This window comes from Cibotium barometz, chromosome 38, assembly GCF_041138505.1.
Source record: "Cibotium barometz isolate CiBa-2024 chromosome 38, ASM4113850v1, whole genome shotgun sequence".
Taxonomy (NCBI): domain Eukaryota; kingdom Viridiplantae; phylum Streptophyta; class Polypodiopsida; order Cyatheales; family Cibotiaceae; genus Cibotium; species Cibotium barometz.
The window spans coordinates 5,648,333-5,792,511 of NC_141083.1; the positions used below are offsets into that span (position 1 = coordinate 5,648,333).

Consider the following 144,179-nt stretch of genomic DNA (forward strand, 5'->3'; position numbering starts at 1 on the left):
ATTGATTTCAATTCTTTCTCTTTTAAGAATTTAAATGTTTTGGAAGAGTGCAAATTCCTTTTCATTTGCTAAGTTATTAATTTCATTCCATTTTGCATTTCTTCTTGAAGCTTCAAGCAAGCTACACGGAAATGGCAAAAAACCAATAGAAAATGAAAAGAATGCAGATTTTGAACCATCTGTACACAAAATCCCTTTATTTCCAGCAGATAAAAAAACCAAGGCTCTTTGAAGTATCAGTTACAATTGTAATCGGTAATAGAGATATTCACTTATCATGCTGGGAACCCTTGGAGGAATTTGTGAGGATGGAGTGTTAATGTTTATTTTCTGGAATTTTGTTGCTTAAGATAAGATTGAAATTTCAAAGATTTATATAACGATAAGGTTATACCTTAATGTTAAATTTATAAACCTTAATGTTTCCTATATTTTCAAATATGCACCCACGAAAAAAAATTAATTAATAGCGAAGAGTGAATATGCACGCACGAAAATTTATTATTGGGATTTATTATTATTCTTCGAGTAAAAGATGTAAAACCTCTTTAACAAGACAAATGACGATACCGAAATTGACTTATGATCTATTTAAATAAATCAGTCTGGACGCTGCACTCGCAGACCAAGACCGAAGGCAAAACGCTCTTGAGAGGCGATGGCCGTCATAAGCTTCCAGGTATTACTTGCAAAGTGTGTGTATAAGTATTCTTCCGCGATCAGGAAACGTTGTGTGATACTCGTGCATGCTCATGTTTGTACGAAAGACCCTTACCTCTGAAATACAGGAGAGGACCTGGGTTCTCATTTTGGCCAGGATGCCCTTAAAGAAAGTGTCATGCATCTAACTTTTAGGATGCTCTGTTGATGGTGGTGGCTATCTTGGGATCAAAAAGGACTTATTCCTATGCTATATCATGGAAAGAAATGATGCACGTGACATCTTCTTCCCAATTTTCTGCAGGCATGTTTTATTTGGATGTGGATCTACGGTTGTTGGTGTGCCGGATGTGGCTAAAAGGGCTGCATTTTCAAAAACTATGTTGCAAAATTTGCTACTTTTCTTTCATGTGAGCCAATTGTGTCCACACTAGAGTTGAAACGTGGTGTGGCTGACATGGTCTCATGACTTGCATACTTACTACTACTTTCTTAAATAATATGCGAGCCTTCAATAAATGGCAGGTAGAAGGGGGAGAAAAAAGAGACGTTGGTTGTGTGATCCTCGGGGAGCTATATGCTGATGGTGACCATAGGTTGAGTGATTTATGGCTAACATTTTAGAAGGTCTGTTTCATATAAAACATAAAAACCTTTGTTGAGAGGGGGCATGCCTTGCTTTTTAACTGTCCAAGTTAGTTAGTTTGATACAAACATAGATGGTGTAGTTTATTTTGTGGGATTGTAAATTGTTCAAAAACTTTAAAATTAGGGGTGGTTTCTATGATACTAACATAGAGTCTTAAAGAGGGAAGTGGGGTGTTAAGTACCCAAGGTTCTAGTACGAGTGATTGTCAAGCGTTGCTATGGGAAAACATGAAAAAGCATGAAAGCTAAAAGCAGCAAGGACAACTATTGGAAGTGGTATAGATGGCATTTGAAGTGATATAGCTTTCTTGGATGACATAGATGATAGTCTCCTTGATGGCATCATTGGCAGTAGCCATGCATGATATCTTCTTACTATTTGCATGTCACCTTGAGGCTTGGACTCTGGACTTGGATTGTTTCTTTTATCTAGGCCGTGGGCCACATTTTGTGCTTTTTGTCACTTATGTCATGTATGATGTGGGCTAATTTATTTTGACTTGTGAGATCTATTCAGTGTTAGTATCTAGCCATGCAAATTGTGGTGCACTAGACTTTAGTGTGTCTTTGATTTGGTTATATAAATGAGCATTGTATGTTAAGATTTATTGTCATTTCTAGGAATTATCTAGGTCGTTCCCTGTTCCCGTTCACCCTCGTTTTCCCGTTCCCGTTCCCCTAGTGGTGCTTTCGTCCCGTTCCCGTTCCGTTGCTACTATGGTACAAGGCGTTCGAGGCGTAAGGCTGCCTGATCAAGGCGTCCATTTTTTTTTTTGGGGGTTGTGTGAGTCCTTAGACGGGGGCTTTAAGGGCCCAAGGCAGCCCCTCTCACACACACTCTCTCTCCCTCATTCTCTCCCTCGCTCCCTTAAGCCTTTCTCAAGACCCAAAGTTCAAAGTTCAAAGTTCAAACACACTAGGATGATGATGTTTTTTATACCCACTTTTGGAGCTCTCTCTATACTCTACCGGTTCATTTCATTTTACTTTGTACCATTGAATCTTGATGATGTATCCAGATGATGAGGATGGACTATTTTGGTCTCATAGGTCATTTTGGCCTTTTGCAGACGTTTAATACAGCTTTCTTTCTTTTACACACACACTCTCTCTTCCTCTCTCATACACACCCTCTCTCTCCCTCCCTCAAGGCTCATACATACACACTAGTCTCTCTCTCTCTCTCTCTCAACTTTCACTATACATATTATATCTATCACTCACTATATATATATATATATATATAACAGACGCCTCTAACATGCCTCTAACGTCTCTAAAAAATACGAGTCTTTTGAGGTGCATACCATACCCACCTCTGACGCCTCTAACAACCTTGGTCCTAACACTTGTCACTTGAGCTCCAAGTGTTCTAGAAGAATGGACAAGTGTCCCAACACTTGTCACTTGAGTTTCCAAGTGTCTCTCCACTTGTTCCACCTTCTAGCATGTGGCTGGACACTAGTCTTTTTCAGCCTTACCTTCCCTCTTAAGCCTTGAAGCTCTCTTTCCCTATAAATACAACCCTTTTCCTCTCATTCTACACATAACTCCCTTGTTGTAAATCAGTCCCTACTCACTCTAAAGCAACCCACACCACTTGGGTACAACTCCTATCTCTCCATCAATGCTTCCACATGATGTAACTACTCCATCTTCCACCTTTTCCCATGCTGTGCATTATTGCAGCAAGTTTGTAAATGAGGTTGCAGCTCTCTTATTACTCCAATTTCAGCTTTATAAAGTCTGTTTTCCCTTCATCTTTGGATCAAGTACAAAGTTGCAGCCATTGTACAGCTCTACATCAACAAGAAGGCTGATTACTCTCTCTCCCATTCGGGCTTCTCACTATCGATGTATTGTAAGAAAATGCATTTGCACACTTGCTTGTTTTTGTATGTTCATTAGCCTAGACTTTTGCATGGTCTGTGAGAGTGAAGATTACTTCTTCTTCACTCAATCCTAAAGTACTTGGATTGAGTAGAAATAAATTCCCATCTTGGGGGGGAGGTTGCCCATCTTCAACCCTCAATTTGGCTCCATCATATGTCTCAACTTTACTTCCAATATGTATTGCTATCTTATGCACGTGTTGTAACTAATTTCAGCATTGAGTTATTTGGAGTTAGTTTTTTTATTCATCTATTTTAAGTGTGGAATAACCATAAAAAATAAACGAGAATATTAATTGTTAAGCATACCACGTTGTACGAGGTGCTTACAATAACAACTCGACTCTATTAAAGCAGGGCTCGGGGGCTGATTTGAGGGGGGCGCATCACTCTGGAGCTCTCTCTCTCTCTCTTCTGCTAGCCGACTGCAGTTTGCTCTCCCATCTCTCTCTTGTGCTGGGTGTGCAACGGTTTTTAGGCTGTTTTTAGCAAGTCGACTCCTCCCAGGCAGCCATAGAGCTGGTCGACTTGTTTGTGGGCTGACTTATGGACTGTTTTTGGGGCTGATTTGAGGCTCCTCTGGGGATGATTTATGGCTCAGTTTTGGGGCTGGTTTGGCATGGAATTGGGGGTTGTTTTGGGCTCCGCACTGGGCTGTTTTATGGACAATTTATGGGCTGTTTTATGGACAGTCTATGGGCTGATGATGAGCTGATTATGGGACTGTTTTGAGACAATTTATCGGATGCCTTTTTGGAGCTATGTTTATATCTTGGCTCTAGACTGAGATCTGGGCAAGAGATTTGTGCTGATGCTTTGTGGAAAATCCGGTACTGGATGCACCCGCACCTTGGTTTATTGTAAAAGCTTCTATCTGAATAAAGAAGTTCCTCTGGGGGGCCGCCCGTTCCGGCTCAGTGCTGTGTTTTGACAATGTTTATGGTTTTTTCCGTTGTGGTTTCATATCTTTGCTTGGCATGTGAAGTATCTGTATATCGTTCTAGGTTCCCGTTCGGTTTCATTGGTATCAGAGCTTAGGCTTTCTCGGAAGCAGAGGCTTCCTTCCAACAATGAGAAAGAGAAAAGATCAAAAGTGGGGACTATAGTGATCAACAGTTTGGCTATTGGGCTTATGGAAGCAGTCATATGTCCAGAGCATGAGCAGTAGACAGCTTGGCATAAGAATTTATCCTCGAAGTACGGAATGGGCCCGTGTTCAGCACTCGTTCCATATGGACTATTCTAGATTTTGAATCAAATTTTGTTCAAGCGAGTTATATGGAGCTATATCTCAAGGTATCTTATGTGTATGCTGAGGAGATATGTATTTTGGCTTCACGACGTAATTGGCAAAGAAAAGCCAAGTATACTTTGATTTTTACCAAGTTGATGCTGTTTGCCAATATTTGGAATTTTGTACATGTTGAACTCCCTTGCTGATGCAAGTGGAGAATGTTTCTCATGTCTATCTTGAGATGTGTTTCAAGAAAGTTAATTTTTCTGAAAGGTGTGTGGAAAACATTCTGATTATGGAAAAGACTTCTCTATGGTTTTGATGAATAGTTAATGGTTTTGGTCTTGTGTATTGGAGGTTCCTATAGCAGTATGGGATGCTAGAACTGTCGCCTACACAAGGATCTCATATGGGGAGTATTCTAGTTGTATGGAATGCTAGAATCTGTCGCATATGCGGTTATGAAACTATGAATTATTTATCAATATCATGGATTGACTGATTCTAGTCTATGAGCTGTTTTGGAGACAACATGGCAGTTTTGTGGAGAAGAATTTCTCACATTGAGCATGCCATGGCACATCCTTTTTGCATGTATGTGGATGGATCTCCGGAAGGACTTCGGTGTGAGCCCACTAACATGTCAAGATGAGTTTTTCTTTTGCATGTATGTGGATGGATTCCCAGGAAGGATCCTGGTGTGAGCCCACTAACATGGCAAGAGAGCATGTATGGCTTATGAAGCGTGACATGATATAACATGTGTGGCTTGTGAAACTTGACATGACAGAACATATATGGTTTTTGAGGCTTGACATGACGGAACATGTGTGGCTTGTGAAACTTGACATGACATAACATGTATGGTTTTTTAGGCTTGACATGACAGAACATGTGTGGTTTCTGAGGTTTGACATGACAAATCATGTATGGCTTATGAACCCTGACATGACAGTACATGTATGGCTTGTGAGGCTTGACATGACGAAACATGTATGGCTTGTGAGGCTTGACTTGAGAGAACATGTATGGCTTGTGAGGCTTGACATGATAGAACGTGTATGGCTTGTGAGGCTTGACATGACAGGACATGTGTGACTTTTGAGGCTTGACATGACGAAAACATGTATGGCTTATGAAGCCTGACATGATAGTGCATGTATGGCAGATATAGCCTGACATGATGTGCTCTTCTTACAGCACATGTGTGGCAGATACAACCTGACATGATGTGCTTTTCTTACAATACATGTATGGCAGATGCAGCCTCACATGGTGTGATCTTTCTCAGGACTAGCAACCCTGGTGCTCACTTCGTACTTATGTTTTGGGAAGGAATCAACATCCCTGAACATTCAAAAAAGCGGATTATGGATTTATGGATATTTTAGACACAGTGTTGGCTTTTGTGCCTGTGTCTAGTTATTAACAGAGTTATTGACTCAGGATATGGATACACTTTCTTGATACGGTTGGCACTTGTGCCCCCCTCTAACTTCGGATCGTGGATGTGGATATATGGCTTTAATGCTGGACTTATGTAATACTACTGATGGGCAGTAGATCTGCTATTCTTGAAGGATATCTCAGTGGTATGAGGTTTGTACAGTTGCAAACAACTGCTTTATAAGACGGAGTGGATGTCACCATTTGGTCCCCTCACCAATCTTAAACAATGTTTCACACACTGTCTGGAACCAAGGCGTGAACGGGGATTTTCCATAGAAGAAAGCTACAGCATTTTGTTGGCATGGTTTGGCCTGAAAAGGTGGCTTATAGCATGTGCAGCATGGGATTTTATCCAATAATGAGTCGGTGTGTTCACATATCATTAATGATGGGTTGGACATATTATTGTTTTTGGGCTTGGACAGGTGGACAAAAGGAGGCACGTAGATGAAACCTGGGCATCAAGCCAAGAAAAGTATAAAAGCTGATATATTTTGGAAGTTTTAGTTATTTTTTGGCTAAAACTTGGAGTACAAGCCAAGGAAAGCATAAAGTTGATATTTTTGGGCTAAAACTTGGAGTACAAGCCAAGGAAAGCTAAAAAGTTGATATTTTTGTAGCTATTTTGGGTGAAAAGGGAAAAGTGCTGCAAATATAACAACTCGACTCTATAAAAGCAGGGATTGGAGGCTGATTTGAGGGGGGCGCATCACTCTCTCTCTCTCTCTCTCTCTCTCTCTTCTGCTGGTCGACTGTAGTTTTCTCTCCCTTCTCTCTCTTGCGCTGGGCGTACAGCAATTTCTAGGCTGTTTTCAGCAAGTCGACTCCTCCCAGGCCGCCATAGAGCTGGTCGACTTGTTTATGGGCTGACTTATGGACTGTTTTTCGGGCTGATTTGAGGCTCCTCTGGGCTCAGTTTTGGGGCTGATTTGGCATAGAATTTGGGGCTGTTTTGGGCTCCGTACCGGGCTGTTTTATGGACAATTTATGGGCTGTTTTATGGACAGTTTATGGGCTGTTTTATGGACAGTCTATGGGCTGATTATGGGACTTTTTTGAGACAGTTTATTGGATGGATTTTTGGAGCTATGTTTATATCTTGGCTCTAGACTGAGATTTGGGCAAGAGATTTGTGCTGATGCTTTGTGGAAAATCCGGTGCTGTATGCACCCGCACCTTGGTTTATTGTAAAAGCTTCTATCTGAATAAAGAAGTTTCTACGGGGGGTTGGCCGTTCCGGCTCAGTGCTGTGTTTTGACAGTGTTTATGGTTATTTCCGTTGTGTTTTTGTATCTTTGCTTGGCATGTGAAGTATCTGTATATCGTTCCGGATTCCCGTTCGGTTTCAGACATCACATTGAGAAGAAAGCTAGCAAGAAGGGATGGAGGCACAAAGCTTCCAAACAGAAAAAACGCTTCCGCCAAGCACAGAAGAGCTCTTGAGAATAATGATGGAGCAAATAAATTCTCTGAAGATGCAGCTTGCCCAAAGAAGGCATCTTAGATTTGGCATAGGTCCTTCTACATATGGAGGAACAAAGAAGAAATGATGAAGACCGATGTGAAGAACAAAGAAGAAAAGATGAAGAAGCAAAAAGAAAAGCAGATGAAGAAAAAGAACTAAGATGTGCGGAGGAATAGAGGGATAGGGAAGCCACATGCAAATATGAGGAAGATCAATGTTGTAGAGAGAATTCGGATCGAGAGTTCCAGCAAAGACTCGACTCGGAGGCTATGCAAATTTAGAATCAGCAAACGATGGCACAAATTCTGGCGGCTCTCCCTCAGCAGGCTCCAAATTCCTCGCCCTCCATCGCCTCTACCACCACCGTCATACGAACCTCTCCAAATTGTAGTAAGTATGATGGTAAGTGTGATCATGCTTCAGTTACTCAATTTATTTATCAATTTGAAGCACATTTTCCTTTAGCTAAAATCACAGATCCACAAGACAAAGTCCATGTGGCAGCACCCCAACTCACTGGGGAAGCCGTTACTTGGTGGCAGCATTGGTCACAACTTACAAACAGACCCCATCACAGGCCAATTTCGTTTTCATTGGAACACCTTCGTGGCTGACCTCAAAGCCTGTTTTCTTCCACCACAATACATGACCAATCTTGAGGATGAGTTTTACAAACTCACTCAGGGTGGTTTCTCTATTTTGACCTATTCAAACAAGGTCATTACAATGGCCCAACAGTTGGGTATATTGGAAGAAGATAAGCTCAAGCAGTTTATTTGAGGTTTAGACACTACCATTAGGTATCCAGTGAGGAATTTTGAGCCTCAGGCTTATGCACGGGCACTGACCCTCGCTCAGAATCAGGAGTTGATGTTGAACGGGGGTAAGCCCAAGCAGGTACAGTCTACCCCAAAGCTCCAACAACAGTCATCCACCTAGACCCAGGGTAAGGGGACTCAGAACAACAAAGACCAAAAGGACCAAAAGAAAAAATATTTGGGTCAATCGGGCAATAAGAAAGATTCTACGCCCAAGAAGACTCTTGAGGAAAAAGCTAAGGAGGGCATCCCTGGAGGTTATCTCCATCCAGATGAACAGACACGGTACAGGATAGAGAACCGTTGTTTCTTCTGTCACACTGTGGGACATGGGAAGGAAGATTGCACTAAGTTCCAGGCTGAAAAGTTTGCTAAGGCATCCACTTCCACAATAGCAACCATAGCATCATCATCCACATCTCCACCATTAGCCTCAAATGCCGTGCAGCTTTTACCCTCTTTGAATTCAGTGCCACTAATCGTATTTGATGATAAGCAAGAGGGTGAGGATGAGGGCAAGACAAAGGCTCTCATCTGTGCCTATGGCATTGCAAAAAGGACAACAGTTCATTGTCCTCTTTGACATGGGTAGTTCTGAGGATGCCATCTCTCCGCAGTTGGCTACCAAGATGAGTTGTACCTTGGTTCCTTATCACTTAGATGTGGACGGGTTTACCCTTGGTCTACGTACACACATCACTCATAAAGCTCAGCAATTTGAGTTTCAGGTTCAGCCGGCGGGATTTCATTGTCTCCCCTCTTTTAGGGTGTGACATGATCCTCGAGATCCATAGTTTCGACAGTATGCACCCATTCCTGATGGGAAACATGACATCTTCACCATAGTTGAAACTTGAAGGCTTTCCTGAGCCTCTCATGATTCGGGGGGATTGGAGCATTCCTGGCATTCCACTCATTTCCCAGATTCAAGTCCAAAGAGCCATTAGAAAAGGAGCAGAGTGTGCGTCATTATATGTCTGGATGGTTGGTCTTTTGTCTCAATATAGCAACATCATGCTGCGAGATGACCTCCCATCTACTCTCCCACCCTATAGACCTGAGGACCATCGCATAGAGTTGGTTCCTGGTTCAAAACCTCCAAGCAAGTTCCCCTACCGCCTTTCTAATTCTTTCGAGAGCGAGTTGGAGCAGCAGTTAGCCCAACTACTTTGGTTTGGATTTATCCGACCATCTTCCTTGCCTCTTGCCATTCCCATTCTGTTTGTCCAGAAGAAGGATAAGTCCACATGCTTATGTGTGGATTACAGGGCGCTCAATAAGCTAATAGTGAAGAATAGATTCCCCATGCCCAGAATAGAGTACATCCTTGAACTACTCAACGGTGCAAATATTTTCTCTAAGATTGATCTTAAGAGTGGCTATCATCAGGTTTGGACCTTCAAGGCTGACATTCCAAAAACGGCCTTTAGGACCGAGCGTGGCCACTACGAATTTATGTCAATGCCCTTTGGTCTCACCAATGCACCAGTGACGTTCAACAAAATGATCTCCCGGGTTGTTCGGGATCTCATTGGCAAATGCGTCTTCATCTTCTTAAATGACATTCTTATCTTCTCAGGGACTGCAGAGCAGCATGAGCTTGATATGGCACAGGTTTTGCAACTCTTGTAAGTTGTAGGACAATGAGTTTATCAATGCCAAGAAGAGTGAGTTTGGAGTAAAGGAAATCCATTACCTGGGATACATCATTAGTTCTTTAGGTATTAGCCTCAACTGTGAAAAGGCATTCTCAGTTGGGATGTTCCCACTACAGCCCAAGAAATCCGCTCATTTCTGGGTCTTTGTCAAGTCTACAACACCCACATGGAGTATGACAAAGAGCTCTTGGGGGTTATGACCGCTCTTAATTGTGAAGGAAGCACTTCCTTCACAATTAAGATAGATCACCAAGCACTTAAATGGTTGCAAACCATGCCCAGTGCCCAATGGAGTGATAGGTAGTCTAGGTGGAGTCAATCATTCTAACAATTTGGGGGAATGTTTGAATACGCCCTGGGCAAAAATAACCTCGTTGCCGATGCTTTTAGCCGGAAGGGCACTATTTAGACATTGCAGGAGTCCACTATGCTAGAAATTCAAGGCAGAGACTTAGAGAGTATGAAGGCATAGTATTTGGATTCGGAAGAGTTTGGGACTCGATATCAGTTGGCCCTCAGTTCAGAACCAGGCCGCTACAGTATACGGGATGGTTGGTTGTTTTTTAAGAACCGTCTTTGTGTACTCAAAGAAAAGCGCCAAGTCTTTCTCCACCATGATGCCCATGATTCTCTTGTTGGGGGTCATCAACAGTACCTTGGAGAAGTTAGAGAGGTCATTCTATTGGCTTAAGATGCGATGGGATGTCTACCAACATGTCCAATCATGCCAGATATGTCAAAAAGATAAAGTTCCTCATACCAAACATGCAGGGTTGCTTCAGCCTTTGCCTATTCCTAAGGGACCCTTTCACAACATTAGTATGGACTTCGTAGGCCTTCTTCCCGCCTCAGCTGGATCTATAAACACACAATGTATGATAATCGTTGATAGATTCAGTAAGTTTTGCATGCTCATTCCATGCAAGCAGATAGCCACAACCGAGGACATAGCTTGCTTGCTCATTCGGTTTTGGTACCCCATTGGTGGTTGGCCATAGACTTTCACATCAGATAGAGATTCAAAATTTACGTCCCATTTTGGAGAGCATTGTTTGATAATTTTGGGACTAAGTTGCAGTTGTCCAGTGCAGTCCATCCCCAAACAGATGGCCAAACAGAAATTTACAATCAATTGGTCTTTGACGTTCTCAAATCATACTGCCATGACCAACAGTGAAAATGGGAACAATATCTTCCTTTGGTTCAGGCAATCCTAGACGATACTCACTCATCGAGTATTGGCCGGACGCCGTATGAGGCAGCATTTGGTCGCCGGTTCTCATCTCTTTTGACGAGGTAGGTGTCACCATCTCGAGGCCAATAAAACCACCGAGACATACTCGAAAATCAAGGAGTCAATTAAGGAGCGCCTTTCCAAGGCTTAGGAAGCATATACTCGGCAAGCCAACAAATCCAGGCGAGATGTCAACTTTATGGAAGGGGATTGGGTATATCTATGCATCATGAAACAACGCCTAAAGCAAGCGAGCTAGTGTTGTCCCAAACTATCGTTCCGAAGTTTCGGCCCATTTCTAGTCATTCAAAAGTTAAGTGATGTCTCTTTAAAGTTAAAGTTGCCGGAAAGTTGGACTATGCACAATGTCTTTCATGTTTCTTGGTTGAAGCCATATGTAGGTCCAACATTGCAGGATATATCCGAAGAGCAACAACGAGATATGATAGACGAAGGTGAAGTCATAGAGCTAGAGTAGATTCTCCTCCACAGATGGAAGCATGGTTTCGGTCGAAGAATCCGATAGTTCTATACGAAGTTTAAAGACTGTGGAACCCATGCAGCAGTTTGGTTGGATGAAGAGTTCTTTCAAGAGTACCCCCAGTTGTTGGCGGACTACTTGGAAGCCCTGAACCTGCCGTCGCCAAGTTAAGCAGGAGGGAATGTCATGTGCACCTTGCATTGGGGTACACAGTGACACAGTGGCATGATCATCAACGCAGCATTTATATAGAAGTAGAACCTTTTTTAGGATTATTTGTCGTACGTCGTGACCCCATTGTGAGCCCTTAGTCCAGGGACAGTCAGGCACGAGCTACGTAGGTTAGTCTTTGAGCTTTAGAGGTCAATCAGATGTCAGTCCTCTTAACCCACTTGGAGAAAGCATCTTTCAAAAGCATGTAGTTGTCAAGCCATAGCCTTAGTTGCATGTAGGCATGTTAGGCTCATTGCACAAAGAAGGGGGCCAGCCCTAAGGTCAGCCCCAAGGCAGCCCAACATGGGCTAGCCTTGCAAAGGGCATCCAAGCCCTTGCCTTTCAGTTGGCCAGCCCATGTGGCTTGGGGTCTAGTTGGCCAGCACCCGACGAGCCCCACAGCAGCTGACTAGGCAATTGCTGCCAGTCGTGGGCTTTACACAGCAGCCTATAGGCATTTACTGCACCCGACCAGGCATTATAAGCAGATGATTGTCATTAATGCAGTCGTGGGAAATTGCAACAGGCCGACAGCCTTTTCTGGCAGCCGACCAGCAATAGGAGGCCACATATAAGTGTTTGCCTCAGTCCCATACAAAGCATTCAGGTATTCAGCAAAGTACACATGGTTTGTAGCATCTAGTCAACTCCAGGCTAAGGAAGGAAGTTCCTCTTCACATTCAGCCAACATATGTGCAGTCCTATAGCTATCTAGACTTGCATCAATGGCCAAGGAGAGTCTTCAACCAATGTACGGTCTTCCTCGTCCTTGCGTTGGGCATTCATATCACTTGTACAACATTTCTCCTAAGAATAATATAAGCAAATACTCTTGCTTGGAGGGGGCGTCCTTTAGTGGGTATTGGGACCCAATACTGTGTCGTCTTCTACATTCTCTTCTCTCTTTGTACTCTCTAAAGTTGATGCTAAAGATTCTCACTACATAAAGGTATAAAGAAGGCCCTGTTGTGCGTTATCACGATCAAGCTCAGTGCATGTAACATCATCAATCCTCGGAATAGGAAATAGATTCTTGATGGTTATCTTATTAAGTGTCACGTAATCCACGCACACATGCGGAATGAACCATCCTTCTTCTGCACAAGAAGAACCGATGAACAAAATGGCAAGAGCTTGGTTGCACTAATCCCTTCTCTAATAGTTCACCAACCTACTTCATAATCTCCTCTTGTTGACAAGCACTCACAATATGCTGGCCTATTAGGAGGTGAACTACCCTGGACCAAATCAATGTGGTGATCCTCTTGCTATGGGGGAGGCATTTCACTTGGCAATGCATATGCAGAGCAATCTCTATACTCACTTAGAAAATTCAGCCTATCACTAGTCAGAGAATCTACATGCACATTGCTATGTTCCACATCATCACGTACAAAAACCAAGTACGAAGAAACACTCTTCTTCATTGCTTTATTGATTTGTACATGAGATACAATTGGGATAGTTTCTCCTAAAGTGTCAACATCTATAAGATGCTCTTGGTCTTTATACATAAAAGAGATGTTAATTGTTTTGTAGCTCTTGCGGGGATCAAGGCGTGGAGGCCATAGTTTGCCACGTAATACATCCACATCCAAAAAGAGGTGCAATAAGAGAATTCTCGTGGTCATCTAAGCATGCATGGCATCAACCTCTTTAGTGTCTTGCACCTCCTCTTTACCATGGAACGGAGGTGGCTATCCCTCATTTACATGGTCACTTGGTCTTTCCCTTTACCGTGGGATGGCTATCCCTCAATCACCATGGAATACACGAGATACATTTTCAACACACTATTCATCACCTGCATGGATTCCATGGTCTACATCTTCAACAACTCCAAGGGCTTGTGTAACTAATAGGGGACCCGGAACAATAGACCAACACTTCAAATACCAGACAGAGCATGAAAACACACTGGAAGAACCATAAACAATATAATCACACCTTACTAAGTCAGAACGGCCGACCCCCATCGGAACTTCTTTATTGAGAGAGAAGCTTTTACAATAAACCAAGGTGCGAGTGCATACTGTTAGAATTTGTGCATCTTAGTGTTATAAGGTTACCCTATTTATTGGGTATTTTGTCGATTTTTCTTGTGTAGTAGGTTGTGAGCAACTCGGCTTGTTTCTAGAGGCAGTCGGCGAGATCACATCTCCACTATATAAGGCAGCTCCTCATATTCACTTGTATCATCCAATCCCTGTGCTTTGTTCAACGCTACTTGCTGATTATTGCCATTGTAAAGCTTCTTGCTATTATAAAAGGTGATCTTGTCCACAAGCTCTCTCTCCTTTGCTCCCTCTTCTCTCTTTTGTTTTATCTATGCTTCCGCCTGTGCATACTCCAACATGGTATCAGTCGCTTAGGATCAGGCTGCTCTAAAAATCTGCATTCTGCTCACCGTCTCGTTCTTCTTTGCTATGCGTTTTTTGCTTCCATAGCTTCTCCAGGCTGTAGATTAGTGTCTACCTTGCTGCGTTTTTTGGTCCAACCACCCTCTTGCTGTCGGCCAGCCCTTTTTAGGCTGCGTTTTTTCTTACAGAGGCAAGTTTTGGCGTTGTGGCTGCAATTTCTGCTCCGGCATCAGTAGTTGGTGAGTTTCTTGTGGGTGGTGTTGCCAGATAAGTGGCACTACATCCCCTTCTTCCTCCAAGAGTCCTTGCCGTTCCGGTAGGAGGTTCTCGATGGTTCGAGGGCTGTTTTGTTGCTGTCCAGCCTGTTTTTGTCTCAGATTTGAGAGGGGGCTGATTGGTCCTGGTGCCTCGCTTCATTGGAAAGCGCTCGAGAGGAGTCTTGGAGTGCTGAGATTTGTGTAGTTTGTTGTTGTCGATATGGCTCCCCCTTGTACGAACAAGGATGACAAGTTGGACGGAACCAACTATGCCCATTGGAAGCTGAATATGCGGATCTGGTTCATCCACAAGGGTTTATAGGAGATTGTTCAAGGCATTGAGAAGAAGCCCAAGCGTCCTCAGAACTCTAGGAGGTGGACCTAAGATCAAGAGGATGAATTCCTTGCAAAATTACAAGACTGGGAGAATTGTGATTCGCAGGCACATTCGGTGCTTGTGCGGACCATCACAAAGGAGGTCTCACCAGTCGTGCAAACTCTTACCAGTGCTCATCAGGTATGGTCCAAATTGGAGGATCTCTTTGCTCGAGATTCATCAATGACAGCAGTTACTTTGCAAGGGCAACTCTATGGTTTGCTATTTTCTGCTAGGAGTTCTATGCAGTTCTTTCTCATGAAGGTCAAAGTTATCCATGACCAGTTATTGGTGATGGGTGCTGTTTTGTCCTTCGCTGCACTTATCCTCACCAAGCTTCCCCCGGAGATGATGTGGTTTCTCAAGTTTTGAGGTGCCATGTCATACCCACTTAGTTGGATTTTGATGACCTTAGCTCCCTACTCGTCCGTCCTCGTTTCTCAGGGTAAGATGAAGGTGCCTCTTAACAGTTTAGATTAGTCACTTACTTCAGTACAAAAGAAACGTCGGAGTCGTTGCTTCTCATGTGGGAAGAGAGGACATCTGTCCAAGGATTGTTTGTCCAAGAAGAAGGACAAGACCAAGAGCAAGTCTTCGTCTCAGGAGAAGGGCAAAGACACAACACACGACGGTGATATAGATACTTCTAGTAACTCATCTAGGATTCCGAGGGCACTTTCGGCTTGGGAGGACCAAGATGGTATACTTCTCTAGCATACATGCAGTTTCCCCCATGTGCTTCCGGTCAGAGGAGGCTTGTGGGCGGGAGAGGGGGTTGATTGCAGCTCTATTTTCTGGTGCATGGAAACCGTGAGTCGGAGTTCCAAGCATTAGATATCTGGCAGGACATGGCATCTTTGGTGTAGCAGAGATTTTCAAGTGGATCCGTCCACTATTGGGGATTATGGGCGTGGTGTGTCTAGCAGCTCATCATCTTATTCTTGGAGTTTATTACACACTTGTGGGGGAATTTGGAGCCAAGCAAAGTTCCTTGTTGTTCGTGGTGGCATTTTGGTTTCGAGGAAACAGGTTGGCGGGTGCTCTCTTCGAGGTGATTTTAGTATTTGCAGTACTGGAGGGTCCATGGTTGCATCTTCATCAGCTTATCTTCTTCAGACTCTTGCACACTATCAACTGTAGAGGGGGTGTTCGAATTTGTGCATCTCACTGTTATAAGGTTACCCTATTTATTGGGTATTTTGTCCATATTTCTCCTGTAGTAAGTTGTGAGCAAGTCGGCCTGTTTCTAGAGGGTTGGCCAGGTCACATCTCCACTATATAAGGCAACTCCTCATATTCACTTGTATCATCCAATCCCTGCACTTTGTTCAACACTACTTACTGGCTATTGCCATTGTAAAGCTTCTTGCTATTATAAAAGGTGATCTTGTCCACAAGCTCTCTCCTTTGCTCCGTCTTCTCTCTTTTGTTTTGTTTATGCTTCCGCCTGTGCATACTCCAACACATACAGCACTAGATTTTTCACAAAGCATCAGAAAACTGTCTCAAAATAGTCCCGTAAATCAGCTCATAAACAGTCCATGGAACAGCCAGCTCTGGAAGAAGAGAGAGAAAGCTGCTGTACAGCCAGCACTTAGAGGAGCAGGTTGCAGCTAGACTGTATAGCCAGCACTGTAGGAGAGGGAACACGCTAGGCGGCTGGAGCTGAACTGTACGGCCAACGCTCAACAGAGTAAGAGAGAAAACTGTTGCTGTTCGGCCAGTCTCTCAGGAGAGAGAGAACGTTTTTCCACTGCTGCCCGCTATCCCTCCTCTCCTCATGCGCATCCTTCCTCCTCCTCATAAAGAAGTCAACCAGGCCATAAATAATTGTGCTTTTGCCCTTTTTGCCCAATGTGGCTGAACTTGCCCAAAATATCAACTTTTGTGCTTTTCCCAAGCTTGTAGCCCAAGTTTGCTCTAGGCACCTCCTTTTGTCCACCTGTCCATGCCCAAAATAATAATATGTCTAGCCCGTCTTTAATGATGTGTAAACACACCAACTTATAAATGTTATAAGTCACTTTATTGATAAAAATCCCATGGTGCTCATGTTGCGTAGCCATCTTTCAAGCCAAACTTTGCTAGTAAATGCTTCAGCTTCCTTTTGTGGAAAATCCTGGCTTTGCTTAGTGTGTGAAACATTGGTCAAGACTGGTGAAGGGACCAGACGGTGACATCCCCTCCATCTTATAAAGCAGTTGTCCGCAATTGTATAAGCCCGATACCACTAAAATATCCTTCAAATAAAGTAGATGCACTGCCGATTTATAATATTTCATAATCCATGTATTAAAGCCATAAATCCATATCCACGATCTGAAGCCATATACAGGCACAAGAGCCAACCTTATCAAGAAAGAAACTTTATCCATATCCCGAATCAACAACTCTGATAATAAGTAGACACAAGCAGAACAACCAACTGCATCCCAAATATTTATAAATCCATAAGCCGAGTCAACAACTTTGATATTAACTAGACACAGGCACAAGGGCCAACTGTGTCCCAAATATCCATAAGTAGCTTTAAGTACTTGCAAAAATAAAATAAGTAGAATACATAGCAATAAAACATCTTGCCATGCCATTGGAATGCATAAGAGCACTACCTCTATGATCCATACGCGTGCCTAAGCCAAACATGCTTCACATGTCCATATGGTTCACTAGGGCAATGACCCTTCCATGAAACCATAGATGCTTGCCAGAGTTTCCTCTTTCCTCGAGACTTTACGCACTAGGGTCACCAACCCTTCCATGAGTTCTGATACTCACTCACTAGAGTCACCAACTCTTGCATGAGTTCACAGGGTCACCAACCCGAAGTCACTCTCTAGGGGCACCAACCCTTCCATGAGTTCATGAAATACTCATTGGACAGAGTCACCAACTCTTCCATGATCCCATGAGTGAGAAATCAGAGTGACCAACACGTCTCACCAAATGGAGTCACCAACTCCTTTCACTGGACAGAGTCACCAACTCTTCCTTGAGTTCAGATTCTCACTCAGCAGAGTCACCAACTCTTTCATGAGTGCAGATACTCACTCACTAGAGTCACCAACTCTTCCTTGAGTTCAGTATAACATAAGATAAGAATAAATCACAGGCATAGATAGCCTGGTTCTCCATAAACATGTCTGCGAGACAGATAGTTTTATAGGCATTTTAGTCGATAATATAAATCCATAGAAAAATCCTCGATCCATAAGATATCCATAAATTCCAGAAATCCACTACATCCCATAGAACAGGGAGCCAAAAACATACTCCATCCCAATAAAGGGAGCCATAGAACTGTATATAAAGCCCAAGAATCATTGAGCCAAAATAACCATATAGATGCGCCAAACCATCATATATGTATAAATCCTCGAGCAAAGATATGCCAAAAATTTAATCCATAGTTGTTGAACGTATCCATATGAAAAACCATATAAACTAGGCTTTTCAACCGTAATGTTTACTTGAAACAATTCAAGGCAAACAACACAAAATTCTCCTTATACGGGCATACAAGGGTTAAATGTCCAAAAACACTTGCAATAAATTTCAAAAAGCAGCAACTTTACAAAACTCAAAGTATACTTAGCTTTTTCTTTGCCAGGTTTGTCATGAAGCCAAAAGAAATATCTCGTCAGCATACACATAAGATATCGTGAGATATAGCTCCATATAGCTTGTCTGTAAACTTGATTATAGAATCCATAATAATCCATATGGAAAGAGTGCTGAATTTGGGCACATAAAACCAACTCCATACTTCGAGGTTAAAATCTGTGAATCTATAAATCCTTAGACCAAGCTGTCCACTGCTCATGCTCATGACTGCTTCCATAAGCTCAATAGCAAAAATCTTGGTTAGTGTAGTCCCCACTTTTGATCTTTTCTCTTTCTCATTGTTGGAAGAAAGCCTCTTGCTTCCGAGAAAGCCTTTGCTCCGATACCACTGTAACCAATAGGGGACCTGGAACAATAGACCAACACTTTAAATACTAGATAGAGCATGAAAACACATTGGAAGAACCATAAACAATATAATCACACCGCACTGAGCCGGAATGGCCGGTCCCCTGTAGGAACAACTTTATTGAGAGAGAAAATTTTACAATAAACCAAGGTGCGGGTGCATACAACACCGGATTTTCCACAAAGCATCAGCAAATCTCTTGCCGAGATATGTATCCAGTGCCAAGATAAAACATCATACCAAAAGCCATCCGAAAGTGTCTCAAAACAGTCCCATGAATCAGCTCATAAACAGTCCATGAAACAACCCGGTACGGAGCCCAAAAGCAGCCTCAAATCTGCCCATAACAAGGCCAAGACTGAGAGAGAGTCCACCACTATATGGCCTGCCTCAATCGCAGCCAGTAGAGAGAGAAAGCAGTGTACAGCCTTCTCTGGAAGAAGAGAGAGAAAGTTGTACGGCTAGCGCTCAGAGAAACAGGTTACAGCTGAACTGTACAGCCAGCACTGTAGGAGAGGGAACACGCTAGGCGACTGTAGCTGAATTGTACGGCCCAGGAGAGTAAGAGAGGAAGCTGCTGCTGTTCGGTTAGTCGCGCTCAGGAGAGAAAACATTTTTCCACTGCTGCTCGCCATCTTCCTCTCCTCATGCGCATCCTTTCTCCTTATAAAGAAGTCGATTAGGCCATAAATAACTGTGCTTTTCCCCTTTTTGCCAAAAGTGGTTGAACTTGCCCAAAATATCAACTTTTGTGCTTTTCCCAAGCTTGTAACCCAAGTTTGCTCCAGGTGCCTCCTTTTGTCCACCTTTGCATGCCCAAAATAATAATATGTCCAGCTCGTCTTTAATAATGTGTGAACACACCAACTTATAAATGTTATAAGTCACTTTATCGATAAAAATCCCATGGTGCTGATGTGCATAGCCATCTTTTAGGCCAAACTTTGCTAGTAAATGCTTCAGCTTCCTTCTGTGGAAAATCGGAAAGGGCCAACCTCCCTTTTAACATGATTGTATTACCAAGGATTCCTTAAGACAAGCTTCGTGGACATCACACGACAAATTTCCAATGACATTCATGCAATGAAAACACTTTGCAAACATGCTTTGTTGAAGTCGGAGTCGATTCTGGAACTTTTGTCGCAAAGAACCTGTCTCCCAATTCCCAGTATCTTGCCACAAGCAGCTATGCTCCACAGGCATCCATACACAAGCATGTGTGCCAGGCTGAGACATATGAGACCTTAATTGTCAAGTGCGTGGATGTTAGAGTAGGTTAAAAAGAACTTGGAGACGCTCTTATAAGTAATTTGCTGAAATTTGTATCTAGAAATCAGTTTTAGGTCGAATTGTTGGCAGCAAAAATGTTCAAAGGCATTTTCAACAGGTACATACCCAAGAGATGACAGCTAAAAAGGACATCCAGGGGCTGGACAGCAGTGAAGTACTCATTTTCCGGCTGAACCAAACGTTGTAAAAGCAAGAAAGCATGCCACAAAGCATGTAAATGACTGGGTTTGCTGGAAATTCCTCCTAAAACCTCCTCTTAAAAAATGCGCCAATTTCGAGAGAGAGAGAGAGAGAGAGCCTTTCCATACATAGAGAGGGTGGCCATTGGGCAACCTTAGCAAAGGCCACATGTCTCCCGTTAGTGGAGAGGGTGCCCACTATGTTGTCCACACCCTCTTAATGAAAAGGATGCTTGTTGTGTGAGAGCCTAGCCAATTGCCATCCAATAAGTGCCCAAACTTACATATAACTTGTCCGCCCACACTTTGATGAAGTGTGGATGCCCAAACTCACTAATAAGTTGTTCGGCCGTACTTAAATGAAGTGTGGACATGCAAAACAAAAAAGTCAGCTATAACTCTAACAAGTATAAACAAAGAGTTTAGAGTCACACCTACCACCTGTCTACAGCCCACAAGCAAGGTTAGAATACAGATTCACGCGTAAGGTTCACCATAGGGTGTCCCCTTCTCGTAAACTAGACACACACATCATGTAGACCGTAAAACATTTCATGCGAAAACAATAAGAATGTGTTGTACAATCTCCCTTTCATTTAGCTTGTCGCAAGCAGTCATTCCGAGTGTAGACATTACATCCCCATGCCACCGTAATCTAATTATGGGCACGGACCAAAGTTCCCAACCTCTCATATCTGGCCTATTGGCCCTTGGCGTAGACATAAGTCTCTATGATGAGGTGCCAGTCCAAATGACGCTTGGCGTAGACATAAGAAGTCCCTTGCCATGAGGTGTCATGTCCACATTATGGAGTCCGTCCATAGATCCAAAGGTCGGAAGCGCAAAGAATGCCCAAATAGTGACACAATTCCAGATTTTGGAGAGTACTTCTCAAAGTTACTCCATTAAAAGAAATCCCTAATACACAACAAATGCAAAAACTTGAGTCAGGGCTTCACCCCACAATTTACAAGAGTTGGAAGTTTATACCTATCACTTGCACATCTTCTAGCGGTGTGATGTGGACATGTCACTACATTTAGCTAATTAGAGGGCATGTTCGTAGCCGAGTTTTGGGTCTTTTCAGCCATTTCATTGTATTTGGTCCAGGCGCCCAATGAGCAACCAAGTGTGGACACTTTTATTATATTTGGACATTATTATTAATAAGTTAGGGTTGAGTGGCAGCCAACCAAACCCTAAAGGGAAGTCAACTAGCCCATAATACACTATAAATAGAGGGCTAGGGTTGATGGTCATACATGAGTTTAGGCATGTGCTCGGAGACTATGGTGGGCAAGCGAGATAAGGTCACACCTGACATACGCTGAGCATCATCAAGTTCTCATCACGAGTAATCATTTGTAAATATTCATTCATGCTAGTAATCGACAAACAATTAGATTTACATCTATCTTGTATGTGGCATGCTTTCATTCACGCTTCTGTATAGGGAGATTTTCGTTAATTTGCAGCTTAATGTGTAATTGCGTTAATCATTCAGTTAAGCACTCATATTACATTGATATCACATGTAGCAAAAGGTCTTGCAAAGCTAGGGTGTTGCATTGGGATTTGCTTTTTTTTTTTTTTTTTCAAGCGGTTTTTTCAAGTCATATTAGAGCTTCTAGGTTCACCCTAGGTAGAATGCTAGGTTTTGCATGCAAATCAACAAATTAGGGTTTTGTTTTTAGGGTTTGCATGCTAAATTATGGTTTGCGTTTTTATGTTAGTTTTTTGCATCAACTTTTTGCTCATTTTCAGCATAGTACAGTACTAGAAAGTCTAGATTTCAGCCTAGCATGGTCCTAGAGAGTCTAGGAAGCATGTAGAAGTCTAGGGTTAGGGTTTTGTGAGCTCATTATTGCAAAAAAACAAAAAGGAACTCTTCATGGCAAACATGGAGCTTGTTCTTTGGTGTGACAAACCTATTCCGAGTTAAAGATTTGGCAGTAAGCCATCAAGAATATGTTCTCCATAAAGGAAAGAGAGGAGTTGACCAAGTGGAGTGTTGATTGTCAGAAGTCTTGGGAGAACCAATTGATAGCATGCGGATAAGAGATTCAAGCAAGAAAGGCAACAAGCACAGTGGTGAGTCCACCCACCGAGGAAGCTCAACAAGAAGGAGTGTTGAGTGTGCCCTACAGCTTTCAAGAGAGAAAGTGGCATCGGAGATAGAGTTCCCAAGTACGGAGCAGATTTCGGAAGATGATCCTGAGCTACAGACACTGCCAAACTTGAAGGTGATACCGACAAAAAAAATAGCCCATCTTAGATTCTGTACCAACTTCCAAGGTTCAGGCATGTCTCTCCAATCCGTTGAGGAGGATGATGAGTTGAGTGCTTCAGAAGTTCCTGAGGTTTCTGTGGAGTCTATTATGTCAATAGAGCATCCGGAGGCAAAAGGGGCCAATTCCAAAGCCCCACAAGCTCTGAGGAGGCAATGGCACATGCATCATATTGGAGGTTGAGCCCGTAGTTGTATCGACACCATGTTGGAGCAAAGGAGCATCACATGCACACCTTGCTCCAAGTTAAGCACGAGGGGATGTCACGTGCACACCTTCCAATGGTGTGACTTGGATATGCCGCTACCATTTAGCTAGTTTAGAGGGCGTGTTCATGGCTGAGCCTTGGTCAATTCTAGGGTTTTTCATCCATTTCATTATATTTAGTCCAAGCGCCCAATGAGCAGCCAAGTGTGGCCACTTTTATTACATTTTGACATTATATTGATAAGTTAGGGTTGGCAACCTACCAACCCTAACGGCCAGCCAACTAACTCATAATACACTATAAATATTGGGCTAGGGCTGAGGGTCATTCATGAGTTTAGGCATGTGCTTGGAGACGATGGTGGGCAAGCAAGATAAGGCCACACCCAATATATTGTGAGCATCATGAAGTTCTCATTATCAGCAATTATTTGTAAATATGCACTCATGTTAGTAATAGACGGTAGAATAGGTCTACATCTATCTTGTCTATGGCATGCTTTCATTCATGCTTCCGCATAGGGAGATTTGTGTTAATTTATGGCTTAATCTATGTTTTTTTGTTAATCTCCATTAAGTTAAGCACTCATGTTGCAATACCAACCAAACATTATCCGAACTTATCAACTCAATCACCATCTTAGAGAATCTACACGTGAAAGACAGACAAAGGAAAGTCAACTCCATAAGTAAAAACCAAGAACCAGTCCAAATCAATTTAGATCTAGACAACCACCAAGAAGAGAATCCAAGGATAAAGCCCAACAGAAAGGAAGCCATGGGACAAACCATTTGTTCCTAGGATTGATCCCAAACAAAGAGAAGAGAGCATGGATGGTGGTTCAAGTGTGGAAATAAGGATCAAATAATTGCAAATTGTTCTAATTCTAAAACTCGAAAGAACAGAAAGAACAAGCAAATTTGATTCTTGACGTAAAAGGGAAATAATCAAGAATTGGAAGCTATGCAAAGCTTGAGGCAACTCAAGAATCAAGGGCTCTTTTATTGTTTGATGATTGGTGATCAAATAACTTTATTTCTACAGAATTGGCAGTCACTATTGGATTGATGTATCGGAAATGGAAGCACCAATGAAGGAAAATCCATCTTTTTAAGGATAGGATAAGAACGTGAAACCAATAGTTGCATGGTGTATGTGTATTGAGAATTGAGTACATAGTTTGTTGTCGTGTGGTTCTAATAGACTCCACTTGAAAATGTGCAGAAAGAGTACTCATTAATTTATCATTGGAAAGCTACGGATCATATTCAAGAATGTCTAGATCGCCTATGTGTGGTCTCAAACATGAGGTAAAAAGTTTTGGACAAATGTCATGCTCCTCCCTATTTAGGACATAGAGGAATATTGCCTATTACTCAAATGATTGGGAGCTATTTCTTTTGGCCAAGCATAAGAAGGAGCATAGAGGCTTATGTATGCGCATGTCTCACCTATCAAAAGATGAAATTTGATAGGCAAAAGGCTTTTGGTTTGCTTTAGTCTTTACCCATGGGAAAGCATTGCCATGGATTTTATCATGGATCTGCTTCGTACACTGTTACATACTTTGACGCTAACCACATGGTTAGTGGGGACTAATTTGGGGTTAGGAGATCCTAGGTTTCTTTAGAATCTTTGGGGTTAGGTTTCTTTAGGCACATTTTAGAACCTTTGGCCTCGTTTTAGTGTTTCTAGATGAGAGATGCTATAGTTTTGGTATGTGAGAAGAGGTTCTTTGACATAATTTGTTCATTAGAGGATTTTGGATCTCTTGGATAGGGCATATATAGGTGGGCAAGCATAAAGGGTGGAAAGGAGGTGCGATTTCTCAATACGATTGGGAACTGTTGTGTTGGGACTTATTGCCTCTTATGAGAAGCAGTATGATACTATTCTTGGTAATATTTGGGATTTCCTAGGATTCCTCTCTTGTGATTTGGACAACTGTCGATATGGCTGTTGATGCTCTTCACAAGATTATTGTATAGAAATTAGGTGTAGTAGCGGTACCATTTATGATTGTGAAATTTCGCCACCACGATTACCTTGACATAGTTTTTGAGAGGAACTTGAAGTTTTTTGAACACTTAAGTCAATTAGTGATTGACTTGAGTTTGTGCGCATCATGATTGTCCTCGGTATGTTAGGCAGCAGAGAGAATATATCAGATTTTGGCGGAAGTAGTATGCATTCGGCTCCAAGATTTTGGTGAAATGTTGCATGCTTTCGGCACTAATTGATCATTTGATTGGTCATATTTGCTTATGATAATGCTGAGCATATGACTTCTAGCAATAGCTAGGTTATGTTTAGTATGGGATCTGGTAGCCCGCATTACCCTAAGACTTTAGAACTTAAAGGTATAAATCTAGGAGTAGCCAACTATGGGAACGGGCCGATGATTTGTTATATAGTCATTGCATGGATGTGCAATGACATATATTAGCTTGCACTAGAGGTTTTAATCAGTGGTGTTTTGGTTTGAACTCATGCTTGATATGTTTTATCTAATCTACAGATTAGGAACCTAATCCAATGGGGTTAGGGGACCCCAAGATTAGGGATTAGTAGGCAGATACTTGGCTAGGGTTCTTGGATTGATAAAACAGGCTTGGACCACGAGAGCCGACATGCTCATGTTGTGTACATGGCAAGTACGCATGTTGGTGTGTTGAAGGCCTTCAGTGGTATGGGACGCCAAAGTTAGACATGGGCCTATGGGATTGTGCAGGAGCCCTGGCCTTGGCTCGGGCTTAGTGGATGCCGGTCTAGCCCGTTGTCATGATGCTCCTCTTATGTTTCATGTTCCTTGTATTCTTGCTTTTTTCTCCTAGCCACCAAGCTCACTTGCACAATTTTCTCTCTTTTTTTGCCTTGCACAATTTTCTGAAAATATGCTTTTTGTGCTTTCTCACCCATGCAAAGATGTGCATTGTACAGTCTCTAGAGCCCAGCTCATGTATGGAAACCTTCACCAGCAGCACAACCCCCTCTACATCCCTATGGCAAACTGTACGGTCTGTCCTGTGTGCGCCTGTAGTGTGAATACAGCCTATGCCACCTGTTCAGCCTAAAACCTAGGTGCCAGCTGTAATACCCAAGGATCCAACCCGCTTGTACGGCCCAAGATAGAGCTGTTGTACGACTCAGATACACGCAACACTACTACCACCTGGCTCAGCCTCTCACATCCGTACACATGTGGAAACCGTAATGCACTATACATCATTAGTACCCTTTTTTAGGAATATTTGCCGTATGCCGTGGCCCCATTGCATAGTTGTTCACGTACAATCATACGATACGGTACGGTACAATATCATACGGAAATTTTCCGTACAGTATGAAATTTTGGAGTACGATATGGTAAAGTACGGTTTTTTTAAAAAACACTTATAATTTACGGATTATCAATTTGAAAGGATAGAGAGTTCAGAGGTTGTTACAAAGCTTGAGAGGCTAGAGCTATGAGAGCTTGAAACTTGTGATGGAAAGAAGGTTGGAGGAGAGCTTTTTAAAGGGAGGCCAAAGAGTCCAAGGCACCCACCCAAGGCCAAGGGCCACGGCCCAATTGTTGGAAGACGGTCTGCGAAGACACACAGAGAGGGAGGTAGTTGAGGAGAAGCCATTGCTTCTTGTTGCCCTAACTAACAAAGGTGCCTCACCTCAACCCTCCATATACGGAGCAGTCATCACAAGGATAAAGAGAACAGATCCTTTGCATCCACACCAAAAGTCAACATCCACAGATCCTTGGTTGCTAAGCCTAAAAGGACACCAAAAGCAAGCCAACCCCATAGCAGTCAAAAACAGCCATAAACAACCATTTTTTTCAAAAAAAAAAAGGATCAAAACAGCAACAGTCAAAAACAAAAACAGGGAAGAGGGGGGGGGGGAGCCGTACAGAACCATATGATATCATGCCATACCGTACGACACTGTCAGACGATGTACCACAACAGCTATGCCACATTGTGAGCCCCAATCCGAGACATGTCAAGCACCAGCTACGTAGGTCAGTCTCTCAACCTTAGGTGTAAGGGTTAGTCCCTTAACCCACTTGGAGAACAAAGCATATAAGTCCTCTAAGGCTAGGCACGGTTAAGTCAATCCATTAGAATGCATTAAGCCAAGCATATAAAGGCATATAGAGGTATAGCAGCATGGGCTAGCCCATTGGCCAGCCCATCGGACAGCCAAGGCGAGTCTTATGACTTGGGTAGGGTGCCAAGCATAATGGGCAGCCTTATATCTCAGGTGGCATCATTTCCAGCCATTAGACACAGTCGGCCAGCATTAAATGTCAATCGGCCAGCATCTAGTGTTAGTCAACCAACAGGCATAGCATTTAATGCTTATTTTCACTAGTCGTGGACAATAAATACTGGCCGACATCAGCATAAGATAACCGACCAATACCATGTGGTACTATATAAGCATCCCACAGATCCCTTGTGTAAATCATCTCATTTCACAAAAGTTCATCAAGAAGAAAGTCAATATGTGTGCCTAAAAGCCTCCAAGTTTTCTACAACATACAATCAGCCTTCAAGCACCCCGTGCTTCATCCCCTAGGCAGCATAGAAGATCCTCTCATCTTCAGCCAGCATTTGTGCATATTCTCAACAGTTCTGGACTTGCATAAGTGGCTTCATAGAGTCTTCTATAGTGCTATTGGGTCAGCATATGGTTCAACCTCCATTCGGTCTTCCTCGTCCTTGCGTTTGGCAGTCCACAATCGTCATTCACATCATTGTACAAAGTTCTCCAAAGTAATACAAGCAAATGTTCCTGCTTGTAAGAGAAGAGGGGGGAAAGGGGGCACCTTCAATGGGTAATTGGGACCCAATCTGGTGTCAACTCTCATCTTCTCTCTTAAGTAAAGTGGATTGCATAAACTCATAGGTTTAAATAAGTCTTTGTTGCGTGTTAACTGTAACTTGGTCCCAAAGTTGTCGAATAATGCTCCCCAAAAATGTGAAGTAAACTTGTGATCCCTGTTAGAGTAATTGTCCTTGGCAAACCACACATGTGGTACCAAAGGCGAAGAAACAAGCGTGCGATATCCTCTGTTGTGGACATTTGCTTGCATGGAATGAGCATGCAAAACTTACTAAACCGGTCAATAATCATTATGCATTGTATGTTCCTGGATCCAAATGCTGCTCAAAGGGATCCTACAAAATCTACTTGGTCTGCATGTCGTTGGTCTTCATCAGCACTGCGTTTGGCATCCTTGGCCCTTCATTCATAATCACGTTGGGCTTCTTTGGCCCTTCATTCTTCAGCCCGTTTGGCTTCTTCTTTTTTTCTTTGTTGCTCCATGATGAGGAACGATCTTTCAAGCTCGGAGAGTTCTTTATGCTTTTCATCTTTCATTGATTACTTCCTTAGCTTTTTCAGTTCCTCTTTGGCTTTTTCTACTTCTTCTTCTTTAGCCTCAATTTGGACCTTGAGCAATCTATTTTGCTCCAAAATTGCTTGGATGAAGTCGTCACTAAAATGTGGAAGTGTTTCTTTGGTGGTATCTTCTTTGTTGATCTCTCTTTTCGTGTCTTCTTTGTAGCTTTCTGAAGAAGTCTCTCCTGACATTGTGGAGGCTTGGGTGGTTTTTCCTGATCGAAGTTTTATATCCATGGGATGCTCTCACTTTTGGGTAGCTAAGTTGGTCACAACCTGTGGCTCTGATACCAATATAGCACACAATAGGTTGACCGTTGTAACACGCAACAAAGCCTTCTTCAAACCTGTGAGTTTATGCAATCCACGAAGAGTTGAGAGAGAAGATGAGAGTGATACAAAAATGCCCATTAATGTTTTTTTAACACATGAAAAACATAGGTGACTATGAAAAAACACAGGTGACTATTGTTATTTTTTAACACTTGTTTTGAGAAAAGCACACATAAAAAATTATTCATTTTGAACTCTCTTTTGAAATTCTAAGGGAAAAGCGTTCAAAAAAATTCTCTTTTCCAGCCCTTCTCCCTATTTATAGAGCCCTTGGCCTTCTCTTTCTTCATAGAAGCTTGGAACCTTGTGGAGGATGTGATTGGAGAGTAAAGCTATTGGATTTTGAACATTGACCTGGGATTTCCTCTTTCGGTGTGGGAGCACCGTATTTTGTTCTCTTTCCCCTTCTTTCCTCCTCGATGGCCTCTTTCTTGTTTCCTCAGAGTGACAACGTTGATGACTAGCAGGAGAATGTCTAAGAGTATGAAGGGGCAGTGGAGTATGTGGAAAAGACTTAATTGGATACCCAATTGGGCAAGATTCACAAGGAGATTCAGCTTTTGAAGGATCAACTTACACTCTTGCAAACATGGATCTATCCATCCAAGATGTAAATAGCTTGCCAAGGGCATTGGCTAGGCAAACCTTGGTGGTATGGGACATGGACCTCTATGGTTGAGGGGTGAGCGTGAGCTTGCAAACCTGGATTTGGACTACTAACTTTTATGTCTCGTAGCGTGTCCCTGAGCTCCCCCCTGCCTGTTGCCTACCTGCACACCTTCGCCCCCTTGAGCCCCCTGCTCCTGCCTCCCCCTTTCACTTCGCTCCCTCTCCTTCACCCCCCTCCCCCCCCTTCCCCCGTCCCCGTCCCCTTGCTGCCTGTTCGCCTGCCCCTCTCCCCTCCCCTCCTCTCTCCGCCTGCACGCACCCCCCTTTCTCCGCCAACTCCCCGCATCCCCTCCCTGCCTTTCCTCTCTCTCTCTCTCTCTCTCTCTCTCTCTCAGCCTTCGCCTCCCCCTTGCCTCCCTTTACTTTCTGCCTGTGCCCTCCCTCTCGCCCTCTCCTCAGCCCACTCCCCCCCCCCCCCCCTTTTTTTTTGTTTGTTTTTTCTTCCTTTTCTCTTTCCCTCCCCCCTCCTGTTGTCTCTCCTCCGTCGTCTCACCCCGAAGCCTTTTCTCTGTTTCCTTTACCCTTATGACGTTGCATCATTAGAGGCCTCTACTCTGGTATGCAAGATTGTTGGTAGTCGCCCAGCGCGAGGACAACTCAGAGATCTGTTGCAGGCGAGTCTCATTGGTGGGCCTACAAAGATCATAGACATTCATCCTCTGGGACGCGGTTACTGTCATGTTGAGTTCGACTCGCCAGCGGCGTCAGATTGAGTCATGCAACTGAGCCCGGCTGCGGTGTGTAGCTCAGGCCTTCTTTGCATGATGGCAGCATGGCTTCGACCCCGCGTCTGAACCCTTGGTTGGCATGTTGGGCTTTCCAGTGACAGTCTGCTTCCCAGGCCTTAAGAAGGAATACCTTCCTCTTCTCTCGGTGATTGGTGGTGCCATCGGGAGAGTGATGGAATCCCCCCGACTGTTGCCTTGGCCCTCGCACGGGCAGCCCCATCCCTTCGCATCTGTGTTACCTCGCCGGATTCAGTGCCTCATGTTATATCTATTCCATGCCTTCGGGGTGACCCCATCATTCAACAAGTGGAGTATTTAGGCCTTCCAAGCCAATGTTTCATTTGCAGGCAGATGGGACATCTAGCTAGAGCTTGCCCTCGGCGCTAGTCCAGGAGATTGCCTCGTGTGGTCCCCCCCCTTGTTTCCCATTCAAATCCTCACCAGGGGGTAGAGAGAGAGGCAGGTTCTCACGCAGCGGAGCACCAGGTCCCGATCGTGGACGACCCAGCTGCTGCTGGAGAGTAGCGGACGGTTGGCCCGCGCCCAGGCTATTAGCCGGCCACCAGAGATGAGCGTTGCCATTGCTGCGCGCTCCAGGTTGGCAGATTACAGGAGGTTTCGGTTTTGTTAGAGAACTGTTTTGAGCATTTATCATAGCACCCATCCGTTGGCGACGGGCCCACTGCAGTCGCGGAGCGGTTCCCTTTGGCCCCTCTGGTTTGGGGGCTGATTCCTTGTCGTGATTCCTCCCCCAGCTCTGTGTCTGGGGAGACCGGTAGGCCGCACTGAGGCCCCGGGTGAGCCTCTTCCAGTAGCCTTCCTCAGCCGCGCCCCTCTCTGGCCTCTACACTCCTTCGGCCCTTAAGGGACAAGGAGGAGTTTATATTTCTGTCAGTGAGCAGCTTTTGTCGGCAGTTACAGGCTCAAGAGTCATAGTTCGTGGGCGAGCACAGTGGGTTACCATTTTGATTGGAGAGGATTGCGTTGGCTTCTTCAATGTTTATGTTGCGAACGCCGTTGTAGGTAGAGCCCTCTTTTGGAGGACAGTCCGGTAGGCCCTTCCCCAGGCTAACTTTTGGTGCATGGGTGGAGACTTTAACACGATAGAGGCAGCAAAGGACAGACTTAAGAGGAGGCATGGCCACAGTCTCAAGAGTAGAGTACTCTGCCTGGGAGGAGATGATACTGGCACTTAGGGGACAAGATCCTTGGCATATTCGAGAGTTTGGGCGCAGCCCTGGGAGCCTTAGCTTCTCGCGATCGGATAGGAGTAGTACCGGCTCCAACCTCTATAGACTTGACAGGTTTTATGTTGATGAGTGGCCCGTGGGCTTGCGGCCATGGGGGCATGATAAGTATCTTGGCAGGCACTTCTTTTCAGATCATGGTCCGGTTATTCTGTCCTTAGAGTACCGGCTCCAACCTCTATAGACTTGACAGGTTTTATGTTGACGAGTGGCCCGTGGGCTTGCGGCCATGGGGGCATGATCAGTATCTTGGCAGGCACTACTTTTCAGATCATGCTCTGGTTATTCTATCCTTAGAGGACCACTGGAGGCAGGACATGCATGCGAGCTCTAGGATTGTGGACAGCCTCATTTAGGACCCCGAGATCTGCAACAGGATAGAGAAGATATGGGTGGGATTGGACTTTATCTTGGGCTCTATTGCGTGCACATTGTATGTGGGCTTGGGGGAGATCAACTGTTTCCTACGAGAGACAGTCCAACGCAGATTGGAAGGATTTTGGGAGCAGGCAAGGAGTTTGAGGAGGGGTTTGGCTTCTTTATAGTAGCTTTAGGAGAGTTTCCCAGATAGCTCATGGATTGAGAGTTAGCTTGCTGCCGCTCGCACGGAGGTTAGATCCATAGAGGAGAGGAGAGTGGAGTACAGGTACCATGCCAAAGCTTGCTTCTGGACCTAGGCCGACGACAGAGTCACAGTGGATTTCTTTGAGATAGCCATCCCCCACAGGAGGAGAGACGGCATTCGCAGGTTGCATGGCTAGGATGGAGCTATTGTTTTTGATCCCCCACATGTGCGAGCCATCGCCACAGATTTTTTCCGATCTCTTCTCACTAGTGCCCCATTATCCCCACAAGTGATGGACGTGCGCGAGGGGGTCTGGTGGCACATGAGAGAGGTGGTTCCCCCTCTCTTTGGTCCTTTTTATTGACTCCATTTATTGCTGAGGAGCTAGCGGAGGCACTAATGGCACTTCCCAAGGGAAAATGCTCGGGGGCGGACGGGCTTCTAGTCTCTTTCTTTCTTCGTCACTGGGACCTCATGGAGGGCGGCCTTCGAGTTGCCTTCAATGAGATTATGCTCACAGGTGCCATGCCAGAGAGGCTCTCAGAGGGTTTGATACACTTGATTCCCAAGGAGGGTGGTGACACATTGGAGATCCGAGAGTGAAGATCCATCACTCTTCTAGGGACTACCTATAAGATTTTAGCCAAGGCCATCAGCAGGAGACTTCAGCCTTTCCTCCCTGACTTGATTCATGACACTCAGACAAGCTTTGTTCAGGATCATAGCATTCTGGACAACATCTTCAACTTCTGGGAGGCTACAGCTTCGGCCAGGATGTGGCAACAGGACCACATAGTGCTACTCCTAGACTTTGAGAAAGCTTATGATAGGGTGGATTGGAGCTTTATAGAGAGCATGATGAGCTGGATGGGATTCCTCGTGAAGTGGATTCATGGGGTTTTAGGACTTTACTCAACCTTGCACAGCTAGGTTCTCATTCAGGGAGCCTGTGACGACATATTCCCCTTTTCTTGCTCAGTCCACCAGGGCTGTCCTTTGGCACCTTACCTCTTTCTTGCTCAGTCCACCAGGGCTGTCCTTTGGCACCTTTGGCACCTTACCTCTTTCTATTCGTCGTCGAGGCCATGAGTAGTTTTCTCTTAGCCCAAGAGACCGGGCTTCAAGGATTGCATCTCCCCCTCCACATTCAAGAGGAGCTGGTTGACTCAGAGTTTGCAGATGACACACTAGCTTACCTTTCAGGAGATGTGGGGAATCTCCAGAGATTCGCGAAGGCGATCGAGATCTTTTATTGTGCATTAGGAGCATATAGATCAACTGGCACAAGTTGTGTGGTTTTTGGGTAGGCTCAGTACCTGCCCCAACTTGTCACCTAGTTGAGGCTTTTTGGTGGATCCCAAGGGGCACTCCAGTTTGCTATCTTTGATGCCAAGTGGACATTGATATCTCTCTTGAGCAATAGCTCGCCCCTCTTCTTTTGAGTATTCGGAAGAAGCTTTTATAGTGGAGTTCTGCGAGGCTCTCCCTAGTAGGTAGAGTGGTGGTGGTGAACCAGGTCACCATGTGGTACATCACTTCATGCTGGGCCTTCTCTCGAGCAGGTACAATAGTTGATCCAGAACTTCTTATGGGCCGGTAGTGACCGGAGGCCTTCCAAGGCCAAGGTGGCATGGAGAGTGATCATTTAGCCACGATGTAGAGGGGGGCTAGGCATCATCGATCCTGCTATTTAGAGCCGTGCCCTGCTGGGCAAGCTGATTGTTAGAGGACTCCTTCCCGTTGGTGAGCCTTGGAAGGACTTCCTCTTGGCCCGGATTTCAGCCTGCACCCTGAGTCTAGGGGGCCCTTGGCCGCAGAGTACCAGATGGATCTTCAAAGTTCACAGAGATATGGGCCCACGGTTTTAGTCGAGCTGTTGAGGACAGATTTGCAACGAATTTACTTCGAGCTTGGGATCACCTCAGGCTAGCTCTTAGGCAGATAGCTCTGGTAGCCTCAGGGGAGCGGCTTCGGCAGCCATTGGTCTGGAACCCCCTAATCCGTTTACCTAGTGGCCATATGTTGGAATCCCGACCTCATGTATCATGGGGCGTGTTGAGCATAGGACTTGCCAGGTCCCTTGGCGATTGGATCGCACACAGGCAATTACCCCTGGAGGTGTAGGAGAGAGGCTTGATAGGGATCCGGGGTAGAGATAGGCTCAGCATCGACATTGATTCAGCTTTTTCTCAGGAGTGGTTGACTCCTATCCCAAACCCGACTCCCCTAGTGTGGCTAGGCGTGTTTACCAGACATGATATTCTTGTGGCAATCCATGGAGTGGATGAGGGCAGTGGTCTGCTCACTTTTTCTATTGGATCCCATGGCAGATTAGAGAGATCCGAGCTCCCCTTAGAGGATTTCAGTGGCTGCAACTAAGAGAGGTTGAGGGTGATAGGAATTCAGGCACGGGAGTGGCACATAGACCCACCACCCGCCAAGGTGGCAACAAAGAGATTCTGGCAGCTATGGATATGGGAGTGCCGATCTCTCTTTGCACCTACAGTGGGACCCGGGCAAGTGCACTTGGCACGACCTCGCTGATTGGGAGGCGACTTTGGATGCCCCCTTCTTTGCATATACAGTGCGGCTAGGCCGCAAGATCCAGATGCTAGAGATTGATGGCACCTCGGCAGCACAACAGCACATTGGTAGTCATAGGGCCTTTGACAGCGTTTCCGCTCAGATTTTTGGAAGAGGCTTTTGGACAGTTTTCGGCCTAGAAAGATCACCCTTTTTCTTTGGCTGATGGCACACAGTAGCTTGGCAGTCGACACTTGGCTGGCAGTTGGTGGTTGGCCATGAGCCTGCCTGTGGTGCAGCCAGCCTCAGGAGTCTAAGCGACATTGTTTTTTGGATTGCCCAAGGCCGAGTAGGTTTGGTGGCGGATTCTTCGCATCTTCACTATGGACAGGGCCTTGACCCGGATCATTACATGGGGCACTGCCGCTTGGGCCACAGAGGCTGAGGTGGTAGGGCTTACAAGGAGGATGGTGGAGGGCTAGCCCTTCAGGTCTCTCACCACCGCATTCCGGCAGTACCAGTCACAGCCCCACCTACAGACCACTGGCGACCAGGCTCATGCTAGAGATGGGAGATTTGTAGTGCACATATGGCGAGCTCGATGCAGCGAAGCCATTGAGGGTACCCACACTCCACTAGCAGAGTCTATCAGGAGCATTTGGCTCAACATCATACGTACCCTCCGCGGTCAATAAGGTGGATATGATCGCATTCGGAAGCGCCGGGAAGCTTTCTTGAGGCTCTGGCGGCCTGGCCCTTTTCTCACTGATAGAGGTGGTAACCCCAGTTGGCATTACAGTCCACCTGTGTGGTTGTTCCCCCCCTCCCCCTCCCCTTGTATGAGATAGCCTTCTCCTCATAGAGCGGCTAGCCGGAGGAGAAGCGTCTCTTTCCCTCCCCTCTCTTGATTATTTGATCCCTGCCCTGTACATGAGGCGAGTTTGTATCTAGCCCTTCGTGGCTGTTTTTTTTAGTAACTAATAGAAGGATCTTTTTCCCGGGAAAAAAAAACTTTTATGTCTCATGTTTAGGAGATCTTGGGAGGATTATATTGCGAGAAACTCGGTTTCCGTCTCATGAGGATCCCTTACACATGAACCTCTTTCGGTTGCAAGGGTAGGCGACTTCTCCCTGGTGGCTTGCTCGAGATTGAGTGGAATGGGGACTCTTGTGCCGGCTCCCACGGTGACTCGATTGGTGGCTGACTAAGATCCAGAGCGATGCTTAGAGGGACCCTGCTGCTCCACCTCCTCTTTGTACTCGTCCTCGGCATTCTACAAGTTGCAAGCGTATGCCGAGTTGAAGTCCAGATTGAGGAGTTCCTTAAGCGTGAAGTAAGGCCGCCATTTGATTTATTGGTCGAAGCCGCCATATGCTCATCCATGGCCATGAGTGCAGAGTGATTAAAACTGGAAATAGGAAAAGGGTACCAAAAGAGGACTTTTTACAAACCAGAGTGTGCTCTCTTGACTCTGTGGGCTGACCTTTTCCAAACCCGAGTGTGCTCTCTTGACTGTATGGGCTGACGCTAATTAGGTAACTAATGCAAATAAAATGTTGGGAAAGAAATTTTTTGTAGAAACCTTAGGCTGTGCTATTAAATGTAATGCTAGTGACTAGATGCAAGAGGTTAACAGAGAGATAATGACAGCACGATCACAAGCATTCCAATAACTGACTGCTAATCTCTATATTTATATGTGAGTAAAAGCTCCGAAATTCAAAAGATTGTTTTCAACTATCATTGGAAATATAATCAGATGAAAACACTGACTTTCCCCAAATGCTGGCTGGCCTCAAAATGCATGCTTATGAGTTCATGCGAACTTCTTGACTGCTGATGTAGAAGAATTAGAAGACTGATGAATGAAGGGAGGGGCTGTTTACAGATTCATTCGCCCCCTACATGGTCGGCTGGTTGGCCTGCTGCCTAACCTGACCTGTTTAACCTATCCACCCAGTTGGCTGAGCTGTCCGCCTTGTCCAGACCTGTCTGGGGAGAAACGCTGCTGTCCGGTGGCTCAAATCTGGTCCTGTCCTGTCCTGCCCTGCCTTTTTTCTAAACCTATGGGCAGCCTGTCTGTGATGGAGGCCGCCTATGCATGGCTTGGACTTTGCTAATCATGATTGTACTCTGTAGGTACATCACATTATACATATGCATCACCTGTTTTAACAATAATATAGATGCATCTGGACATTCTGGGGTGATGGGTTAAATCAAAATGACCTAATGAACACCGAGTTTGTGAGGTAAGAAAAAGGTTATGCGAGTGAGTTGGAAAGCATTGCCCATGAGAATATAGAAAGTGGGAATTCAGCATATTTTGGGCTGAGCAAGACAACAAATGAGTGCTCAGGGAAATTACTAGAGAGGGCCCAAACCCGTCTTATTTTCGGAATTTTTTCCTCTTGGGGGGCTGTGGGTCACGAAAGTGTGTTGGGGGGGGGGAGGGGGGACCATCTCTTTTGACATTTAATGGCATGTGTAGATATACTTTTCAAGCAGGGAACGCTTTCAGTTCTGGTCCTATTAAGGCTTCCATAGATTTTACTAAGGTTACAGGTAGAAGTCACTTGGTTTGAATCTTTACTGGACAAGGTGTAACATGGTCATGACATTAGCTCTTGCTAGGCACAAGAGAATTTGATAGTTGAAGATAGCTTTTATGGTCTGCTTGTATTCCGTTTGTTTTGTGGTCCGTGGTATCTTCTAGTCTTATAGAAGCTGTATTTTTGTAGGTGATTATTGCTAGTAACTTCTTATGGGGAGTTTGTTTGTTCGGTTAAGAATGGAGAACAATGACGATATCGAGGTAAACATGGCCATAGTAGACAATGATTTTTGCACTTGATGATCAGCTGTTGTCTCTGGATTTTGTGAGTCAGTAAGATAGGTTGCTGTCATAAGCCTTGATTTCTTACTCAGTTATCAATCGAATGCCATCATAAGCATTGATTTCTTACTCAGTTATCCTAAAATCACTAATTATCAAGGCCTGCTTCCTAGTCTATACCTTTGCTCTCTAATTTTAACTAGAGTAGTGAATGCATATGACTAGAAAAAAAGTTCTTACCTGCCGATGAATGAGGTCCACAACGAGGCTGCATGCTGCCACCCATATTAGCAAAGGAGGGTGCAACAAAGATGAGGTGCAGCGAGTGTACCACTTTTGCAACATTTGTGCCTACTTGACCCTGGCTCGAAAAACAAAACAACAAAAAAACTTTTGCATCATGTTGAAGGAGGATGTGAAGGAGTGCTCAGCGACTTTTGAAGGACCTATCTCGAGGGCTAGCAGTTTTGAATCACCCTGTAATGCCTTTTTGGTGTAGGTGCTCAGGTGATAAGCAATGAAAAGTTAAAACCTCGGTAGGCTTTTATGAGGCAAGTTGGGAGGGTTATTTGTTACATCTCTTGAATTAGCAAGAAGCAATTGATGGTAGCATCAAGAAGGCATGCTTTGCATCATTGTAATTGTAGTCCAAGTAGTAGGCTTGTGTAAGCAAGTGAAGAACAGAGAGATAGAATTAAGTGAAGACTTGACCAGCACACACAGATATGTAAACTACTAGAAACTAAATCACTTCTGAGAGCACAAGCTCTACGTATAAGCCTGCCAAACTGTGGCTGAAGTGAAAATAAAGCCAAAGCTATGGTGCCCCAAGTAACTGAATCATCATTGTCCAAGGTGAGCATGCATAGAATTTGCCACCAGACTTGTTATGCCTTTGGTCAATCCCAAAAGCAATGATGCTAGACTCTTGGGGGGCTGCATCTATTGCGGGTGGCAAGAGCTAGCTATTCTGCCCATTGTCAGACTCCTGTGGGCCACCGGCAAGAGGAGGAGGGAATCTTTTTTGGGTGGAAACCAATCCACAGCCACTTCAACAATTTGGAGAGGACGTGGGAAGAATGTTTGGGTGTCTCAGAAGGCCAAGTCTTGTGTCAATTTATTGTCCAAGTCCCGGGCAATTAGGTATGGCTGATATGGTCACTAGGGCGGTGGTTGTGACGGCCCATGGACATCCTAGTGGGCATGGACCAATAGGAGACATGGAAAAAGGGGTTGGCGGACTTCTAGGGCACACCTTTTCGTGCATTCAATGTCAACCCTAGCCCTTGATAGAAGCCTATATATAAGGGCTGATCTGAGGCAAGAGAGGTATCTTGCCATTGTCCAGCATATCACTCTTAGCCGAGGCCAGCAAAGGGGAGTTGTACTCTCATGCACCATAGGCAAGGAGAGGAGGATAACACACCATTCAAGGGCGACCAGGTCGAGTAGCTCGAGGCTACCATCATCAACATAACACTCATCACAAGGGCGGCTAGCAGGAAGCCAGCCTTTGGCTGGTAGAGCTGCAAAACACACTCATACAGGGAAGCCAGGTATGTCCAGAGCAGGGGGATGATCCCAAGGTGCAGGCACTGCGAGACTTGAAGGTGATACCGGAAGAGGAAGCACAGCTCATCTCAGATCCTATACAAGTTTCCAAGGTTCAAGCATGTCTCTCTGAGTAGGAGGATGAGTTTATTGCTTTAGTAGTTCTTGAGGTTTCTGTGGAGTCTATCGTGCTAGTAGAGCATCCAAACGCAAGGAGGCTGGAAGGTGTGCATCCCCTCCTGCTTAACTTGGAACAAGGGTGCACATGATACTCGTTTGCTACAACCTGGTGTCGATCTGACTCCAAGCTCAACCTCCAACATGTTGTCTTGGCCACTACCTCCTCGGGAACTATGGGCACTAGAACTGACATGTTCTTACCATTTAGCCACTTTAGAGGGTGTGTTTGTGGTTGAGTCTTGGTCAATTTTGGGGATGTTCAACCATTTCATTGTATTTGATCTAGGCGCCCAATGAGCAGCCAAGTGTGTTATATCTGGACATTATTATCAACAAGCTAGGCTTGGTAGCCAACCAGCCCTAAAGGCTAGCCAAGTAGCCCATAATACACTATAAATCGAGGGCTAGGGCTGAAGGTCATTCATGAGTTTAGGCATGTGCTCGAGCCTCGGAGACAGTGGTAGGGAAGGAAGATAAGGCCACTCATCATCAACAATCATTGTAAATATTCTTTCATGTTAGTAATAGACAATAGATTAGGTCTACATCTATCTTGTCTATTGCATGCTTTCATTCACGCTTCCACATAGGGAGATTTGCGTTGATCTGCAGCTTAATATGTGCTTTTTGTGTTAATCTCTGTTAAGTTAAGCACTCGTGTTATACTTCACATATACCTTCTCAATAGCTAAGGCTGAAGCAAAGAGCTCCTGGAAAGCAGCATAAGGATAAAGCTCCAAGCCATCACTCCTTTGTTTTCTTTCCGTACACTTCTGTTGTTGCTACCACACAACATTTGTAGCTATCCGTACAGTCGTACAGAGATGGTGCAATTGCTTGTATTGTCCGAGGGTTACTGTTGCTGGTCATACAACCTGCACATGTGGGGACTGTTGGTGCTGCTTCTGCATACCACCAGACAGCTGCTGACTGTACAGCCTCCACCTTAGAACCATCGCATGATGGAGAGAGGTTTGAGTTCAACCAAGACCGATGAAGCCGTCTTCTTCACCTTTCTGCTCATATAAATGCCCTCTTTGCTTTTCCATGTGAAGCCTCCTTTTTTTAACACAGGAAAATGATAGGACTAATGATGTTATCCTTACTTCTCTTGAGAAAATTGAGGTTCTGAATGCCCTAAAGAAGATACCCCTCATGAACAAGTGGCTTAACTGTGTCTTTTGCTGGGTTCTAAGGAATAAGTGGTGGTTGAGTTCTGAGGAAGCCAATCGTCAGCCCATTACTTGGGAGGAGTCTGAGCAGGCAATTTGTATTTGTACAAGGCACAAACAGCTTTTAAAAGCTCGCTGAAAGAAAGGGCAGCTTTAAAGAAATTGAGGGTGCTTCTTAGAGGAAACCCAAGAATTCTGTACTGAAGTATCTGGCCCGTTCATCCGAGAACTCTCAGAAGTCTCTAGTCTGGACCACACCACTTTCACTGCAGTATCCGGCTCTTTCATCCGAAAACTCCCAGAAGACCAAACTCCGGACTCCACCACTCTCAAGTGTCCTAAGAAAAAAGACGAGGGTGCTAAAGGTAAAGCTTAACAAAGCAAGTGCATTGTGTGCAAAAAGTACTCTTTTTGGGGTACTTAGAGGATTAAAGAGGCAGAGGTTTACCACGAAGATAGCAAACACATGCTGCTTATCATCTCCTATGTGGGTGTGACGCACTTGCAAATCAACAAAGCTCGAGATTCGGCAACCTTTGTCTAGGGCAGGCTTCCTTGGGTGCTGGACAAGTGGACTGCAAGGATTATCGTCCATGTGTGGACTAGCCAGTTGGCAGGTGGACATGTCAGCTTGGTCAAGTTGATTGGGCATTGAAAAGTGGTGCAAATGAGCTAGAAAGGTGGTAGAAAAGTGCCTTTATTATGCTACATGGTTGGGCCAAGAGATTGAAACCGAAAAAATAAGCCAAAGGGAGTGTTTTTTAGGTGAAAACATGGGAATAAGGACAAAATCGATTGCAATTAAGTTTGTCCTCCAAAAAATATCAAGCATGATAGCATCTATAAGTAATCCATGTAAACAACTTTGTCCACGAAAAAATTTCAGCATCTATAACTAGCCCACTTGTTCTTTTATTTCTCATTCTTGCAATTGGAGCTTTCCTTCACCCAAGGTAACATCCCTAATTTGGAAACAACATCTAGTTTGCTCTTTCATTCTTAGCTAGCATTTCCGTGGAGACAAAGGTTCTCATGCAACTGGGGTTGTCAAGGAGATTTGTTCTCAAATAGAGGTTAGGTTTTCTCTTGATTTTTCAACCTTTGCATGCTTGTACATGTGTTGATTTTGTTTTGTAATAAATTTATACAATTATAGTAGTGGTGTGTTCATCAAGTCTTCCGTTGCATTATCATCTTTATTAACACATGTATCCAACGAGTAGCAAATTAAAGCCTAGGATTTTTGCAAATCACTTCTTTTCCAGCATTGAGCTTGTGTTGGTTGCTTGATTAGGGGTCAACGTGGAGAGTTAGGGAATCATAGCTGGTTTCGGGAAAAGTTCTTTTTTGGGTTCCTTTTGTTTATGGCATAGTAGTTGGCAGCCTTGGTTGACATGATGTCAGCTAGGTCCAAGAACTAGATTGTAACCTTGCAAAAAATGTTTCAGGCTGGGTCATAGAAATAATGGGTGACTAGGGATAGTCACAAGCAAGGGACACAACACTAGCAGTAGAAAGGCAAGGACAAGTCCAACAAAGGAGATATCAAGAGCACAGTGGCCAAGGATAATTCAAAGGGAGGGGGGGCGGGGTCATAGAAATAATGGGTGACTCGGGATAGTCACAAGCAAGGGACACAACACTAGCAGTAGAAAGGCAAGGACAAGTCCAACAAAGGAGATATCAAGAGCACAGTGGCCAAGGATAATTCAAAGGGAGGGGGGGCGGGGGGGATGTCGAAGCCATGACTCTTTCAAGAAGAGTTCCAAGCCAAGTAGCTGGTAGGGCATTGTTCCATAGGGGATACACCTAGACCATGGTTACTAAAGGACGAAGTTTCAAACCATGTATGGGCAGAGGAATCTGCAAAGCCATTAGAGGGGTTTGGTGGAGAGTCTTTGATATCATTGGCGGTTTCAGGAGTCGTGGTGTATAGCCCCTGCCAGGCCAACCATAGAGCTGATTAGGCTCCCCCTCGAGCACAGGGGGGAAGTAGCATCTGAGACATGGCTCCATGTGCAAAGTCGATGGCATTCCACACCAGCAGTACACACCCATCGGATGTAAGCTACTAACCCGCACTTAAGATGCCTAACCTGAGGCTATGGTTAACCGAATGTGAAGGTCTTAGTACTCATCTTGAGGATTAGTGGGCTAATCGAGTGGGGTTAGGGGAGCCCTGGGATTAGAGGAAGTAGGCTAATACATGCGGCGAAGGCTCCATGATATGAATAATGCCAAGTATACTGGCTAAGAGGAATGCAGGCTAGCTCACCACAACCATAGGTTCGCATCCGCAAACCTTCCCCGAGCCAGAGGCTAAAGCTCCAATCCCACGAACCATGCTAGTAAGTACTAGTAGACCACCAATGCTTGCTTGCTAAGGCCTTCGGCATGACCGTCCATGATCCGTCGAATCCAATGATGTTTCCGACGGTAATCCTGGTCCATCACAGACCACAAAGTAGTTAACTCTTTGTGAACAATAATAACCCAAGTCTCACTTATATAGTGGCTACTATTGTTATAAATAAATGTCCAGTCATAAATAGTCAGTATACTTGGTATTATTAACCATGAACGTTAGCCACATGTATTAGCCTGCTTCCTCTAAGCCCAGGGCTCCTCTAACCCTATTGGATTAGATCACTAATCCTAAAGATTAGTACGAGGTATGTAATAGTCTTAACTTGGATTAGCCTTGGGACATAACATACTTCCCCTCTTAAGAATCATTGATGTCCTTAGCAGTGAATCCGGGGAAGTGACTCTTCAAACTATGCACTGACTCCCATGTAACTTCGAACTTAGACCGTGCCTTCCATTTGATCAAGTACTCATAATAGATGGTATGCGGAGACCGTAAGTACGTTGATTTAGAACTAACTCAGGGTTCCATAGGAATATACCTAGTCATGTCCTTGATGTTAGGGATCTCGTTTACTTTCACTATTTCATCACCTTCACCCAAACGTTCTTTCACACGGCTGACATGAAACACAGGATGAATCTTGATTCCAGGAGGTGTTACTAATTGGTAAGCCACATCACTAATCTTCTTTGGGATCTGGTAAGGACCACAACATTAAGAAGATAATTTATAATGCTTGCCAATTCTCATTGTTGTAGTCTGTAGAGTCCTTTGGGACTTGAAGATACACTCACATGCCCTCTCGTAAAATTCTCGGGGTCCGCCGTCGGTTAGCATAATACTGAGTGCAATCTTAGCACTCTTTACGCTTTCCCTTGCAATTTTTAGCATATTTTGCAAGAAATCCACTATTGATTGCAACTTGACTCCCCGTAGTCCTATGACAATGGATGACTTCGACTGATAACCATACATAAGCATAAATGGGCTAAACTTACTATTGTTATAAGATACCTTTCCCACTCAGGTTGTCTCTTGGAGACATACGCCCTTAGCATATCCTCCGTGGTCTGATTCGTCCTCTCCGTTTGACCATCCGACTCGGGATGATCCGAAGATGACATGGTCAAGTGTGTTTCCAACTCGGAGGACACATATTGCCAAAATTGTGTAGTGATTTTGGGATCGTGGTCACTGACAATCTCCTGCATGGTCTAGTTCGTCCTCTCTGTTTGACCTTTGGCTAGGGATGATCTGAAGATGACATGGTCAAGCATGTTTCCAACTTGGAGAACATAGATTGCCAAAATTGTGTAGTGATTTTGGGATCTTGGTCACTGACAATCCCTCAGGTACTCCATAGAGCTTATACAACTACTCCACAAACAGCTAAGCCAAATTGTGACTTTACAATTGACTTGGTGGGGATAAATCTAGTCATCTTAGTCAATTGTTGTATTAAGACCCAGATTGAGTCATGGTCCCTACTAGTCGGTGGTAATCCAACTACAAATGCCATTTGTTCTTAGGAATTCGCAAAGGATGCAACAACGCTCCAACTCTAAGCCTTTAAGCATCAAGGTGACACTAGGTACACTTTCACACATAATCCTCAACAAAGGATTTCATGCACGGCCAATAGAAATGCCAGCCATCCGAGGCCAAGGTTCTATGTATGCGTGAGTGCCCCGCGATAGGTGCATCATGGCATTCATGCAATATCAAAGCTTGGACGTCTAGGTCACTAGGCACACCAACCTTACCATCCTTGAAGAGTAATCCACCTCTAAAGAAATACTTTACCAATATTTTCTCTCAATAGCAATCATCGGAATATGTATGGAACACTCAGATCTTGTGGGTTGCAACCGGCCTGGACCAATTGCTAGATTCGACCAAATGGGAATCATGTTGGCAACGTCGTTTGAGAGATAGATAGAAGTCAGTCGTTATCTTCAGGGATTCTACCAAGGGCATCAACAATCCGATTGGTTGCTCCCTTGTGGTAATGGATCTTAAAGTGGAACTCCTGCATGAGGTCAACCCCTTTGGCCTTCTGACCCCTTAGGTCGGGCTGATCACAAATATACTTCAATGAATGGTGATATGTCATGATATGTCAAGACCCATACAAATAGTGTTTCCAAATTTTCCTGGCGTGGATATCTCATCTGTGTGTGCGAAAGCTTCTTGCTTTCAAAGACTATGGGCCTCCCATTCTGGAATAGGGTAGCACCTATTGCATAATTATTGGCATTTGTTTCAACCACAAAAGGTTTTCTAGTATCCATGATGTGCAATCCAGGCGTTGAGGCGACTAGCTTGTTTAGTGCTCTAAAACATTGATCCAACTTGTCAGTCTGAACCACCAGAGAACTTAACTTGCCTTTCTTGCTTCTCATCTCATTTAAAAGTTGAGTCAGGGGGACAACAATCTTGGCATAAGCCAGTGAAACCAAGAAATGACTTCAGTAGTCATGACGAATCGAAGGTGACACTTTGTTCCTTGATTCATGCCGATATGTAATGTGTTGCATAGCATCTTTATGTACTTGCTTGCAAATTGAATTTGCATGCTGTTTTCATGCTTGCTTAACCAATGTGTAGTTCAGGGTAAGGGGACGCCCGCCCGTGAACGGTGTGTTTGAAACTGTCTACTGACATGGTTATGTGGCATATGACAAGTAGTAAGTATTGGTCAAAACCTAGCCTTAGGAACTAGCATTAATTTATAAGTGAGTGTATACACACTTTATTAAATTTTGGGCGACCAAAACTCACTTATAAATTATGACCAGCCCTGTGTTTGCACACACTGATGTCTCGATGTGTACAAAGCGCAATGCCCACCGCCCAGACCATGTGTCCATCCTAGCTTGCACCACAAGTCACTTTTCCTCTCTATGTGATACCCAGGGTGGACATCATCTTTCTCTTCATTTTCTCTCTAGAAGTTGGCGCATTCACTCTCCTAGACACTCCCAATGACTGGCGTTTAGCAGAACAACCCTTATATTTGCTGTAATTTCTGGCCTTTTGGCTGAGAACCCTAATTTTAGCCTTCCTTTCTCAAGTTGAACCATAGGGGAAGCTTTTCTAGGGTTCTCTTCACCCATTTGAAGACTTTTGTCAGATTGCGACATATTGAAGATTTCAACACTCCAGACGTTTCCATCGCGAAGACTTCTGTTGTCATGGACTCTACTTGCAATTGGTAAGCTTTAATGCTCAATTATGGAAGCAAGTAGGAAGGAGCAGGACTCCATGTTCACATACCTTGTGTACGACAGATTGAAGATTTCAACACTCCAGACGTTTCCATCACGAAGACTTATGCTGTCATGGACTCTACTTGCAATTGGTAAGCTTTAATTCTCAATTATAGAAGCAAGTAGGGAGGAGCAAGACTCCATGTTCACATACCCTGTGTAGTGTTCTTTTGTCCTACGTGTTCTCTTGCAGATTGTTTCTACCATGTGTTGGTGAAAGAATAGAGAAAAGATGGTCGGGAACATGGGTCCTTGAGAGGGTAGGGTGAGTTTTAGATCTTCACTGACAACCATATTGTTTGCAATATTGTATTTATATGCATTGGTATGGAAATCTGGTCAGAAATGCCCAAGACACTATGTACTTCATTCTCTCAAGATCAATAAACATTATTTGAGGGAGGGGCTAGCTGTTCCGGCTCATTGCGCGTCTCTTGTGATTTTAGCAAATTACATCTTGTATTGTATTTGTTGTCCATTAAATCTTGGTGTATTTAAGTGTATTGTTTAGCATTGTGTTCAACCAAGCATTTCACACCGACCGGTGGAGTTACATTGGTTTGCATATGGTTCTCTTTCATTTCTATTGTGACAGACGGTCACTGTGAACACTAGCTATCTCTACGCTTAGAACACTATGGACAGTCATACAATGAATGTTGAAGATACCAACACAAGAGGCGGGGACAATGAAATGCATGCTTCCAATGCTTTATAGAAAGAACGAACTCATGTGGTGTATATTAGGGAACATGAACATATGAGATAGCCGTCCCGTGGTAAAGAGAAACGCAAGAAGAAGAGTCCATAGCCTTAAGTACTGAACTTACTCGTACGCAGGCTCTTCTTTATGCCAAGAAGAAGAATTGAAACTCTACCGCCAAGATTCATTAGTACATGATCTTTTGAAGGCCAAGAAAGCTGAATCTTTTATGGATCATGCCATGGCAGTGATTGCTTAAGAGTTGCACATGCAAGTGAGGGATGCAGCACGTGCATACTTGGCTCGTACCGTGGGTGCCTATGCAGATAAGGCAACCATTCCACATGTCTTGGTATCTTCACAGGTGTTTGAACAATAATATATGTCGAAGAGGATGAATCCTCATGCTATTAGAGATGAACCAGCGGCGACTTCACGCCATGTTGGGCCAACTATGCCTCATGCTTACAGGGCACATGTTTCTATGCCTAATGCATCCCTTTTTGTTCTTAAAATGATGCCGGCTGTCCCAATGGATATGCATGTAAGAAAACATGTTGAGATGCAGACTAGTACATCAAAGGCTCGTGACTTCAAAGCCGGAGACAAACTTGTGAAGTTTGATACATATCATGGAGAGTATGATGCATCAAAGAAACTTGCTTTTATGCCTAGTTTGATATTGCTTTTGGTGATGAGGATTTCAATCAAAAATCCATGTAATCATGTTCATGAAAGGTACTCTTGTAGCGTCTTTGAGTGGTTGTGATGTATTGCTTAGAAAGCCTTGACCCACGTGCGTTGATCCGTGCAAGGCTTACAAGACAAACAGGATTATCTTCATGCATAAAGGCCGAGAGTATGTGAGGGTGATACTATCCACATTGTATCCCATGTACAAATTAAGAAAGAGTGTTTTTGCGTACTTGATTTTCGTACAAGATCATGTTCAAGAAGCTAATGTGCATGTAGACACTCTTAGTAATGATAGGCTAAAATTTTTGCAAGAGTACAATGATTGTTTTGCTGATGAGTTACCAAATGAGCTGCCACCCGTACGATTGGAAGATCATCGCATTGATCTTGTACTTGGTAGCTCACCACCTAATAGGCTAGCTTGTCGTGTGAGTGTATCCCAAAGAGAGGAGATCATGAAGCAGGTAAATGAGGTTCTTGAGAAGGGTTGGTTCAGCCAAGCTCTTCTCTATATTGTTCACCCGTCCTCTTGGTTCAAAAGAAGGATGTATCTTTTCGTATGTGTGGATTATAGAGCTTTGAATAAGCTCACTATCAAGAACCGGTTTCTGATTCCACACATAGACGACATCCTTGACAAGTGGGATGGATTGACATGCTTTAGCGGAATTGATCTCAAGAGTGGGTACCATCGAGTGCGTGTGGTGTCTGGGGATTTATATAAAATTGCTTTCAGGACAACATTTGGGCTTTATGAGTATCTTGTTATGCCTTGTGGTCTTATGAATGTCCCGGCTACATTCAATAGAATGATGGATTGCATGTTTCGTGGGTATAGGAAATGTACAGGTGTCTTCTCTGATAACATCCTAATCTTCTCGAAGACCGAAGAAGAGCATAGAGATTATTTTGAAGAACTCCTTAAGTATAAACTCTTCATGAATGCAATGAAGAGTGAGTTCTTCTTGTCACAGAAACACTATCTTAGGCATATTGTATAGAGAGAGATGCATTTCTCGTGCAACTACACATGGTCCAGTGTTGATCATTCCAGATTTGCAAAAGCCATTCAGTGTGGAATGTGATGTATCTGGAAATTGCATAGAAGTTGTCCTTAATCAAGAGGGACATGTTGTGGCTTATGAGAGCCGTAGATTGCATGATGCAAAGCTCTCTCTTGGCATTTATGAGAAAGAGCTCTTGGTTGTAATTCATACATTAACCATATGGAAAAATTACCTTCTTGGGGTTGATTTTACTGTGAAGATAGATCTCACCAGAGTTTGAGATATTTTCTTACCCGAACTAAATGGTTGGAGAAGCATATGAGCATGGCCAATTTCCTCTCTATGTTTCATTTTCAGATTTTGCACACCCCAAGAAAGAAGAATGTAGTGCCAGATGCATTGTCACGTAAGCCGTATGCAGCAGCTATCTTGGTTGCCTCTCATGGAGACTTGTTTGCCATGCGTGATTTGTATCATACGGATGTTGAATTGCCACTATTTGGACTGATTTGATGGTGTTCATGCATATGTCTCATATGTGATCAAAGAGGGTTATCTTATGAAAGATAATTGCCTATGTGTGGTGTCTGACATGAGGCAAAAGGTTTTGGATGAGCTCCATGCTTGTCCATATGCTAGTCATAGAGGCATAATGCCTACTATGCACATGATTGAGCAGTATTACTTTTGGCCAGGTATGCGGAAGGACATAGAGGCACATGCCCGTGCATGTATCTGTAGCTGATTCGAATGCCCTGGCTAAACTATTGACAACACAAATGAATAGACAAGATGAACTGAGAGCTAGTGTGCAAAATGTAAGGCACAAAAGCACAAGCAGTATTGCAATCGAATCATTTTCGAACTCAAGTACAAGTCTTTTTTATACAACTTCAAGGCACCTTCACACCCATATGTATATGAGATATCTCACACACGCACATCTTCTCTCCTTTCTCATTACAACCATGAGTACAACTCATACATAACACACACATCCGGGCAAACAGCCGTGCTAGAGATATCCCAGGTTATGAGAGTTCATTGTCCCGGTGAATAAGCATTAAAAAAAAAGGTACATATGTGATGCCAATGCCGATTTCAATGTAGAGGAGTACATCCATGGAAGGAGTGTCCATGTAGCAAGAGGTTGTTCTCATGCCATCAAATTTGTAGGATCACTTATGAGGCAGAGGATAGAAGATAAACCATAATGCTAAATCACATTGAGAGAGAAGAAAAAAGATTATCCACCTCAAGTTACAAAGAGAGGGGGGAAAAGAGAGAGAGAGGAGGGAAGAGAGAGAGAGAGAGAGAGAGAGAGAGAGAGAGAGAGAGAGAGAGAGAGAGAGAGAAAGAAAGAAAGATTTTATTAACGTCTTCCAAAAGACCGAACTCGGCCTATGAGACAAATCAGTGTACCTGTGTGGGGTATCCTCTGTCATCCCAACAAAATGAAAAAGTACTGAACTAAAAATCTGAATCTGGGTGTGCAATAAGTACAATGAGTGGGGTAGGGGATGGAGCTCTACTACTAGGAGAATGCAAAGCTATATGCATGGAGTATACAATCATGATATGCAACCTAGCTAGCTCCATCCTGTGCCATACTGGGGGTATAAAATGGTATACATCAATGAAGGGGGTGTCCACAGCTCCCTGAAGAACATGCCTGGGTCTGCTCTGAAGCGAGCTAGTCGCTCCGCACCCTCTCTGTGAAACTGAGCTTTGATCTCTGTCATCTCTCTCTGGTATAGGCGTGGTGTCCGAAAGCCAGGTGTCCTCTGTCTCCTACGGGCTCTGAGTGTCTCTACTCTCTGGAGAGTAATTCCCTGCTGTGTAGGGGTTGGGAGTAGGATGGATCTCTGAAAAAATATAGTGATTTGTGTCTGTCGTCCCCCCTCTGGAGCTGTTTGAGCCTGTAACGATGTCTCTCTGTGACGCTGTATGTCTAGAATGAATCTCCCCAGTATGCGCTAGTCTGCTGCCTCAAAGATTTGGCGTAGGGAATGTGGCTCTTTGAAAAAAATGGGATATCTCTCTCTGATAGCTGTATATATGCTCTGCATCTACATACATAATGCTCCTCACTCTCCACCTCCTCTCTGCACAATGTGCATACCCTCTCCTCTCGGGGGATCCGTGCTGCTCTGCCAGTCTCGATCTCCAATCGATGTGATGGGACTCTAAGCTGACCAATAGCTACTCGGGAGCCGTGTGGTAAAAAGCCCTCCATGTATCTAGGCCTCTCTATAAATCTATCATCAGTGATACTCATGAAGTGATCTTTGTAGTATAGCATCTTCGGTGGAAGAGGCTGTGTAGGCGATATCCATGTCTCTCGTGTATAGAGCTGCCATAGGTCCTGTCTCAATACTCTGTTCCTCTCACTATGAGAGAGACGGATATGTGGTGCATCCCTGTCATACTGGAATGGTGGTAGATGATCCATGTCAAGGCCATGCTGTGAGAACCAATGTGTGACCTGTGCATACCATGATCCTCTGTCTCCCGCCTCAGCCAGCTGTCTAGATGCCTCAAAAGCTCTGTATGACAATCTGTCCTGTGGCATCTCTCTGAAGCTGTCTAGCAAGCATTTAGTCTGGAATATGGCCTCTACTATCATAGGAGGCCCAGCAAACTCTTCTCGGATAATGTCATGAGGTACTGACGGTTTGCTGCATATCATGCGTGCCATCATGAGGGCCTGTGGTCTCTCTATCTGTGTCCACCAATGGGTAGCAAGGCCTGGCGCCCATACCGCTGCTCCTTACATCAGTGCCGCTGTGACTAATGTGTCAAATAGCCACCCCTTCGTCCGGGGCTCCTGAAAATGTGCCTGGTGGCACTGTCTCTCTAGCATAGTCAATATTGCATATCCCCGTGTCAATCTAGCTCTGGTTGCTGAACCCATGGTGAAGCGCGTGGCTGCTGCAGAGAAGGTAACCCCTAGGTACACGTATGATGTCACCACCTCCACCTGGCGTCCTGCGAGAGTGAATGTCAGCTGACTCCTGCCCTATCTCGATGTATGAAAGACCATAACCTTGGTTTTCCCAAGGTTCACAGTAAGACCCCTCTGTGTGTAGAAATCATCGAGTGCATGTAGATGCTGCTGTAGACCTCCTGGAGACTCAGACACTAATACAATATCATCAGCATAAAGCATAATATGTACTGAGGTACCTGCTAGATCAACTCCATCTCCGCCTCCCCGTGTAATGAAGTCAACCACCTCATCAATGTATAACCCAAATAGCGTGGGGGAAAGTGGGCATCCTTGCTTCACACCAATGGTGCTAGCAATAGTCTCGGACATACCTCCTGGGCATCTGACTTGCCCAAAAACCTGCTCATATAATGCATAGATGCCCCATGTCATATCTGTTGGTATGCCAAGAGATTGCAGGCGCTGAAAGAGCCTCTCTCGTGGTACTGTGTCAAATGCCTTGCGGAAATCCACAAAGCAGCAATAGAGCTTTCTCTTCCTTAGTCTGGCCTGATCAATCATACATCTCAAAGTGAATACATGGTCAGTGGTAGAGAAAGCTCTCCTGAAGCCTGCCTGCCCTGATGAGCGTAAACCTGCTCGCTCAGCATATAAGCTAAGCTCTTGCTCCAACACTGCACCATAGAGTTTGGCCAACACGTGGCCAACCATAACCGTCCTGTAGTTGCTCGGATCGAGCATATCCCCTGTTTTGTGGATCGGCACAATGGTGTGCATTGTCCACTCCGCAGGCAAACCCTCTGCTAGTGCCCTGTTAAACAGGTGTGCAAGGAAAGGAGCCAAAGAATCTACTGCATATATGAGATGCTCACCCTGTAGGCCCATATGGTTGGCGGCCCGTCCATGCTGTAGGCGGCGGATAGCTTCCTTTACCATCAAGTGGGTAAAGAAGCTAGCTGTGGTAGGTCGAGGCTCCTGTGGCTGAGGTATAGGTGGCTACTGTGGGGCGTGGTATATAGGCCCTGTGCATATGTGTGCCATGTCTGTGGGTCTGCAATGGGTGTGGGTGTTCGGGGTTCTCTGAAGTGCCTCCATGAGATAGGGCTATCTCTACTCATGAAGAAATGGAAGATCTCTAGCTCCTGTATCTTTGCGAAGGCCCGCCTTTTGTGGCGAGTAAGTCTCCTCATCTCTCTCCTCGACTCCTTCTCTGTGATGGCTTTTTGTGGCGAGTAAGTCTCCTCGTCTCTCTCCTCGACTCCTTCTCTGTGATGGCTCCCATGGCTCTCTGTATGCGGAGCCGTGAGTATAGGGCTCTGCACTCGTGATCATACCATCTCTTCTGGGGCATAGTCCCAGATCTCGCAGGCTCTCCCGAGTGGACACGATATGGGAAACTCTGTAATGCAGCCGTGTGTAGGAGTGATTCCAGCTGGGCTGTAATGGTATCCATAGGTGCCAGGGGATCCATGAGTAGGAGCCCCTCCTCTACTCTGCCAGTGTATATGTCTACCATGTCATGTGTGAAGTAGATGGTAGTTGTGGCGTCGGTATGTGGGGGGTGGTGATACTGGTGATCCGGCTAGTGAAAATGCCAAGTATGTATGATCTGCCCCAATAGGACGAGGTGGGATGGAGAATGAGGTGACAAGCTGTGATGCCTCCAAAGACCCCATAATGTAGTCTACCACCGTGCCTCCGGTCCGTGTATGACCCCCATGTGGGAAGCATGTCAGCCCTCCTGATCCCGGCCACTGTAGCATCCCGTTATAAATAACGAGACGATGCCTGGCTCCCAAATCTAGTAAGTGGTCTCCATAATGTCCTCTGTCTGGTCGAGTGTCCTCTGATGCCCGACTAGCCCCTATCTCCTCTGGATCCACAGGGTGGAGGATCTCCATGTCATCACAGTCATACACCTCACACTGTCTGCTCTGTGTGTGGGCATTGAAGTCACCCGTAAGAAATACTTCCCCTAGTGTAGAATAATGCATAATCTCCTCTGACAGACAAGTGTATGGCGAGGCTCCTGTCTCCTCCTCCTGTGGCATGTCCTCTGTAATGACATAGGAGGATCCTGATGGAGGAAAGTAACATAGGGCTATGTATATAACCCTGTCCTTTGAGAGTTGTAATCTGATCCATATCTATCTGGCCTTTGGATCCTGTGCTACCACTCTCAGTCTCCCCTATAGCTCCCGTCTGAATAGAGCTGCTACCCCCCCCGACCCTCTCGAGGTACCCTGGCGTGTGGTCCTCCTGTTTGCTAATCCCTCTACTCGAGGTAGCTCTCTCTCTGGGCTCTGATGTGTCTCTGTCAGAAGTATGATGTCTCTCCTCACCATAACATGCTCCAGTCGTCCAGGCTGCACCCATAGTGAACCATTACAGTTCCATACTGCCATGTGTATCTCTGTCAGTGGCCTGGTCTGTGTCCCATAGGCCCCAAACTGCTAATCCATGGACCGACCATCAATGATGACCCGACCATCTCGATAGAAGGCCTTCTTGCCTTCTCTCCTCGCGTGTAAGACTCGTGAGATCATCATCCAAGAAAATAGGAGCTCCCTCTAAGCCTCGTAGTATGACCCTCTTCCTCAGGAAGGTGACCCTCTCCGTCTCTCTTGCAAACTGTAGGCTCGCTTGCGTGTTGAGTCTTTCCCGGCTCTCCATGCTTTGGTGTAGGGGAGAGGGTCCTCTTCCCTGTAGCCTAGCTTCATGCATAGAAGCTGTCCATCTTTCTCGGGAGTGGAGTTGGCTATACCTATGACTCGAATGTTGAGGCGGCGGGCATGCCTCATCTTCTCCTCCTCAATGGTGGTGTGAATGATTTGATGTTCTTCCCTTTGAGTCTCCTCCCTCACTTCTTTACGGATGTTCTTCTTCACCACCTCAACCCATCCTGACTGCTTGGCTACGAGTTTTCCCTCCATGTCCTTTGTGATCTCCTTGGAGATCTCTTCTTTGATGGCCGTGAGGGTGTTTTCATTGATCTCCCCTTCTTCCTTCTCGGTGTTCTTGACGGCTACCAGTTCCACTTTCAATGCACTCACCTCCTCCTTGAGTGCTATGTTCTCTTGTTCAAGGTCCGTGACCCGTGCTTCGAGGGCCATGATGTGCCGGTGTGGTTTGTTCTCCACCTCATTGAGGTTGGAATCGTATGTCTTCTTGTTCTCCTTGATTAGTGTCTTCATTGTCGTCTCGAGGGCCTCGAGTTTCTCTTGGAGACTCGGCGCCATTCCTCAAGATTGCCCTTCCCACAGGCAGGGAGGAGAGAGAGAGAGAGAAAGAAAGAAATAAAGAAAGATTTTATTAACGTCTTCCAAAAGACCGAACTCGGCCTATGAGACAAATCGGAGTACCTGTATGGGGTATCCTCTGTCATCCCAACAAAATGAAAAAGTACTGAATAAAAAAGCTGAATCTGGGTGTGCAGGGGACGGAGCTCTACTACTAGGAGAATGCAAAGCTATATGCATGGAGTATACAATCATGATATGCAACCTAGCTAGCTCCATCCTGTACCATACTGGGGTAATAAAATGGTATACATCAGTGAAGGGGGTGTCCGCAGCTCCCTGAAGAACATGCCTGGGTGTGCTCTGAAGCGAGCCAATTGCTCCGCACCCTCTCTGTGAAACTGAGCTCTGATCTCTGTCATCTCTCTTTGGTATAGGCGTGGTGTCCGAAAGCCAGGTGTCCTCTGTCTCCTGCGGGCTCTAAGTGTCTCTGCTCTCTGGAGAGTAATTCCCTGCCGTGTAGGGGCTGGGAGGGGTATGGATCTCTGAAAAAATGTAGTAATCTGTGTCTGTCGCCCCCCCCTCTGGAGCTGTCTGAGCCTGTAATAATGTCTCTCTGTGGCGCTGTATGTCTAGAATGTATCTCCCCAGTATGCACTGGTCTGCTGCCTCAAAGATCTGGCGTAGGGAATGTGGCTCTCTGAATAAAATGGGATCTCTCTCTCTCATGGCTGTATATGCTCTGCATCTGCATACATAATGCTCCTCACTCTCCACCTCCTCTCTGCACAATCTGCATACCCTCTCCTCTCGAGGGATCCGTGCTGCTCTGCCAGTCTCAATCTCCAATCGGTGTGATGAAACTCTGAGCTGACCAATAGCCACTCGGGAGCCGTGTGGTAAAAAGCCCTCCATGTATCTAGGCCTCTCTATAAATCCATCATCAGTGATACTCATGAAGTGATCTTTGTAGTATAGCATCTTCGGTGGAAGAGGCTGTGTATGCGATATCCATGTCTCTCGTGTATAGAGCTGCCATAGATCCTGTCTCAATACTCTGTGCCTCTCACTATGAGAGAGACGGATATGTGGTGCATCCCTGTCATACTGGAATGGTGGTAGATGATCCATGTCTAGGCCATGCTGTGAGAACCAATGTGTGACCTGTGCATACCATGATCCTCTGTCTCCTACCTAAGCCAACTGTCTAGATGCCTGAAAAGCTCTGTATGATAATCTGTCCTGTGGCATCTCTCTGAATCTGTCTAGCAGGCATATAGTCTGAAATATGGCCTCTACCATCATAGGAGGCGCAGCAAACTCTGCTCGGATAATGTCATGAGGTACTGACGGTTTGCTGCGTATCATGCGTGCCATCATGAGGGCCTGTGGTCTCTCTATCTGTGTCCACCAATGGGTAGCAAGGCCTGGCGCCCATACTGCTGCTCCATACATCAATGCCGGTGTGACTAATGTGTCAAATAGCCACCCCTTCGTCCGGGGCTCCTGAAAATGCGCCTGGTGGCACTGTCTCTCTAGCATAGCCAATGCTGCATATCCTCGTGTCAATCTAGCTCTGGTTGCTGAACCCATGGTAAAGCGTGTGGCTGCTGCAGAGAAGGTAACCCCTAGGTACACGTATGATGTCACCACCTCCACCTGGCATCCTGCGAGAGTGAATGTCAGCTGACTCCTGCCTTGTCTCGATGTATGAAAGACCATAACCTTGGTTTTCCCAAGGTTCATAGTAAGACCCCTCTGTGTGCAGAAATCATCGAGTGCATGTAGATGCTGCTGTAGACCACGTGGGGACTCAATATCATCAGCATAGAGCATAATATGTACTAAGGTACCTGCTAAATCAACTCCATCTCTGCCTCCTCGTGTAATGAAGTTAGCCACCTCATCAATGTATAACCCAAATAGCGTGGGGGAAAGTGGGCATCCTTGCTTCACACCAATGGTGCTAGCAATAGTCTCGGACATACCTCTTGGACATCTGACTCGCCCAAAAACCTGCTCATATAATGCATAGATGCCCCATGTCATATCTGCTGGTATGCCAAGAGACTGCAGGCGCTGAAAGAGCCTCTCTCGTGGTACTGTGTCAAATGCCTTGCGGAAATTCACAAAGCAGCAATAGAGCTTTCTCTTCCTCACTCTGGCCTGATCAATCATACATCTCAAAGTGAATACATGGTCAGTGGTAGAGAAAGCTCTCCTGAAGCCTGCCTGCCCTGATGAGCGTAAACTTGCTCGCTCAGCATATAAGCTAAGCTCTTGCTCCAGCACTGCACCATAGAGTTTGGCCAGCACGTGGCCAACCATAACTGTCCTGTAGTTGCTCGGATCGAGCATATCCCCTGTTTTGTGAATCGGCACAATGGTGTGCATCGTCCACTCCGCAGGCAAACCCTCTGCTAGTGCCCTGTTAAACAGGTGTGCAAGGAAAGGAGCCAAAGAATCTACTGCATATATGAGATGCTCACCGTGCAGGCCCATACGGTCGGCGGCCCGTCCATGCTGTAGGCGGCGGATAGCTTCCTGTACCATCGAGTGGGTAAAGAAGCTAGCTGTGGTAGGTCGAGGCTCCTGTGGCTGAGGTATAGGTGGCTGTTGTGGGGCATGGTATAGACCCTCTGCATATGTGTGCCATGTCTGTGGGTCTGCAATAGGTGTCGCGGTCCGGGGCTCTCTGAAGTGCCGCCATGAGACAGGGCTATCTCTACTCATGAAGAAATGAAAGATCTCTAGCTCCTGTATCTCTGCGAAGGCCCGCCTTTTGCGGCGAGTAAGTCTCCTCATCTCTCTCCTCAACTCCTGCTCTGTGATGGCTCCCAAGGCTCTCTGTATGCGGAGCCGTGAGTATAGGGCTCTGCACTCGTCATCATACCATCTGTTCTGGGGCATAGTCCCAGGTCTCGCAGGCTCTCCTGAGTGTACACGATGTGGAAAGCTCTGTAATGCAGCCGTGTGTAGGAGTGATGCGAGCTGGGTTGTAATGGTATCCATAGATGCTAGGGGATCCATGAGTAGGAGCCCATCCTCTACTCTGCCAGTGTATATGTCTGCCATGTCATGTGTGAAGTAGATGGTAGTGTGTGGCGTCGGTATGTGGGGGGCTGGTGATACTGGTGATCCGGCTAGTGAAAATGCCAAGTATGTATGATCTGCCCCAATAGGACGAGGTGGAATGGAGAATGAGGTGACAAGCTGTGATGCCTCCAAAGACCCCATAATGTAGTCTACCACCGTGCCTCCGGTCCGTGTATGACCCCCATGTGGGAAGCATGTCAGCCCTCCTGATCCCGGCCACTGTAGCATCCCGTTATAAATAACGAGACGATGCCTGGCTCCCAACTCTAGTAAGTGGTCCCCATAATGTCCTCTGTCTGGTCCAGTGTCCTCTGATGCCCGACTAGCCCCTATCTCCTCTGGATCCACAGGGTGGAGGATCTCCATGTCATCATAGTCATACACCTCACACTGTCTGCTCTGTGTGTGGGCATTGAAGTTGCCCGTAAGAAATACTTCCCCTAGTGTAGAATAATGCATAATCTCCTCTGACAGACAAGTGTATGGCGAGGCTCCTGTCTCCTCCTCCTGTGGCATGTCCTCTGTAATGACATAGGAGGATCTTGATGGAGAAAAGTAACATAGAGCTATGTATATAACCCTGTCCTGTGAGAGCTGTAAGTTGATCCACATGTATCTGACCTCTGGATCCTGTGCTACCACTCTCAGTCTCCCCTGTAGCTCCCGTCTGAATAGGACTGCTACTCCCCCCGACGCTCTCGAGGTACCCTGGCGTGTGGTCCTTCTGTATGCTGACTCCCACTGGAATCCCTATACTCGAGGTAGCCCTCTCTCTGGGCTCTGATGTGTCTCTGTCAGAAGTATGATGTCTCTCCCCACCATAACATGCTCCAGTCGTCCAGGCTGCACCCATAGTGAACCATTACAGTTCCATACTGCCATGTGTATCTCTGTCAGTGGCTTGGTCTGTGTCCCATAGGCCCCAAACCGCTAATCCATGGGCCGGCCATCAATGATGACCCGACCATCTCGATAGAAGGCCTTCTTGCCTTCTCTCCTCGCGTGTAAGACTCGTGGCATGCAAGTTCTCCTATGCTCAAGCTGCATCCTCGTGAGATCATCATCCAAGAAAATAGGAGCTCCCTCTAAACCCCGTAGTATGACCCTCTTCCTCATGAAGGTGACCCTCTCCGTCTCTCCTGCAAACTGTAGGATGAGGGCTCGCTTGCGTGTTGAGTCTTTCCCGGCTCTCCATGCTTTGGTGAAGGGGATAGGGTGCTCTTCCTTGTAGCCGAGCTTCATGCATAGAAGCTGTCCATCTTTCTCGGGAGTGGAGTCGGGTGTCTCGGCTATACCTGTGACTCGAATGTTGAGGCGGCAGGCATGCCTCATCTTCTCCTCCTCAATGGTGGTGTGAATGATTTGGTTTTCTTCCCTTTGAGTCTCCTCCCTCACTTCTTTACGGATGTTCTTCTTCACCACCTCGACCCATCCTGACTGCTTGGCTTCGAGCTTTCCCTCCATGTCCTTTGTGATCTCCTTGGAGATCTCTTCTTTGATGGCCGTGAGAGTGTTGTCATTGATCTCCCCTTCTTCCTTCTCAGCATTCTTGATGGCTACCATTTCCACTTTCAATGCACTCACCTCCTCCTTGAGTGCCGTGTTCTCTTATTCGAGGTTCGTGATCCGTGCTTCGAGAGCTATGATGTGCTTGTGTAGTTTGTTTTCCACCTCATTGAGGTTGGAATCGGATGTCTTCTTGTTCTCCTTGATTAGTGTCTTCATTGCCATCTCGAGGGCCTCGAGTTTCTCTTGGAGACTCGGGGCCATTCCTCCAAATCAGTCTGCAGTCCTTCCCACAGGCAGGGAGGAGAGAGAGAGAGAGAGAGAGTTATGTTGCTGCCTTGGGGGCCTGAGCAAGGGTGGGTGGGTGCGTGCGTGGGTGGGTAAACGCGAACTGGCGGGCAGAGAGGCGAACTGGGCAGACCAGAGGCGGAATGGTGGGCAGAGGCGAAATGGGCTTGAACCTAAGGCGAACTGGTGGGCAGAGAGGCGAACTGGCGGGCAGACGCGAACTGGGCAGACCAGAGGCGGAATGGTGGGCAGAGGCGAAATGGGGCCAAACCTAAGGTGAACTGGTGGGCAGAGAGGCGAACTGGCGGGCAGAGAGGCGAACTGGGCAGACCAGAGGCGGAATGGTGGGCAGAGGCGAAATGGGCCCGAACCTAAGGCGAACTGGTGGGCAGAGAGGCGAACTGGCGGGCAGACGCGAACTGGGCAGACCAGAGGCGGAATGGTGGGCAGAGGCGAAATGGGGCCAAACCTAAGGCGAACTGGCGGGCAGAGAGGCGAACTGGGCAGACCAGAGGCGGAATGGTGGGCAGAGGCGAAATGGGCCCGAACCTAAGGCGAACTGGTGGGCAGAGAGGCGAACTGGCGGGCAGAGAGGCGAACTGGGCAGACCAGAGGCGGAATGGTGGGCAGAGGCGAAATGGGCCCGAACCTAAGGCGAACTGGTGGGCAGACGCGAACTGGGCAGACCAGAGGCGGAATGGTGGGCAGAGGCGAAATGGGGTCAAACCTAAGGCGAACTGAGCAGAGAGAGAGAGAGTTATGTTGCTGCCTTGGGGGCCTAAGGAAGGGTGGGTGGGAAAAGGGTGGGTACCGGACAGGCAGACGGGCCAGCATAGCGCCAGCGGGGCAGCGAGGCGGAGGGGCTAGTGGGCGGCAATAGCGAACAGCGGGCGACGAACAGAGAGACGGAAAGAGAGAGATGTGGTGGGCACAACAGGCGAGGCGAAACAGGGGGTGATGGGCAGCGGGCGCACAGGGAGAGAGATATTAAGCGTCTACCAAAGAAAAGGAGAGAGAGAGAGAGAGAGAGAGAGAGAGAGAGAGAGAGAGAGAGAGAGAGAGAGAGAGAGAGAGAGAGAGAGAGAGAGAGAGAGAGAGAGAGAGAGAAGAAGAAGAAGAAGAAGAAGAAGAAGAAATCCACCACAGGATTTAGAGAGATATGCACCGCAGGACACAAAGGAAGGAAGAGAGAATTCATCGAGAGAGAGAAAGAAAGATATATTAAGCGTCTACTAAAGACCCAATGGGCCTATGAGACCAAAGTGATACAATAATGTCCATGGCATATCTCATCATGGAATGGAAAATAAAACAGAAAGAAAACATAAACATAGCTATCTCACTTAGGTGATACAAAACTGTCCATGGAAACTCATCGTGGAAATACTAAGAACGTAGAAACATGAGAGCAACATTAGCTTTGAGTAGATGGTATACCACTCTCCAAAATATAAAGCATGGGGCTAAGAGTATGGCCGAGAGGTATCCCTCAGCTATGTCACATGGAAAGGTATCTCGGTGGAGCATGTCTTGGATTTGGAGCTGATGAGGTGATCGTGGTCGACGGGGGGACTAGGGGCGTCGGGCACGCTGGAGTGCGGAGGCTCGGTACAAGGTAACTCCTCTCCGGTGAGGTAGGTCCGGAGCAACTCGTGGAGGGTCCACAAGATCCAGTATATCGGTGTCCTCCACCTCCTGGGTCCGAAAGAAACTGGTGATGGTTGGCTGGCGAGGGAGGGGGCGGGGTGGTTGGGGCCGAATTTCTTTCAAGAAGGCGTCCGTGTGTCTGCGGAGCTCAAGCAGGAAGAGGCCTAGGCAATGCTGGTCCTGGAGGTCAATGATCTTGGAGAGTGGACCAAATTATCTAGCCAATCGCAATCCACATGGCATGGGACATGTGAACACTCAAGTTGCCCGGCTACTGGATGAATCCATCCTCAGTGAGTGTGAGGAAGTGATCTCTGTAGAACTGCATCTTCGTAGGGAGCTCCAAAGGTGTGATCCATGTGCAATGGGTGTAGAGGCTGAGAAGATCTAATCGGATAACCCGGTTGGTATCCTCATGAGAGAGTCGGAGAAAAGGGGAGTCCAAACTGTACTGAAGGGGGTCCATGCGGAGCCCATATACTGAGAACCAAGTGGAAACTAGTGCATACCATACTCCAGAGTGGCCCTCAAGTGCTAGCTATGTTGAGGACTCCAGGGCAAGCCTCGGGTACCTGTGGGGCCCATATACTGAGAACCAAGTGGAAACTAGTGCATACCATACTCCAGAGTGGCCCTCAAGTGCTAGCTATGTTGAGGACTCCAGGGCAAGCCTCGGGTACCTGTGGGGATCCATGTGACTGATGCGATGGAGGTATGTGACTGTCTGGAAGAGTGCATCCACTACCATCGGGGCTGCAACAAACTCTGCCTAGATAACTTGGTGTGGGACTGATGGTTTGTTGCGGATCTTACGGGAGAACATCATGACTTGGGGCCTCTCAACTCGCTGCCAATCCTCATCGGGTAAATATGGCCCCCAAAAGGCTGCTCCATACATCAAGGCTGGTGTGACCAAAGTGTCCAAAAGCTAGCCCTTCGTACTGGGCTCCTGGAGATGTGCCTGGAATCACTGCCGCTCAAGTAAGCTCAAGGCTGCATAACCCCGTGTCACTCTAGCATGTGCTGCGGGAACATGGTGAACCATGGGTCACTGAAAGTTGTTGGGTAGGAGGGAAGCTAGCCTGCACACACACACACACACACACACACACACACACACACAACCTCAAGCACAGAGAAACGTGAGAGTGCTGGAAAAGATGTACTCAATAATGATATGAAAATGAAAGGACAAGTGAGTACTAAAAGGCCTAGGGCAAAGTGCCCAACACACATAAGTGTGTTCACACAGGGAAAAAACGTGTGTCCAGTCACAGGGAAAAAGTGCCCGTGAGTAAGCTGGGTTTACACTTGAACTAGCCGGGAGTGGACATGACCAACAAACCCCCCTCAAGTGAATGGTGTGAACGGGTAGCAGCAGGGTGATAAAGCTGTGAATGCTACCCTGCACTATGCTCCACAGTAAGAGTGAACTGCAGTGCCAATGGAAAAAGCAAGCACTATATGACGGGGAAAAGAAGATTCCCCAATGTAATAGTGCTAATGCTAGAGCACTGTAGTACATAAATGCATCACCAGAAATGCATGGCAAAGATCATGTGGACATCAACTGCATCAAATCAAGAGGCATCGCATAATACCCCCCTGAAGGCAAGTACCAAATGCCAAGATGAACTGCATGTAATCCGCGTCAATGCTCTGTAACTGCACCAATGATAAGCATAAGAAGAGGTAGCAGAAATACACGTGTAAAGGCAACAGGATCCAGAAGTCATGCATGTGAGACATGCAATGTAAGCTGCAGAAGTGAAACTCATCAATGGAGGATCCGATGAGGAAAAATTCGCAATGGTAGGGCTGATAGAAGTAAAAATTCAGCAATGGGAAAAGCTGAAAATGGGGAGAGAAAGTGGGGGCTCGAAGCGGGCATCAACCAATGCTATGAGAGGATAGGTAAACTCTCAGCGATGCCATGATCAGTGGCATGTATGGCAAGTGTAAAGATGCATAATCCCACAATGAATAATATACATGTGACATGTCAAAACCATGAGAGCAAGCCAACACTGGCCAAGTGTGTAAAAGGCACTCCCAGTAAACATCACATGTGAGAAAGTGACAATGTCAACACCGTAGAAACAATCCCGCTGCAAGGGAAAACAGCATAAAAGGCATCTCCAATAGACATCACATGAGAGAAAGTATCTAGCATAGACCAGCATAAGGGTCAACAAGCATAAGTGACCATGAGGCATCACCAACTGCATGTGGGCAAGTAAAATCCCCCCCTGAAATGCATCTGCCAGACAATGCATACCATGGAGTATAGACTATAAAGCATAGTCATCAAAAGCAATGGCATCAGAAGACATCTTTGCAGGCAATGAAGATGTAAGTGTCAAGGCTGACACGTGTAGCCAAATTGGCCTGATCTGCACCTGTGGAAGAAGATGCCAGCTTCTTCTTTTTTTCACTCTCAATACGCTTCTTGCATTCCTCTATGGTGTGCCTTGTTTTCCTGCGATAGTTACAACGCTCTTTCTTTTCAAGCTTGTCCTCTGTCTTGGGAGGATCGATGGGCTAGGTTTAGGCCCAGATCTATTCCCACGAAAGGGAGCAGTAATTGCTGAGTCAACAGACATCATGTTGTTCGTGTTGGAATGAGATTGCTCTTCACTGAGCAAGAGAGTCACAAGGTTGTCAAAAGTGACCGCATTAGGTGCATTGCCAGCCAACAACCGCAAAGTGGTGCCAAATGTCTGATAAGAGTTAGGCAAGTTGCACAAAACTGTCTGAACAAGATAGCTATCTGTCAAGACCTCATCAATGTTAATGAACTGCTCTTGTAGGTCCTTCACATGCGTAAGGTACTGATCGATAGAGTCACCTTCAAGCATGCGGTCAGTCTCAGGCTTGCCCCGAAGGTAAGCTACACGAGCCTCATTGCGACCTGAATACAATGCCGCCAAGGTATACCAAGCACCCTTTGTAGTGGTGCAAGAACGAATGTGCGGAATGATACGCCTGCGGCATGAGAGAGCAATCAATGCATGGGCCTGAGCATCCCTAGCATCCCAAGTATGCTGCTGTTGAGTAGGAGGAAGACGAGGAGGTGGACCTACTGGAGGATGAGCGGGAATCACTTCACCTTCCGTTGGAGCAGGTGCAAGAGGACGCTCCTCAGTGCCATGCACATACAGCCATACATTTTTGGCGACCAAAACATGACACATCATATAAGCTGTAAACCGGCCTGACGGGCGGTGAAACAAACACTTGCACATAAAACACTTCAACACCATTGAGGACCTAGAAAAAGGAAAACAAACAGGGGGAGCTAGAGTGCTCCTGCAAACAGTATACGGACACCGATTGGCCCCAAATCGCAGTGGCGCCCCTTGCGGTATTTCTTTAATTGATTATAAGAGCTTTGATTACAATATAAGGCTGGGAACTCAGCCGTCACAGTAGAACCCCTGAAGCCTGCAAAGAACCTGCATCTGGCTTCTTGTCCACACGGCATCCACAAACAAGTCCAGCCATTGTTCACATCGAAAGACTCTTCTCACATTGAGTCTGCATACAGAAGCTTTCTCCCATGATCAAGGCTGCCACAACCATCCATAGCCTCTCACACTATGAATAGCATCACACCGTGACACATCCAGTGCTCCTGTATCACAACACAGACTCCCAATCTGTCTCTCAAAAGAGAGTATCACAGCACAGCATACCATACAGTCGACACACCTGTACCAACCCTCTCTACCTTCCAAGGGTACTATCCATCTCTGTCATGGATTCCCTGACCCCTGTCCAATCAGTAGCAAGGCTGTACCATACATGTGTCCATTCCTGTACCCTTTGCCTGCATGTGACCTATCTCCTGGAGAAACCCAAAAAGATGTCTCTTCGAGAAAACCTACGACCTGTTTCCACATGGAACCCTTAGGCCTGTTTCCCTTTGAAACTTCTGTCCTGTTTCCCATACATCTAGTTACCTGTTCCCTCATGAAACATCTGGCAACATAGAGATGCCCATAACTGTAGGTCCCACTGTTCCTTTCTAGCAGGAAGAAAACAATCTGCTCCATGAGCACGCAGTCATGCGAGCTTGCATAAATTGTCCTGTTTCCACCCTCTGAACTGTCAAACCCTTCCTCTCACAAAGGGCTAGAGAGAATCACTCTGGAACAGTCTTGAGCCAGTGAAAAGAGAGACTCCGAAAGACATCACCTGCAGTCCCACTTGCTCACAAATAAAGAGAGACTTACAGTCTTTATGTCGCTTTCCACAAGAGAGAGAGAGACACGAGGAAAAGCCCCGTTGTGTCCTGCCTTCTTGTCCTGCAGTCCACGCCTTTGTGTCCAACTCTGCCTGTATGGACAGCAGCGCAGCCAGCCAGCTTCATGCCAAAAGCAAAGGGGAAAGAGGGATTCAATAGGCGCCTGATTCTGTCCTGTCCATACAGCTGTCCGTACAGCTGCCACATGGACTGTACCTGCAGCTGTACCTGACTGCGCCGCCTGTACCTGCAGCAACCTGACCTGCGCCGCCTGTACCTGCACTGCCTGAATCTGCACCTGCAGCAGCCTGACCTGCCACGTGGACTGTACTTACAGACAGCAGCTTGACCTGCCACGTGGACTGTACCTGCACAGCAGCCGTACAGTTCTGCACAGGCCCTTCTACGCGCAGCCAACATACAGTCCACCTCTCCCAAAAAGCACAAGCTTCCTCAAGAGAGATAGGCGCCTCTTTTGCCTGCCAGCCCCCCCTTTTTCCCAAAAAGCACACGTGGCCCCAAATTAGCATATGGGCCACGTTTTTCTTTAATGAAGGGCTTTATAATAATTTTTAAAGGTTTTTAAACCTTTGTCCCCACCAAAACCCTTTGTCCCCATGGGTTATGAGAGACTTTAATCACTTGGCCCCCTTCACACTTGGGGTTGTCCACACATGGGCTCCCTTTTTGACTCCTACCTTATGCCATTCACACTGTCCACCATGTCCCCGTGCACACCTGCATCTTGTCCATAGAAAAACACAGGGTCGTAACATACCCCCCTCTTGAAAAATGGCAAGCGTCCTCGATTGCACTCAATGGCACAGTAAAGCATCTCATGAGCAAAGACATCCCATATGGCAAAAACAATGGCCTTCCAATGCATCTGGATGATAGAACAATCATCCTGCACAATAAGCCACACTGTCCTCTTGCTTGTTCCTTCAGAACCTACAGCAAAAGTCTAAAACCAAATGGAAACACGTTAACTGTGTTAGCCAAAAACAAAACCATGCATCATTCTACATATGACAAACATATGCATGAGACACATATGCATTCGCAAACAATATACTCCTCAAAATGCTCTACCTACTCCAAAGTAACAGTCTAAGGGCTGCTCGCAAGCCTTACGCCTATGGGCATCCCGCAGGACCCACGACTGATGGTACAACATGAGCATATGAAAGCACTCAATGCATCCAAACACTACATCCACTAAGTACTTTCCCACATATGTTTCATGGCCATCCCGCAGGAGTTACACCCAGTGGTGCATCCATGAACATAATAAAGCACTTGATGTATCATACCAACATACATGCAGCACATGACACAATGCAGAGTATTTCCTAATGTATTCTCAATGGTACCAGGATCCAATGGCACCAGAATACAAAAATACCTCTACCTCAAAAAGTGTATGCATACATGCACAAATAGGGTTCGAACCATATTTCCATGAACCAAACCAACTCTAGGACTGCTCGCAAGACTTATGCCCTCCATAGAGGTATCCATAGTTGCAGTTAGAGTTCAAGGTGCAGCCGACTGTGAACCATACCCAACTTTACCATCTCATGTGTCTAGAACACAAGATCATAGAAGTCCCATAAGCAGATGTACTGTCAGCCTCAGTACCTTCGGGTGAATACAAAGATGTCACCAAGCGACTCCTAGATGACAACTGAGCCTGTCTGTAACAAGGGAGCGGAGGTGCTACCCCCCTCTTGAGCATCAGGCAATGCTCCAGACCTATGCTCTGCTGAACCTGAATGAGCCGTAACAAGAGTCGACTCCAACTCATAGGCATCAAGATAAAGCTGCAACTCCTGAGGTGAATCTGCTAAGTCACCCTCCTCCATCCACTTCGTATCCATCAGTGAACCTCCTCCATCCACTTCATATCCATCGCTGAACAGCTCTTGAACTTCACAGGATAGCGACGGGAAACCTTACCCTGTACCTAATGTGTCAGTATCTGCTCGGGAATAAGAACCTCGTCAAGTTTCTCCACTTCCATCTGAGCCTCATCTGATACATCCTCAGGCACCCAAAACTTGCTTGCACTCCACCCAAGTGGTAAGCACAAGTCCTCGACAAAGCATAGTAGATCACCACTGCTAAACATAGAAAGAAACTGTCTTCCGAACCCATGAAGCCTCTATGAAGATACCATCGGTGACAAACTGTCGAAAGCCATAGCCTTCAACGCATCTCCTGCACCTTAACACTTCAACTGCTTCTTGTTCCTGGCCGACTACTTCTTGTCCTCGGTGTCTTTTCTCCTGAACTTCATCTTCAGCTCTTGCTCTTCACCTCATATAGGCAAAGACACAAAATCCTATACTGTGTCCTGCACTTCCTTTTCACTTTCCTCATGTTGAAGCTTTTGATGTGACTCTCATGAGACCCACAACCATCCATAGCCTCTCACACTATGAATAGCATCACACCGTGACACATCCAGTGCTCCTGTATCACAACACAGACTCCCAATCTGTCTCTCAAAAGAGAGTATCACAGCACAGCATACCATACAGTCGACACACCTGTACCAACCCTCTCTACCTTCCAAGGGTACTATCCATCTCTGTCATGGATTCCCTGACCCCTGTCCAATCAGTAGCAAGGCTGGACCATACATGTGTCCATTCCTATACCCTTTGCCTGCATGTGACCTATCTCCTGGAGAAACCCAAAAAGATGTCTCTTCGAGAAAACCTACGACCTGTTTCCACATGGAACCCTTAGGCCTGTTTCCCTTTGAAACTTCTGTCCTGTTTCCCATACATCTAGTTACAACAAGGTTGTAGGAGTTGTGGAGATTACTCATGGGAACTTGGACTACTTGAACTTGGACATAGAGCTTGGATATGGAACATAGAGCTTGGACATAGAGAACTTGGACATTAACATGGAACTTAGATATATAGCTTGGACATGGATCTGGACTTGGTTTTGGATTTGATTTGGACTTGGAACTTAGACTTGGATTCATTGGATTTGGATATTGGATTTGGTACTAGCTCGGTGAGAGATATGTGTGGGTCATCCCCGTGGTGTGCTCGGCGTCAGAGATCTTGTGCCTTGACTCGACATCGACTTGGATATCCTACATTGGCATATCTCTTTGTTTTGTATTCATTGATTGTATTGATCCTGGCCAGTGTGCCTGTGTATTGTTCTTGAATAAATGCCTGAAAGAGGGCGGGGCCTGTTCCCCGCTCAATGTGGTGTACTGTGCAAGATCCCCTATCCCCTTCTCTCTCTCCCCTCTCTCTCTATATCTTTATCTCTTGGGCACATGGTTATGTCTGTCTCACTGCACGCCCCGCTGGGCTTACAGTGGTATCAGAGCAAGATTTCTTTGAAGAAACTTTCTTGGAGTGACAGAGCCATGTCGGGAGAAGAGGGAAACCAAGGGTCTCATGAAGGGAACAACCAGGAGGATGATACATAAATTCTTAATGGGAAGCAAGGTCATCAGAAGAGTATCATGACTTTCAGCAGTTCAGATAGTTTCTCCAAGATGAATTCCTAACTTGGAGAGCAAGGAAGGAAAAGAACCAAAGAGCACAAGGAATTGAGGCCAAAGTAATGGAAGAGTGCCATGCTCCTCCCTACATGGGACATAGAGACACCTTGATTACACTTCAAGCTTTGGAGAGCTACTTTTTATTGACCTAGTATGAGAAAGGACATTGAGTTATATGTTTGAGAATGTTTGGTTTTGTGAGATGGTCAAGTTTTGAACGACAAAAGCTAGCAGGTTAATCGCACCCATTGAATGATTAATGGGAGAATATTGCTATGGATTTACCCTTGGATTACCAAAGTCAAGAAATGGAAATGATGCTATATGGACCTTTTTAGGATACCAAGAAGATCAACCATGTATGGCATCGGTTGGACCTTTTAGATCATTGGAGGATATATAATGTTTTCCATGACAGTTTATTGAAACCATGTACAGGAGGAACTCTTTTGAAGGATTCATTAGGGATGGAAGAGTCAGAATAGATTGAGTTTTATTTGTGAGAAAAAGAGAAAAGACTGTGGTCAGAAAGTTGCTCTTGGAATTCGAGAATTATTTGCTATTGGATGCCAAATGGATCTCAGAGAAGTACTTCAAGGACTATTTAGATATACTTCGAGCTTATGAGGAAGTGGTTGGTCTAGATGTATTTGAAGTACATATATATAGACGTCTTGTGATTAAGACAGATTCAAGAGGGAGGAATTGTGCCTCTAGCCCTCTTCATTGTATATATATTGGACTGGAATTGACCATTGTCCTACTTATAATGGTTACTTGGACATGCTCTAGTGCGTGGCAACGATGCCAGATAGCCCAAGGAGTAAGATTTGTATATGGGAGGCAACGATGCGACATGACCCATTGGACGGCAACGATGCCAGATATATTAGACTTAGCAGTCGGGCGGTCATTGCGACCAAATCAGATGGCCCGGATGACTGTATTGGATTTCGCAATCGGGCGGTCATTGCGGCCAGATGGCCCTGATGCCTTTATTGGATTTCACATTCGGGCGGTCGTTGTGACCAGATGGCCTAAATGATTGTATTGGATTTCATAGTCGGGCGGTCAATGTGACCAGATGACCTAGATGACTATTGATGAACTCGTGGGCGGTCCTAGTGACTAGATGGCCTTGAGGATAGTCTGAGTGGTCCTAGTGGCTAGATGGCTCAACACGGTTTCGATGAAACCAGACAGGACAATCCATGAACAGGGTGATCATTACTTGTGCATTGCATACTGATGTATGTTTGAATTTTTTTTGACTTTGTGTGCTGTTTTTGATGCGTGGACAATGCTTGGATTTATGGCATGTGATAGTCCACTGGGCTCCAGGCTACCTGGCCAGTACCTGGAATACCAGTAGACGCGAATGATGCATGCTTGTTTGTTGACTAGCTTGTGTCTAGTTTTTGCAGGAGGTAAGTATGCATTTATTTTTTTCTAACACCTGTGACATGCCATGAAGAAGTACCATTGAGAACAAAGCTATTGGTCAAAGAAAAGGCATTGAGATGTTGCCAAATGAGCAGATGACACCACATATATGGAGAAAGACAAGATGCGCAAGCTCACTAGATGGGACTAGTACCTTGAAACATATGGATGTACTTGATATACCAGGGACACATGGATTGTCTTGTAAGATATGCACATGCTTGGAACACTTGCGGTCCGCTTTTTGAGGACAACTGCGATGTAAGAGGGAGGGAATGTAACTATTTGACCCTTCTAGCTCTATTTCACATGATGAAACCCATGCCCGGACACCGGACAAGTGGAAGAAGACATGGGGACAGGGTCCACAAGGTTTGATTAAGAAAAAGCACCATTCTTGGTCAAAAAGCAAGTAAAAGCAAAAAGTCAAACAAGGTTGACCGTGAGCCAAGGGCACCATTGGAAAGAGGAGACCGAGTCGGACCAAAAAGCTAAAAGGTGCTTTCTCAAAAAGCAGCTCGAGGGCCAAAAAGCAAGGCCCTGAAGTTAGAAAAGCAAAGTTTAAGAACTTTGACAAAAGTGAGTGATATTTTATTATAAAGTGGAAAGCAAAGGGAAAAAGACAAAAACAAAAGCTTGGTTAAGCTTTTGGCGAAAAGCAGAGTTCTCTTCAAGTATTAAAAGGCTTGAACCTCTCTTGTAGCATCATTAAGGAGATCGTGGAGTGTATGTGTGGGCATCATTATGATCATGGAGAGCTTTTTCTTCGTCATCAACACCTTCTCCAACTTGCTTTTCAGATGTACGGTTAGCCCTAGACTTGTATGGGCGTATGCATGGGGGATATGGACACCTGTACAGAGCTCTATGGAAGTGCACGGATTTGTACGGACACATTTCAGAAACCCTAAAAATTTCAAGAACCCTAAAACTGCTCCAGAAACCCTAAAAACTACTTTTTGGATGTTTTTATCGCCCAAAAACCATTAAAACAGGTTTTATATTAGTTTTCTTGCCAGAAAGAGCTTTTCCATGGTTTTCTTCATCGACAAGGTTGTAGGAGTTGTGGCGATTACTCATGGGAACTTGGACTACTTGAACTTGGACATAGAGCTTGGATATGGAACATAGAGCTTGGACATGGAGCATAGACATGGAGAACTTGGACATAGACATGGAACTTAGATATATAGCTTGGACATGGATCTGGACTTGGACTTGATCTGGACTTGGTTTTGGATTTGATTTGGACTTGGAACTTAGACTTGGATTCATTGGATTTAGTACTAGCCCGGTGAGAGATACTCGTGGGTCATCCCTGTGGTGTGCTCGGCATCAGAGATCTTGTGCCTCGACATTGGATATCCTACATTAGCATATCTGTTTGTTTTGTATTCATTGATTGTATTGATCCTGGCCAGTGTGCCCGTGGATTGTTCCTGAATAGATTCCTGAAAGGGGACGGGGCCTGTTCCCCACTCAATGTGGTGTGCTGTGCAAGATCGCCTATTCCCTTCTCTCTCTCCGCTCTCTGTCTATATCTCTATCTCTTGGACACATGGTTGAGTCTGTCACTGCATGCCTCGTTGGGCTTACAGCTACCATCTTTTCTCCATGACAGAAGAATGGGGAGCACCCCATGAAGACTTACTAGACTCAACAAAACCTTTATTCAGATAATCTTGTAGTTGCCGAGTAATCCCATCTTCTTTCTAGCTAAACCGATAAGGTTGCTGGGAGATGGGATTACTACCAGATAATAGCTCAATCCCATGATCAACTCCCATCTCAGGTGGTGGACCATCTGGTCACTTGTTGGAAATGCATCAAGAAATTCTTTTAAAATATCATCCCAATTTTGCTGTTACTTAGAAAATTCATTACTTGATACAGAATAAGCAGAGGATCTTAATAAAATTTGAGAATTTAAAAGATCATGAAAACAACAAAGTGACTTGGAACTTGGATCAAAAGAGTTTTATATTTATCCTCCGTCGAAGCTTGAGTCAAGTTTACATCCATGGGGAAGATTACCCCAGATTACTTATTGTTTACCATCATGAACAAAGGAGAGCCTATGAGACCGATAACTAACATTATTGTCTCGCTCTTGCAGGGTCACCACGAAACACGTTTCACTTTGCCTGAAACGCGAAACGCCTACGAAACGTTTCATTCGTGCTATGAAACGTTGAAAGTTTCATTGCGTGTAGCATAGAAAAAAAATTTGGAAAAAATTAAGGTTTAATGTTTCGCATCTTTCTTGAGGGCGCCGCTTGACCGTACGTTTGCAACTTTGCTTGTCTTCTCTCCTCGGTGTCTGCACTAGCTTCCAGCAAGGTATCACCGTAGCTGTCTCTCTCTCTCATGCGCAAGCTGCAAGACTTGGGGGTTCCATGTGAGCTCATTTGGGGTATTATGGCACTTTATGAGACAGTAGTTGGGCAGGTGCGGACTTCAGAGGTTCTCTCCCAGCTAGTACACTCCACTATAGGGGTGAAACAGGGTTGCCCGCTCTTTGCGACTCTATTTGGACTATACATTGATGAGATTTGTGATTATATTGGGACACGAGGGGACAGAGGAGCCCAGTTGGCTGGCACTTGGATACCTCTGCTCTTATATGCTGATGATATTGTGCTTATAGCAGACTCACCAGAGGGTATGCAGAGGCACTTGGATACTTTAACAGGACAGTGGGCTCTCAGTTAACCTTGGTAAGACCAAGGTTATGGTGTTTAACACTACAGCTCAGTGGGTCTGGAGATCAGCGCCTATTTTCACATATGGGCAGGAGACAGTGGAGTATGTTGACTCATACACATATCTTGGAGTGGTGTTCACTGGGCCCACATTTTCCATGAGGGGGGCAGCAGAGGCCAGATTGACTAGAGGATATGCAGCACTAGGAGGTCTAGAGAGGATGTGCTCACAGGTATAGTTTCAGGAGCCATGCACTAAGCTATGGCTTTTTGACACGCTGGTCACATCGGCTATGCTATATGGAGTACAGATCTGGGGGCCTAGCCTAGATCGTCACAATCGATCAGGACGCACATACGATGGATGGAGATCGATGGAGAGACCACTTGTTTGCATGATCTCCCCGATGATTCGGGCTAAGGCCTCGGTACCCCATGAGATTATCCGAGCCGAGATGGGAGCACCACCGATCGTAGTCGAGGCTCTTGCCAGATCAGTGTCCTTCATTCATAGCACCTGGGAGCTTCCCCGACACCGGTATGCACGACTTGCTTTAGAGTCCTCTCATCAGCTAGCCATGGAGGGAGACACTTCATGTTGGTATGCGCAGATAGCATCCTGGTTTGAGCTCCACGGGTTCAGCTTAGACAGACTTCCACCCTTCCAGTACTCTCTAAAGGCGCCCTCTCTCACCTTGACACATTCTGAGATTAGTAGAGTCATCAGACAGGACCTCATTCAGTTGGACACTAGGAGGACATGGCTAGAGCCCTCACAGGAGTTAGGGACGAAGGTGGCTTTCTATAGAGACCATCTTCTCCGCACCACTGAGGATGGCTTTATACTTAGACCGAGCTACATGGATACCCATTTGTCTCATGGTTTGAGGTGCGCCATTGGGCAGATCGACACCTCTTCACATCAGTTAGAGATAGAGACATGTAGATTCAGAGGCATACCTCCAGGGGACAGAATATGTCAGATTTGTTGGATAGAGCCAGAGACGGAAGAGCACTACATCTGTCGCTGCACAGCATATTATGAGATTCGAGGGCGCTACCATTGCCTTTCCAGAGAGGGATTTGGACCACTGGCTAGAGTCATGGACTATTGTGATCAGCGATGCTTGGGTTTTTATCTCCTGGAGATCCGCAGGCTCAGAGTCCATTATGAGGAGCAGACGCTCGACTGGCAGGGAGTCCACACAGAGACAGATTACTGACTTCTTTAGAGGGACTACCCGGGAGGACACACAGCGGACAGCCCAACAGTGGGCACCCCGTGGGACTCTAGTTGAGAGAGCTATCCAGTTGGGCAGATCCAGATGCCCGAGGGTTCGCGGATCCTTACATCAGAGATGGTGCCTACACTGGAGGATTCAGAGCATCATTGCAAGGCATCGGGCTCGTCCGACCAGGCATCTCACTATGGCAGATATCCAGGCCATCCGGCACAGACCCATGCTAGAGCTCCTAGGATGATTACCACTCCAGCCATATACTGTTGTACTCATTGTCACTTTTGTACTCCCCCATATTCATGTATTCATGTATCCATGTACTCATGTACCCCATTTTGACTAGTTGCATTAGCTTCCCACTCTCCCTAGTTGCTGCTTCCGGATGCTTCCTACTGATGTATTGTAGGGCTAGATACTTACCTTTGGTCCTTTCTTTTCTTTTCCAGATACTGTATCAGAGTCACATGGTTGTAACTTTGGTCTCATAGGTCATTTTGGCCTTTTGAAGATGTTAATATAACATTTCATTTCATTTCATTTCTCTCTTCGAGTCTCTCTCCCCCCCTCTCTCTCTCTCTCTCTCTCTCTCTTCAACAGTGCTCTCTCTCTCTCTCTCTCTCTCTCTCTCTCTCTCTCTCTCTCTCTCTTCAACTCTCCTCTCTCTCTCTCTCTCTCTCTCTCTCTTTGACACAGTCTCTCTCTCTATTCGTCTCTCTCTCTCTCTCTCTCTCTCTCTCATGGTTCTTTTTTTTTTCAAAAATTAAAATAAAAAAAAAGACTTCCCCCTCTACCCTTTTCCTGTTTTGCAGAAATTGAAATCCGATGCCCAATTTTTGAAATTTCTGAAATGGGCATTCAATTCGATGTCCAAATTTGGGGGAGATTTTCCCAAATTTGGGAAATTTTAATTTTTGCAAGAACCCCCAAATTTGGGCATCGAATTGAATGCCCAAATTTCAGAAATGGGCATTCAATTCATGCCCAAATTTGGGGGTTTTTCTCATTTTTATCAATTTCTGCAAGAACCCCCAAATTTGGGCATCGAGTTGAATGCCCATTTCTGAAATTTCAGAAATGGGCATTCAATTCAATGCCCAAATCTAGGGGTTTTGTCCAATTTGGGATAAAACCCTCTAATTGGTTGCCCAAGTTGAGCAATCTCAATTTGGACCCCCAAATTGATGTGTAAATTTTAGGCAAAATCTTTAAATTTCAGATTTGGGCCCAAATTGGAAAAGGCCCAAGTCAGATTTCGATTGATTGATTATTGAACTGTTGGTGTGTATACTTTCAGCTCTTTTGGCACCATGGTTCGGAGTGGAGCAGCCTCGGGCTTAGCGAGAGGGAGATCTTCAGTTGCAAGGGACCCATGGCTCGATACGGTTGTCATCAACAAATACAACCGTTCGAGTTCTAGGAAGGCGGTCTGCATTTATTGTGGGCAAGTGATGTCTGGTGGTGTGACACGTGTAAAGTCACATCTTGCATGGGGAGATGGTAGCAAAGGCATCCAGGCATGTGTTGGAGTCCTTGAGCACATCTTCATAGCGCATGGTTGGGATCACAATCGGTATATGGCGATTATAGATCGTCTTCAACCCCCCATTGCATAGGCTGCGCTTGATGCAATTGTTCGGAGAGAGAAGACAAGACTTCTAGACCTTGCTTCACAGGAGGTTGACCATAATGTTGAAGCACCAGGAGAGCAGCGAGAGGAGGCCAGTCAAAGTGTTGCCTCGTTGGGAGGTACAGGAGAGACTGGTGGTGCAGGCACGAGTACACCATGTGCTAGCACCACTCATATTGATGCCCATGTTTCATCTATGCATAGTGGGCCTTCTCGGGGAAAGGCTCCTGCCACACAAGAGGGTCTAGCACAGTGTTGCCAGGCGTTTCTGAAACGGTAGGTATGAAACGGGTTTCGTACGTTTTGAAACGTTTCCTAAAAGGTAAGAAACGGGTCCAAAAAGGTTTCAAACAAAATAGAAAAAATATGTATATTTTTAACTTGGAATATACCAAAAAAAATGTATTTAGCTCTATGACAGAACTTATAAGAGACCACACAAAGTTCACCATGCTAGATGCAACTGAAAATACATGGCTCACCCAATCAAGCTGCCCTTGTAAAAACCGCTCCAAATTCACTCTATATTGCCCATGGCAGGTAGTCTTGGGCCTCAATAGAGCAAGGGGAGGAAGATATGCAAGAAATATTGAGCACAGAGTAAAGAGTGTGCTTCTCTGTGAGCTCTGCACAGAAAACGTACATAAAGTACCAAAGAAAATTACCCCTCGAATAGACCTCCACAAGGCCCAAGGACACCAAGGAGCACATGGGGATTTCAAAGGCGCAGTACACATACCGTCAAGAAACATGCAGGGAACGACCCTTGGAAAACGCGCATGGAAAAAACATACAGAATGATGGCAATGTGGTCTAGGGAATTATTAAAATTGAGCTGGAAAAAAACGCGTTTCATATAGTACGAAACGCTCGAAACGTTTCCACCAGGTAAGAAACGCGTTTCTATGCAACACTAGTCTAGCACCACGGAAGAGGTCACGTGCAGTATCACGTCCCAACACATTGCATGATAGTTGGGCTCCAAGTCTGAAAAAGCAGGCTGAGATTGTTGAGGAGCGTCTGTTCTATCAATGTAACTTGGCATTCAACATTGCTCGTAGAGGAGCATACAAACACTTTGTGAATGCCGTGTTCACCGCAGTAGCTGCAGGAGTGCCCATTACTCCAGCAGGTTTAGAGGCACTTCGTACCACAAGGCTGACTAGACAGATCGATATGGTGCATGATCAGTTAGAGGGACTTAGGTCACCCTGGGTCCTGTATGGATGTACCATAATTTTCTGATGGCTGGAAAGATGTCTGTAAGCGGCATTTGTTGAACATCTTGGTCTCTTATTGCACTCGCACGACCTTCTTGAGGTCGATTGATGTCTCTGGCCGTGGAGTTCGGATCACAGATACGTTGTAAGTTGTAAGTTGTAACTTGTAAGTACTAGCAACAAGTAACAAGTTGCTTCTTTTATGAAAGTCACAACAATCACTTTCAACTCTCGAGACTCGAGATTCATGTAACTGGGATAATACTAATAATGTTTTTTTTCAACTATAGGAGAAACAAAATGGAGACACATACGTGAGGCCATCGAGGAGGTTGGGCCACAGAATGTCGTGCAAGTGGTCACCGATAATGCAAGCAATTGCAAGTCTATGGGTGTCATATTAGAGTCCATATATCCACACATTGTTTGGACACCATGTGCTGCACACTCCTTGGATTTGATGATGGAGGACATCGGCCGCATCCGTTGGGTTGCTTCCTTGGTAGACAAAGCCAAGGAGATAATAAGCTTTGTGACTCGGAAGTCATTTGCGCTTGGCTTATTCCGATCCCACTGTCAATGGGAATTGGTAAAGCCAGCGAAAACCAGATTTTGCTACATCTTTCTTGTCTTGTGCCGGTAAGTCTATTTGGATATCAATTCCTTGGTTTTCTTAGGGCTTAGAGTTAAGTATGATCTTAATCAAGTCTTTTACATACCTCAAAGTGCAGGCTAGTGAAGTGCAAGATGCACTGCGGCATATGGTAGTTGACCAAGAGTGGATCGAGTGGCCCGAGTCTACCACGCCTGCTTCCGTAAGCATCTAGAACACTATCTTCGACAATGAGTTCTGGACAGAGGTTGATGGATTACAGTGTGCATTATTGCCTGTGGTGTTTATGCTACGACTCTCTGATAGTGAGGGAGCCACCATGGGACTCTTTTACGAGTTCACGGAGAGGCTTGTACGAGCTATCACAAGGTCCACGACTATTAGCCTTGATAGGTATCTTAAATATATTTGGGCGATTCAAGAATCAATATTCATAATTTAATCATGTTTCATAAATAAATCATAATGATTAAAATTTGAAATGCTTGTTTATGACATGACATGTCGCATGTGTAGGATTCCTCTCATGCTGAGGATCTTTGTGAGGAGATGGGCTTAGTTCCATTGGCCTATACATTGTGTTGCACACATCCTCTATCCTGCATGGAGAAGTGATAGCCAGAGGTTTAATCGTGTTCTTTTGATTGCATGGAATGAGTATATTGAGAAGGTTTATTCTGATGGGGCCATGAAAAATCAGCTTGAGGAAGACCTCTTAGAGTACAAAGGCAATAGGGGTAACTTCTCCCGCTAGATTGCACATGATCCGGAGAATCAGGTGTTGCCTGTCTCTTGGTGGGAAAAGTTTGGTGGATTGAACCCCACATTACAGACATTAGTCTTGCGAGTTCTTTCGCAAGAGGTGAGCTCATCAAGCACTAAGAGACTGTGGAGCATTATTATGGGTGATATCCACACAAAGGACCGAAACATGTATAGTTTATTTGTAATTTCTAATATGCATATTATATAAATTTATAATATAGACAACATTTTGTCTATGTTGAATGTTCTAACTCCTAATGTGTTTTAAACATAATTTCAGATTGAACACAAGTCAACTTGATAAGTTGGCTTATGTCAATGCGAACCTTCGAGTGTTGGAGAGAGCTGGAGGTTTGGACACTATGGGAGTAGTGAGGTGGACAATGAAGCAGGTGGATTATAGAAAGATTAATGTGAGACTTGTTGATGTGTCACAACTACAGCCCAGGATAGCGGAGGATGATGTCTACGACTTTTTATGTGAGGACATGATGAGATTTACATGTCAGATACGCTTCTCCACACGTTGTGTAGCCCGTGCTCATTAGGAGGCATCCATTGGAGAGACATCTGCAGTAGGAGCCCGCCGAGAAGGCCGTGGAGATGTAGATAGTCCATCTAGATGGACTAGAGAGATGGATCCTTTACCCTCCAGACTTACTCCCACTCCCTCTGAGTGTGAGAGTGATGATAGTGACTAGGCTAGGAGAGCCTAGGACTTTATTGTGTCATGGTATTTTTTGATGTATTGCACTTTCTTTTTTGGACTCCAGTAATGCCGAGTTAACTATTATATTTCTTATTTAATCGTGCATCCCATTGCCACTAAATCATGTTAAAACTTTAAGTTATTAGAAATCTTGATCTTGTGACTTGTCAATGATTCAATGGATTATGGTCATGTGACATGACCTCATGAGGCATGCTTTTTTTCAATGTTACATGTATGACTAAGTACGAGGAAATGACTGTCCATGGATGCAATCAATAATGTATTGTAGACTTGTAGTTTTAAATTCTGTTTGGTAATTACCGATTGGTTATATGATTTTGGTACTTTTGTTTTCTTGATTGTACGCTATTATAGTAATTAAATTGAAGGCCCAAATCTGAAATTTCAGATTTGGGCCCAACCGTTAGATTTTATGTATATAATTGTTTCAGTCCATCGTTTCACTGGCCACCTCCCGGTGTTGAAACATTTCATTCCAAAATGAATCGTTTCAGTAGTGAAACGTTTCGCGGTGACCTTGGGCTCCTGTGAAAAAACCAAGACATTTCTAAGAGCATGTCCACCCTATCAAGGTTCGTGATGTGAAAGTCCAAATCCTTCCGGTAGTTCTGAATGCGGATCTCCAACGTAGGCATTGTTTGGTCCCAAACTTCCACGTATGTACCCTTGGCAAGATTGACCACATAACGTGATCACTTTCCACCATGGGTAGCTGGAGTGTCTACATGAAACGCGAAGAGATAAAATTGTGAGCACAGCCGTTGTCAAAGAGAATCCGTACCCGATGCTTGCCTATAATAGATCCCTCGGCTTGGAGGAGATCATGTGGACCAAAGGTAGACTCACTAATCTGACACCTGTGGCAATTGCTACTATGCAGATGATGAGTTTCAATAGAAGAGATCAAAGAGTTACCTTGTAGTTCCGTAATGTGTCGAGGTCTTACTCCCCAAAGACGACTTCTTTGGACAATCCCTGTAGTGATGACTGGGTTGATTGCACTCGAAGCATAGGTTGTCCTTCCTTGCCTTTGATCGGTAAGCAACGTAGACCCTCGCTTGCCTTTGGAGCGTTTCTTGGGATTGTGGTGTGACGATTGACCCTCCTTGGATGCTGCAACATGCCCTCCCTTCTTGTCTTTAGAGGATTTTTGGCTCTTGCGTGAGGAATCACCTACAGGCTCACCACTCTTTTGACTGCAAGGCTATCATCGAAATTCTTGGCGTATGTGTAGATGTCCTCGAGTGAATGTATGTGGTTTCGGAGAACATCATTCTGATAATTTGGTGGAAGGCCGAACATGTAGTATGTTAACCAACACATGAGGCTCCTCAAGGGCGTTATGACGGTTTACTAGGTCTTTGGACTCGTGGGAATAATTGTCCAGGCTCTTCCTTCCTATCTCCATCTTAAACAATTTTCGAAAGTTGTCTATCTTGTTGATAGAGACGAGTTGTGTCTTAAAACACAAGCTGAAAATCAGCCCATGTTGTTGGCTTTACTCGGAGGTCCTTCCACTAGGCAAACGCCTTATCCTGAAGCATAATTTGAATTTGGCTAAAAACAGTGAGCATCAATGAACTTATATAGATTAAAAAAAGGCGGTTCACTTCCCAAGCCAGCTATTCAAGTAAAAGCTCCTCACAGTCTTTCTTCTCACCTGAAAAAGGTTTCGGATGAAAAGAGTCTTGTAGAGGAGGAGGATTACTAGCTGCGGCCAGGGAGCGTAGTTCTGTCTCTGCAAATCAAGAATGGTGGAATACAGAGTATCCACAAAAGATGTAGAGGTTGAGCAACAGGTGAAGGTTGTCCAGAAGGTAGAGGAGGTTGCACATAGCCCATATATTGTTGATATGGCTAAGAGTATTGAGAAAAAGCAAAGTAAAGATTTAGAATACCAGAACTTGGTGTAGGAACCGGCCATCCAAAATACTGAGATGGCAGCTGTGGTGTAGTCATATGTACTTGAGTGCCGGGTGGTACTTCTCTAGACTGCACAACAGCATCACCCACGAGCTTATGAATAGCAACAGGTAGAGTTGTCGCCAACTCCCATAGGTACACGGTACACCGGCGATAGCTTGCTGATCCCTCATGTAGCAGAGAGGTGCAGAAATTCAATAGGCATGTAGGAGTATGAGGAATTTAGATGGTTGGAGATGTTCGCCAATAAGGGGTAGATATAACAGGCTTCAGCTTTTTGCAAAAGCACAGCTCACAGAAGTCGACTTTCTGCCCACACTTCACGCATGCAGGCTATTATGCGCATGCACCCAAAAAAGCAAGCTTAATTCCCAAATTAACAAGGCATTCACCTTTTGGCCCTCTTTTCCCCCCTTTTTTTTGCATAAAGTTCACAGTTTTCTGTTGTGTTTTTAGGTGATATGCCGATCTTCAGTAGATCTAAGGAGGAGCTTATTGAACATCTCATAATCAATTGCTCAAAGGGTATTCCCTTTATCACCAAATAGTCTGATTGTGATTTCTTTGCGAAAGAAGTGTAGTACCTGGGACATATCATATCCCAGGAAAGAATTTGCTCAGACCTTAAGAAGGTGGAAGTTTTCTTGAAGTGGCCACAATGCAAGAATGTCAAGGAAGTCCAAACATTTCTTGCTTTGTTAGGATTCTGTCACAAATTCATTAAGTCTTATGTAAAGATTGTTGTCTCAATTATGGATTACCTTAAAGGGAAAGGAAAACCTTCACCCAGAAAGTTGATTATGTACGCAACCGTAGGGTACGGAAAGTACCATACAGTTCACGAGGTCAGGTACGAGTACAGAATACAACTATGTAATAGTGTGGCAAACTTTTGAAGCTGTCTGCAAACTGTCTGGCCTAATAGGTTACCACCTTGTGCCCAAACCAAGGTATTTGGGTTCAGGCTGCTCTAACCATAGCTTCTACTCATAAACAAGGCCTTACGTACAAAAGCTACCTGGAACATGGTCGTTATGTAATGAGGTTGGAGATTTGATTTCTAGCATCACATTCAAGGAAATTTATTTGGATTGCAACACTTCAAGGTATCCTGGAGGATGTCAAGAAGATGTTCATGCCCCTGCCCCCCCCCCCCCCCCCCCCCCCCCCCCCCCCCCCGCCCCCCCGAGAAAATCAAGACTACTGTCAGCTGGGTATGTCTTTTGGATGGTTGAAACACCACAAAGTAGGTCATCAGAGGAGGCATTATTTAGTTCTTCAGAATCCTTGGTAGACAACAGGTTGCCTGACCATTGCAATTTTTGAAAAGATTACATTAAAATGCCAGGTTGCTAGGGGTAGCAGTTTTGCAAAAGGAAGCAAGCTTTTGATTTGATTAATGTCTATTGTCCTCACCTTTTATCTTTTTATGTGGTGTTTGGACAAATTATGTAACTTCTCTGTATTTTAATGCCGGACTATCTCTGTGCTTGGTGGCAGCTGCAAAGACAAGATCACAGAGAGATACCCTCTGAAGGTTATGAAACAGTATGCTGGGGTTGTGGGCTTCGTTTACTACTTCCCTCTGTTGTTCCTGTGTTCAAGTGCGGTTGGTGTGGGGCTATTTCAAGCCATGATATGCAGGCTAAGAAGCAAGGACGGTGCCTAAACTGCTCTCGTGCTTTGGACCGTGTACTTGTTGCTACTATAATTTCCTTGATAGTTCTTATCATTTGTGAGTAAGATGCTCCTCTGCATAAATGGAATGATAAGCTTATGCTCAGGTTTGTGCTAAAATCAAATTAGAGGTTGCTTGTCACAAAAACATACACACTGTTTGTGCAGGCGGTGGATCGTGGGCTGTCTTCCCTATTTTATTCCCAGATTTAAGCTTCAGTTTCTGCTTTCATCTTGCTCTCACGAGCATTCTTTCCTTCAACACGATGTTCAACTACTGCCTCGCAGCCTTTGTGCAAGCTGGTCCCCTACCACAGATGGCTTGGGGAAGTTTTGAGTGTGTTAGTAAAGGTGGTTTAGAGGGTCATCGCTTTTGTTCTGTTTGCCACAAACCAAAACCACCCAGAGCACACCATTGTCGAGCTTGCAAGGCCTGTGTACTTGAGATGGACCATCATTGCCCTTTTGTAAGTCGAATATGCAAACCATACTTGCAGTGTCTTCTATGCATCCTCGATGCAATCAAATCAACCCTTTTTGTTGCCAAGTCCATCTTTTCATAATGTTTTATTTCCTGTTGCTCTGTACTTCCAGATTGGCAACTGTGTGGGGGCAGCGAACCACCGGCCTTTCATCCTTTTTCTTCTGTTTGCTGTAATCAGCAATATGTATGTACTGGCCATGTCGGTGTCTGCAATTGTTAAGATTTGGAGCACTCTTACTGATGTCCCAGGGATGTTAGGAGTTGCCTCCAGTAGGCATGCAGTGGTAGTGTTGGCATCATATTTGCAGGCAATGCTCGGAAGCTCCATTTCTTCCTCTGTGAGGGCTGTTGGATTATTGTATCTTGTTGCAGTGAGCTTATCAGTAACAATAGGTGTGGGACTACTACTCCACCAACAAGTACGGCAGCTGTATGATGGCCATACGTTCATAGACTCTCTTCAACATGAAAATGGACTGATTAGGGAGATGCCGCCAGGCAGAGGATGGAGAAATTTGCGACAGGTTTTTGGACACAGGCATCCTGTCTTCTGGATGTTTCCCAAACTAGTTCTTGTTGCAAATGGGAAAGTCCATGACAAGTGAAGATGTTTTCTTCTTTGACCGTATTTTCACTGTAAGCTGCACCCAATGCTATGCTTGGATGCAGACAGATAAAAGGTGGATATAGCTACTAAGTGGCTTTGTCTTAAATAGGAGGATAGGCTATCGACTACTTTGCACACGCCTATGTGAGTGACATCTCCATACTTGCCAAACTCAATGCCATGCTGGCTGGAATTCATTGATTCCAATCTGAAGCCTGTGTACTCTCAGCATAACCATCCTTACATGACGAGCTATCATAGGTTTCTCCAAGAGTAGTGAATTATTTCTAATACCTCAGCAAACTAGTTGCACAAAGCCTATCGCCTGTTATTTTTTGAATACAACAGTTGTGACCTACAAAATCAGCCCCTTCAGCAGTAAGTTACTAACATCAGAAATGGCATCTCTTTTGTATGAATGGCACTAACCTATTTTTGTGTTTGACTTCATTTGACTAAAATGGTACATTTATTCTTTGAACTACGCTACATCTTTTTTCTCTCTCATTGAATAGTTATCTGCAAAGTGAATGGCAGTCCCAGCTGGCGGGATCCTTTTGATCTATATCCCCAAATGTCTAATTATTCACATGTATGAAGGCATACTATCCAATTGAATTGGCTGGCAAGATCCCTTTGATCTTTAACCCCAAGTGTCTAATTGTTATTATGCATGAAGGCATACTAGTTGATATAAGTATGTTAGACTTATAACTTCTATTGGCTACTCCGTTAGTTAGAGGCGCTAGCACCATCCTTGAAAGAGCATGCATGATATTAACAAAGACAGTTGAAAAGATTTTCCTATCTAAACCACTAGTGATCTCATTGAAACTGACTAAATGTGGTCTCTCATTTAGAGCTATTTCAAATTTTGTCACTTTTCACCATGGAAACTTGCCTTTGTTTTTGTTACAGTATTTGGTGTCAAGTGCAAGTGTTGTAGGTGAACCGAGCATTTGACATTAGCACATTACCGCACTCGTATCTATTATCTTCCATCTCTCCATTCAAATGGGCACAATGTGGTCTCGTGTAGGTCTATTTCAAAATTTGGATTAACTCCTACTTCAACTCTTGTACCCTACAGCTTCATGCACTTTGCTTTGTGCATAATGAACCCTTTTTCTTCTCAACTGTTTCATATTGGAAGTTAGTGAGTAATTTAAGTTTAGTGGCACGTCTTGCTTTTGAAGTTCATTAATGTTCAAAACATAGCCATGCCATGCAATCATAGTTATCAATACATCCAGACGTTTTAAAAACGACACAATAGCGAACGAATTAATATGGCTCTTCAAATTTATCAAAACGGATTAATACACATCATTAAAATAATATGACAAATCATGTGTATTCATACACCATGTTAGGGATGAGAGACCATATCTAGAAAGTATAAGCTTTACACTAAACACAAATAAGTATCAACAAAATGAAATGTATCTTTTGACAATCATGAAATCAATGGAAAGAAAATAAATAAAAGTAACTCATTTTCAATTTGAACAAGTATGAGTCTCAACCATTCTCATTACAATGTTACTTCAAATTCTTCTGATGCATCAGACTCTACAAGTACCTCGCTCTCATCAAATCGTATAAACAACCGGTGTGATATATGGAGTTAATGTATCCATGGAAGCTTGCTAGAATTTATATTGATTTAATTATTTATATAGCTAGGCTTTGAGCAAGCGGGTTTTCGATATGGACTTAATGTTATGATTGAGTGATGGGGAATATTTATTGAAGACTATGAGTGGATGACTTAACCTTGCTAAAAGTTATATTGATTTAACTATTTATGTAGCTATACTTGAGCAAGAAGTTTAGTCTTTGATTATTATTTTTGGTTCAAAATGGCTTATACATGTTATTTGTACAATCATTTTGACATGTCATTTTTTGAATATATATATGTATATGTTGCATGTAGATGGGACATGTAAACCAAGACTAGTTAAAGGCAAGCATCTCTTTGGATTGTGTATTACCACCCTTTGTCTAAGAATTATTGAAAATAATCATTTTATATTTCACTACTGGTTTTGAGATTCAAAATATTATGCTTAAGATCAAGAAGACATGCATGAATGATAACTATGTGGGAGAGGTACTAGATGATTTTTACTTGTATTGCACATATGTTGTCATCCTGGTGAAGCTTGCTTGAGTTAAGGTTTTCATAAAGCTTGATGTAGAGAAACAACTACAAGTTTTGGGTCAAGGAGAAGTTCTCAACAAGTTACTTGGTCTTTCACTTATAGACTAAATATATTGGATTCAAAGAAGCATTATACTCATTTGCCTACTCCAAACTTCTTTGGTATTGTGACTTTTGTACTTGCTTTAAGCTAAATTTCGACCATACAAGTTTTCTCTTGTCATCCCTTGCATACCATTAAAACTTGCATAAACATTGCCTTGATAAAATTTAGGAAGGATCAAAGTAAATAAGTAACTCCATAATTTGATGAGATAATTAGAATTATAACTAAAAAGAAGAGGCTTTGGTAAGGTAAACTCACAAATCACTTCAACCCATTGATCAATCTCACTCTCTTGAAATGAGACCCAAGTATAGCTCAAGAGTAGTAATTACATGCATCCTTTATACTCCATGGCACAAATCATATGATTAGAGAACATCATATAGCTAGAAATTCTTATATGACCCCTTTACATCAGTCATGACTTCACTTGTCTCTTCACCTTTTCACCTTTTTCGCTTACCTACTCAACCAATATGGCTAGCACTTTTTCAGTGCACATTTGCAACCAACCAAGGACTATGTTAGGGTCTATATTCAACACATAAAAAAAGAGGTAATAGTTGTTAAACCTTGATCTAGGGAGGTATAGTGGTTGCTAGGATGAAAACAATAACCCATGCACACCTTGGAAGAAGTGTTAACCATTGGGCTATTTTCTTTAAGGTTTATTGTATGCTTGTAGTGTAGGTCCATGTGAAAATATTTTTCCAAGAATTATTGAAAGTATCCTAGATTAGGCTAATTTGTTTCATCACAAGGTCACTTTAAAAGCAACTTAGGATATGATTGAAAAAATACAAATATACTTACCGCCATTTGAGTTTTCTATTGTCTTGTCACTTTGTTTATTATACTTATGGAAAACAAACACACGTATGCATGTAGGCATGCATGTGCACATGCATGCGTGCACATGTGCACACACACACACACACACACACACACACACACACACAATAGCAAGCACATGCATGCACATACGCTCCCTTCCTCCCTCTTATTCAATCTTATGTTTTCACACTTGCATAGCTAACCCCTCACTAATCATCACACTCGAATGCTGCCCAAAATGTTTGGCCTTGAATGAACAAACATTTTGGGTAGCATCACCACCACTATCGCCGCTTAGCCCACCTAAGCTCCTCCTCCACCAACTTTACTCTCTCTCCCTATCTATTGCCCTCTCACCATCTCTCTCCCTATCTATTGCCCTCTCACCATCTCTCTTGTTCTTGCTCTCTTCCTCTTATCTCTGTCTTTCTCCCTGTCTCTCCCTATTTTTCTATGTCACCCTTAACCCTCTCCCTATTTGTCGCCCTCTCAACCTCTCCTCCCTTGCATCGAAGTTCTCATATTCTCCTCCCAAGTCTCCCTCTCATCATCTCCCCAATCTCCTCTCTCTCCCCCATGTCTTCCTCTTTCTCCCTTTCTCTCTCCTTCTCACCCTCTCCTCCCTTGTATTGTTGCTCTCACCCTCTCCTCCCAAGTATCCCTCTCCCTCTCCCTCTCCATCTCCCAGTCTCCCTCTCTTTCTCTCTCCCATGTCTCTGTCTCTTTCTCCCCCTCTCCCTCCTTGTCTCCTGCCACCCTTAGCCCTTAACCCTCTCCCCTCCTCTCTTTCATTAGTTGTCTATCACTGTCTATCCCTTTTCCACTCATTTTCACTCTTCCTTCTTGTCAGCCTCACTCTCTTGGGATTGTTCGTATGATGTTAAAACAGTCTTCTTCTTCCCCTCTCTCACCATACGACTATTCCGTTCATGATTTCAGTGAGCGTACCTCTCTTACCTCGTTTTTATATTGCAATCCCTCTCGCTCTCTCCCTGTCAACGTATGACGATTCCGTTTTTCTTCTTTGTAGTTTCAGTGTGAGCACACCTCTCTTTCCTCTTTTTTATACTGCAATCCCTCTCGCTCTCTCTATCTTTGTCCTCTTTTCTTCTCCATATTGTCACCTCTTGCATCTCTCTCTTGCCCTTCACGTTCTCTCTCTTATCCTTCGGATCATTTGAGCCTATAAACTTATCATTAATTTATTTACACAGTACACACAACATTATAACTTTATTTATGGTGCAATTCAATTATCCTCTACAGATCCTTTGAGTCTACAAACTTAACACTACCTTAATCATCTACACAATATACACAATGTCACTACTTTAGTTGTTTATTTGACATGCTGAGCATAAACATAAAAGAAACTCTCATTCTCATTTTTTAAAACCCAACACGTCTTTCTCTTTACTCCTCTCTTTACACAAAGGCTACTCTCAGTTGGATTATTACAAAAACCATTTACAATCAAGTATGCATTTATCTTCACATACCATGCTCTAGGAGCCTACTTAAGGCCATGTAAAGGTTTTCTTAACCTGCATACTTTAGATTCCTACCCCTTCTCAACAAAACATGAGGCTGAGATACATAAACCTCCTCATGCAAGTCACCATTTAAGAAGGTATTCTTGATGTCTAATTTATGTACATTCCAACCATGATGCGTTGTCACCAATGCAATAACACACCTGATCTTAGTCATATGAGATGTGGTTGCAAAGGTCTCATTATAATATATGCCCTTCTCTTGAGCATAACCCTTTGAAACAAGCCTTACCTTGTGCGATCAATGCTGCCATCAACTTTATGCTTAAGTTTATAAACCCACTTTGTACCAATGACCTTTTTACCACAAAAGATAAATCTTCTAAATGCCAAGTGTCATTTTTGAGGATTAAGTCATACTCATCTTGCATGGCCTGCATCCCCAATGATCATTTTTATGTAATTCCTCAAAGGAAATAGGTTCCTCTTCATTACATATACTGGTAATGAGAGCATGATCTACAAAAGAATAAGATGCATAATGAGAACCTACACATCTTGCTAGGCAAAGGAGTAGCTAATTTTCTATCGTGCAATGTCTGCACTAGCCATTTTGGCATACTCTTGTATGGCTACCCTTTCCTCATCCATTGCATCATCCACAATTGCCTCATCAATAGGCTGATCTATGGGCTAAAATTTGAGCTAATTTTCAACCAGTATATGGGGTGATTTACAACACCTTTTGGAGCATTAATTTGCTCCACATATGGCTACCTAACATTGTACAAAGGTAGGAGTGCATCAAAGATGTCATGTGAGCATACATTTTGCCATTTTTTACATAAAAACATAGGGGTTGAACTAAGTTCTCAACAAAGATAACATCTCTACTCACCAAAATCCGTGTGTGGTTAGATGGTAGAGCCTTTACCCTTGCAACCTGAGCTGTATTCTATAAATATACATTTTAATACCTTATCATCTAGCTTATTGCATTGTTGTTTAGCCATAAGAGCATAAGCAAGACAACCAAAAACACGCAAATGAGCCACATAGGGCTCCTTGTCATTTCAAGCTTCATAAGGGGTAATTATCTATTTAGCACATAAGTGGCACACATAACTAACTACCTCTAACCAAAAAACATAAGGCAAATCCTGGCCTTTAACCATGCAATGTGCCATCTCCATGAGAGATTTGTTCTTCCCCTCGGTAGAAATTGACATTAGTAAGGAACTTCCCTCCTCTATACATCCATGCTAGAGATGAGTACTCAAATGGGCAACCCATCATCTTTAAAAATATCCCCAAAACATGTTTCCACTATGGGGGTATCTCAAAATGGCCCTATAAAGTTTCCCTTTCCCTAGTCGTATGTGTGATGGAGAACTACCCCACAAAAGAACTAAAACATGTGGATAATCAAGGCTTCCAACTAGTAGGAAGGAAACCCCTTAATAGCAACAAAAACTCAAACACAAGAAACATTTTTAGAAATAGAAACACTAATAGATACACACTCTGCTACTAGTGGACCTCAAAGATGCCACTCACAGCCAAATGACTCCCTAAGTAATGGGAGTGAGGAGAAGAGGAAATAGTGCCCAACACCTAGCTGCAAGATAACATGGTAGAGAAGATAGATTTCCAGAATGCTGCTCTAGTTAACCTTGAGGGAGGGATGTTCCAAAGTGGAAGAGGAATCTCTCATGGGGGGGGGGGATTATCTTTCACTTTTCGCCCTAAAGAATACCATTAGAAACACCTTAGCTCTAATAGACCAAAATCTATAGCCTACAAAAGGAGATAATCACAAGCTAGGGGAATGTCCTCACCTCTACCCACAGAAAAGAGACCCCAAGATAGTCCCAACCCTCCCCCCAAAATAAATAAATACTCGATCGACATCATTTCTTATAACACTAAAGGACTTACTACTACAGACAATAATCCTCCTTAATCAAGAAATGGATGCATCAAAATTCTCTCAGCCAAACTTTGTCTTCTTGCAAGAAGTCAAAGCAACATGACCTCCTATTTAGAAGAGTCTTGAGAACCGTCTTGGAGTTTTAGTACTGAACATGCCCAAGTGGGGGCACCACAATGGGAGTTTTAGATAAGTGGGTGCATTCTATAAAAAAAAATCTACAATGTACAATGAAGATTGGAAAAGCATTTAGATAAGAGGTGAGTAACACTAACATCGAGGTACTTATGATTCTCATAAAAGTTTATCATTGAATAACTTTCTATTACAATAAATCCTTTAATACTCTTGTGCAGACACATACCCTTATCGATGTTTCCCTCTTAAGCATAGTTGGAATAAACCATACAAAACCATTTTCACCAAATTATGTCATTGATCCTTGCTCATCTATCTATGTAATACGAGGCTATACATTCAATTTGGGGTATCCTAGTTGAGCAGGTTTGTGCACAATCCCAAAAGTAAGCCTTGGAAGGCTACTAAGTGAGTATTTAGATACTTACAAGAGACCCAATCCCTTGGATTATTTTATGCTAATAAAGGGGGTGATGTTTAGTTACATACTTTTAATGATTTTGATTAGGCTAGATGTTATGACACACGAGTGTCCACTAGCGGCTTTTGCTTTCACGTTGGTGATTCATGTATATCATGGCTTAGTAAAAAGTAGTCAACAATGGCCACTTCGAGCTATGAAGCTGTTATATAGCAATTGTGGGTGGGGAGTGTGTATGGCTTAGACGACTTATAGCAAATCTTGGTGTTGGTAGTTCCTTACCTCCATCTTCACTAATAGCCGGAGTAATCTTGATGTTGGTGGATAGAAGTCTCCCACCTCCATCTTCATTGACAACAGCTAGAGTGCATTAGCCATTTGTAGGAACCCAGTGTTTCATGCTCACACAAAGCACATTAAAGTACATCATTATGTCAAGGAGAGGCTCATTGCACGAGAGATTAGCCTAGCTTATGTCTCTACATACAACAATGTGGCATATATGTTCATGAAGGCTCTCTCACGAGAGAAGTTTTAAGCTTTTCACAAAGCTTTGGGATTATTTCCATTTGGAGATACATCAGCCTCCACAGGATCCCTATCACAAAGCTTTAGGCTTATTTTGCCATTTGGAGATAGATCAGCCCAAAGGATCCTTATGCATGTTTACATCATCCATACAGGAGGGATTTGTAGCCATTTATATGGTCGTGATGTGTGGATGTAGGCTAATAATGGGCCCGACACTTTTTTCCTCTATAGGAGGTTTTTTCCCCCAAGCATTTGTACACACTCTTATGAGTGTGTGCGCGTGACTTTATCATGCCACTTCACTTGTACTTCACGTATTTTTATCAATCTACTTTGAGGGTTGTGCTTCTATCTATCTCTTCTTCCTTTCTGTATCTATATATATGTTGCTACATTAATCTCAGATCAGTCCCAAACTAACCACATAACCTTGATTGCCAACTCTATAGCATATCCTAGACCATCCATATCATTCACTTCTCAGCACAACTTAACCATTTGTTGTAGGCATGTGTGCCAAACTTATGTCATCCAGCTTCTAACATCATGAAAATCAATAAAGTGGTTTGTCAATAATGTATCCCTAGATTTTTAATGAAAAAGAGGTAAATACTTACTTCAACCAAATGCTTATGCTAGTGGGGTTTGGGGGTTTCTGGAGGGTTACATGCATGTGACTGAGAGAGTGTTGCACAATGAGTGATTTCAGAGACACTTCCTTATCTGATATAAAGCATGGTTCTTCACCGTTTGTTAGGGCAGAGACAATTGCGATAAGGTTATCAACATCATTAGAAGATTGTTTCACTGCATATACCTTTATATCCTTACCCCATTGTGTGTATATGATCATTGAAAAAGTCATAATTTTGGAAATAAAAAATTGACCCTTCACTTTTTTTAATCAATGGTTCCACCTTCCAATCCACCAACAAAAAATTAAAAAGATACATAAGCCATATCTCTAATCAACAATATGAATAGGAAGAAAGAATATACTATTGAAGATTGAATATGACAACCCCTATTTTCATGCATTATTTGGCACATTTTATTGGTCTACATTGATAAATGCTTAGCATTTTGGCTATTAAAAACATTTATTTGATGAGATTTACTATAAAAAATCAATGTAAATTTACATGGAAAAATATAGCGGGTCCGCACAAATTGTAAAAGCCATGGTCAATAAAATATGTGTGTGAGTTTTTTCAACTTTTGGAAGGTTGTGGGATACTTTTTAGTTCTTTATGTTGTTAAAAAATGAAAAAGATACATAAGCCATATCTCTAATCAACAATATGAATAGGAAGAAAGAATATACTATTGAAGATTGAATATGACAACCCCTATTTTCATGCATTATTTGGCACATTTTATTGGTCTACATTGATAAATGCTTAGCATTTTGGCTATTAAAAACATTTATTTGATGAGATTTACTATAAAAAATCAATGTAAATTTACATGGAAAAATATAGCGGGTCCGCACAAATTGTAAAAGCCATGGTCAATAAAATATGTGTGTGAGTTTTTTCAACTTTTGGAAGGTTGTGGGATACTTTTTAGTTCTTTATGTTGTTAAAAAATGAAAGGTCTCATGAACCTTAGGCCAAAGATGTACTCAATTTTTTAGAATATCAAGAAAAGTAGTGGGAGTTGGTTGAGGAAGTTATGCTGCATGACTCCTTTATGTGCATGCTTCTTCCACTTTTTTCTCTCTCTCTCATTTTGGCACAACTCTCTCTCTCTTGTCTTTCTTATTTCTTGTTCTTTCTTGCAAAATTAACTATGGAGGAAGAAGATGAGAGTGAGGATGGTGAGGAAGATGATGTTTTCTGTGTGTGCCAAGTTCTTTGTGAGTGTGTGGGCTGTTTTTCTTGGTAAGAGAGCATAATTTGTTGGGTTTCATGGTGAGGGGCTAAGCCCTAAGCATATATTTTGATGCCTTGGTACCCTAGTTTTGTGCTTATTATGTGATTAAGGTGAGAGCTTGTTCATTTTGGTTCCATTGCTGAGATCAAGCTAGCCAGCCATGGGAACTGCAAAAAGAAAGGGTGATGTTCATAGGTGGACTGGTTGAGAAGGGGGCTGGTCTCTCGAGGTCTACAAAGAAATGAACTTATTGCTACTATGGTCACAAAGGATCCAAGAGAAATGCCAAATCGCTACCAATTTTCTCTCTGGTATGGGTCATTATATCATTGCCATTACGCAGGCCGCAGGCATGAACCTTTGAAGAAGAAGAAGAAGAAGATTAAGAACTCAAGGTGATTGTAGGAGATGAGGTGGGGATGCATGGAGAAAAGAGGGAAGAAGGCAATGATGACGATGGTAAAAATGGAGTCAATTCATGATTCAAAGCAGCGCATAAAAGCCATGTAGCAGAAGAAATTAAAGCTATGAAGTTATCAACCTGAGGCGATTACAATTTTATGGAGAATGCAGGGCTGAAGCACGAGGTCACCTACACGTTGTTGATGGCACACTGCTAAAATGTCTGTGCACTATTTTTCGCCACGGCTACCCGCTTATAAAAAGAAGATAAACCAGTAGTGCGGTAGAGTGAAGTGTGTGTGTGTTTGGGGTAAGGTCTCGTGATCAAGTCTTACTTCCAGCTCTCATCCGTAAATAAGGACACTGCTTGGTACAAATAAAAATCTCACATTACAAAAAAAGAAGAAGAAGATAAGGTTTTGCTTAAAACCTTAATCAAATTAAGCTTTAAAATAATGATGTGGTGTAAAAGATCTTTTGCAAGCTGGTGTTCATATGCAGAAGGTTTCCAAAGCTACATTTTTTATTTCTTTGCACTTGGTAGCCATGAATTCTGTTCTTCTTTAATCCACGCTTTCTTAGCCAAGAACTCCATGTGCATATCATTACAAGAACACCCACATTAGCTTAGTTTTTTCTTTTCCACATACAATAAAACTTTTGCTTTCTCCCTTCTAAATTGGGATCTACACATAATCATTCAGGTGAAGAGCTTCATGGCATATTATATGTGAGGGAGTGCTTTCAAGCTTGATTTTTTAATGGGAATTTTTACCATGTTTAGCCTGGGTTTGATGTGTGCTTCATGGATGGTGGAGTTCATTTCCTTTCTTTGCTAAAGATTGTGGGTATCTTTGGTGGTATTTGGGGAGGTTCTTTTGCCTTGTTCTTTCAAAATTAGAGTGGCAAATCTGTATGAAGTGTTGGTGTGAAGAAGAAGTTATAGTTGAGGTGTGAAGTATGAAGTTTGTGAGAAGAAGTGTGGCGTTTTGGGACGGGTGCCGATTGAGGTGGTCCAATGTGAAGAGAAGAGAAGTGATAAAGTGATTGTGGTGTCTTCATCAACATGTTTGAGGTGCTTATTCTCCAAGGCAAAGTGTTCTTTAGTGTTCGTTTGCGACGAGGATGCTTCACAACTAAGTGGAGGAGGAATGATAATCCCTATTTTTGTGCATTATTTGGCACATTTTATTGGTCTACGTCAACAAGTTTTTAGCATTTTGGCTATTAAAAACATTTATTTGATAAGCTTTACTATAAAAATCCAATGTAAATTGACATGGCAAAATATAGAGGGTCTGCACAAATTGCAAAAGCCATGGTCAATAAAATATGTGTGTGGTTGTTTTTTCAACTTTTGGAAGGTTGTGGGATATTCTTTTTAGTTCTTTATGTTGCAAAAAAAGTAGTGGGAATTAGTTAAGGAAGTTATACACTTATGATGTAAAGAATACGCTTATGATGAAAAAGAATACAATAAAAAGATACACTTATGATGTAAAAATGAGATCAAATAAATTATAAGAAGTAAATAATTATAAAAATAAACATATATAATTTTTTCTTAAAAATTTGTAAAATTTACTTTAAAAACATATATAAAATAAAGATATATAAAATTTTCTTTAAAAAAACTAAATCTTTCCAAATAACATTACAAGATATTCTTGATATTTAAATATTTTTCTTGAAAAAATATAATAATATTTAATGAAATTAATGATACACTAACTCAAAAAAGATATTAAATATTAATAATCAATTTAAATAAAATTATAATACTAATAAAAGTTTTAAACACCAATTACCTCCCAATCCTAGTTTGCCGTTCTCAATAGCTCTAAAATTATTGTGTTTTATATTTGCTTCAATACTTTGCTCCGTATAACACTAACAAAAAATTAAACACTCCCAATCCTAGTTTTCCCTTCTTAATAACTCCAAACTTATTGTGTTTTATATTTGCTTCAATACTTTGCTTCTTCGTAACTCGTAAGCTATATCTCAATCTCATAAAGTACCCAAGATTACTTTTATAATTGCACGAGATTGTAAATATTCACAACTGCCAAAGCAGACTAGTAACTTCCTCCATACTCAAGTTTCTTTCCATTATTATGCTAAAGAAATATTTTAGTTGGTACAAATATCACAAGAGCTTAATATTTATGATGAAATGAAAAAAAAAAGATTATTTCCTAGTGAGTTGCTTTCCAAGTTGTGGCCTCCTTCAGGGCTTGCACCAAGCTTTGCTCCTCACTTTCTGTTTGTTTCTCCTTTCCGTCGGATTTCTTGGCTTTGCTCCTCACTTTCTGTTTGTTTCTCCTTTCCGTCGGATTTCTTGGCTTAGGGGGCCCTTGGCTTGCAGGTTGTTGCTTCTGCTCTACTGGTGTTGCTGTTGTTGTTGTTGTTGTTGTTGTTGATGATGATGATGATGTTACTGTTGTTGTTGTTATGATGCTCCTTGTCTACATCATCATCTTCATCTAGGTCATGAATGACCTCTTGAGCTTCACAAGCCATTTGATCCTGTATTTCAATCAGTGCTTCCAAGGCTTGGTCCCACACCTTGTTGAGTCTCGCCTTTGTTGTTTTAATAATTGTTGTTTTAGCATCAAGCGAAAGGCACAATATCTCTTCTTCCTCTTGGTTCTTCAAGGCTTGGACCTCCGTCTGGGAGGGCGACTGCCAATGCTGTAGTGCTCTCCAGCACTTCTTCTTTCAGTCCTTAGATGGTGTCACCCCAAACCTTGGCTGGCTTTTGGGCTATAATTCTGCTCTGTGTCTTTCCACCTAATCCTGGAGCATGTTTTTCTCACTAGTGAAGGTTATGATCTTTCCTTCACTCAGCTCTTTTTGCTGGACCAAGGCCTTTTCCACCATGGCAAGCTTGTTTTGCATCTCCACATTATGTTGAGCCATGATCTGTGCTTTGTTCTCAAAATCCTTGGCTTTGGTTGTAGATTTTGTGAGCAGCCCATGTTGTTGTGATGATTCAGGGTGCACATCTAGTGAATAGTGTTTCGGGCCTTTGACTCATATTCCTCCATTACAGTGATGGCTTGAGAAAGAATGTTCTGGGCTATGGTCATCAACCCTTTGTTCATGTTCAGCTGGCTGAGTGGGGAGTTGCACCTCCAGTTCTCCGGGTAGCTTTGGGTTGTGGCTCGAACCTTCCTGCATTTTTTGTGCCAGAGTTGCCACCCAAGGCCAAAGTTATGGTGGGATAGAAAGTTCTACCCCTTCAGACACCTTGCTCTTTTGTGCTTCCTCTTCTCTCTTTTTGTGATGTTCTCCTTCTCTTTTCTTTTTCTCTTCCTCCTCTTTTCTTCTCTTTTATTCTTCCTCCTTTTTCCTTTTCTCCTCTTCTGGCTTCCTTTTATTTTCTGCTTCTACAGAAGCTTCTTGATTTTGTCTCTCCTCCAGTTTTCTTTTCCTTTCTTCCTCTGCTTTCTGTTTCTTTACTTCTTCTGGGTCTGGCAATAGCTCTTCATCCACTATGTGCTTTCTCTTTTTGCTGGCCTTTTGGGCTATCTTCTGCCATTCTTCATCATCCACATCATCTTCAAACAAATTGAAAGTCACTTTGGTGGGCTTCAAGGATCCTCCGACTTTGTGGTGTGAGCGTTTTGCATTGGATTCTGCAGCGGTCACACTAAATGGATAACTCTACACAGGAACTACACAAGTTTGGAGAACACAACGAGAAACCAAGGGAAGGGGAATGGCATGTATAACCTCTATACTTTGAGTTTACAGATCTACCTTCTTCAACAAGCCTGCAACATAATCCTTGGCACTATCTCGACCAAACCACATTGAAGATCCCCAAAAATTTTTCCAACAGTTTCTCCCATGGAAGAACCCTTACAAAAGCCCTTAATCCCTTAGCACACACTAATACTGAAACAAAAAGAAAGTGCAAGAGAGAAAGTTTGGGTGAGGAGAGGGAATTGCTCAAAAATTCAAAGGTTAGCCTCCTCCACAAACAAAGGTATAACAAATTCATCTACACCATAGATTGTTAACATTGCAAGGTTTATGTAAAATGCACAACAGATATCATGAAAGCAAAGTGAATAAATTAGCCTTTGACTTTTCCATTGGTCCAACTCTGAGAAAGATTTATGACTATTATGAGGAGCGAGTTTGATACCCGACGTTTCTTTATGACAGTTTTTTCAGTGTGGCATGTCAAAGCTTTTTCAACCTTTTTCTATCAATCCTCTTCTTCGACGTGACACTATCTAACTTCTCGCTCACACTGTTTGTTGCTGTGTAATAATGCTTTCGAGGAAAAAAGCTAGCCTAGGTGAGGGCATTGTTACTACTTTTCCAGGAGGGCTATCAAAAGCAATTTAGGTTCCTCCCTTGGAAATGCTAAACCCACTTGTTTTGAATCTTTTGGTACATCATAGGACACTCTTGGTTCCTCAAGTTTTTTCCTTTTTGATAGTTGGGCACACAACTTTTGTTTTCCACCTTGTAGTTCTTGGATTGACGAGGGTCTTGTTTTAGATCATTGGTTGTTGAGCTAGAAGGCTCAGATTCCTTCTTGATTATCCCTTCCTTTATGGCCTTGTTTCGTCTTCTCCTTCTAGACTTGGAAGTCTTTTTGGAGTCATTGAAATCGTATCATAGGAGTAGTTTTGGGCTAGCACTTTAGCTATCTCAGGATCTATATTCATGGCATTTGAACTAGGTCTTTTCATTAGATCCTTCCAGCTAGAGTAGAACTCCTTGGTTTTATGTGCAAGGCTTCCATGTATTACAAGTAATGTTCTTCCCCCTTGAGGCCCCCTTGAGGCTTGCAAGACTCTGGCTCTAATTTTGGTTGGTTTTTTAACTCTTTTATGTAGCGCTTCTCTCCTTTTGAAGAATTTCTTGAGAAGGGCGTGGTGTATGTGGCAACACTTCTCCTTCTTCATCTTCACTAACTTCACTATCAGAGGAGTTGCTTAATGCAAGACTTGCACTACTAAAGCCTCTGATTGGTATAGTTTTTGGTTCATCGAAAGACTTTTTCCATGTTTTTGTGTCCTCCTGCCTTGTGTAGAACCGATATCCCTATTTTTAGGATCATTGGGATAGTCATGATTGGAATTATGTCCCTACTATTCTCATCACAAAATTGTGTTCCCATGGATGTTGATACGTCCATCATAGCTAACACGTGCATCTAGTTTTCCTCCTCTTCAAAATCTCGTGTGATGAAGCTATGGAGGCTTGACCATTTTATCACTTTGTCCATTGCAGTGGTGCATATGTATTAATTCTGAGCAAGCAGTCGTATCTGACCCCAAGTCTTTGATAGGTATTCTCGTGACTTCTTTGTCCATTATTGTAGTGGTGCATATGTATTAATTCCGAGCAAGCCATCGTATCTGACCCCAAGTATTTGATAGGTATTTCATGACTTCTTTGTCCTTCAGGTTCACCTTAATGGTATTTCCCTCTTGATGAAGGTAAATGACATTATAACCCAAATCATGAATCATTAACAATTGGTGCATGAATGGTTTTACAAGAATTATATTGTAATTAGTGGGCCTCCCAAAGTCAACACAACAACAAATGTATGTTTGTAGTTTAGCCCACATAATGTTACCTCAACATCCTTCATGATTCCCATAGGGGTACCTAAATTTCCATCTGCTAGCTTAAGGATTATTTTGGTTCTTTTAAGGGGCTTGCTTTAGCATCTTTACCACTTATTTTTTGTCATAATTCTCATTGTCAAGGACTGTAGTTGTGGTCACTCCTTCCAATTTAATTGGAATGGTGGTGTTTATATTATATTATCTCCTTCATATAGTACTTCCCAAGCGCACTGACTGGTATGGACGGTACTATTTTTCCTCGTTCTTTCTTTCTTAATCATGTCTAATGAGGAAGGAATCCAAAAGTTAGCATCTTGTTTGCGGTTATAATGAGAATTCTTGCTCTTCCACTAGATTGCCTCTTCTTGAAGTGAATTACTCCTAAGAGGTTCTTTCTTCTCTTCCTCCTGCTATCCTTACACTCTGATAGGCTACAAGTGGTGTGACACCCCCTGCCTAGACCTGTCAATATTCCTTGCCTCCTCGGTAAGTCTTTGGGTGTATGTGTTACCTTCTTCATTGACATAAGTCATTTAATCTGAGTGGCTAGCTGGTAACACTTACTCATTAGGGGTATTTCACAAAATTGTAAAACGATCCTTGTATGTTCTTAGGAATATTTGTGATAGTGTAGAGGTTGCTTGAGGCATCCTCGTACCACATTATTCCCTCATTATTGACTCTAAGCCTCCTTACAAAGAATCTACCAAAATCGCATTTTGGGGATGAGTTACAGGCTCTGTTTGAGCTATGGTAGCATCATGTACTCTCTTGGGCCTTTCTATCTCAACGGCCATGGCTAAGGTCTACCCCTTTCACAATGTCCCTTGTTGGGATATACATAGTCCCCTCGGAGTCCAGATAGAACTCTTAGTTCCCACTAATCATCAATAATACCACTCCCGAGTTGTCCAAGAGGTTGCTCAATTTTGTGCAATGACGATATTGGACATCTCTCTAAGAGTACCCATTCACGTCAATGAAGACTAGAACTTGGTTAGTTATATGAAAGCTGTAGTGTTGTAAACCATATGCTTCACTGGTCCCTATGTTACTAGCTTGGCCCACTCGTTGGTCTCATAGCTTGCGGCCTTTGGGCTCCTTCCGACGACTCTCTTATAAAAGCTTCATGCTCTCATTCAGCCATTTCTATGTTTAGACGTTGAATTGGAATAATGCCTCATAATCTTGATTTGGTATCCTCCATTTCCATGTTTGGACATTGAATTGGACTAATGCCCCACAATCTTGATCTCGTATCCTCCATTGTTGTGAAAGAATCCTGGTCTACTTCCGAACTAAAATCTAGAGCTACTAGGGTGGTTAAATCGACCCTTGGTCCTATCCCACTCCCTAGTGTTGGCACGTAGGATAATGTTTCGTGCTCTCAAACATTAGGTTCAAGAATAAAGTTGCAATGATTCGGCCTGAATGTATTTAAGCTCTTGGTCCAACACCATAATAACGTTTTGGGTTTTCTAATGTTTTTTCTATTTGTATGGTCTTTTTGGGTAGTTTCTTGATACTTTTTGGTAAATTTTCTTGATTTTCTAATATTTTTGGGTATTTTTAAAAGGCTTTATATTTTTAAATGTTTTTTTAAAGATCAGCAGGCCAAAGTCTAAGGTTATGGTCAAATTCTTTTTCTAATTTTTTAATACCTCTCGAATTTTACCCTAGTAGTAAGATTGACGACCTACTCGAACGATTCATCTCTGAACAATCCTATTAGAAAATGATTCCATTGAAAACAATTCTTCTTGAAAATGATTCCACTAAAAACGATTCAGGTAAAAAATGATCCCACTAGAAATGATTCTAGATGAAATGGTTCCACTAAAAATGATCCTACTAGAAAATGATTCCACTGAAAACAATTCCAGTCGAAAATAATTCCACTAGAAAATGATCCTACTAGAAAATGATTCCACTGAAAACAATTCCAGTTGAAAACAATTCCACTAGAAATGATTCTAGACGAAACAATTCTAGATGGAGCGATCCTTATTGAAACGATTCTAGATGGATCAATCCTTATTAGAATGATTCCACTAAAAAGGATTCTACTAAAAATGATACTAGTTGAAAATGATCCTTGTTGGAATGATTCGTGATTTGACTATCCTCATTTTGGGATTGTAACGATCAAACTCCGACGATTCAAGTTTTTAGAATCGGGAAATTTAACCCTGGTCTCAACAATCGTACTTTTGATCGTTGTGTAAATTGTTAGTGTTAGCCACATAGTGCCTCGATTGTTGTGCAATTATTATACGTCTACCAAATAGTCCTTGTAGATTTTGCATGTACTATGGTACTGGTACCCACATTCAATGACGATTATTACCAATTAAAGGCTCATTATGGCACCTACACATGATTCTCCTTAGATGTTCAATGATTGTATTAGCCTTGTCCAAACAATCCGACTATAGGGGTTGGATCGGGTGTTCTACCCCAAACAATCTACTCTTAGACCAGATGCATGATTCCACTTTACGAGTTTTTTTCCCTATTTTTGCTTGGCACCTAGCTTAGCAAATGATTCCAAAATGGCTATTCTACTATGCAAACATCAAAATAAATAATTATTGTGGATTAATTGAAAGAATAGGCTAATTTTTATCTTATAAAATTTCCTATTTGGCCTAATTAACCTATTTAACCTAATCTAATGCTCATGATGTCAACGAAAAGCCTAACAAAAGAGATTGCTAACCTCAATCTTGCAAGGGGGAGCTTAACTCAACCATCCATCTTCACCAATGAAGTAAAACCAATAAAAAGCACAAAACAAGGGTTATTATGGGTTAGGAAAAGCTTAATCTAACACACCATTACACTTCAAATCACACTCCAACACAACACACAATCATCGCACCACAAGTTTTGTAATTCATGGGCAAGAAAAAGCAAATAATGGATCTTTAGGATGTTCCAATTCCACTCTATCACACTAGCTCTACTTCCTGACGGCAACTGTGCCTCTTGTATAAAGAAGTTATAGTCTCATAAACGAGCATGTCAATACCGAGGAGTACAAACCCATCTAGAGTCATGATAATGCATTACTTGCAAAAATGGAGACATCAAGGGTTGCCAAGCCCTCAAGCTCTACTAATCCAATTCTTGGACCTCCGTAATCCAACCACACTAAGAGGGAGAAGCTCACAAGCTTTCTCTCTACTCACTCTCTCTCTCTCTCTCTCTCTCTCTCACACACACACACACACACACACACACACTCCACACCTAAATATTCTTAAATCAAGAATCAAGCAAGCAATCTCACCTCATGCGCGTGCGCATGCACACACACACACACACTCCACACCTAAATATTCTCAAAGCAAGAATCAAGCAAGCAATCTCACCTCATGCGCACGTGCACACACACACACACACACACACACACAACTCACTTAAAAATACTCCTCTATCTCTATCTCCCACACACACACACACACACACACACACACACATAACTCACTAAAAAATACTCCGCTATCTCTATCACACACACACACACACACACAACACACACAAACACTCTCTCTTCTTGCACATCTTTGTTTAGATACATCCCTTAGCACATTAATAAATTGATTCACACATATGACCCTAAACTTTGGGACCATTTGCATATGATGACTCTTTAGTAATCTCACTTAATCTCGTGCATGTGAAATTTTACTCGGCTTGACACATTTGTTCATTTTCGTGGAGCCCACCCTAGGCGCATGCTCATGCTTTCTTTCTAACAAGCTGGCTCTAGCTGGCTAAAGTTTATGGACCTACACATTACATGGAGGAATCCAACAAATGTAGATTATGGAGGCATATGCACTAGCGAGAGGTGTTGCTAGCGGTTTGGAAGTGTCCTCCAAGCTCTACCTATATAAAGGGAGCAAGATGAGTGCTGAGACACTCACTTAGCCTGTGGATTGTCTTGTGGTTGTTTGCCATGTCTCTAGTTTTAGCATCGACCAAGAGTTCCTCCTCTCAGAGGTAACTCCTGTTGATCTACCTCACATGATGATTGAATCCCTTAGCGATGGTAACTCTACAGACCTCTGGGTTTATGACTACATGGAAACCTGTATTGTGCTAACGCCTATGTATGACTTGTATCACATGATGTGATGATGCCCTTTGGGAATCCTATATGTAATACATATTCGATTTTGGATAATTTACATTTATGTTTCTTCATCTCTTGTGGACAAAGTGTGCCTCATTAGGGTTCTTAGACTAGCAAATAAAGAAACAATTATGAATCGCACTAGAGCGATGAACAAGGCATGGATGGAGAAGCATGCCTCGACATAGAAAAAAAAAGTCGCCCATCTTGGTACACCTGCGAGCTTTCAAAACTTTCCCAAATAGTATTCTAGGTAAACCTTCAATCTTCTAACACTTGCAATATATGATTAACATTTACATATTATTAAACTAATGTTGTAACATGTGAATAATAGGATGAGTATCTCATAACCACCTGAGATATTGATCCCCTAGTAGATATCTTGCCTGCAAATGAGTTCGAAGAGAAATGGAGAACTACATTTAATACAGATGAAAGAAAGTGGAGGTTTGCTACTAGGCAGCTGGCGGTAAACCTTGCACAAGGAGAAGGTTTCTTTGAGTAAGAAAGTCTGCACTCTTCCCTCTTTGTCTATTTGGTAGATAACAACATTTTATGGTTTTAATATTGCGGTTTAATTTTAGTGTTGTGTTATAGATGAATAGTGCAAGTTAATTGGGACGAGAAACTGGATTGTTTGACAGAGGATATGTTATACAGCTTGGCATCATCTAGCTCATTGCCAAATGACCAGAAAGCACATATTTTAGATATTTATGAGCGGCACACCGAATTCAATATCATGGATTGGTAAGCTCATTATTTTAGCTTAATTTCAGTAAACCTTGATTAATAAGAGTATTTATTAATTTCAGTATTAATTGGGACTTTATAATTTTTCAAATAATAGGCAAGCTCACACAGAAGCTTCTCTCGTTGGGCTTTACAATGGATGGATATGGCTCTCTAGCTTGTTTCTACTGCAAGAACAAACCTATACGTAGAAGAATGTGTGGTGATACGATGTACTATTATATGCGTGCTAACCCACATATGACCAAATTGATGATAAATCAAGGGGAACATTTGCATGAGGTGCAAAGGGGAACATTAAGGCAAGCATTGTAAAAGATAAGAGAACTTGTGCAAGAGGTAGTTTCAAAGGTGGCTACAAGTTGTCCAAGCAAGATATAAATGGATATCACCAAACAACTTGTATTGGATGTAGTTGTCAAGAAGTACATGAAGGATGGATCAAATATTAGCAACATGGAGTTGTCGCTATTATTGGAACACATGCATCCTCTAATTCAATGCCAAAGGTAATGCATATTCCATATTGATTTTAATTTTTTTATTATTCTTGTCAACTTAAGTTTACATACTTTGTTGAGTTGTCCAATTCTCTTGTAGATTCAAGAGGATAGTACGTGCTTGTAGGATCAATGGTTCAGTGCAAGGAGTAGAGTACAATATCCTAGAATTGAAGAGACAATGTGCTTTTGAGTTCTTCTATGGTAGTCGTTTTCCTGGGCAAGCTTTGGATACGAGTCAAAGTGTTACGTGTTTAAAATGTCAACCACAGGGCCACATTGGGTTTGGAATTGGTGAACCGTATGGGCCAAATAGGAGACGATAACTTGAGGAGGGATTGGGTTTGTTTTGATCACATCAGACATGTGCAGGGATAAATAACAATGGCTGCACATGTATATGATCCAAGGTACAGTTTGGCCTTGTAAAATTCTTCAAAATTTTAAACTTGTTTTCAACTGCTTTCCAACTGTTGTATGATGGCACTCAGCCTGCAAGAGCTCATGACAATTGCGACTTGCAAAATGAAAGAGGAGGATATAGTGGGGCACAAGTTCTTTTTTGGAAAATGATTAACAATTTTGTGGTGCAAAAAGACTTTTCCAAACCAGATTTTTTTAGCTTCATGGGCTGATGAGGCTAGAGCCAAGTGGAGAGCAGTTAGGATAGTCAATAATAATGGACCAGAGAATATATTGAAAGGTCATGAGCATTTCTATCTTTTTCATTGGGAACAAAGCTTGAACATCCATACAATACAATATGTAGTCATGAATTTTCAAGAAAAGTACAAGCGACTATGCCATCAGTGGCATTGTGCATTGAGTGAATAAGAGACACTCTTGAAATACAGACACATTAGATCATGGTGGATGAACAGTAAAGTCGTTGACGTTGCAAACTTACCAACCATGGATTATTGGCTTAGTTGGTGGAATACTAGATATCCCCATTGGAGGAAGCACCTTGTAGGGGTAAGTATTACTTTATTGGATTTGAAAACAAACAGCTTGCATTTGGAATCTGAATTGTTAAGCTAATCTTTTATAATGGAATGTAGCTGGAGCTTACAACTTTCATTCTCATCATTTAATCTTTTGTTATAGGAGGTGGATGATGCCACTCTGTCGCACATGCCAACCACCAATCTAGCAAAAACAAAACATGCAAGTTGGTTATAGCAGGAGAGGGTTTCAAGGGAACCATCTATTTATATGATGCTGTTGTTTCAATCTCGCTAATGCCCTCTTTCAATCCATGAAGAAGCATGCATTCATGCAACGTAAATATCACAGAGCAGCAGTACCTACATTAACAAAGTTGATGGAGAAGGCCATAAAATCAAAAGCTCCAAGTCCATCAACCATCATCAGCAAATTGGTGGGGGATGTAGTGAGTGACACTCCAAAACATGTACAACCAAACTATATTGGTGATAACATTACAACTAGTCAGCGTAAAAAACCCATAGTTATAAATCTTGAGGAAGATAACTCATCACATAGTCCAGAGTATGTCACAGAAAACCAATAACGTAAGAAACAAGGGAGGAGATTAAACTTTCCACCCACTATTCCTTTAGGTGCAGAAGGTGGTCAAAATGTAGAGTGATTAGCAATTGAATCAGAGGTGCGAGAATGACATACACGACTCAATGTGGGCTATACGTCAAACACCTTTGCACATCAAGGCCACTTGCCAAGGATGGTTAGCGTAAGAAGAACATCAAGAACTGCAGGCAAAGTGTTCAAGCTCCATCTCTTTCTATGGTATGAGAGAGTGGTCAGGGGGGCAGAGGCATCAGTACTGTCATGTGGTTTTGCATCAACAGCGTGGATCATACTTGGAGAGTATGAAATACCAGCTGTCAATCACCTACTAGACCCCCAGCTGTATGGCCAATTGGACGAGGTACAAACCTTACTGTGTATGAGGTTCAAGCATTAGAGGTTGGTGGATTTGTGTTGCAAAAGGGGACTACGCCAAGAAGCAAATAATGTAGCCCATCGGTCAACAAAGTATAAAAGTGGCATATTGGATATAGCAGCCAAAGAGAATATATTTAGCGATTTCAAACATAGCTATGGTCTTTGAGCATTTGGTCATTAAGGCCGGACAGATGGAAGTGTTTGTAATTGAGATCGAGGAATCGCTACTATGCAATGAAAAATACCGGGTGACTATGGGAAAGAATCCATCATGCACATGTCTCGATTTTCAAATCAGGGTAGGAACTGGTAGACCATGTTGTGTATGCAAGCACATTTATTTTGTATATTTGCATATTTTTGGGTTAGATGCGATCCATAATATATTTATACATCAACCCACTCTAAAAAAGGAGGACCTAATGAAAATGTTAAGCAGTAGGAGAACAATCTAAAAAGGACCTTATAGTGTTATGATGACATTGAATTGTAGTTTTGAAAAGGTCCTTTGTTTTACGATAATGAAATGTCCTTTGTATCATGGTTTTATCAACTCTCTAGGAAGGTCTATTTACTTTTCGTTTTTAAATGTTTTAGTAGGACAATCAATATGGTTGTGTGTCAATGGTAAGAATATGTTCATTTGTTATTTTAAGGTCTTCTCAATGTTGATGTCTACATAGATTTTCTTAAATATATTACTTATTCATGCAATTCCTTTTTTTACACACAACACTTATCCATGCATCTACTTTTCTAAATTTAGGGAATATCCATGCAAAATCCCTTTTTGCTTTTAGCATGATGTATTTATAAATATGACCCCTGGCTCTTACTCTAATCTTCAATTCCAAATCTTATTGCCTCCCTCTTCCTCTTATTGTATTTCTCTCCCTCACTATCATCCTCTACCTTAACAATCATCACCATCATCCACTAATCTTTGTTGATCTCATTATGTGTTCTTCTAATGGTCCCAACTATACTCTCAAGCATACCCTTATTAATAGGATTTGCAAAGATTTATGCACGAAAATAGGTGGAGATGTAAAAGAGCATCTGAGAATCATGATAGAGGCCCATAGTCTTTAGAGCAAGCTGCTAGTGGATGAACCTATCAATTTCGGAGATTTATACTGGAATATGAAGATTAGAAGTGCTATCAGCACTTAGCGGAGTTACGGGTACATTGCTGAAGAGAAGGAGGGATCCCTTGAGAGGAGTTGAAGAATAGACTAGCCCATAAAAGCACATAGGTGTAGGTACCCTTATGTAGTTGTGGTATGTTATCTTTTGTAAACAGTATTTAAGGCTATAGCCCTTACAAGTATGTAGATGTCTTTAGTCTTTGCCTGCAAGGATGATATAACAACCTTTCTGGAATAAAGTGGTCTTTCAACTATAATTCACCTTGTCTTTTTTATTAATTGCCTTGTCAAATATTAGGTTGTTTGTTGTTTTGAGGAAATAGTGTGTGATCTCGATGTAATTTCTTTTTGGAAGTAAAATTATCTATTGCCCGCAATTGGCAGCTATATTATCCTATTCAATTTTTTATTGTTCATTATTCTTCATGACATACTTGCTTTTCCCTAAAAAAGTAAGAAAAGATGCCTTCATTATTGGGGTGTAGGATTTTCAGGGAAGATGCCATTATTATTGACATTAAAAAAGAAGAAATGTATTTTTTTTTTGTTTGGTGCAAAAGAAGAGTACACCTCTCCCACCACTATAAATATACATATAACCTCCATACAACTTTGTTAACCAGCATTTATCTTAGCATTATTAGTAGAGAACACCACCCACAACCCTCCATATTGTTTGTGATAGCCTCATAAAAAATTAGCATTGAAGTTGTTACACATATCGCTAAGGAGGCCACCAATGCGGAGGTCAAGCAAAAAACTGTAGATTGTGCATAAGCATGGAAATCTCTCACATCCTTACCACTTCCTAGTATTGATGATGATAATTCTCCAATGCAGACCAAAGTGGTGAGATTAATTGCTATATGGCGAGCCCATAGTTTTATTAATGATGCGTCCCGAGTGTCTCTTGCTAGAGGAAGTGCGGAAGGGAACGTCATTCGCTTACTTTTTGCCTTCACCCCGGAGGATAAGGGACATCCATAAATAGAAGTAAAGATGGTATAACAATTATGATAGAAGAGCTATATTTAGAAGTTGTATATGAATGAACTTGGTTTTATTTCTAATTGGAAACATTATTTTTTATCTTAAGGATGTAAGGTTGTCATGTTGTTCTCTCTCTCACTCCCTTTTGCTTTCTCTCTCCATCTCCCTCTCAAATAATTATGTCATGACTCTCTTTCCCTCTCTCCCACTCGCTTTGCTCTCTCTCTTGATGGAGGGGAGAGGGAATATCTTTATTTCAAAAAAGCGAGTGGGAGTGGGGGAGAGAGAGGAAGGATGAAATCTCTTTATTTTAAAAAAGCGAGTGGGAGTAGGGGAGAGAGAGGGAAGAGGGTGGGAGAGAGAAAGGGAAGAGGGTGGGAGAGAGAAAGGGAAGAGGGTGGGTGAGAGAGAGAGAGAGAGAGAGAGAGAGAGAGAGAGAGGGGGGGAAGGAGAGAGGAAAGGAGGGTGGGAAAAGGACAAATAGTGGGAGAGAGGGAAGGAGAGATGATGCATAGGAAGAGTGAGGGAGAGGGAAGGAGATATTATGCATAGGAAGAGTGAGGGAGAGGGCAAGGAAGGAGAGAGGGAAGAGGGTGGAAGAAGGGGGAGAGAGGGAGAAATAAAGGACGAGGTTAGGAGGAGGAGAGAGGGAAGAGGGTGGGAGAGGGAGAAGTAGAGTGCGAGGGAGAGAGAAAGGGACGAGATTAGGAGAGAGAGAGAGAGAAAGAGGGAAGAAGAAAGATTGAGAGAGAGAGAGAGAGAGAGAGAGAGAGAGAGAGAGAGAGAAGGAGAGATTATGCATAGGGAGAGGGAGAGACAGAGGGAAGAGGAGAGGAGAGATTATGCATAGGGAGAGGGAGAGAGAGAGAGAGAGAGAGAGAGAGAGAGAGAGAGAGAGAGGGAAGGTGACATTACGCATAGGGAGAGGGAGAGACAGAGGGAAGAGGAGAGGAGAGATTATGCATAGGGAGAGAGAGAGAGAGAGAGAGAGAGAGAGAGAAGAAAGGGAAGGTGACATTACGCATAGGGAGAGGGAGAGACAGAGGGAAGAAGAGAGGAGATTATGCATAGGAGGAGAGAGAGAGAGAGAGAGAGAGAGAGATGGAAGGAGAGATTATGCATAGAGAGAGAGATAGAGAGAAGAGGAGAGGAAAGATGATGCATAGGGAGGGAGAGGGAGAGAGCACAAGAGGGTGAAAGAAGGAGAGGTAGAGGAAGAAAACAAGGCAAGAGGTTGGGAGAGAGATAGGGGGAAGGAGAGACGTAAGGACAGAGAGTGAGAGGGAGCGTGGATAAGGGAGAAAGAGTGAGAGAGAGAAGAGGGTGGGAGGTTGTAGTAGATAGTGGTGGTGGGCTAGGCTGGAGGTAGTGAGGTGATGGAGGGAATGGAGAGAGAATGTCCACATTTTTAAGAGAGAAGAGTTGCTAGTAAAATCTCCCTCCTCCCTCCACCAAGCTCCCTAAAAAAACACACTTGTGTGGAAGGACACTTTTTGCAATACAATCTACTATTAAGCCCAAGCTTGGGAGCTCGTCTATTCTTGCTTATCTTGTTATCTTGCATGTCTATGTGTGTTCTTGATTATGGAGTCTTGTAGAGATTGCTTTCTTTGCATGTGTGAGTGCTTGAGTGTGTGTTTTTAGTCTTCTACATCAGTAATCAGAGAAACTCCAAGAACCATATACAACTTGACTAGTAAAAACATTAAACGCGATTATATAATAATAGATTTGTGTATAATAATCATGTTACAAGTACAAGGAGAAAGTGACTCCATTAAGTGAAAAAAGAACTTGTTGTTGTAGAGCATAAACCACAAAAATATTTTGAGAGAATAGATTCTTTTACTTGCATTCATTCAAATAGACAAACAAAGAGTTAGCCCATGTGTGTCTTGTAGGTGTCAAAGGACCTATCATGTGTTATAGATGTCAGCCAAAATAGCTTATGGTTTATGCAGTGATGGGATCAATCCTCCTGATATATCTAGAATATAGTATTATCTTAAAGTAAAGGGGTAATCTATCAAGTGGAAGATAATTGGCTGCAAAGTGATCTCAGTTAGAGAGATCCAATATTGTTTCTTATGAAAGATGATTAACATCTTAGTATTCCTAAAAAGAATCAATAGATACCACTAATAAAGTCAGTAGAACATCCTATTAAGATGTAAGTACTCGAGTATCTCAGAGGATGGTCCCTAGAAAATATCACAACAATCCAAGTATTTTTCATCCAGTTAAGCAAGTCTTAGGAGAATTTAGAAAACTACATATGTATAAGAACACATAATCACTTCTTAGCAGTAGTATTATGAAGTACTTTCTAGTGGCAGCCTCCATGCAATTCTTGAAGCTATTTACATCCTTATATAACCATTCTTTATCTAACAACCCGGAGGGTTAAATTCTCAGATTATACGTTATTGTAACCAATTCTTTAGCCTGTATTGAGGTCTGATTAAATTTCCAGAATCCATCGAGTGTTTCAACCACACCATGCATGCCCAATTACAGGCCATCAGCCGATTATCACATTAATACACATCCATATGCGGTGTACCGTCAATTAGCGTTTGAGGATAAACCTCAATGTGCCAGTATAAATCCTTATTGACTTCAAAAATCAGTTTGTATTGATTTTAAAAAACCTAAAAATATCATACATGGTATTAACTCCCTAGTTAATATAACCCAAAAAAAACCAGAAAATATGATAGTGAATCCACATTATTAGCCCTGCTTATCAATCAGTGATACATGATCAACACGCACAGAAAACCAAGGTTATAAGCCGTGCTCAAATTTATTTTAAAATTTCTGAAAAAAAGAGACAAGACTCATATACCAGTGTAGCTTATTCATATGATATGCACATGCTAGCGTTATCAATAAAATCCAAAACTAAGAATCTTTTCTGAAAAACATTTCAGAACTGATTGTGGTATAAAAATCAAGAAACATCTCTAAAAAACTAGCATGTAAATTATCCAAAATCGAATATGTATTACGTATAGGATTCCCAAAGGTCATCATCCCATCATGTAATACAAGTCATATAGTCATGCACAAATATTTTGTGGTGGTTAGCAGCGTTGGAAAACCCATCGAGATCAACTTCATCAAGTTGTGGATGTGCATTTTTGTCTCTCTCGAGTCTCCGTGGAGGAGCGGGATGGCAAGAGGTTTTGGAGTGTAGCCATGGTCGCTGAGCTTTGAATAAAACCGATAGTGCAAATATTATTATTAATATGGTACCAAAATATTTTTTTTATTTTTATTAAATATATTATGTAAGATTTTTAAGAAAAAAAAGTGTTTTTTAAAGGTTTCATTTTAGTATGTAATAATTAATGTTTGAAAAAGTGAATGAAATGATGACCTTATATCTTCTCTATTTAAGACAATAAAATGATGATCTCCATATAGTTTGTTTATTTTAAGGCAATAAAATAATGACCTTCTATATAGTTTCTATTTTTATGCATTCACTCATTTTCTATTTAAGAGTCCACAATTCTCTATAAAAAGTCTCAAAAGCCTAGTAGAAAGAAAAGAGAGAAGAAAGAAAAGAAAGGATGAGAAAAAACCATGTTCTAAAGTTGTATTAATTAAATATCACTTAATGGCATTTAAATAATATATATCAAATAATTTGTCATATGCATATCAGACAAATTATTTGATATGTATATTTCACTGGACACTGTTAGCTAGTTTATTATTATTGTGCTTGTGCCAGAAATGGAACAAAAACATGAGGAGAGCTTTGTCCTGATCAGATTTTCATTCAAGGAAAAAGCACGCTCATTATCCAGTAGGGTTGATATTTATCTATGGTTCAAATTATGACACTTGGAAGTTTGGGCAAAGATGGTGTAGCGCTATCACGCTACTATTTCAAAGTCTTAACATGCACCACTGCCGCAGCAGCAGCGGCGCGACAGCAGAGAGAGTGTGTGTGTGTGGGGGGGGGGGCGGGCGGCGGCGGGGGCTTGGGCCTTAAGTCGACCATAGCTTTGAAGTACACGCAGGGAAGGGTTGGAGAGGGGTTGTGGCCCATTGTTCGGGGCGGAGCAAATTCTAGAATGGGCCACGCAACTATTATTATTGGAAAATTCAGTGCGTATTACCAACTACTATCAGGACATACGTACATTGTGTAGGAAGCCCAAAAAAGGTCGGGAGTTTTCTGAAGCCTGCAATTTTTCTTATACAACTTTCCCCAGCACCTGTAGAGAAGCAGGTTTAGCTCTTGCATCTATGATTCTAAAGCGTCAAGTAGAGCCAAATTTTCAAATATCAAAAGAGTGCCCACTTTTGAGGGTCTACTCCCTTTTGTTGTCCTTGTGTACAAGTCATGAATGACCTCTCTTTTGTACAAGCTCAACAATTGGGCAAAGAAATGGATTTGATGTTTGAAGGTGTGAAGGTTATTGAACCTTGGGGTAAACAGGAAACCCCTCTTCCTGCACCATCGTTATCCCACATAAGACAATGTCTGAGAAGGAAGGACCTGGCAGCCGGTAGGCTCGTACATTCCATGGTTGTCCAGAATGGGCTCCAACTGGATAATAAGATGGCCTGCCAGACCATCCACTTGCTTGCCTCGTCTGGATGCCTGCCACAAGCACAGGAGGTTTTCAATTGCCTACATGAACAAGATGTGTTTACCTGGACTGCAATCATCTCAGCACATGTGCAACATAAAGAGGGTAGCCAGGCCATGTGCCTCTATCACCGAATGTTATTGTCAGGCATGAAACCGAGCTTGCATACGTTCGTGGTACTTGTTAAAGCATGCACCAGCATGTTAGACTTGGATCAAGGCAAGGAAATCCATTCTGATATCACCAGACATAAACTAGAGTCTCATTTATTTATCGGCAATTCTCTCATGGACATGTATGCCAAGTGCGCGAGCCTACCAGATGCACGGAAGGTTTTCGAGGGCATGCAACTCCGAGATGTGGTGTCATGGAATACAGTAATAGCAGGTCTTGTTCAAAATGAACGTGGTGAAGAGGCCCTTCAATTCTATAAAAGAATGAGGCAGGACGGTGTGCATCCAGATAAAATCACTTATTTATGCACTTTGAAAGCATGTGCCAGCATAGAAGCTCTAGCTCAGGGTAAAGTGATCCATGCTGATATAAAGGAATGTGGCCTTGAGCTAGATATAGCAGTTGCAAACACCCTAATGGACATGTATTGCAAGTGTGGAAGTTTAAAGGATGCATATCTAGTGTTTGAGAAGCTGTCAAAACAAGATGTAGTGTCATGGAATGTGATGCTATCAGGATACACAGAGAGTGGACATTACAAGGGGGCTGTCGCACTCTTTGAGAAAATGCAGCAAGAGCATGTATTACCAGATAAGGTCACTTGCCTCTTCGTTCTAAGGGCTTGCACTGGCACAGGAGCAGTGGACCAGGGCAGATATGTACATACAGCCATCACGTATCGTGGGATTGGCTCAAATTTGATGATAGGAAATGCACTGATTAATATGTATGCCAAATGTGGCCACCTGAAGGAATCACATTGCGTATTCGACAAGATGCAAGAGCGGGATGTGGTATCATGGTCCACTATGATTGAAGGATATGCGGAGCAAGGTCATGGTGAGCAAGCCTTTGAGCTTTTTAAGAAAATGCATCAGGAAGGGTTTGACCCAGACAAGATTACATTTGCCTGCATTCTCAAAACTTGTGCAATGATAGAAGCTCTCAACTACGGAAAACTGATTCATGCAAACATATCAAAGCGTGGCTTGGAATCTGATTTGTTGGTTGGAAGCGCTTTGGTTGACATGTATGCTAAATGTGGCAGCCTCGAGGATGCACACAATGCATTTGACAGGTTATCAGAAAAGAATGTAGTGTCATGGTCTGCACTAATTGCAGGATACACCAACAATGGACATGGTCAAAAGGCCCTTCTACTTTACGAGAAAATGCAGCAGAAGGGTACAGAACCTGACATTGTAACCTTCATGTGCATCCTCAGAGCATGTGCCAGTATAGCTGCCCTGGATCAGGGCAGGTTAATCCATGCCTGTATTGTGAGTTGTGGATTGGAGTCGGATCTTATCATGGGCAACAGCATTATTGATGTGTATGCAAAGTGTGGGAGCTTAGCAGATGCATGGTATGTATTCAAAAGGCATACAGGGCGAGATGTGGTGTCATGGAATGCCATGATTGAAGGATTTGCCTGGCATGGAGACTTCAGAGTGGCCTTGCAGCTCTTTGAGAGCATGCAATCACAAGGAATCAGGCCAGACAACATAACGTTTATAATTGTTCTGTCTGCCTGCAGTCAGGCTGGTTTAGTTAGAGAAGGGCATGGGTATTTTAAGCAGATGAATAAAGAGTACTGTATTCAGCCAACGATACAGCATTTTGTGTGCATGGTCGATCTTCTCGGCCGTGCAGGATATCTGAGAGAGGCACAGGACCTGATCTTTGGAATGCCACTGCAACCAGATTCTGTTGTGTGGATGGCTCTACTTGCTTCCTGTGTGAAGTTTAACAATGTTGGGTTTGGAACACATGCATTTGAGTGTCTAGTGAAAAAAGGCTGCCGAAATGCTGCTGCTTATACTCTGATATCAAATTTGTATGCAGCTAATCATATGTGGGATGATGTACAAAGAATACAAGAGAGGAAATTGCGACAGAGAGTGTCGAAGACACCAGCGCAAAGCTGGATAGAAATAAACAAGAAGATGCATGTTTTCATGGTTAATGATAAAAGCCACCCTAAAGGTGATTGTATATACTTGGAATTGGAGAGATTGAAGGGTCCATTGAGAGAAGCTGGATACTTGCCCCATTTGGATTCTGTGCTCTATCCAATGGCAGACTCAGACAAAGAAGAGGCACTTTGTGGACACAGTGAGAAGCTGGCATTAGCTTTTGGTCTGATCAATACACCCCCTGGATCTCCCCTTCGAATATTCAAAAATTTGAGAGTTTGTGTGGATTGCCACAACGCAACCAAGATCTTATCAAAAATTACTGGCAGACAGATATCTCAAAGAGATGCAAATCGTTTTCATCACTTCCATGAGGGTGTTTGTTCATGTGGGGATTATTGGTAACCAATCATGAGCAGCACCATGAGACATACAAGGGAGAAGGTTTGCTCATCTTTATGTATGAGCAGCCAAACATTTTTGCTTGTATGTATGCATGTATCTATTTTCACACACACACACATGTATATGATTTTAGCATGAATTAAACCTTTGGAAACAAAAGTCTAAAAATCTCGAAACATTTCTTGTGACTATGGCCCCAAATGGTTTAGACTCCAATTATAAGGAAGATAGCTGTAGCTGAACTGTAGGTCACCTACTTCAGCCCAATCTGGGCCCTCTTTTAGCTCTCACTTCTCACACATACAAACTAGTTTTTTTCTGCAAGACATGAAGTCACAGCTGAATCACAAAACATTCTGAGTGGTAGGCTAGGCCTTGAAGGAAAAAACTAGGGGCTAATTGATGGTGAGAGTTGCCAGCAAGAGAATGACATCAGAGGGTAGTACACTCAGATTAATAAAGGCTAGTTATGGGGAGGTGTACTAGCCTCTGATGTAGTAAATGTTTATCCAGTTTTGTTGGCCACACCTTTGATGTGGTAGATGTACAGTTTATTGGTTATGTTTTTTGATGTGGCAGATATCTAGGTTATCATCTTAACTATGGTTGTTATTTAGGATTGTGTAGCAAGGTATTGATTGGTGGGTTTATACTAGTTCGACCCAGTTCTAGTAGAGAGTGTTGATGTTGGTAGATTGCGCTTGCATCTTGATTACCTTGACACGGTAGGCTTGTCACGTGCACGCTTGTGCCATGGCTAATCTCTAGCATGAGTAGTCTAATCCTTGATTAATCCATTAGATTTGATTTATCGCTCTATGGACAGCAAGCACCTTTCCGTTGAAGATGCGATTTAGATCATCATCTTGATTTGGTTGCTCATTATCGCTTCATGGGTGGCAACCATGGCTCGTACACAAAGCAAACTGTGAGGATGGTGTACCCTGATGCCTCCCTTCCAAAACAACAAGATTCAAAGCCCCAGAACCTCAAACTAAAGTTGAGGTAACAACATCTAAGCAACCATTAGAGAAGAAACCAATAAAGGGGAGAAATAATATATCTAAGGCAAGAACTTTCCTTCAGAAACAAAAGAAGTTGTTTGTTGAGATAAGGCAAGCACAAGAGTCTACACATCTTCTCATCCCTAGGGCACCATTCCTAAGAATTGTAAGAACAGTAAGTGACAGTATCAAAGGGGAGGGATATTATAGATGGTAGAGCAGTTCAGTGGCATGTCTACAAGAAGCTTGTGAAGACTTCCTTATAGACTTTATGAATGAAAGCTTCATATGTGTTGCCCATGCAAGAAGAGTCACTTTGATGGACAGAGACATGACACTTATAAGCAGGGTGAGAGTTCGACAAATTTCTTCATCCCTTGTCAATGAGGGATAGGAAAGCCTTCACAATCCCCCCTGCATTGAAAAGGAAATCAAAGGCAGATAATATAAAAGTTGAAGAAGTCACTTCCCCTCCCAAGAAGAAAAGAAAGTTGGTTAGGAAATCAAAGCCAGATGACAAGAGTTCTAGGGAGGAGGAGGAGGTGAAGAAAAATGAGAATATCTCACATGTGCATGATAGCTTAGAGATTCTAGTGTAATTGGAGAAGGCCAATTCTCAGAGGCTTGCCCAAGTACCAGGGCAACTGATCTCCAATGTTGGCACAATGGAGGAAGACTACCTCTATATTGCACCTGGGGACATTTACATGCTTATAGAGAGCAAAAATGCTATCTAGATGATGAATTTGAATGTGGTTGATATGATTTTAAAATTCTGATTGAGAACTGATGAATTGACATTGACTATCATGGCTTGAATAAGGTCATGGGTACCCTATCCCACACATTGATGATCTCTTGGATGAGCTCAAGGGAGTGAAATTCTTCACTAAGATTGATGATCTCTTGGATGAGCTCAAGGGAGTGAAATTCTTCACTAAGATTGATTTGAGATTGGGATACCATCAAATAAGGATGAAGGAGGGTGATGAAGAGAAGACCACATTTAGGACCGAAAGGGAATTGTTTCATTTTATGGTCATGCCCTTTGGCCTAACGAATGCACTGGCCACCTTCCAAGCATTGATGAGATGAAAAGAGTATTGGCTGCTTTTCTATTCAAGTTTGTGCTAGTATTCTTCGATGACATATTGATATATAGAAAGAATAAGGAGGAGCATTTGTTTCATGTGAAGCGAGTGTTTGAGGTGATGAGAAAGCACAAGCTTTTTGCAAAAGAGAGAAAATGCACATTCATGGTCAATGAAGTGGAGTATCTTGGACATTTAGTGGGAGAGAATAGCATAAGGGTGGATCCAAAGAAAGTGGCATTTGTCGAAGAGATTGGCCAACGCCAACAAACTAATTCAACTCAACTAAGAGGTTTTCTGGGATTATCTTCTTTCTATAAGAGATTTATGGAGCAGTATGCATCGATAGCGGCATCTCTTACTGATTGTAGGAAGGTTAGTTTCTCGGCACACTAAGTGGTATCTCTTCTCTGGATAGTATGTCCGAAGTCCTCGATGCTCATAGTGTGACACATCATTCATACGATAGACACTATGGAGTGTAAAACCACATAAGAGAACAAGATTGTAAGAGGAACAAGAAGCCAGATGACACTTGCGCTACTCCAAAGACTATTACATGTTCTTCACTATACCATGCACACTCAGCAGAGGTCACAGGTGAAGAGGACAACACATACATCAAGGTGATGACAAGTGACTATAGCCCAAGGCTCAGGCTACAATGTAGTATCATGATTTGGTGGGTAACCAGGTTGGTTGCTTGAGCCCATAAAGAGATCATCTCTTAAATCTTTAGTGTACTTGTAGCAGGGTTGGTTGACGAGCACACTAAGTGGTGGCTCTTCTGATGATAGTATGTCTGGAGTCCTTGATGTTCACAGTATGACACAACACACGTACGAGTAGACACTATGGAGCAAAACACCACACAAGAGAACAAGATTGTAAGAGGTACAAGAAGCTGGATGACACTTGGACTACTCCAAACACTACTAGATGTCCTTCATTGTACCATGCACACTCAGCAGAGGTCACATTGAAGAGGACGACACACAACTCAAGGTGATGACAAGTGAAGATAGCCCAAGGCTCAGGCTATAATGTAGTATCAAAGATGTAGCACGATGGCAAAGAATGATCCAAAGGATGTGTCGAGAGACCATATAAGCATTCCTGAAAGATGTGATGGCATCTCCTATCTTTGGAAGATGCCCTCAAAGTGACAGACTTTTGTAGAATATCGTGTCTTTGGAAGATGCTCGTTGGCATATCAATGTGGTGCCTTCAATGCCAGTGCACGCACCGCTCTTGTATGTGTTGGTTGTGCACCTCCGCTTTTGTCCACCGAATACTTTGAGATGTACCTCTAGGTTGACCCACTATGGTGGTGTGTAACAGTGTGACACTTTACGATGATGTGTCGGTGTGACACTATTACGGTGTCCGTCTAGTGTAGGCACCCAAGTGTGGCTACACCGTAGTTCTCAGGAGAGAATCTTTCTTTTGGAATTCCATTGCTAACAAGAGTTTCAATGAACTCAAATCTCTACTCACTTCAGCCCCCATTCTTGAGTGCCCCAACTTTTCGAAGACTTTTTATGTGAGAGTGGATGCAAGTGGAAGGGGACTTGGGACTGTTTCATGTATCAAGAGCATGGAGTCATTGCGTTTGAGAGTAGAAATCTTACTGACAAGGGGATGGGATTTCATGTTTATGATCAAGAGATGCTTGCTATCCTTCATGTCATCATTATCTTTATGGTTTCCATTTCAAGATAAGAAGTGACCACAGAGTGTTAAAATTTTTCTTATCCCAACCAATCCTCTCTCCTAAGCAAAAGAGGTGGCTGGGCCACTCTTCAAAGTTGTGATTTTGAGATATTATATACACTAGGCAAAGACAATGTGGTAGCGGATGCATTGTCAAGGATGTGGGCTTGCACTATGACATCAATCATGGCGGTCTATAGTGATTGGATTAAAGGGATTCAAGAGGAATATCTTTTAAATAAGGGTGTTGCCCATATTTACACAAAATTACAACAAGGTGATCATGAAGGTATCCCTCATTATAAGCTTCACAACAACCTCTTATGGTGATCATGAAGGTATCCCTCATTACAAGCTTCACAACAACCTCTTATGGTACAAGGATAGAGTGTATCTTTTTTCCACTTCATCCTACATACCTATGATGCTTCATGAGATGCAATCTTCTCCACTTTGTGGGTCATCTTGGTGTGCTAAAGGCCTATGACAAAGTGACGAAGATTTTTCAAGAAGTTTGTGATGGAATGTTCTTTATGTCAAAGGAACAAGGATAGTCATCAACTACCCAAGGGTTTACTTAATCCTTTACCCAGTCTGGATGGGAAGTGGACCCACATCTCTACGGATTTCATTACGAGTCTTCCAAAGACTAAGCATGGGTGGGATCAAATATTTGTGGTGGTTTTAATAGGCTTACCAAATCAACTCACGTCATTGATTCTAAGAGCACATATGGGCCATCTCAAATTACCAAGCAATTCATGGAGAATGTATTTAAGATACTTGGCTTGCCATTTAACATAGTGTGTGATAGAGACACTAAATTCATGGGAAATTTTTGGAGATCTTTGTATAAGAACATGGGTATACAAATTACTCCATCTACAGCTTATCATCCTTAAACGGAGTGTATCAACAACTAGCTTGAGGTGTATTTGAGGCATTATTGTCATGACATACAATCTTCATGGGATGAATGGCTATATCTTGTTGAATTTTACCATAATTCTAGCAAGCACTTGAGCATTGGTATATCTCCCTTTGAGGCTCTTTATTATGGGTATCAACTACATGCCCTATCCATAGCCTTCCAAGAAGACAAGGTAGTCAACTCATTGGCTAAAGAAGAGTTGGAGAGAATGAGGCAACTTCTTCAACTATGCAAGGACAATATGAAGAAAGCCCAAGAGATTATGAACGATAATGCGTGAAAAAAGAGCAAACACAAGTTGTAGGCCCAAAGCACAAATTGTAGAAGGCTGAAAACAATTGGTTTATTGTAAAAAATGAGCACGAGGGAAGCACGTAGGTGCTGACAAGCATACGAGATTGTCTCTACAGCCACCAGTGACCTCCAATAGATATGCAAGATTGAGATGAAAACTAAGGGGAAGGATGAACACTCTTATATATCCCTCTTGAGAGCTGGTCGGCCAGCTGTAGATAGCAGGCCGACAGCTATCCTGTAGCATAAAAATGCTATAAAACAACTAAAAATGGTAGAAAAATCTTAAGTAATATTTGCTAAAATATGCAAATGTAGGGTCTCATAAAATGACTAGTACAATCATAAAAAAGGTGTATGAAGACCCTCTAGAGATGATATATATTCCAACACCTCCTCTTCACCACCAGAGGGGTGGCACGCTGAAGTAACGCGGAAGTGCTTTTGTGAAGAGATCAGCCACATTGTCCTTGGTAGAATAGTAGGCCAACTAAAGAAGTCCCAACTCGATCCAAACACGTACAAAATGAATATGCACCTCAATATGCTTGGATCGTCCTTATATCATCACAAGATTCTGAGCTAGAGCAATAGCACTCTGAGAATCTAACAATATGGTAGCTGGGGAAGTGTCGACACAGCATGCTCCAGAATCTGATGAATCCAAAGTGCCTAAGTGGAGGAGAGAAGGTAGAATTTGTAATCAGCCTGGGTGGTGGAAGAAGAAAAAACAGTCCTCTACTTTTGAGACTTCCAAGAAACTAATCCAGTACCAAGCATGAAGCAATATCCAAATGTAGACCTCTGAGTATCAATGCAGCCTAGCCAATTAGAATCTGTGAAACCAACCAAATCATCACCACTAGAATAGGGGATGCCATAATTTGAAGTACCTCGAAGATAACAAAGAACTCTCAAGGTTGCCTGCCAATGCGACCTTCGAGTGGCTAATAATTGGCTAACACTCATAGTATAGGAGATATCTAGATGGGTGTTGGCAAGGTAAATCAATGAGCCAACAATTTGTTGGTATGCTGTGGAATCCACCAAGAGCATATCATACTCCTTGGATAACTTCGCATTAGGATCCATGGGACAAGAGAGAGGTATATAGTCTGACAACCCATAAAGTGAGAGCAGCTTCTTCACATACTTTTGCTGAGAAATGAAGATATAGTAATATTTCTGCCAAACCTCGAGCCCAAGAAAATAATGAAGAATGCCAAGATTAGTTATTTCAAATGTCGTTGAAAGCTTGTACTAAACTTGTGTGACCAACTCAGTATCTGAGCTAGAAAGGATGAGGTCATCAACATACAAAACAATGACACAAGTATCCCCCCATTAGAAAGAAACACATAGAGATTATTGTCAGCATATGCCTAAGAGATAACAACACGAGGCATCAAATTTCTGATACCAAGCACGGGGTGCCTGTTTTAGACCATAAAGAGACTTGTGCAAAAGATACACATGGGAGTCTTGTCCCTGAATCACAAACCAGGAGGCTTATCAACATAAACTTCCTCCTCTAAATCTCCATTCAAAAAAGAGGATTTGACATTCATCTAGAACACGGACCATCTAAAGTGTACAACCAGATCCAAAACAATCCTAATGGTGATATACCTAGCTGTAGGAGAAAATGTCTCATTAAAGACTTCACCTACCTTCTGAGAGCATATCCTCGAGCAACAAGGTGGGCTTTGTACTTATCCAAAGTACCATCTACATAAAACTTGACTTTGAAAATCCATTTCACACCAATCACATGATGATGTAAAGGTCATGGCACCAAAGACTAAGTGTGATTCCTCTCAATAGAGAACATCTCTATTTCCATGGCTTGCCACCACAGTGCGCGACTATGAAAGAGCCTCCTCTAGACTCTTAGGCTCATCGATCTCCTGAAGAGAACTCATGAGAGCATAATTCACTATGTGATGAGATGTGGAAGCTCGAAATGAATGACGAGGTCTAGAGTTGGTGGTAGAGATCTACTTATGGATCTGTGCATGAGTGAGACTAGAATCTCTAAAGAGTTGCTAAACCCACGGAGGTAGGCCAACCTTCCTCCCAAAGCATGAAGAAGAAGAAGATCCAACCAGTAGAGGACTCGTCCGATGCTGCTGGGAGAGGTGATGAAGTAAGCACTTGTGGGGGTAATACTAGAATCAAAGCAGGACTCGTAGAGGGACTAGGAGCTCCAAAAGCTGGTGCAACAAGAATTGGTGGTGGCTGTAAAGTAGCAGCTGGCATTTGAGTTGCAAGAGGAGGAGGAGGAGCTAGATGTGGAAGAAGTATAAGATCACTAACATCCGTCTCGGGAATGAATCATCCAGAAAACTTGTAGATGCATCAAGTGGAGAGGAGTTGGTGCCAAACAAGCTCTCATCAAATCGAGCCTCCCAAGAAATGATGATGTCATCAACCTCCGAATCCAAGAAGCGGTACCCTTTGGATCTTAGAATGTAGTTTGTGAAGATCATCCTCTTTGACTTTGGTGCGAGTGTGGTCCTCTTTTGATGTGGGACATGCACATTAGCAACACAACCGAAAACACATAGATGAGAAACAGAAGGCTTGTGTCCTGTATAAAAGCCTCCTCTGGAGTTATCCCCTCAACCATTTTTATGAGAGAGCAGTTAATGAGATAAATTGAGGTAGTCACAGCTTCACCCCAGAAAGTAGGATGGAGACCAACATGATGCAACAAAGAATGAGCCATCTCTTTTACACTCCGGGCTCTTCCGTTCCACAGCTCCATTCTGCTGAGGAGTGTAAGGAACAGAGGTCTGTCTCGTGGGTGAATGCAAGGAAGTTATCAAATGGTATAAACTCACCACCATTATCAATCAGGAGAAAAGAAACTGTAGCCCCAAACTGATTTTTCACCATCGTGATTCAAGTCTTGAAACTGGCAAAAGCATTTGACTTATGAGCCAAAAAACATACCTAGACTTTGCGAGAAATCATTCACAAGAAGAAGAAAATATCAAGCCCCTCCAAGAGACTTAACCTCCATGGGTCTAGCAAGATCTACATGTATAAGCTCCAGTCTTCGGGTTGCTCAATGAGTGGCCTCCTTTGGAAATGCATCTCGATGATGCTTGCCCATCATGCAAGATGAGCAGATGTGTGACCTAAGCTGAGGTACTCCGTTGACAACGTGCTGAGAATGGAACTTCTGAAAGGCAGCAATGGGAACATGACCGAAGCGTAAATGCCACAAAGAAGTATGTACCTCAAAAACCAAAGCCATCAAGGGGGAGAAAAGCTGATGAATATGGGAGTCAGTATGAGGGATCTTAGCAGAAAAGTTAGTGATCTTGTAGAGACCCCCATCATGGACTCCATTGGCAACAACCAAGTCAATCACTTCAATGACCGCATCATCAAAGTAGTCTCTTCTGAGAAGCTTTGTACACTGAAAACAGATTTTTAGAAATCCATGGTACATATAAAACATCATGTAAGGTGGCATAATAATCCAAAGAAACATTACCAACACCGGTGATATAGAAAGCAAAGAGTTATTGTGCCGATATGAATTGAAGAAGAGAGTGTCTGGTAGTCCTCCAAAATATGGGCTCGATTGGTCATGTGGGCAGAAGTACCATTATCACCAAACCATTACGCTACTTTAGGTGTGTCACTAACCTCTTTTGGACAAGTCATCTCTGTGATCACAAGGAGTTAATCCTGTGAAGAAGTGGATGAATCTGTGACTGTCATGTATGCTACTTTGGTAGATCCTTCCTCTGAAACTTTGTCCTTGCTCTTGTCTTTGGTGATGTCCTTGTTGAATGCTTTGGAAGCATCTTGGGCTTTATACCTTGCTTTGGCTACTCGAGAGCTATCACGACGAGCAAATCAGTGAGCCTCTGTAATCCTTTGAATCATGTTTACCCTTGCCTTTGCCTTTGTTTTTGTTGTTGTTGTTGTTTTTGGAGGTCCCTTTTCTGCCCTTTGCCTTTGCCCTTGTCAGAGGCAACAAAAGCAGACTCTGACTTGTCTTTTATGCAAAGCATGCACTTATCGTGGAGATAACTCACGACTTCCTTAAAAGGGGGGAGAGGATTATGGAAATAAATATTATCCTTAAAAGAATAAAAGGAAGCAGGCAATTTACCAAGAATTTTATGGATGGGATTGTTGATGGTGCTCCCATACTCCTCAAGCTGCAACTTGATATGGGTGAACTCTCCAATATTCTCAATCAAGTTATATGACTCATTGTGATTGTAAGCTTCTCCAGATCATCTAACGCCAATTTGGCAATCTTCACTTTCGAAACTCTCCCATACTTCTGCTGGATCTCTGTCCACATCTGATGAGCATTAATCCGGGTAGAGACAAATTGTGCCTGTATAGATGGAGTCATGCAATGGATGATGATAAGACAAGCCTAAGCATCCAATATGCTTCTCAAAGCAAGGTACACCAAGTGAGGTGTGGAGATAGCCATCCATACACTGGCTCCTTCCAACAATAATAGAGTGTAGAAAGACCATGTATGATAGTTGGTTGATGTGTAAGCTTCATGGAGTCACTGACTTGGGGAGGATTGTAGGATGGTATATGGGTAGTTGTGGGAGCAAGACCTAGATGAGAGAAAATCAAAGAAGAAAGATTGGGAAGAGGAACCACCTGGGGAGCGGGGCAGGGGATCCATGCAATGAAGGAGTTGGAGTATACGGGAGAAGGAGCAACAGTAGAGAAATCTTTTGAAGCCATGTCCTCTAGCGAGAAACCTTCTCTGTATCAAGAGGGGCTGATAAAAAAATAGCAAACAGCCTCCTCTCGATGTGCACAGTAAGAGGAGAGAAACAAGAAAGGGAGGGAGGGTGGGAAAAGAGAAATAGAGAAAGCAAATGTCTCAGGAACCATGTCCTCAGCACCTAGAAGAGAGCTTCAATCTCCAACAGCAAAAACACATCAATCCAATAGTACAGATGCAGAAAACGTAACAAATTGATGAAGCCTGTGCTCCAATCAAAAAATGCAGCAATTCCTTACCTGTAGATCAGACTTTGGCTCTAATACCATGAAAGAAAGAGCAAACACAAGTTGTAGGCCCAAAGCACAAACTATAGAAGGCTGAAAGCACTTGATTATTGTTGAAAGCAGTTGATTATTGCTGAATATGAGCACGAGGGAAGCCCATAGGTGCTTACAAGCATAAGAAACTATCTCTACAGCCAATGACCTCCAGCAGATATGCAATAATGAGATGAAAACTGAGGGGAAGGGGGAGCACCCTTATATATCCCTCATGAGAAGCTAGTCATCCAGCTATAGAGCAGGCCGACAGCTATCTTGTAGCATAAAAATGCTATAAAATGCCTAAAAATGGTAGAAAAATCCCAAATAATACTTGCTAAAATATGCAAATGCAGGGTCTCATAAAATGACCAACACAAGCATGAAAAAGGTGTATGAAGACCCTCTGGAAATGATATATATTCCAACAATGGAGATTCAAGGGAAGAAGAAGTCAAGCAAGAAGAGTTGTCATATGAGGCCAACTGTGTTGAAGATGATTGGGCCTTATAGGTCAACAAAGGATAGCCCTACTTATTGGCTCCTCCCATATTCTAAGCATAAATGTATGCATTGTAAGCGCATAACTAGCCACTCATATGGTTATATCAGCATGGTCATTGAACTAGCATTGTAAAACCAAAGAGGTCATCGAAACTAGCATCATAAACCTAACTAGGAGATCCTAATGGGTCTAATATTGCCATCATAACATCATCATTGCCATGAATATTTTGTTGAGGAAGGGTGTTGAAATATGTACCAAAATATTTAGCCTTAGGGAATAATGGGGCATATGGTCTAGACTTGAACAAAGGTTATTTATATTCACTGGCTCAGTAGGATGTCATTTACTAGAGAATCTCTACTTTTGCAGGTGGTCAAACTCGTTGCCAATCAACCCACCTTGTATCTAGGAAAGCTAGAATCATGGGAGAGAGAATACTAGAGTGTGGAGAGATTTAAGAAGGAATCTATGGGAGAGAATCATGAAGAGATTTGTGGATCTAATCTTGATTAGCTCATTATAATCACTTTTATACCTGCCTAATTAAAGAGGCACACTAATGCAAGAGATACACGCTCTCATTCTCCATCATTACCTTGTCATTATGCTAATTTAATGTGTTTAAACTAATCTCATTTTACTTAACACTAATCTCTCATCATTATGCTTAACCATGTTGTTCATTGATCATTATGAGCCACCATGAATGCCAATAGCTATGAGAACTACGAGTATTGGTAACATGAACATCTCCACATGCGAAAGCCCTAGAAGAATAGCCTGTCCTATCTAGCATAAGGAACTCAGGCCTATGCCCATAAGTATCTCGAGAATCCACATGTGAAGTATCACTAATCGAATGCACACTATCCCCTAAAATGCTCCCATGATCAACTAATGTATCTACATGATCCATAGGAAGGAAGATGGGCGTAGAAGTATCAATGCTCAGTCGTTCACTATTACATCTGCCCTTGAGATCATGCCCACATGATTCAACTCACACACATCACTATCATCGTCAGGTACATATGTGGCAATAGCTTCATGTACATGCGTATCACTATGATTATGTGCATGTGTATCATCACGTGCAAGTGTATCAATATCATCATAAGTGTGTGTGTGTGGTACATTACCATGTGTATGTATGTGTATGAGATACATCATCATAGGTATGTGGGTGTGATACTGTGCGCTTTTGCCGCACAGGTCGTAGCTGGGGACTTGCCAGACACCGTATGCGAGCCACGAATGGCTGCAAGCATACAACCAGGGAAGGAAGCTCAAACAGAATGCCAAAGGGTGTGTCACTCACCGCTCAACCGCTGCCTTGAAGGATTCCCGCATCGCAGCCGTGAAGAAGGAGCCGCCGTTCACCGCTCTACCACCTCTCCGCCGCCGTGCCGCTACACAGTGCTCGATCGCTCTCTCACTCTCTCTCTCTCTCTCTCACACACGCAGGAGAAGGAAACCAAAGAGATAAGGCAAGAGCACTCTTGTATTCACAACACATGAGAATGAGGATTTTAGGGTTACATTTGACTCTTATAGGTGACTTGGCCGTTCACACTTGGGCGCCCATACATGGCCGGCCGACCCTAACCCTTATCCTACTGATATTCAAGGTGCGCCTCTCATCGGTGATCACCCAATCCCTTCATCCTTAACCTATGGTGCCGACAAGCCCGGCCCATGACTCAGAATATTTAAATTAATGACGTAAAACATAGTACGTCTCAATGTCCGCCATGGGTTAACATGCCCCCCTTCCTGATGTAGATTCCGTCCTCGGAAGCTATGGTATGGTAAGCTCGAGAGGGTTGTTGTGGTAGACCGTCTGCAAAATAGGGAAGTAGAGTGAAAGTATGCTGGAATTCAAAAGATATAAAGCGTATAAATTCAAGCATGTCAGACCACAATGGATATTGCTATGAGAACTTAGTTTAAGGGTCACATGAGTGAGCTAGTGTAGCAAATTAATAGGAGTTTAAAATTATTGAAAGGAATTCAAGAGTTAGCAAGGTGTCAAAGGTTAATCAAGGCTTATAACTGGCCTAAGTCAAGGAAAATAACCAAGCTTAATAAATAAACAGATGACCACACTGTGTCTACTCTAAGAACAAGTTAATACCACGCGTCTAGGGACACAAGAAACATCAGAGTTACAGGAGCCTTTTGCCTTTATTTTATTATTATTATTATTTTTTATGCACGTGACAATTTTTACACATAATGGCGACCTTCCTAAGGCAAAACTAACATCGATCATGGTACCATGTTTTACACAAGGCATTATCCAGGAATCTATTAGTTCACCTTAGGCAAGGCTACCCCCTACCAACCAAGGCATCGGTCTGGAGTAGAATACTCCTCGCCTACCAAGTATCAATAAGGCGATAGGCCAACATTAAAGCACATCATAGACTTGTATTGCCATTTATTGTAGGCTTTTTTTTTAAATCTATTTCTTTTGATCTTTGCTCCTGAACTATAATTTGTCTTGCATCCTTTCGACAAAGGGGTAATAGCTATGTCCTAGAGGTCAACACACACATGGCCAGGTGTCAAACATTAAGATGGTTTGACCCTAGACCTAAGACAATCGTATTCCAAGGTTAACTAAAGACATCATGCTGCCTAGGAATATTTCCAATAAAGTTAAGCTCATTAATGATTTACACTAGCATGCAAGCAACTTCAAAAACTAAGTAGTACATTGACAATTTCCATGTGGTCATGCATTATAGTTTATGCAATTGATTGAACAGTAAAAACGAAAGAGAGTGGGTATGGAAGAATTACACCTGTAATTGGAGATCTCCTTGATTTGACGAGACAGCTGGCAATTTGATGTAGATATATTTTGATGAACATTGCGGCAGTCTTAGGATTTGAAAGCGAACCCACCTCAAACTTTTCAACCTGTACAATCAACTAACAAGCACTATACCTCGAGAGGCACATCAGTGTGAAAATTTCAAGACTTGTTTAAGGAATCTAAACTAGAAAAAACTTGAAAACACTAACCTACCTACCAGTCACCACACTACTACTGAGGATACGGTAAGAGGATGTTGTAGAGTCCTGGCTCTAGCCCTAAGGCTAAGCCTCTATCCGTATCATCCAAATAAATAAAGTCAACCTCAGTAGTGCCATGAGTTTCATCCGTCCATTCATCATTGTCAGATATTTCCGTTTCATTTTCCCATCCACATAAACTCATCAAGAATGTTACCATGCGAGGATAGTCATCTTGTGGAAAAGGAAGGCATTGGGCTATCGGGGATATTTCCTCTACGGAGTAGGGGTCAGTCATGGTCAATAGGCGAATTAGCCATTCTAATTCCTCAACATTTTCCTCTCTGGCTAGTACATCTATATGATCCCATTCAGTTTCAATTACAGGATAGCACATGTGGAATATCTGAGAAAGGTATAGATGATACCTCTCATCAAAGGTGGGAGTGGATGAAGTGTATGATGATCGTGCATCTGCCATATCTGCAAACACAGATATAGCATCAGTAGGTTTATGATAGGTCAATCTAGTTCTTGATTGTATACAGATATTTATCCTCTTCTTGTGCTCTTGCTCTTTTTACTATTTTTTGTTTTTCTTTTCTTTGGTTTTTTTTTTTAATGTATGAAGCTATATATATACATCCCCTTGAATTTGGCAATTACATGGTCAGGGGAGAAGGTTAAGGAGAAAGCATTAGAATGTCGAGCGTGAGTACATGCTCCCCCTTTCCTTGGGTAGATCATATTATTTGCAATGATGTTGCAGCCTCTTGGAACCAATTTGTCCAGCGGGTCATAGGTTGTGATGTGGGCAGATAGCTTTTAATGACCCTTGTGGCCACATCCAATTGCAGAGATGGTAGTGTACGCTCCCATTGACGAATGGAGGAAATGGTTTCCGACGATACTATTACAAGGGGAGACGTAGACTCATCGGTTTTTTGTTGGGTGTTGACAAGAGTAGGTGTAGAGCATGTAGAAACTTCTATATGAGTGTGTGCCTAGCATGAGGAGCTAGAAGCTTCATGTGGCTCCCCCCTTCCTGAGCTAGGTGGTAATGATCGATATCGTTTGGGAATCCAAACTAACTCTGGAAGAAGTGGTGCGGAGCACTCTATTACTTTTCCCTTACCACGATCTTGAATTGTCGTTGGGGTGGCAACAATTGGTTTACAAGGTTTCACAGGTGATGTAGAGGGATTCAGCTTATGTTTAGGGACCCAAATCTGGTCATTTCCCTCGTAGTACCCTTGGGCTACTAATAATTTTTTAGGGATCCATCGTGATGTTACATTGCCCTTTCTTGGGTGGGTAGCTGCTTTCCTTTTACGAGGCTTCTTGGTGGCTGAACGAGATTGAGCAGGGGAAGTAGCTGTTAATGAAGCTTTGGGGACCCATTTGTATGTACTCGTAAGCGAAGCTTTAGGAACTACCTTGCCTGTTTCCACTCTTGACATTGAAGCGTTAAAGGGGTGGTCAACAATCGAAGATGGTTTTGCCACTGGACTTTGTGATTTTTCATTATCTAAGATTTGAGTGGATGACTTAGGTGCGGGATTTTGAGCGGTCAGACCTAGTGTTGGTTCTTGCGTTGTGACTTGTCTGGTTGCCCAATCGATATTGCACTTGGTGGCCATCATCCATTTGCGCCCTAAGTTTACAGTCCCTTTCATGGTACCCGCAGGCATAACCAAAAAGCTTTGAATTATGGTTCCCTTGTCATAAGCAACCGGAGTGTGCAGAATTCCTGAGACAGGGGTTTTCTTCTTGTTGATTCCTTGAACTTGGATAGAACTCTTGGATAAAGGTGGTTTTCCCAGTTGACACCACACGCCATATGATAGCAAATTGTGTTGAGCTCCTGTATCCAATAATGCATTATACAGCACCTCCCCGTAAGGACTCTGTAACTCAATTGGGTATCTTAGAGGCGGGTCAGATTCCAGTGCATCCCCCTCTGCTTCCTCGAAAAATACTTGCGTAATTCCCAAGTTGGCTTCCCGTTGGCGCCTAGCATGCTGTTGACGTTCTTTGGCTTCGACTCTTGCTTGTATCTTTTTAAGCTCAGCTTGTTCTTTAGCTGCCTTCTTTTGATGGATTGCATGTAACTCCTCTTGGCTCAGGGGGTCATAGTATCTTTTGAACTTACTCCCATTAAGGAATCCAATGGTTTCAACTCCGTCGAGAGTCTCCACTCTGATGGTACCTTGCGGGGTAATTTCACATACTCTATACGGTTCCTTACCAGCATATTTGAGTTTTTTCTTTTCATTACGCACTCCATACATCAGGACTTTATCCCCAACCTTGATGTCCTTGTCCTTGAGGTGGCGATCAAACCATTTTTTCCTTCTATCCTTCTCCACAAGGGCATTGTACACAGCCAATTGTCTTTCTTCGTTTAGCCGCTCAAGGATATACAGACGCTCTGCTAAGGGATTACCATCCCAACCCTCTTGAGTAGCAACACGAAGACTTGGAATGACAAATTCCCACGGCATGACTGCTTCTTGGCCATATACTATTTTGAATGGTGTGCAATTAATAGCCACTTTATACGCAGTACGATAGGCCCATAAAGCTATCGTAAGCTTTAGATCCCAATCCGTGCGATGAGCTTCAACTGTCTTTGTCAAAACAGAGATTAAAGTCTTGTTGGTACTCTCAGCTTGGCCATTCGCTTGCGGATAGTAAGGAGTAGATTTATGATGGGATATCATGAAATTTGTTGTGAGCTCCTTAATCACTTCATTTATAAAATGCGTACCATTGTCGCTCACAAGTTCAAAAGGACAACCGAATCGTGTGATTATATTTTCAAAGAGGAACTTGGCTGTTGTCCTTGCATCTGCCTTACGTGTCGCTTTCGCTTCAGCCCATTTGGTCATATAGTCAGTGGCCACAATAATATAGCGATATTGTGTGTTTCGGGCCGCGGGCTAATCGGACCTACAAAGTCTAAACCCCACTTTTCAAATGGTTGGTTTACTTTGATCGGATGTAGGGGCATCTGATCTTTCCGTCGGGGTTTCTTGTATCGTTGGCATTCATCGCAACCCTTCACAAAGAGATGCATCTTGGAACATAGTGGGCCACCAATACCCTGATTGTAAGATCTTTCGCGCAGTTAAGTCTCCTGAGAAGTGACCACCGGCTACGCCCATATGTGCCTCTTGCAAAATGTATAGATACTCATCCTCTCGGGCACAACGCCTAAGAACGTCATCCTTTCCTCTTTTATAAAGAGTCCCGGCTATCAGGCAATAGGGTTCGCATTCTTTGATTAGCTTTCGAGCTAGATCTTTACGAAGCTCCTTGGGTGGAAAGCCATTAACCAAAAAGTTAACAATCTTCTCACTCCATTCAGGCATTGTCTCCACCATGAACAGGGAAGTGTCCGGTAAGTCATCATCAACCCCCGTAGGAGCCTCACCATTAGGTATGCGAGACAAATGATCAGCCATAACATGTTTTTTGCCAGGTCTCACAACAACAGTGAAATCAAACTCAAGAAGAATCAATAGCCATCGTGTGATTCTTCCTGTGGAGCATGGTTTGTTTACCAGATACAACAATGCTTGATGATCTACATAGAAAACAAACTTGGTGGCAAGGAGGTAATAACGAAATTTCCTTACTGCATATATCATTGCCAACCCTTCTCGCTCCGTAGTGGTGTAGTTTATCTCAGCATCGTTCAATTGGCGACTGGCAAAGCTAATGGGGTAGTCTAGCTTGTGTTCTCCAGGTTGAGTTAATACACACCCAATAGCAAAGTTTGATGCATCAATATGCACATGGAAGAGTAAATCCCAGTTAGGCATTCTCAAGATTGGAGCACTCGCCAAGGCCTTCTTTAATAGCTCATAGGCACGGTCACATTCTTCGGTCCAAATAAACTCGATGAGAAGCTTATACAATGGTCGAGCTATCTCGGCGAAGAATAGAATAAACCTTCGATAATAACCAACGTGGCCCATAAAGCGTTGGACTCCCTTATAGTTGGTGAGTGGTGGCAATTCCAGAATGACCTTGATTTTACTCTCGTCCGTGGAAATCCCATTTTTGGACACTATATGCCCTAAGATAACTCCGTGTTTAACCCAGAATTGGCATTTGAAAGGATTCAAGGAGATGCGATACAATCTACACCTTTCAAATATTTTTCTTAAACACATCAAGTGCTCGTCCCAAGAGGAATGAACACAAAGATCATCTAAGAAAGCTTCATAGAAGTCCCTTAGATATTCCTTAAAGGCCGTGTTTATCAATCGTTGGAATGTTGCAGGTGCATTGGTCAAGCCAAAAGCCATGACGCGAAAGGCAAACACTCCAAACTCCGTGATAAATGCTGTTTTAGCTTGGTCCTCGACTGCAATTGTGATCTGATTGTAACCCGAGTACCCATCTAAAAAGCTATATGCCTCCTTGCCTGCCACTCTTTCAAGCACATGTTCAGAATATGGCAAGGGGTAATGATCCCTTCTGGTGGCTGCATTAACCTTTTTGAGATCAACGCACACTCTGAGTTTCCCATTCTTCTTTGGCACGATGACTATCGGAGAAACCCATTCTGAGTGCTCAATTGGGTATATGAATCCACATTTTACCAGCTTTTCAATTTCCTCTTGTACAATCTTTGCGTACTTAGGATTCATTGGGTAGGGACGTTGCTGGACTGGTTTAGCAGTGCTAATCATTGGAATCGTGTGTTGCACCACCGAGGGTGGAACACCCTTCATATCATGATATGTCCAAGCAAATATGTCCTTGAATTCTTTAAGAAGCTTCGTAAGTGCAGCTTCTTCCGCCTTGGTGAGGTCTTGAGCAATAAAAACTGGTTTAGACTCCTCACCCGGATCTGCTAAGTCTATCTCCTTGACTACCGCAGGGCCATCGTAGACACCGCTACTCCCATTGGTAGGCGTTCGTTGGGCTTTTGTGTAGACCACTTTACGTTCCCCTGTGGTAAATGATTTGAAATGCTCGGGTGCAGGGTGTAAGTCTACTGGTTCTTGTTGTGCCAGGCTTTTTTCTTTCAATTCCGCTTCCTTTTGTTGCTGAGCCAACTCTTGGTTTTGCCGCCTTCTTGCAGTACGACTTAGTTTTGGCTTCTCTTCGATTTCTAATTGGGCGACGTCATGAGGTTGCGGAATACACCACATGACACTTTGGAGGTATTGTCCCCAATTATCCGCTATCTTCCGATGAGCGTCAATGGCTCCTACATAACTAAGCCATTCTGCGGTGGATCTTTCCTTGTTTATTGCAGTTCGTACATTAGCTCGATAGCGTGGGCGCTTATGTCTCGTTTTCTTCTTACCAAGTTTTTGATTTTTGTTTCTATCAGATTCGGACTCACTTGGTCGATCTTCACTTTCGGATGAACTGCAGGAGGTCACTGTCCTAGGCCTTGAGCACCTTGCTTCCACATTTGGGTGAATATTTGATTCATCCCTCCCATCAAGCTCAGAGTCAGTTTGTTCTTGAGATTCATAGTCAGAGTTACATTGGTCAGAGTCTTCACTACTACTGTCAGTTGAGTTTGCCACTTTCTTGCCACCATCAGGAGTCAAGTGCATAACACCTATCATGTTTATTGGCACTAACGGTGGCATATCTTGCCCCTCAGGTGTTACCCAGCTTGTGCCTCTATTTCCCCATGTGTCTATGGTTGCCGCTAGGTGTACCCAATCCACGTTATCCGACTCAGTCATACCCGGTAGGACATCCATATAAGGAGAATCCTTCCCATCATCAGTCTCTTTTTTGCATGTATAGCAATACCTTAATGGGGCGGAGTGAATAGTGGTATCTGATCGATTATCGATGATAACCTTGCTTCCTAAAGGATGCGCACGACCATTCTCACAAGATCAACTCGAATGACAGAGTCCTGGAATTGTAGATAGACATGGTTTTTCGACCAGTCATGCACCATTTGTGCTTCCCTCATGAAAGGACGTCCTAAGATCATTTGATATGACATAGGATGCTTGGAGAAATCCATTACAATGAAGGTATGTTTTACCTTGTATCCCAGGACCTTGATCTTAAGGTCCCTTAACATTCCAATAGGTTTAGCAATAGTTCCGTTTGCCATCTTGACCACTATGTTTGTGACCTCGAGGTGAGGTCTCCCCATGGATTCCCAACAGTTTTTAGTCACAATGCTCACTCCAGCACCACCATCAAGGATTTCCTTTAGAGTTAATCCCTTGGTAGTAATGGGGAGGGTGGCATTAGATTCATCACCTTCAAAGTACTGTCCCAACTTGTTCACAGGTATTTCAACGACCGAATCTTCATCTAGGTTGGGTTGTAGATCCCAATGTTCCCCTTCATCTTGAAGCGTGTCGGGTCTATCCATATTTGCAAATTGTGGTAGCCCCGCCTTTAGTTCTCCATTGAGAAATGCCCGAAGAGCTAAGAATAGCTCAGGATCTCCGTATAATTTAGATATGATCGTGGTTCTGATCTCAGAGGACATGAAATCCATTAGCTTGGACACATTCAATGGTACTTTTCGAGATATCGCTCCTTGACTAGGAACTGGTGAAGATGGAATCACTTCCTCTTCAATGGGGTCATGCATTCCCTCACTAAACATTCTTTCCAGCAGAAAGGGTGGTTGCCCACTTCCTGATGTCCTGTCCTCACTTTCTTCTTGAATGATACTAGGTATAGCTAACGGTTTATGGTTCCTGTGAGGCTGAACTTGCGTAGGAAACACTGTGTCTGGAATTTTGACTTTTCTCGGGTTTGGCTCCAGTTCTCTTTGTGTTTCTTCCACCAAACCCCTTAAGTGTTGCACTTGTTCAATCTCCTCAACTGGGTTTGGGTAAGTTCCAATCTTTTTCTTGAGGGTTTTTGGCCCACGTGGCTTGTCTTGGGGAGTCTCAGTCAGTTTGGGTGGTCGAGAGGGCATTAACTGACTTGGTTGTGGGGCCGAGGAAGTTTCCTTCTGTTTTCCTTTATTTAGGTACTCGCTTGATTCTCCTTCATTGAGCTCCCGAGTGGGTTCCTCCCTTAAGGTAGTGGCTTTTGTCCCCATGGTTTCTATTGAATTGGAATCATCTTCAGGATCATTCATATACACGGGGTCGTCTCCTGTCCCTATGTTAGTCTTTGAACTGGGCTTGGAGCTCGTGGCATTAAGCGATCTCTTTCGCCGTGTTTTCTTTTTCTTTGCCTGAGCGATTGATGCAGTATCCCTCTCTTCAAGAATGTAGTTTTGATTTTGAAGCATTGACCGTGTAACTACATTCGCGGGTACAGCGGGTGTGGTTCCTCGTGCTTGGTTGGTGACCTCAACCAAATTCAATGGCGTAATCTTGGGTGCATTAGGATTATGTGGACATTGAGCAATCAAATGATCTATGCCACAACGATTACATGTAAGTACCGGCATTCCCGATGTGCTCCCTTGATTTGGTTGCATTTGAGTAGCGATCTTCTGTAGCCTATTAGGACACTCCGCTACACGATGCGGTCCACCACAATCATAGCATTGAAGAGGTGGTCTCCTTGCCATGGTATTAAGGTTTTGCCCTCTTGTGGCGAGAGCAGCCGCTTGATATACAGGCTTGACTTGCCCGAAATGATCCTCCATGTAGTACTGGGGAATCATTTCAAACGTATCAATCCCGTATGGAGCAGTGGGGTCTATCTCCTCTTCATAATCCCCACATGCACTATGTGACTCACAACCCATCTGGTTTATTGGGGTAATCCTTGGATGTGGAGGTTGTGGTCCTAGCACTGGCGGTGGTAGCGGCACAGACTGGACTACATTCGGATTCCTTGGAACTATGTGCTGTGACGGTTGCTCGATAGGTTGTGCGGGCATTAGCGCGGGTACTTGAGGTGTGTTTGACCAAGCTAGTGGTGCCTGGTTTGCCAACATTCGCTTAAGTGTTAGGCAATCTTTAGATTGATGGCCATACTTACCACATGCATTGCAATTCCCATTGAATTTGACTCTGAATGTGGGACATTCACTCGTGCTATGTGGTCCTAAGCACACCGAACACCATTGTTGCTCTCTTCTTGGGTACATATGGCTATTCTGAGGAGCTCGATTACCCCTAAAGTATTCTTGGAGAGCCTTAGTAAGGTCGGTCACAGACATTTCAGATATCTTGGGCTCCTTGGCAATAGGTTTCACAGTCATTGGCTCGGGCCCAGATACTTGTGAACTAACGGATTTTGTTTCCGAAGACGCCTTTTTACCTGCAATCATCAAGTTGTCTTCTAACTGGATTGCATTGGCAGTGACTGCTTCCCACGTTGTAAGACCTCTAATGACTAGGCCATTGTAAATGTCCTCGTGGCGCAATCCTCGGATGAATCTATCGAGGAGTTGGTTGTTATTGAAGCGTTCATCGGGAGTGCAGCGAGAATTTAGATGCTTCAATCGACTTATAAAGTCTCTCACTGACTCCCCTTCCTCACGTTCAGCTTTTTGGAGTTGAGATGCTACTCCCCAAAGCACACCCTCACGTATGTATTCTTTTAAGAACAATCTCTTGAGAGTGGGATAGTGAGTGCGCTCTTCAACCCTTAAGGTTCGATACCAATCTCCGGCCTTCCCACTCAAGGTTAAGCCTAAGGCTTTACACTTATGCAGCTCATTGTGCTCTTCCAAGGAATCACACACGTGTTCAAAGACTTCAATGTGCTTCCTAACATCCTCGTTACCACTGAAGTTTTGAGTGAGCTTAGCCACTTGTACTGCCTTGCTTCTAGGTTCTCTCTCAGGCATACCCCGCATGTTTTCTGCAATAGATCGTCCAATCGTCTGAGCAAACGCTGCGAGATCACCTAGGTGAGCAGGCATAACTGGTAGAGGCACTTCTGGGATAGCCTGGCTGATAGGAGTTGGCGTTGGTCTGAGTAGGTTGGCAAATGACGTAGGATATGATATGTGGCTAGGCCTAGCTCCCCTTGGATAATGGTTATGATAAGGTGGTCATGGAGCATACGCCATTGGCATACTAAGAGGCGTAGGAGCTACATGAGCATGAGTAGCAATAGGTACATAAGGCCGATAGGCACTGCCACGCACTATTGTAGGTACTGTTCCACTAGGTAGTGGTGTCGTACTAACTACAGTGGTAACAGGTGCGCTTTCTGTCATGCTCATCATTGGGGTAGGCATTGTGGAGTCCTTAATGGAAAGTTGAGCCAAAGTTGGAAAGCTAAAGTTACTACTCGTGGGCTCAACCTGCATTGAGACTCCAGGCGAAACAACATATGAAGGGTCTATGGGACTCACCGAGGGAGTCTCCAATTGTGATAAGGTTGGTTGTTTGGCCTTGCCCGTATCCAAAAATCTCATAGGGCCAGTGGAAACTAAGTTCACTCCCCTATTTTGCCTCTCAATTTGGATAATTCTATGAATCACCTCACATATCATGTGTTGTTGCTCCTCTAGATTAGTGGCGCTAGATGTAGATCGTAGGACTTCTAACCAACCTACATGGTAGGTGTAACCCGTGTATAGGTCCGTTAGAGTCTCTGTGTGTAGATCATATTTCCAATTTTCCTTGAGAAATATCCCATCTAGACTTGGTGTGCCAAACGGTTCTCTTGAAGTGGACGCAATGTCACTTCTTATGGATTGGCTTCTAGGGACCTCTACTTTAGGAAGAGCATCGGAAGTTGGTAGCTCAGTAGGGCCCTCATTAAACGAAGTGGGTAGAATATCCACATGGACACTCTTTGGGAGGGTAGGGTCTACATAAGATGTGAATGGTGAATCTACTACCCCTCCTTCTTCATTTACTTCGCTTGTCGCATGCTCAGAGCGTGTAGCTCTACTAAAGGTCTCTATTAGACGACTAAACATGCTAGATCCGGGTTGTGGGGCCCACACTGGCATGTTTTGGCTTGTCTCCTCAGGGTTCTTGGTAGGGTGCCCTTCCATGGCTTCTGAGTCAGAGGATGAGTCACTATCCACTATTCGTGGATCTTGGGTTGCACTCCCTTGGGTTCCGGCCGAAGGCCAAGATGCCAACGTGGAGGGATGGTGTGAGCCTGCGTAAACTGAAACACTTTCTAGTGGTTCAGGCTCTAGCACCCGACCAGAACGTAGATGCATGTGACGTGGGTACCCTACATGCGTTGGTAACTACCCTTGAAACTCACACAAGTGGTTTCTTAGGTGTTTCGCACCCCCTTTTTACTTGTTTTTAGATTGTTTTTAACCCGTTTTTGACTCGTTTTTGACCCCCTTACTCACGGTCGAACTTGGACTAGGACGTGTGATAGCTCGAAACGAGCGTATCGTTCAAAGGGTCCTAGTGTGCTTTACAACACCGTGTTCGCCTATCTAGAGCTCCTGTAGTCCTCAAAACAGTCCGTTTCCCTTGGGGGGAAGGGGCAAAAGCCTATTTGCTTGTGGAGGAAAGGGTGAGGGCTTTATCCCACATGCTCACTTTACTCCTTGGGGAGTGGGCTACATATAGGGCACGACTTCCCATAAGCTCTCACTTGAAAGAAAGCTATGGAGGCTCACTCTCCTATATATATATATCAAAAGACCGAGACCGGGGCCGGGGTCGTGGGTCGTGGGTCAATTGGGGTTCTTTCTTTTCAAAAATTTTTTCTCCAATTAGAAAATCTTTCCTCTCTTCCTCTCCACACGTTTGGTTCTTTCTTTAAAAATAAAATTTTATTTTTTATTTTTTATTTTTTATATTTTTTTTAAATTTTTATTTTCTGTTTTTTTTTCTGAGATAAGTTCTCTAGGGTTTCTAGCCTTGGCCGCGGCGCAGTTCGCGCACACAGCACAGATCTGGGTATTCAGAAACCCCCTCACACGCAGAAAACCAGATAACCGATCGTGCGCCCACACGCGAAGCGGAAAAATAACAAAAGAAACAGAAATGCAGAAGACAAATTGCAGAAACAGAGATTGCAAACCACAGAAACACCTTAACAGCAAACACACAGTCGCTTTCCTACAGTGTAGATTAAACTTCACGCAGCAGCCGAACTGCCAACTGGAGCTTGGTGCAGGGCAACTCCCCGGCAGCGGCGCCAAAAATGTGCGCTTTTGCCGCACAGGTCGTAGCTGGGGACTTGCCAGACACCGTATGCGAGCCACGAATGGCTGCAAGCATACAACCAGGGAAGGAAGCTCAAACAGAATGCCAAAGGGTGTGTCACTCACCGCTCAACCGCTGCCTTGAAGGATTCCCGCGTCGCAGCCGTGAAGAAGGAGCCGCCGTTCGCCGCTCTACCACCTCTCCGCCGCCGTGCCGCTACACAGTGCTCGATCGCTCTCTCACTCTCTCTCTCTCTCTCTCACACACGCAGGAGAAGGAAACCAAAGAGATAAGGCAAGAGCACTCTTGTATTCACAACACATGAGAATGAGGATTTTAGGGTTACATTTGACTCTTATAGGTGACTTGGCCGTTCACACTTGGGTGCCCATACATGGCCGACCGACCCTAACCCTTATCCTACTGATATTCAAGGTGCGCCTCTCATCGGCGATCACCCAATCCCTTCATCCTTAACCTATGGTGCCGACAAGCCCGGCCCATGACTCAGAATATTTAAATTAATGACGTAAAACATAGTACGTCTCAATGTCCGCCATGGGTTAACAGATACATCATTATCTGCATAGATCTGTGTCGGTGTAGTCGGACCACCTAGACCATCTGGTACATATCTTCTCCTCATCGAACAAATGCTCAAAATGACTAGGCATCAAAAACTTTGAAGCTCGAACATCCAATACTAGTTTGAATATGTTGCCTCATCATAGAAAGAAGTCAGTGAATGAGGATGTAGAGGTCTAAGTCTCAAAATACCAAAGGCATGTGCAAATGTTGCAAAAGATTTGCAATACATGACATGAGAAGGCAAATCAAAATAGCAATCATAGATCATGATTGTTGAAATTTGAGCATTGTGATGAGCTATGGTGAATCAAACACTAGAATCAATATCATTAACAAAGTGATTAGTAATAATTAAGATGTAATTAGTGGGTAATTAGCAAATAGATTAATGTAGGCATGGATACTCAAAAACCAGCAAATTCTCATTAGGGCTATGCCTCAATTTATAGAGTTTACATCAAGCATCAAATCCCATTGATTTCTCCATGATTCACTCCACCTCTTTTCCCTGATTCTCTCCACCTCTTCACTTTTCCCAGAATATCTCCCAGAATATCTCCACACTTCCCAGAATATCTCCACACTTCCTAAATCTTCTCATGCTACCCTTTATTCTCTCCCAGTAGATTCTTCTCACCTTTTCACAGGTTCTTTCACATTTACATCTTCTCTTTTACAGCCTCTAACCAAGGGCTTGTTCCCGCACACACCCTATTCACTTGTATTTTCAACACCTCCCCTCAAGTGAATAATCCTAGCACACCTGGACTCTATACCAAGTTTCCCTCTTACTTGATAGCCCGCGACCAGTGCCTCAAGTCCCTAAACTCCATAGTCCTTGACACTCTCTCTCTATGTGTCCAAGGCTACTATAAGTGCTGCGACCTTGACTAAAGTGCTCACACATACATCTACCACGTGGCCTACATCATCGGTGGCTCAGAGGTGGTTTTACTTTGTTGGGGCAGGTTACATTGGGTTGTGGGGTCTCTCTCTCTCTCTCTTAGAGATTTTCACATGGCCCCTCACTCTTTGTAGCCTCACATCTTCTCTTGTCTTCAGTCTTCTTGTCGTGTGGGAGCTTCTCTCCATGCATCCATGTCTTCTTTCAGTCTTCTTGGGGCAGCTTCTCTTCTCGTGTCCATGTCTTCCTTCAATGCTTCCTTTAGATCTTCTTGGTGTGGATCCTCTTCTTGGAAAGAGATATTCTTCTTCTTTCATGGCTGGGGCCATGAGCTTGTCCGTCAGGTCTTTTTGCTCCATGTTTCAATGTTTTGCTGACAATTCCTTTGGGTTTTTGATGTTTATCTTGTGTCATTATGCAATGCAAACCCAAATTTATGCGGGAGGTCTTACCTCTTGTCTTATTCTGGACAAGGGCAGTGTCTGATCCCATATTTACACTGATGCAATGTGCCTAATACATAATGCGTATAGCATTCATTCTCATGCACATTCCCAAATGCAACTCTGGCTGTGAATAATCTTGATTTTGAGTGAGATTTACAGGCATTAATCAAAGGTTAAATGCAAAATGATGATTATCACAAATTTATCAGCACAATTTTTCCAAAAATTACATTAAATCAAGGGTAACCAATTTGTACGGGATGGTTGGAGTATCAAACCAACTCCGAATTGAAATCTAAAGTTATAGGAATCTGTATCAGATACCTAATGGTTAATTTGAATCCTCAATTGTACCAAAATACAGTGATTAGCATTGATTAATCACTGATTAGCAAATTAATCCATTGTTTTGTGTGCAGAAAATAGAGTATGCAGGGAGTCTAGATCTGGTGGCTTAGACTTCAAATGAGTTCAAATGCTTTCAAAGGCATCAATAGCAATGAGTCTAGTAGAGGATTAAGCCAAGAAACACAAGATTTGACCAAATATTGAAAGCTTAATCTCTGTTTTACCAAAGTCACCTACAGATTTGATGAAGAGCTTGGATCTCACTTTAGACTTGATGAAACTGAATTCTGTCTTCACCAGCTTGTAGAGCATGCTTGAAAACACCTTGGGCTAGGAGGAATTAGAAACATTTGATTTGTACAAGCTGCAATGTCACTTTTACTCAAAAAAAACGCGCCAGTGAAAATGACGATTTCTCCTAAACGCTTCGGCAGTTTGCGCTTTTGATTGCATAGGCTGGAGCACCATAAGGTTGGCTAGCTATGGTTAGAAGCTTTTGAGCTAATGTTGTGTGTGCAAGGAGAATGGACTCCTCCACTGGCTGGGGGTGCAGAGCCTAGTTGAAAAAAGAGAAAAATTTATAATTTTCTACCAATCCTAATTAGCAAGATAATGGGCTCACAAATTAGTGTGGCTCTGATACCATGTTGAAATTTGAGCATTGTGATGAGCTATGGTGGATCAAACACTAGAATCAATATCATTAACAAAGTGATTAGCAATAATTAAGATGTAATTAGTGGGTAATTAGCAAATAGATTAATGTAGGCATGGATACTCAAAAACCAACAAATTCTCATTAGGGCTATGCCTCAATTTATAGAGTTTACATCAAGCATCAAATCCCATTGATTTCTCCATGATTCACTCCACCTCTTTTCCCTGATTCTCTCCACCTCTTCACTTTTCCCCAGAATATCTCCACACTTCCCAGAATATCTCCACACTTCCTAAATCTTCTCATGCTACCCTTTATTCTCTCCCAGTAGATTCTTCTCACCTTTTCACAGGTTCTTTCACATTTACATCTTCTCTTTTACAGCCTCTAACCAAGGGCTTGTTCCCGCACACACCCTATTCACTTGTATTTTCAACAATGATGATAGTGCATGAGTGGCTCCCCTACAGTCAAAAAATGCTATCAAAACGATGTCGATGACAATGTGAACTCGCACTATGGAAATCAAATGAAGGATAAAAGCATGGTCGCTCTTGTGAACGCTATCCAAAGTGCTCCAAACATGTGAACAAGGTGTGAAAAAGATTTTACAAAAACATTAGATGTGTAAACAATGCCCCAACAATACTCAACACAACTCAACAAGTACTCCACATGGAAAATCCCCAAATGTGTGAACAACCAAAACTCAACACAAACCATGTGAATTACCTTGTGAAAAACCTACACATAGCATGTAACCATGGCCACTAGCCAAAACAAAAGGTAGGTCAATGGCCCAATGCTTGAAGTGGCAAGTGAAGGTGTATGAAAACCAAAAAAATGAAAGGATTAAGATATGAGGAAGGGGTTTTTAAGATGGAGAGGGTTAGAATGGACAAGATGTGTAAAATGGGAAAAGGGAAAAGAGAGTGTAAAGTGTGAAAAAGGGGTAGGAGCCCTAGCACCTCAACGTTAAAAAATATATTATATCCCCCAATTCATTTCTTCATCACATTGGTGGCCAATTC

The 144,179-nt window shown here is 43.3% G+C and overlaps 1 protein-coding gene and 1 pseudogene across 5 annotated transcripts; both read left to right on the forward strand.

The window, feature by feature from the left end:
- The first annotated feature begins 563 nt into the window (after positions 1–563).
- LOC147616278 (DHHC-type zinc finger family protein) lies at positions 564–83,927 on the forward strand. Of its 4 annotated transcripts, XM_086777340.1 has the most exons (6): positions 564–679; positions 36,891–36,964; positions 81,168–81,236; positions 82,212–82,446; positions 82,557–82,855; positions 82,983–83,927. In XM_086777340.1, exons 4-6 carry the CDS (start codon positions 82,350–82,352, stop codon positions 83,475–83,477), a joined length of 891 nt encoding a protein of 296 aa, XP_086633466.1. In that variant the 5' UTR covers positions 564–679; positions 36,891–36,964; positions 81,168–81,236; positions 82,212–82,349; the 3' UTR covers positions 83,478–83,927. The 4 variants fall into 4 exon arrangements, with proteins under 4 accessions (XP_086633466.1, XP_086633463.1, XP_086633465.1 ...); XM_086777337.1 differs by lacking the exon at positions 81,168–81,236; XM_086777338.1 differs by lacking the exons at positions 564–679; positions 81,168–81,236 and adding an exon at positions 23,957–23,993.
- A 28,328-nt stretch (positions 83,928–112,255) lies between these two features.
- Positions 112,256–115,718, forward strand: LOC147616279 (pentatricopeptide repeat-containing protein At2g03880, mitochondrial pseudogene; annotated as a pseudogene). Its single transcript, XR_015262469.1, has one exon. The product of XR_015262469.1 is annotated as a pentatricopeptide repeat-containing protein At2g03880, mitochondrial pseudogene (transcript).
- Positions 115,719–144,179: the final 28,461 nt, after the last annotated feature.

What these genes read in the sequence shown, in the direction of transcription:
- LOC147616278 (XM_086777337.1), top strand. Translation starts at nt 36,914, where the DNA reads ATGGGGAGTTTGTTTGTTCGGTTAAGAATGGAGAACAATGACGATATC. An exon ending in AGAACAATGACGATATCGAG is followed by an intron (nt 36,965 to 82,211) that starts GTAAACATGGCC and finishes GCTTGGTGGCAG; the next exon opens with CTGCAAAGACAAGATCACAG. An exon ending in TGGACCATCATTGCCCTTTT is followed by an intron (nt 82,856 to 82,982) that starts GTAAGTCGAATA and finishes CTGTACTTCCAG; the next exon opens with ATTGGCAACTGTGTGGGGGC.